Source organism: Diceros bicornis, chromosome 9 (genome assembly GCF_020826845.1).
Source record: "Diceros bicornis minor isolate mBicDic1 chromosome 9, mDicBic1.mat.cur, whole genome shotgun sequence".
NCBI classification, from domain to species: Eukaryota; Metazoa; Chordata; class Mammalia; order Perissodactyla; family Rhinocerotidae; genus Diceros; species Diceros bicornis.
Window position 1 is genome coordinate 7,851,042 of NC_080748.1, and position 144,179 is coordinate 7,995,220.

Consider the following 144,179-nt stretch of genomic DNA (forward strand, 5'->3'; position numbering starts at 1 on the left):
CTCTGACTCTGTGTGACAATCTCAATTTAGTTTTTCTGAAAGCTATGATTAGCAAATTTCAGGAATTTTTTTCTTTGCCAGATTTCCAGATTCACACACTTTTATTATCGCTCAGAAGAGATTTATTTAAAATTGCAAATTAGTTTCCTTAACAGTACAGATCTTATCCTAACGTGAAAATGACCTTGGAGCAAGGCCTCACTGAAGATCGGCCCATCCGTTGTCTTCCGCACAGTGAGATGCCTGAGCTGAGAGGGAAGGGCTTCTCCTTACACACAAGTGAACAGCTCTGCTCAGTACAACTTCTCTGCCTAGATGGAGCTTCACATGGGGCACACCTCAGTCTGAAATAGGAAGCCCTCAAGCTGCCAAGAACCAGTTTTGCATTCTCTCCATAGTCTGGGACAATCTTAGAAAATGAAGTATTTTACTGAAAGTTGGGACTATGATTATTTCTTTTTACCTAAAAAATTCAATGGTGACAAGATGACCGTGGTGTGTGAGCTGCATCATACAGTAATAAGTGGTATGTTTCACCCCCTCAACTCACAACTCTTCGTTGACTCTCTATTTGGTTCTCGGCTCTAAGCTACACTTGAGGACGACAAGGATGAGTAAGTACAACACGGTTCCTGCCTTCAAAGAGCTCAGGGCCTAATGTGCAAAGTGGAAACAGAAACCAATCTATAAGACTGTGTTAGATGCTGTGATAGAGACAGTAAGTGCTGTGATGGGGTATTCAGGAGGGAGAGAAAGAGGCCCCAAACCCCAGTGAGGTTAAGGAAAGCTTCCTAAAAGAGCAACCTTTTTCAGTTGTTAAGCATCCTTCCTTTTCTATTTCTCTCTATATGTACCCAAATCTTCATATGGAGAGTTTTTAATGTGTTTATACCATACAGATTGTTACGTAACTTGCTTTAAAAAAAAAACAAAACTTGAGGCAGCCCTGATGGCTTAGCAGTTAAAGTTCAGCATGCTCCGCTTCGGCAGCCCGAGTTCAGTTCCCAGGCATGGAACCACACCACTCATCTGTCAGTCGCCATGCTGTGGTGGTGACTCACACAGAAGAACCAGAAGAACTTACAACTATACACAACTATGTACTGGGGCTTTGAGTGCAAAAAAGGAGGAAGATTGGCAACAGATGTTAGCTTAGGGTGACTCCTCCCCTGCAAAAAAAAAAAAAAAAAAACTCAAAAAATATCATAGACATCCTAGACTTCCTTCCATACATATCTACTTCACTTTTTCAAATAGCTAGAAAGTATGTATTTCCCTCATTTATTTAACTGTTGCTCCGTTTTTGGACAATTGGGTTGTTTCTAATTTTTACTAATTACTACTATAATCTGGATGACAACTTTTCCCTCATTTTGGTCCCATGGGAGGTGTCTGTCTGTTCTCTGGGGGTGGGGGGTGGATCAGGAGATCATCCTTACAGCTGCTGGAGTTGGCGTCCTCTGCTGGCTGGCACTGCTCTCCACGGGTGGTCCACAGCAGGAAGGCTGGTGCTTCTCAGAAAACCGTGGAGGAGAGGCCACACTCTTCCCAAAAAACGATATAATCTCACTATCTTTTTCAGATCAAATACACATTGCCCTCCAAAGGCCCTGTAAATAACACTTCACTTGAAAGACTAAGTGTCTAAGTATCCTGAAGTGTTTCAGATTGGGGGGAGGAAGATGAGGGAGGCGGTGGTCAAGAATTGCTCATCTGCTCACCTAATCCCCTCTGTTGTTCCACAGAAGATAGGCACCGTGTCTCTGTTTAGTCCTTTGGAGGACATTCCAGGTGGATATTCCCTAAGCCTCCCCTCATCTCCCAATCCTCCTGAGCTCTGACATTAAGTCCTCCCATCCACTGCACCCACCCCTCTCTGGGGAAAGTCAGCCCCACGTGGGCCTCAGCTGAGCTTCGGTGGAGCCTCCCTCTCTGTTATACTCTCATCTCTAGAAAGATAATCTAGCCCTTGTTCCATGGAAGGAGGAGGGACAGAAATGGGCATCTCTTGGTGTCTCTCCACCAGTGAAGCTGAGGCTGATTAATCTCTTAAAGAACCTGAGAAACATAATTTACCACTATCTATATGAGGCATTTATGATCAAGACTATTTCTCCTCTTATCTTACAAAATAATGACCTTGGCTGAACTATGTCAAAGGTGTAGCAACCTCTGTCCTGGCCTGATTTCTATTACCAATGTCTCCACATTAACCGAGAAGGCCTCTGCATGAGCCATCATGGCAAACAGCACCACGGGCAATCATATTTTCTCTGATCTCCAAGTTTCTCCACAGAGACCAGAGGTGAAGCTATCGTTTTACCTGCAACACAAATAATATTGAGATAGACATCCTTGTCAATCCTCCTTGCACACACATAGGGCAAGCACAGCCATATTACCCTGTACAAATTTATAATCCCACCATCAGTGTATGACAAATACTGCTCTCCCCATGCATCACCAGCTCTTTCTATGTGAAGGAGAAATTTTAAGGATGAGACAGAATTAGGCAAGAGGAGAGCAAGGATAGGAGGAGAAGAGGTGATGTTAGATGAAACAGCACTGAGAAGACAGAGGAGAGTAGAAGGACAGCACATATGGAAACTGAATCCATTCATTCATGCACTCATTCACTTATTCATTCAACAAATGTTCTTTAAGTGCCTACCAAACGCCAGCATTGGGTGTTCATTGTGGTGGGCACTACTCTAGGCATTGGTATGCACTGCTAAGCAAAAATAGGGGTTCTGCTGCTGGAAGACAAAGTTCAGAGTTGCAAAGAAATCAAGTCAGAAGCTTAGTGGAGGATAGGTGACATATAGTCTTGTAAGGAAGCTTGGTGTCCATCCTACAGATAAAGGGGAATGACGTTATGCTATGGACTGAATGTTTATGTCCCCCCAAATTCATATGTTGGAACCCTAATCTCTAATGTGATGGTATTTGGAGACGGTCTTTTGGGAGGCAATTAGTTCATGAGAGTAGAGCCCTCATAATGGGATTAGTGCCTTATAAGAAGAGAGAGAAGAAAGCTTGCTTTCTCACTCTCTCTGCCTCTCCTCCCCCAACCCCTCGACCATACGAGGACACAGAGAGAAGGTAGACAGCTAGTGGTAGCCTGATCTCAGACTTCCAGCCTCCTGAACTGTGAGAAATAAATGTGTGTTGCTAAAGCATCCAGCCTATGGTAATTTGTTACAGCAGCCTGAGCTGACTAAGACACGTAATCCAATGGGAGGTTGTAGATGATCCATATTGATGACTGAGGAAAATGGATTCCAGGGGCCAAGACCTAGAGGTGTGGTGAGGGGAAAATGCTCATCTTTTCTCTCTTGGGAAGGTGATGAGCTAGTACACTTCTGAAGCAAAATCCGAGAATTTAGGGGCCAGCCTCCGTGGGGTAGCAGTTAAGTGCTCATGCTCCGCTGCGGGGGCCCAGGCTTTGCCACTTCGGATCCCGGGCACGCACTGACACACCGCTTGTCAGGCCATGCTGTGGCGGCATCCCGTATAAAGTAGAGGAAGATGGACGTGGATGTTAGCCCAGGGCCAGTCTTCCTTAGCAAAAAGAGGAGGATTGGCATGGATGTTAGCTCAAGGCTGATTTTCCTCACCAAAAAAAAAAAAAAAAAAAAAAAATCGCAGAATTTATCTGAATGTGAAAACTTATGCTGCACTGTCACATGTAAAGAAATTATTTAGAACTTAAAAATAGTTATCCTAAAAATATTAACATTATAAGGCATGCAAACACTGGAAACCCTTTAGTACATAAGCTAAGTGCTCTGAAGGTGACTTAATAGCTTGATATTGTTGTTAAAAACGAGGATACCCTAGTTCAGAGAAGTTAGGCGTCTCTAATCATAACACAAAATCCAGAAATCAGAGGGAAAAGAAAATGTCAAATGTTTTCATTGTGCATTGAGACACAATGATAGATACTGGCGGAAGGGGAAGGGGATAGAAAATGAAATTAGAAATGAGGCTAGAAGGGAAAACATGTAAAATAAAATGAAGTAAAATACAACACAATAAAACAAAATAGAATAAAATAAAATAATAAATTAAAAGAATCTGTATGCAGACAATAGTATGCCATGAGCTAAGAATAATCAATTTGATTGATTGGGTTATATGCATATGCAAACACAGACAAGTTTAAAATGCAAATAGCGATTTGTAGACAATACTGGCAACATATATAATAGATAAATTATTATTTATAATATAGAAATCATTGTTTCAAATCAAACAGAACATATTAAATATTAGAAAAAGATCGGAAATCACAATAGTGGAACTACAAACAGATAATAAATACGCAAAAACCTGCCTAACTTCACTTGTAATCTAACAATGAATGCAAATTAAAATGAAATGACATTTTTCGTCTATCTAATTGACAAAAAAAAAAGAATGAAAATACTGATAAAATTCAATGTAAAGCAAAAGTGAAGGCTGGAGAAAACAGTTCATTTTCATATACTGCTGGCAATAATATTAATTGGAACAATATCTTTGAGAGTAATGTGGCATTAATATAAAACTTTAAATGCATATTATTTGACCTAGAAATCTTCTAGTAATCTTTCCTAAAGAAATATTAGCACGTAATGACAAAGATATTAACTATTGGTATCATTTACAATAGCAAAATAATTGGAAACAATCTAACATCTACTAATAATAAGGAATATCACACTAGCATTCTGATATATTTAGTGTACAAAAGCAAGTGGTAAAACAATACAGCAGAGTATAGCATAGCCAGGTTTTTGTTTAATAAAATAAAATGTGTGTGTGTGTTTGTGGGTGGTGTGTGTGCACTGTGTGATGTGTGAGGTTTGGTGGTGGGTGGATGGTGTGTGTGGTGCATGCATGGTGTGTATGGCATATGTGCATGGTGTGGTGTGTGTGTGTGAAGTGTGTGAACAGACACACATTTGGAAGGTCTCCCACACAGGGTTGGCAGAGTTGGCCCTGAAGGAGGAGGAGGAGTGTCCTCTACCCACTGTGGGTCCTTCCTGGCTGGGCTACAAATTAAATTGTCATGAGACCAAATAGCAGGAGAAAATCAAACAAAATTTAATAACTTGTATACATGGGAGAAACCAGGGAAACTGAGTTTCTCAACAAATGGCAGAGGTTTTCACCTTAAATAGATTTAGAGAAAGACAAAGGAGGATGTTGGGGGTGGGAGAGGAGACAGCTATGGGGGATTACCAGAAAGCACAGCAATCAAAGGTATGAAGATTTAAGTCCTCTCCTTCCGTACTGTTAAGAGTTTCGGGAGATGAGGTCAACCCCCCTCTTCCCGGTACAGAGAGGGAGATACCTTTACAAATGGAGATTTCCCTTACAAATGTAAATTATCCACACCCAGAGTTAAATTCATTTAAGCAGTTAGTGGGGGAGGTTAAACGTCCATCAGAGAAAATAATCAAGGTAAAGAGATATATTTTAGGGTGGCCAGTTTTGATCTCCCACAGCCCTATGTCACGGTATTGGGATGGAAATGAGGAAAAAAGGAGCTCATTTTCACTGTACACACTTCAGTGTCCTTCCAGTTCTTATTACGGACTCCTGTACTGATGTTCTGATTTGTGAGTCATATTTCTCTTTTCACGCTAGAGCTTTAGAGAGGAGATGGTGCAATTTCTATTGAAATTCCAACACAAGAGACCTTTTTCTTAGGAACCTCATTTGAGGACAGTGTCTTATTTTGCAATCTCTCCCCCACTGTCAAAGACATTCCAAATAAAGAGAGGGATTGTCAGAGACATTTATTTCATACAGCTTTGCACATAGATACAATTGTGAGGTAAAGCAGCAGCGACGCATTTCCTGTATTAAGTATCACATTGAAGTAGCACTTAAGATATCAAACAGAAGGTTAAATAAATAGGAGAGGAAGAACACCCTTGGCAGAAATCAGCGTGTTAGCTATCATCTCTACTCAGTATTTGCCAGTAGTGAAAAAGGCAGTCACAAGAGAGGCAGCAATGGGAGTGGCTGAGCTACTCTCACATCCTCAAATCAAAAGAATATCTGTCTAGAAGTATGTCCCAGGAACTGTTGACAGAGGTGACCTCTCAGAGCAGGACAAGGCTTTTGCTTCTTGCTTTAATTATTTAAATCTGTGTAATTTTTTAAAAAGAAGAATAAATTAGAATTATGGATCTTTTTTTTTTACTTTGTTTTTCTGTAATTATCCAATTTTCTATAATAAATATATGCTGTTTTCATAATCAGAAAAAAAAAACCTTAGTACTTGAAACTTAGCATTTTAAAAAGCAGGACTCATAAGCCTCCGGGGGGATTACTGTGGTTTAGGTTAATTTACAGAGGCTATTAATACTTAAATTGGCCAGGCTCCGTACTTGTGAAAACTAAAACAACATTTTAGAAAGATATTTAATTAGAAAACAATAGTGAAATAGTGTGAACTTCTAAAAGAACACAGCTTTAGAGCCATACATTCCTGAGGTTGATTTTTTTCTCCTGGCCTGTGAACTGGGGAAGTTGATGTGAATCTATTAAAGTACCAGGTTAAAGGGAAGTAGTTAACCAGGAACTATTGTTAATGTCTCTGCAGAATGCACATGAAAACTGAGAGTTCCACTGTGTTGCCAACCTCTCTGAGACCCCAATGAGCTCTCAGATCATCAAGGCATTCAAGGGAGGGCTGGACACTTTCCTGCCTCTGATTTTAGAGCCTCTCCTGCGAGCGTCCCATGTGCACTCTGCCCCGGGGTCCTTCACTTCTGATCACTCTCCTGACGTTTTCCCAGTCGGACTTCCTCCATCTTTTACTGACTGAAGTCTTTGGGAGTCACCCATGTCGTGTGCAGCCCTTTAAGATCACACCCTTAGTCTTAACACAAAAACTCCTGTTCCTTCCCAGCACCTCAAGGTTTAGGCCCTTTCTCTAGGAAGCCCACACCATGCCAGGATAGCAGAAGCACAAAATGCTGCCCCCTCGCTGACCCCCACATACACAGACGACCTCTATTGTGTTCCCAGTTATTTCTCCCTGTTTCCATGGAGACTCCTGCTCTCCACCATACCCTTAGCTTGTGCACTTGTGAAGAACCAAACATCCTTCTCTGTTTGGGGTCGTTCTGCCCCTCTGATAGCAGAGGACTCGCTCGCAGTCTAGCTGTACCTGCATATGAAAGTACCTGTTTATGAAAGCTGTATATTGACATTTATACACACAATACATACTTCCTTTCTTATTTTGAAAGAATCTTATTTATAATCTTATACATTCATCTCAAGACTGGTGCATCTTTAACCCTGAATTCTAACATGAACCTGAACAAAGTATCCCCTCTGAAAACTCTTGTGATATACTTTGGACTTTTTGATTGTGTAGAACTGAACTATCCCATTAGCAATTTTTAAAAATCAAAGCTGTCCACTTTCAAGTGCTATAAAACATGTTGCTTGCCAAAATGCAAAATATCTTTTGGCTTCAACACAAGAAATGCTTAGAAAAAGCAGAACACAGCGTGCCTTTCTCTGCAAAAGAGAAACAATTTTTTCTCACTTGTTTATAGTCAGAAATGACGTTTTTTAAAGCAATATTTTAAATAGTTGAGAAATACTTTTAAATAGCATGTGTTCCATACTTTCTGCATGCCAGTACCAGTCTCATTTTGATAAGAACCCTCGGGAATAGGTACTCTTGTTATCCCCACTTGAGAGAGAAAGAGTCTGAAGTTTAAAGTAACTTACTCACGTTCAGGAATTCATGGGGAAGCACTGGAACTCAAGTCTAGGCAGCCTGATGCAGAGGCGACAAAACAGGATAGATAGCCCGGCAACAGATCCGCACAAAGTACTGTCAACTGGCTTTTTTCCACAAAGTTATAAAGGTAATTCAATAGAGAAAAGACAGCCTTTCAATAAATTGTGCTGAAGTAACTGGATGGTCACAGGCAGGAAAATGAACCTCAGTCTATACCTCACGCCTTACACAATCTTCAACTCCAAACAGATCAGAGATTTAAATGTGAAGTGTAGAGGAAAACATAGGAGAAAACCTGTGTGAACTTGGGTTTGTCAAACGGTTTTAAAATAGGACATCAAAAGCAGGATCCATTTTTAAAATCATTGCACTGGACTTTATTAGCATTAGAAATGTTTCCTCTGTGAAAGACACTGATAAGATAATGAAAAGACAAGCCGCAGACCTGGAAGAAAGATTTTCAAATCACATTCTGAAAACTCAACAAGAAGAAAACAAAACACCAGTTCAAAAATAGGCAAAAGATCTGAACAGACCACCAAAAAAAGTATACAAATAGCAAACAAGCATGTGAAAAGATGCTCAACATTATTAATCATTAGGGACTTGCAAATTAAAACCATAATGAGCTACCACTACGCACCTATCAGAATAGCTACAATTTTTTTTTTTTTTTTTTTTTTTTGTGAGGAGGACCAGCCCTGAGCTAACATCCAATGCCAATCCTCCCCTCTTTTGCTCAGGAAGACTGGCCCTGGGCTAACATCCATGCCCATCTTCCTCTACTTTATATGGGACGCCGCCACAGCATGGCTTAACAAGCGGTGCGTCGGTGCGCACCCGGGATCCGAACCGGCGAACCCCGGGCCGCCGCAGCGGAACGTGCGCACTTAACCGCTTGCGCCACCGGGCTGGCCCCTAGCTACAATTTTTAAATGGCAATACCAAGTGCTAGGGATCATGTGGAGCAGCTAGAACTCTCAAACATTGCTGGAACGAATGCAAAATGGTACAGTCACCTTGGAAAACAGTTTGGAAATTTCTTATAAAACTAAACATATCTATCATATGACTCAGAAATCCCACACAGATACCTCTCCAAGAGAAATGAACATTTTTGTTTAAACAAGAGCTCGTACATGTGTATATTTAGCAGCTTTATTCATAGTTGCCAAAATTTGAAACAACCTAGATGGCCTTCAACTCGTGAATGGGTAAACAAACTGTGGTACATTCATTCAATGGAATACTACTCAACAATAAAAAGGAACAATTATGATATACACAACATGGATAAATCTTAAATGCATTTTGCTAAGTGAGACAAACCAGATTCAAAAGATAGCATATTGTATAATTCCATTTATGATACTGTGCAAAGGCAAAAAGACAGATCAGTGGTTTCCACGGGTTGGGGAGTGCAGGGGAGGGGTTAAGTATAAAGGGACAGTCCAACACCATTTTGGGAGCCATAAAACTGTTCTGTATGTGTTAGACACATGACTATGCGTTTGTCAGAACCTGTAGACTGTACACTATAGAGTAAATTTTCTGAATAAATTCTGTAGTTTAGTTGATAGTATTGTACCAAGATTAACATTTAATTTTGATAATTGTTCCATGGTTATGTGAGATGTTCATATATGTAGAAGCTGGGTATAGGATATATGCGAACTCTGTACTACTTTTGCAATTCCTCTGTAAATCCAAAATTATCTCAAAAATTTCAAAGGTAATTTTATAATAAACTGAATACATTGTGCTGAATAACATTTCTCATACAATTAAGTTCTCTTTTATTTTCTAATGGACATATTAGAGGGAAAAACTAATCTGGCATTAGAAATTTTGTTTAAAAAATGTACTACAAACTGTATTTCTAAACGTTCTCTTAACCCTTTCTCACAGTCTGAAAGTGAATGATTCTCCACCTACTCCACCACTTTACTTTGCAATTCAGTTCCATTTAGCAGGATTACTCTGTTACATATTTCTTTTCCAAAATAAATTTTGTCTTTTCCTGATTTTAGTCAGGAATTATAACTATTTTGTGTGTTTTATGACCCCAATTATGTGCTAGACGCTCTTACAATTTCATAAATGGTTGCACCATTAAATATCTTGCCTATAGATCAGTATTTCTTAAAGCAGACTTTTAAAGGCAGGGCTGTCTCTAACATTGTACTTCCCGCTGAAGCCAAAATCTCGCTCTCTCTCTTTTTTTTTTTTTTTTTTTGGTGGTGCTATTCAGAAGATTTTCCTTGGTGTCTCTTTCTGTATTTTTTCACCATTCCATTAACAGTTTTGTTAGTATTGTTAAACTCTACTAGAACCAAGATTAATAATTAGTCTGGTGTATTAATCAGCATAAGTTCTGAACAGGCAGAAAAGGAAATGGAAAACATTTAATTAATTATAAAATATAAGTTTGATGGCTTATCTGAAGGCCAACCTGGGCTCAGAAAAGTATTGGAGGACAGTGTGGCAGATAAGAATGATTTTGGAATCTCTTAAAGTTGGAGAACAAAAGGAATCAGGGCTGCAGCTGGATGGTTTGAGGCAACTTCATTGTGAATAAAGCACACTTTTGATCCCTGATTGTGGATGTGTATGTATGTATCCGCTGAATTAATTTGCTGTTTTATCAGAATCAGAACCACAGCGTTGCAGATAGTTTTACCAGACTCACTATTGATGGGTCACTACTTTGGAGCCTCTTGAATTTGACAGATTATTTAGATCACTAGCTGCTCTATTGTCTTGTAATTATGAAAGAATATTTCTCATTTCCAGTTTTACATGAGGGACATTTAAGAATTGAAGCTAACAGTGCTACAGCACCCAATGTAAAATAAATATAAGGCTTTAAAAGTTAACTACTAGGGGCCGGCCCGGTGGCGCAAGCAGTTAAGTGCGCGCGCTCCGCTGCGGCGGCCCGGGGTTCGCTGGTTCGGATCCCGGGCGCGCACCGAAGTACTGCTTGGTAAGCCATGCTGTGGCGGCGTCCCATATAAAGTGGAGGAAGATAGGCACCGATGTTAGCCCAGGGCCGTCTTCCTCAGCAAAAAAAAAAAGAGGAGGATTGGCGGATGTTAGCTCAGGGCTGATCTCCTCACAAAAAAAAAAAAAAAAAAAAAAGTTAACTACTAGTATCAGTAAAAATTAACTTTATTGCTCTGAGAATAGAGAACACACAATCTTTAAGTTAGACCCATATATGGTTAAGGTCACAAAGAAAATCACAGTAAATTTTAAAAAATTGAAATAATGTAATTCACAGTATCTGATCATACATTTTTAATACAAAGAGAATCAAAATGAGTATTAATTACTTGGAAATGATAAAATTCTTTTTTAAACCATACATGGTTCAAAGAAAAAATCAAAACCAAATTATTGAATATTTAGATAATGGTGATTATTAAAACACTATAGACTTAAAGGACTTCTGGTTTTACCTCCTACATGTAAAGAGCTTGAAGTTACCACTCCCATTCTGACAACAAGAAAAAAAAACCGAAAAAGCTGAAAATCAATGACTTTTCAAGATTCATCAGAGAAGTAAGGTCACGGGGCAAACTGCCACCCCAAATCTGGAGAGAGAGGCAAATATAGAGAATCAAAACAGATCTGCTGACTTGAAGCAGAAGCCACAGGAGCCAGTAATGGGCAGGAACACTCAAATGATAATTTTGATTAATTCCTGGAAGCTGAGTGTAGACTCGTGTGAAACTCCTGGGGGCTCAGTCTTAGGGAACCAGCACACTGTCTTAGAGTTTACCCCCAAGAACTCTACCAGGTTCTCACAGTGATGATCAGAGAAAAGCCCCTTGTGCTTTAAGCAGAGGGAAGGGAAAAGTAACAATTTTTAAACACGGTCAGAATGTCCTCCACAGCAAAAGCCTGCCTGCCAGGCAAACTACTTCACCAGAGACTTCTCTGACCTGCGAGAAGAGCAACAAGTCTGCTCCAGCCCCTCTAGCATTCCCGTCTCGCATAAAAGGATTCTTTGATGTTCACAACCCAAGGACTCAATTCCACTAAAAAACTGAGATTTAATCATAAGATCATAGAAAGCTTTCCCTGCCAAAACCTTACCACTACATCCAAAGGGCTTCAGTAAAATAACACTAGATTACGTAGAGAGAACTACAAGACACAGAGTCTATTTAAGAAGAAGTCCTTAGGGAAACTCCAAGACAAGAGGGGAGAAAAACAAAACAAGGACATTAGAGAAAACTGAAACCTCAGACCTACAGCTACAGCAAACACTAAACACAGCCTAGATCCTAGCCAGTTAACATAACACTAACCTAATGTCGCATAAGAGATTAACCTCACACTAAAAATCTAATTACTTCATACATCATGTCCTGCTTTCGACAAAAAATTACAAGGCATACTAAAAGGCCTGACAAACACAGTCAGAAGAGACACAACAAGCATCAGAACCAGACTCAGCTATGATGCAGATTTTAGAATCATCACATAGGAAATTTAAAATCACTATGATTCATATATTAAGAGCTCTGACAGAAAAAGTAGACAACAAGCAAAAACAGACGGGTAATGTAAGCAGAGAGATGCAAACTCCAAGAAAGAATCAACAAGAAATGCTAGAAATCAAAAACACTGTAAAAAAGATGAAGAATGCCTTTGATGGGCTCATCAATAGACTGGACACAGTGAAGGAAAGAATCAGTGAACTTGGAGAAATATCAATAGAAACTTCCCAAATTAAAATTCAAAGAGACAAAAAGGATGAAAAAATAGGGGCCGGCCCGGTGGCGCAAGCAGTTAAGTGCGCGCGCTCCGCTGCGGCGGCCCGGGGTTCGCTGGTTCGGATCCCGGGCGCGCACCGACGCACCGCTTGGTAAGCCATGCTGTGGCGGCGTCCCATGTGAAGTGGAGGAGGATGGGCACGGATGTTGGCCCGGGGCCGTCTTCCTCAGCAAAAAAAAAAAAAAGGGGAGGATTGGCGGATGTTAGCTCAGGGCTGATCTCCTCACAAAAAAAAAAAAAAAAAGGATGAAAAAATATCTGTGGGACAATTACAAAAAGTCATGTACAAGTAATGGAAATACCAGTAGGAGAAGAAAGGCAGAAAGGAGCAGAAATGTCAGAGAACAACCAGGATAAACACCAAAAAATCTACATCTGGACATATCATATTTAAACTGCAGAAAACCAAAGACAGAGAAAATCTTGAAAGAAGTTTGAAGAAAAAAAAGAGAAACACTACCTATTGAGAAACAAGGATAAAAATTACATCAGACTTCTCAGAAGACACCATGGTAAAATTAAAGTGGGAAAGTAAATAAAGCCAATAAATAACAGTAGGAGGGAGCTGTCACAGAAGCTGGAACCAGGAAAATTGTGTAACCTGAGGGCTAAGGAAGGAGAGACTTCTACGAGGTAAAGGATGGCCAATCTGAAGAGTTCTAAACAGGGATAAAATATAATCAATTTTGCTTTTAGAAACTGAACTATATGGAAGAAAAGCTTGAGGTAGAAAAGTCAGCTGGAAGCTATCATAATACTCTAAGAGAAAGGGAAATGACCTCAACCAAGCAATAGAAGTGGAGATGTGAAGATTAAAAAAAGAGACTTTTAAGGAGTCACTTGGGCAAGAACTGATGGAGGCTGGATATGAAGAGTGGAGAAGGCAAGGGTCAAGGCTGATTTTGAGGTTTCTATCTTGATGAATAGTGGTGCTGTTAACTGAGAGGAGGAATGGCAGAGAAGCTGGTTTGAAATTTGGGGGAAGGTAATGAGTTTTGTTTGACACTCAGGTGGAGATGTCCTGAATGATTCTAGAACTCAGAAGGGAGATTTGAGCTGGAGTTATAACTGAGAGTGGGAAGAACACAGGTTATAGGTTAAACCATGAGAGAGACTGAGATTGCCTTAGGAAGAGCACATGAGTATGTGAGAAAAGTGTCTAGGACAGAAAACTGACAGTTGTGTGACAAAAGTGAAGCCAATAGGTAGTCCTAAATAAAAATTTTACTAAATACCTTCATAGAAGGTAACCAGCAAAGTTACAGTGAAGCAGTAAGTTCAGATTAAGCATTTGGCTTAGGATGTGTGAAATTTATTAATAATATATAAAGTGAGGTGGGAGGAGAAGAAAGAACGTGGACTTAAGAGTGTTCCAGAGTTGGATTCAAATCCTGGTCCTCCAGTTACATGTTGTGGGACTTTGCACAGAGTAGGTGCTTAGTAATGCTAACTCTTCCCATCTCTCACTCTCTCATCCTTCTCTTGCTGTCTTCCCTCTCTCCCTTCCTTCCCTATTGTGAGTTTGATTATTTGCACTGAACTTTCCTTTGGCTTTATAAAATACCCAATTGAAATATAAGGATTTGTTTATTCTGTTGATAAAGAATGATATATCAGAGGTTGTAAACATAATTTAATATAACCGTCTTGATATCCAGGTAAGCAGTACTCATTTGAGAACATGAGTTGAATAGTTTCTGTTCCTAACATGGGTCACCTACACACAAGGGAATAACTCGAAAGGCAGGGTGGGGTGTGTGTGTGTGTGTGTGTGTGTGTATGGAGAGGGGGGAAGAGAGAGAGAAGAAAAAAGAAATCATGAAAGCAAAAAGACAGTAGAGTAAAATATTTAAAGTGTTGAAATAAAAGAAATCCATTACCCTAGAATTCTGTATCTGGCAAAAATTATGCTTCAAAAGTAAAGAAATGAAGACTTTCTCAGACAAAAACTGAAAGAATTTGTTGCCAGTAGAGCTACCTTGCAAGAAATATTCAAAGAAGTTCTTCAGAGAAAAGGAAAATGATATAGATCAAAACCTTAGATCTACACAAAGGAAAAGTGAGTCAATGAAGGTAAAATAAAATTTTTAATTTTTCTTATTCTTAATTGATCTAATAGGTAACTATTAGCTCAAGTAATAATAGCAGCAGTGTGTTGGGTGATTATAGCATATGGATAAGTGAGATAAATAACAGCAGTGTTACAAGAGGCAGGAGAGAGGAATTGGGAATGTTCAGTTGTAAGATACCTGTACTACTGTACTATCCCTGAAGCAGTGTAGTGTTGTACTATAACTATGAAAGGGGATTTAGATTAGTTTTTAGTGGTTGACTTAGAGTTTGCAGTATACGTATATAACTAATCAACAGATTGGGAAGGAAGAAATTAAATTTTCTTTGTTCACAGATGACATGATTGTCTACATAGAAAATCCCAAAGAATTGACCAAAAAACTCCTGGAATTAATAACTGATAACAGCAAAGTTGCAGAATATAAGGTTAATATACAAAAGTCAGTAGCTTTCCTATATACGAGCATTGAACAATTGAATTTCAAATTATAAACACAATATAATTTTTATTAATACCCCCCAAAAAACCCTAAAATACTTAGTTATAAATATTTAAACAAATATACAAGATATATACGAGGAAAACTACCAAACTGATGAAAAAAATCAAAAAAGATCTAAATAAATGGAGAGATATTCCATGTCCTTGGATAGAAGACTCACTATTGCTAAGATGTCAGTTTTTCCCAATGTGATCTATAGGGTCAATGCAATCTCAATCAAAATTCCCGCAAGTTATTTGTCGGCAAACTGATTCTAAAGTTTATATGGAGAGGCAAAAGACTCAGAACAGCCAACACAATACTGAAGAACAACCAGAAAGTCAAGAGGACTGATAATCTGACTTCAAGATTTACTATAAAGCTACAGTAATCAGACAATGTGATATTAGTAAAAGACTAGAAAAATAGATCAATGGAACAGACTAAAGAGCCCAGAAATAGACCCACACAAATATAGTTAACTGATCTTTGATAAAGGAACAAAGACAATTCAATGGATAAAGGATAGTCTTTTCAACAAATGGTGCTGGGACAACTGGACATCCACATGCAAAAATAAATAAATAAGTCCAGACACAGAACTTACACCTTTCACAAAAATTCACTCAAAATAGATCATAGAGCTAAATATAAAACACAAAACTACAAAACTCCAGAAGACAACATAGGAGAGAACCTAGCTGACCTTGGGTTTGGCAATGAGTTTTATAATTTTATTTATTTATTTATTTTCCCCCCAAAGCCCCACTAGATAGTTGTATGTCATAGCTGCACGTTCTTCTAGTTGCTGTATGTGGGACGCAGCCTCAGCATGGCTAGAGAAGCAGCCCGTCGATGCACACCCAGGATCCGAACCTGGGCCGCCAGCATCGGAGCGCAAGCACCTAACCGCTAGGCTACAGGGCCGGCCCTGGCAAGGAGTTTTAGATACAACACCAAAACTACAATCCATGAAAGAAAAAATTGATGTTGGACTTTATTAAAATTAAAAACTTCTGCTCTGCAAAGACACTGTTAAGAGAATGAAAAGATAAGCCACAAAATGGGAGAAAGTATTTGCGAAACAGATAACTGATATAGGACTTGTATCCAAAAGATACAAAGAACTCTTAAAACTCAATAAGGAAACATACTACTCAATTAAAAATGTGCAAAAGATCTGAACAGGTGCCTCACCGGAGAAGACATACAGATGACAAATAAGCATATGAAAAGATGTTCAACATCATATGTCATTAGGGAATTGCAAATTACAATAAGATACAACTACACATCTATTAGAATGGCTAAAATCCAAAAAAACTGACAATACCAAATGCTGACAAAGATGTGGAGCAATAGGAACTCTCACTCATTGCTAGTGGGAATGCAAAATAATACAGTCACTTTGGAAGGCAGTTTGGCAATTTCTTAAAAAGCTAACCATAGTCTTACTACACAATCTAGCCATCATGCTCCTAGGTATCTGTTTATTCAATTGAATTTAAAACTTATGTTCACACAAAAATCTGCACAAGGATGTTTATAGCAGCTTTATTCATAATTGCCAAAACTTGGAAGACACCAAAGTGTCCTTCTATAGGTAAATAGAAGACAAACTATAGTACATCCAAACAATGGAATACTATTCAGTGCTAAAAAGAAGTGAGCTATCAAGCCATGAAAAGACATAGGGGAAACTTAAATGCATATTACTAAGTGAAAGAAGGAAATCTGAAGACTACATACTGTATGATTCCCAGTATATGACATGCTGAAAAAGGCAAAACTATGGAGACAGCAAAAGGATTACAAGTATTACAAATATACTACACCAATGCAAGATGCTAGTAATAGGGGAAACAGTGTACAGGGCACAGGGGGTATACAGGAAATCTCTGTACTAACTACTCAATTTTTCTGTCAATCTAAAACTGTTCTAAAAATGAAGTCTATATGTATAAAAAAATTAAGCACTAGCATCAGCAAAATGCAAATTAAAACCATCACGACATACCACTAGATTTCATTTGAATGGCCAAAGTTATAAAGACTGACAATACCAAGTGCTGTCAGGATATAGAACAAATGGAAATCTCATACATTGCTGACAGGAACATAAAATGGTACAACCACTTTGGAAAACAATTTGGCAGTTTCTTATAAACTTCTGTACATCGTATAACCCAGAAATTCTACTTCTAGCTATTTACCTAAGAGAAATGAAAATATATACCCAACTCAAACACTTATACACAAGTGTTCACAGAAGCTTTATTTATAATAGCCAAAAAGTGTGCTTTAATCTCTCTCTTTAATTACTTTCATTAATACTCTGCTTCACTCAACAGTACCCCTGAACTGCTGCTTCAGGAGAAGGAAGGAATGTTCTGTCCACAGTGAGGAAGCAGTCCTGCCAGAGCAGGGGGTGTCCGCAGGAGCTGAGAGGGATTTTAGAAGGTAGATTGAGGGTATACTGTTGAGGAGAATGTAAGCCTTCTGATGGAGAGGGGCTCTGTAGTAGTTTGCTAGGGCTGCCATAACAAAGTACTACAGACTGGATGGTTGAAACAACAGAAATTGACTGTTTCACGGTTCTGGAGGCTGGAAGTCTGAAATCAGCGAGTTGGCAGGGTTGGTCCCTTCTGAGGGCTGTGAGGGGAGGATCTGTTCCGGGCCTCTCTCCTTGGTTTGTAGATGGCTGTCTTCTCACTGTGTCTCTTCACAACCTCTGTATGTTTCTGTGTCCAAATTTTCCCTTTTTATAAGGATACCAGTCATATTGGATTAGGGCCCACCCTAATGATTTCATTTTAATTTGATTACCTCAGCAAAGACCTATCTCCAAATAAAGTCACATTCTGAGGTACTGGGGGTCAGGACTTCAACATATGAGTTTTGGGGGATAAAATTCAACCCATAACAGGCTTGAAGCATTTTCTTTTTATGGTCATGTAAAGGGTGGTCCCAGATATTGTAAAAGTGATCCCAGGACTCTGGTGAACTTGAGGACATGTGGGTTAGAGGACTTGGGGACTTGAGGACATCTTGGCTTCAGATTAACCAGACCTCAGAGCTGTGTGAGAGCCTGCCTTGCCCCTTTGGAATATTGAACCCAACTCAAATTTGAGTTTGATCTCTCAAATAAATATTGATGTTTCACTAGTGCTGTTTAAGTCTCAGAGAAAGGAAAGGGAACTTAGGTTTTCTGATGAGGGTTTATTCTGCTTGAGGCTCTTTTTTTTCCAATTTTTTTTATTGCAGTAAAATACACACAACATAAAATTAACATCTTAACCATTTTTAACTGTACAGTTTAGTGGTGTTAAGCACATTCATATTGTTGCACAGCCATCACTACCATCCATCTCCAGATCTCTTTTCATCTTGCAAGACTGAAAACATGTACCCGTTAAACAATGACTCCTCGTGGCTCCCTCTCCCAAGCCCCTGGCGATCACCATTTTACTTTCTTTCTTTTTTTCATCTGCCCTTTTCCCCCACCAACCTCAGTAACCACCATTCTACTCCGTTACTATGAATTCAGTGTGTTTTGTTTTTGTTTTTTTTAGATTCCACATATAGGTGAGATCATGCAATATCTATCTTTCTGTGTCTGGCTCATTTTGCTTAGCATTACGTCCTCTAGGTTCATGCATGTTGTCACAAATGTCAGAATTTCTTTTTTTTAAAGGCTGAATAATATTCCATTGGATATATATATACATATATCCAATGGAATATATACATATATACCATATTTTCTTTATCCATTTATCTGTCAATGGACATTTAGGTTGTTTCCATATCTTGGCTATTGTGAATAACGCTGCAGTGAACACGGGAGTGCCCGTATCTCTTCAAGATAGTGAGTTCATTTCCTTTGGAGAAATACCCAAGAGTGGGATTACTTGATGCTCTCTATGTAAGTTGGTTGTCTGAACAACACTAACAATGTAAATGTTGTCCCTTCTTACAGTTTAGGAAGATGAAGCTCAGCGAGATTAAGCAGCTTGCCCAGACTGTGCAACCTGTTACTATGTTTCAGATAATGTGACAGAGATTGGAACCCAGGCCTCTCTGACTCCAGTGTCCATGCTCCTTCCAAAACATTGAACTACTTCACACACAAACAAAAGTGTGTAAATGAGACAAATTCTAAAATTATTCCTCCCAATTTATGTGTATAAAGCTGTGTTTATCTGATATAATCCAGGATGTATATTCTGAACAGCCAGTTTAGTAAAGATGGCATTAGAAAAGAGTTCTAGGTAACTCCAAGAACTTTGAAACTCAATGGAAAAAAAATAATGTGTATTACCTGAACCTATATCTCACAGTTGTAGGCACTTATGTGATTTACCTGTCAAGAGAAAGAAACAAAGGAAACATATTTCACGTGCTGGAAAAAAAAACAGCACTCAGGGGCTACTGGGGCGTACACGAGACACCCTCTCCTCAAGAACCTCAGGACCCCCCTCACTCTTTGATATGAACAATGGAAGTTTCCTCAGTCTTCAGTGCAATGAAATGCAGCATGGAGCTCCCTACTATGGATCAGATTGCTGTGCCAGCCTCTTTACCCAGCCAGGTGGCTGAAATGCAACTTGGTGGAGAGAGCGAAATAAGCCATTTATGCCGTGACATGGCACTAGGAATCATGGATAGAACACTGTAACTTGGTGTTATTAAAAGAGATAATTATGTAGACTGTAGTGACATATTTCTTATCAACATAGCGTCAGATTTAATTTCACTAATCTAAGCTTCTTGGAGGGGAAAGAGAACAGCTTTGCAGTAGCTCCCCTTCATGGTGCTGTTCAGAAATAACAATGGTCCAGGCCCCATCTCCACGATGAAGGGAGCTCCGTGGACAGGAGCACAGCACTAAAGAGCCCGGGGTCAAGAGGTCATTCCTCATTCGAGGGGCCTTTAGCCTCCCTCTGCTCCTGGCGACAGATGGGGCCCTAGCCTCAGTCCCCTTTCATCTCACATGTTGGGGTTCTTGGCCACAAGAGGACCAATTGAAAATAATTTTCAGTGACTTGGTGAATAAACTCTTTCACTGAAGATGATTTTGCATTGCTAGACGTATTTTGAACTGCAAATCTTCCTTGATGAGATTTGCGTAAATTAAGGATCATTTGACAGATTTTCATTTGCGTCCCTGCTTTCAAAGGCCTCCTATACGCTTCCAGTGGAATGACAGAATCCTGATTCAGTCCATCACTTATTTCTATTGTTGTTGAACTCTATAAAGACATTAGGATTTACTTGCTTATCCAAAGAACCTTGCAGAACATCTAGTTGTTATGATTTAATATGTCAGTGTATCAGGAAACTTTATTCCTGAGTGCACTTTGATGGAACGTGGATTTCATGTTGACTGTAGGGTTGTACTACCTCTGAGAAGATATGGGCACATGCCCACTCGGAAATAGTTTGTCCTTTTAAATATTTTCTTTGTATTCAAAGGAGCCCAGGAAAGGTTACGTGAAGTCCAAGCATCACGGGAGTTTTCCTGGTCTACTTTCGAGGAGTCACGGAGAATCCCACTCGCACTTTAGATGCCATCTGAGCTCTGCACATCTTTGAGAAATGATGCATGAGGTAGAAAAATTATTTTTAAAATGTTTAAAAATAAACATGACTATTCAAATGTTTAACTGTTCAAACCAAATATTTTGCTATTCAAATTTATTCAAGAATCATGGAAGTCTGGAAATATATCATAAATTACATTTTCAAATATCACATCAGGAAAAATTAGACGAAACCAATTAGGGAGGGAAGTTACACAAAGAAAGATTAAATTCTACTGTCTTCTAAGATTTGCAAAAATATTTTTAACTGACCTTCTAAAATTTAGCAAGTTTCCATTATAAAATAGAAAATTTTCCTTCATTCCACAAAACAATGGTCTGGGATTCAGAAATGAACTGTATCCTGGCTTGTAATGAAGATGAAATTGCTCATTATCTGCTATTTTAATAAATACTAAAAATAAAATAACCTTATTTTATTGAATCTGCCATTATCAAGGAAAAATAGTAAGAAAATTCTAAATAATGTGCAGTAGATTTAATTTTAAACTATGGAGAATTAGAGTTATGGGGTGATTTTTAGTGAGTAAGAGCCCAAATTCTGGCTTTGGAGGAACAGCCCTGCAGGCAAGGTGCACAGCCCCGGGGGGGGGGGGGGGGGGGGGGGTATGCACAGGGCCAGGGCTTTCCTCTGCATCATTCTGTTCTTTTGTGAATTTTGAAATGCTCAACAGGCGTTAATGAATTATTCTTACCTAAGAACTACACATTGTTTTAAAATCTAATTTTCAGAATACCAAACGAAGACCAAGACTAAAGATTAAGTCTCTGCCCAAGGGCTTAAGCGAGAGGTGGCAGATCAGTCACTGATTAAGTGATTAAAACCACTGTTTAATTGGCAGTCAAATTCTAATAATTTAAGTGTCAAGGAAAAGGCACTTTACTTAAAATCCTTACAGACATGTCACATCTAAAACAAAACCAAATTTTTAAATGTTATCCTCTCCATCTGGCTGGGTTTCTGGGTGTTTTTGAAATGGTCTTATACTGATATTTAACTATTCTGAATATTTGACACCCAGGCTTTGTAAAAAATTGTGATTTTTATCAAAGAAGAGGCAATTAAGCGCTGTCATCTGGACTCCCGGATGGATCAGCGGCCTTATCACACAAGAATCATCCCGCGGCAACTGCCGGCCTTTCCAGCCGGGAAACAGATAACAGAAACCGTCCTGCGTGAGGCACAACAGTTTAACGTGATTAGAAATCAGGCCAACTCGGGCTTCTCTTGAGCTGTACTCCCCCACAGGCTGAATTATAGCTTTCCTACCAGTCCCACGGCGCTGAATGATGTCATGGGATCTGCAGTTCAGCGAGATGAAAGGGATAACGCAGAACCCGCTGGCACTAGGCAAGGCTTCCAACACACAATCCACAACACAGCTTGAGAACCGACAAAGCTACGGATCCAGCCACTCAGCCCAAGCTTGGGAGAACCACCGGTATTGCCTCGTTGCAAAAAAAAAAAAAAAAGAGGAGGAAAACAGCGTGATCGTGTTAAACAAAAGAATTTGTGGACGAGAAGGCGGGAGGGTGACTACCTGCTGAAAGGGAACTTTCTTGATATCCGTGCATCTATATAAACTTAGCCCTGCCTTTGATGTTTGCAACTGATCACCGATCAGATTACCGCATTTCGTCTCCCTGCTCGTCTGTCTTTGATCTGCATGGTTAATTTTATTTTCTTGGATTTGAAGTTTCGCCTGGGCTTGTGCTGACATACATTTTTGGGAAGGTAGAAGCATTTGGCATAGAACTGCTGCCAAGGAGAAACTAAGTTGCCGAAAGGGTGAGTACTGGAAAGAGCTCAGCACGTTGCAGGTACAGCATTTTGTGTTTTGTTGTAGCCTTCACTTCACTTTTCCTGTATGTTCTAAGAAAAAGATGGTTTTAATCAATTAAAAACAAGCATTTCTATACTTGAATACTACATTATGCTACATGTATGTATCAGAGTAAATATGATACTCGATGCCATTTTAGTAGTTTGTACAAAAGAGTTTGCAATGTCATGCAAATTTTACTTGGAAATGTGTTGTTCAAACAGGACAAAACAGAAGAGCACTAACTTTAGCATACACCCGGTGCTTCAGAGCCTGGGATCCTGTAAGCTATGATTGCTCTAAGTGTTTGCAGGTTACTTTATTTAGTAAACAGGTGGTGGCACTTTATGCCAATGCTTTCCTTGTTTTCTTATATAAAAGAGTACAGTGCATCTCTGGCAATATTGTTTCTTTAGTTTATTTATTCTCTCACCTCCAAGATGTAAACCTATCAAATACATTTCCTTAGGCAGTTTGTATCCTCAAGAGGATTCACTGAAAAGGCATTCGAGTATGATTAAAGACTTTTATGTGTAAAACTGAAGAATTTTAAAACAGTGAGGGTAAAGTTGCACTAAGTTTGGTTAAAAATCCTCTAGCGATTTTCTGTAACCTTTGGAAATAGCACGAGCCTTCTTTACAGCAACATTCACAAGGTTAATATTCCTAAATTAACATTTACTTTAAATTTATAGTGACAGCTGTCGTAAATTAAAATCTGCCAACTGTTTATGAAAACTATCTGAGTGATCAACAGCTATTATGTTACATAAAGTTTTTAGTCACATTTTCACTTCAGTTTTTGCTCAACATGGCAAAACCAAATTACACTGCTGTGCTGAATTTGAAAGTTAACTGTTGTTAATTCCATGATCACACACACACGCACACACACACGCACACACACAGTAAAATCCTGATGCAAGAACTTAATACAGTGAAAAGAGCTCCATGTTCACGTTAGTTCATTTTAATGTTTTAGTCCTAAGTTTATTTGGGTAAAATATTTAACTATCATCACAATAGTCTATTTTATGCTAGATGAACCACCAAGAAACTCTAAGTGATAAGACCAGTTATCCTCCAGTCTGAAATTCTGATGAAACAGGAAAAGTCTAATGAGTCTCATTTCATATGTAATTAATTTTTCAGAGCCAATTAATTAAATTACTTTCACAACTTTCCTCCTGGTATTAGAAAAAGGGTAATTAGCATAAAATAGCTTAATTTTAAAACTTTGATAGCTGTTAAGTGGAGATTATTGAAAACCATACTAGATATTTTTTAAATGGGTCAGTAAGAATTTAATCTAAAAGACTTAACTGTTCTTTTTAGTCATGCCAAGAGAGGCATTTAAATTTTTGTTCTACTGACAATGTAAAAAAGCATGTTTACAATATTGCAGAGAATCAGTTTAGGTTGATTTTTTTCATTCATTTGTTTAAAAAGTCCTCTTTAAATCATAAAAGCAGTATTAATGTTCACATTCAGATAAAGAAAATTAAGCTTTTAAAGTAATGACTGGAGAAGATGCCTCAAGAAATAGTGTGCTTAGAAACTCGATCACTTAGTTTAGATTTGGGAGTTTAAAAATTTTTAAATGACTGTTTATTCTGCTACTAGGTTCATTTCATCAAATACAGACTCTTCTCAGCACAAAACAAAAGGGAGAATTAGCAATTATCTGATTAATTTAGGCTTTGTAGAAAACTAGCTTGGGCAAGTCAAGTCCTTGAAAATCCACTTCAGTGTCTGAATTAATTCACTTAATTATTTCCTTCTTGTGTCTTCGTTGAAAAATGAAACAGATTGTATTTAATTTTAAAAGAAAGATGGCTATTGCTGAGTGTACAGGTACAATCTCAAAGAGCATTTCTGAATTAATTGCCACACGATGATCTTGATTGTGATGTGAGTCGATGTACTCCATAATGCTCCTACTGAACGAAACTCGAGTACGTTTTTCAAAGCGCTTTCCTGTCTATTGCTTCAATGGCCGCTTTGTTCCTGCAAAAAGTCCAAGTCTTCAAAGGCTTTTATTTCTAGTCCGGGTTCTGTCACTGATTAGCTATGTGACCTTAAGAGAGTCACTGCACTCCTCAGTTTTCTCATGCGTGAATGAGGGAGGGATCAGATCATCTTTGAGAAATAAGCAGGGTGGAATTTTTATAGCCATTTTACAGATGTGGAAACTGAGACTAGAGAAAAGTAACTTGATTCTTTTAACTAAGGTCACATGGCTAGTTTTCCAAGTCCTGGTCTAGTGTTCTTTCTGGGTCACCGTGCATAGTCTGTTTTCCAACAACTGTTGAAACAAGTGCACTGGGTGGCTGATCAGAGAACAGTGTTAGTTTGAAAGATAAAGATAGCCACTTCCTATGGCAGTACATTTTTTTCTTTCCATGACAGATATGTCAGTCAACTGGATTAGTCTGGTTATTTCCCAACTATTCCTTTGCTTCTGTATTTCTAAGCAGTCTAAACACATTACTGCTCACAGAATTTACCCTAACATTTAAAATAACTTTCACAAAAAATTTAATATATCACTGCAATGTAGAATTATATATATTTGTGTGTGTGTGTGTGTGTGTATATATATATGTTTGTCATTATATAAGCACATCTTTGTGTGTTTCCAAGGAATTGACTTTTTTTAGAAGATATTAATGATGTCCATGAAAAGTTTAATAGTTAAAGGTTATTATTCCTCAAAGGAGATTATCAGTGGGATTTTGTGAGATTTCAGTTTGCAAGTTCAATATGGGTTTGTACATGATTTGTGTTCCATACTACATTTGATTATTTTAAGAATCCTTGGACATGTTTTCATTACTCTGGGGTTTTTTTCTTGGAAAAAATAATATATTTCTTTTGAATAAATTTAATTTATTTATTGACTGTAAATTGTTCACATATACACTGCTCTCAAGGCCAAATAGCTGTCCCTTGTATTTTATCAACCTCATAAAGGTTTCATATAAAACTTTACAGATTATTACTTAGTAACATTTACTAATATTTATTAATTCACTAATTATTAATTAATTCACTAATATTTATTGAGTACTTGTGTGCCAGGCACTCTAACAATATTTATTTAAACACTATCTCATTTAAATTTACAACATTTAAGTTTGTCATGCCCATTATACAGATGAGGACTGTGAGTCTCAGGGGGTTAAATAACATGTGTAAGATCACAGAGTAATTAAGCGGCAGCACTAGAGTCTATCTGATTTCAAATCTTGGGTTCTTTTGTTCTAGGGCTAGGAGTTAATTCTATTATAAGAATTATATAGAGCTGAACTTGACTGTTAGCCAAAATTTTGGCTAAAATTGACTCTTTTTTTTTTCTTTCTTTCTTTCATTGATATATTTTGTGAGAGCTATTAGAAATTTTTGATGGAGTTTTCCATCAGTTGGCCTAGAATCTTCAGTGAAAAAGGACCTTAAGACATAATCCATTCTTCCTCTGCTTCAAGACTAGACTGAACTCAAGCATCCACCATTGCTTTGGTCAGGCTCCCAGTCCAAGGCACCCTGGAAAAGTTAATAATTTGGTGCCCCTCTAAAAAGTGACTCTTCAAAATTTTGTCAGCCCAGTTTAGAGGAACAGGCTATGAAAAGGAGGACAGAGGAGGCTCCCTGGTGGCTGTGCTGAATTTCTCCTCTACTGTCACAGCCGTTCAGCTTTGGCTCCAAAGTTGTCCCTCAAATCCACCCACTTGCTGAAATCACCCCTCAGAAGTTACCAAGTCTCACGTCCTTAGGGTGAGAGGTAGTTTAACACTATCCATTGTGACTTAAATTTGCTCTTTGGTAAAAAGGGAGAGGGAGAGGGTGGTGTGGTGGGGGTTTCGAGCGACTTGATCTAAGCATTCCTTCCAACATAAGCCACACTGTCACTGAGAGGAGTTCTGGTAAGTATAGCGTTCTCCATCCTGCTAAATGTCTCCGATACTTTGGCAGCCCTATAGCCTAGCATCATGGGCCCCGTGAGCCGGATGCAGAGGAGTCCACCATATTCATCAGAAAGAGAGGAGGAGAGTCAATGGCCTGTTTCTTCTCCCATTAAACTCATGAAAAGTCTGCCCAACAGGGATGTCATAAACTCGCAAAGATCAGTGCAAGCACTACAACTTGTAACAACTGTGCTCTGTAAATGTCATGAGTCTGGCGTTATACGAACCAAATAAATAACCTCCTTGGCCTTTTCATGTGTATGGTTTATGCACTACTGGTATGGCAAAGATTATTAGGATTCAAGGAGCCTGGATTTTGATTCCAGCTTTACCATTAACTTGGTGTGTGCCCTTGAGCAAGTCACTCATGTCTGGCCCTAACCCCACACTGATAGTATATAATTGGCAGCAATGGGTGTTGGGAATTACTTAAATACCTGGGTCTTCGTTATTTTTTCCCTTATTTTCTTAACTATATTTGGCAAACTTTATTAATTTTTGAGATTCTCACTCCCATTTATTAATTCATTCGACAAATTTTTAATGAGTACCTACTATGTGCCAGGCCCCGTGAACTAACAGACAAAATTCAGTATTCTCGTGTAGCTTGCATTCTACTTAATTTTCCCAAGGAAAAGTGATTTACACCAGAAATTACTAGAAAGTCAAGCAATTTTCCATTAACTTTTCTTCCAGTGAGCTAGCTTATCGCTGAAACTATTTTTAAAAGAAGTTTGTTACTTCATTAGTTCAACTTTTTTGGGAAAATGTTCTAAACAAATACACTTTGTATCCGCTTAGATATTGTGAAACTAGCTTCAGGAAACTGACCCTTGACATAATCCTAAAAACAACACATCTACCAAGATCCTCATAATAATTTGGCTTTTCCAATAAAAATTTCAACCCATTAATGATATTCAGTGTTTTCAAGGGAGAAAAATGCTTGTAGCCCTAATTCTAACCACCAATTTCCTTCTGAATGAACTTAGGAATCATATAATTACTTTTGTAATACTACTGGTGCTCAATTGTGGATCTGGGTTCTCATTCAGATACTGTCTCCAGACCATATAAACACTCAAAGTGAGGGGAAGTGGGGAGTATTTATTGAACTTAACTGGCCTCTTCTTTAGAGTAAGATGCAAGAAATAGCTAGGGTGCAGAGGTTCAGTGCTCTTTGTCCCCACTGTCACATGTCATTTCAATGATCATGTATTTACTGATGCTAGGCATTGTATGCCCTACAGAAGATAAACTGCTCCTAATCACAGCTGCCATTTTGTGAGCAGTTGCCATGTGCCAGGCCGTGCGCTAAGTGCCTTCAATACCTTATCTTATTTAACAACCGCCAATAAAACAACGCATTTTACAGGTGAAGAAACAGAAATTTAGGGAGGTTAAATAACTTTTCCAAGGGCATGCAACTAGTGAATGGCAATTGGCATCCAAGACCAGATCCTCTGATGCCAAAGCCCGTGCATGTTAACAATAGGGTCTCTCACCAGGGTGAGCTAACAGGCTGACTGGGAAGATCAACCAAATACACATGAAATGATACGAGAACTAATGAACTAATGATGTGTTACTGACTCTAAGTACAAAAGGAGGCCAGAGGAAAAAAGAGCATTTGGCTGAAGTTAAAGAGGGAGTTCCTGAGCTGGCAGATGAAATTCCACTTGGAAGACATTTACTGAACATTTGTGTGAATGTTGGATACTATCAGAGATACAAGTTCCAACAACATATGCCCTTTCTATGAAAGCAGTTGAACTCTTTGAGGAAGAAAGCTGAGTCACAGGTACTTATGACAGGGAGAATGTGGCAAGTGCTGTCACTGTAGTAAGAAGGCCACAAACTTCAGAGAGACTCATGAGAGTAGTGGCTTTTGAGTTGGTCGTGAAATAGGAGTAAAGTAAGTAAGTAAGGAGTCAGAGAGGTAAGGGAAATAGGTGAGTACAGAGAGGAAGCTTAGGGCAAAGGGAAGGGCAAGTTCAGGGCACATTTGAGGCAAGGCATGCAGACCAGTTTGGCCAGAATATAAAGTGTGCGGTCTAGAGAGAGATAAGGCTGAAAATGTGGGTGGAGCCCAACATGGAAGTCTCTGAATGCTAATCCAAGGAGTATAGAAGCCATTCTTTACAATGAGGAACCTCTTGTAAATATTTTAATTGGATGGCGACAGTGATGAAAGGCAGGAGGGAGCAGGACCGGCTGGACAGAGCAGCAGGGAGGGAGGTTTGAGGCGTGGTAAAGATTCAGGGGAAAGGTGGGGAGGGCCTGTAGTGCGGTAGAGGTGGCGGAAAGAAGAGGTAGAAAGGGTGAATGCGTGAGCACTTACAAAGGAAGAAGCAATAATTCAGCTTAACAGAGATGTTCTGAGCATCCTACGTGTTAGGCTCTGGGATATTAAGAAATTAAGATGTGCCCTCAGGAGACTAAAGTCTAGTTGGGGAAAGGAACCTAGACAAACAGATAACTTCAAGATAATCATGAGCACGTTAGTGAAGTTCATGGAGTCTGTAATAGTCCTAGGCAACAGCTGACAGGCTAGGGGAATGTACACTTGCCTCGAGGTTCAAATAAGATAGTGTCTATCATTTGTAAATCATTTACAAATAAGTCATTACGGTGATTTATATTTTGGCCCTGTTAGATTTAAAGTAGACGACCTTGAGGTGTGACACTTGGGAATGATAATATTTTAATGTATTTTTCATAATTACCTAGTACAGCACTATGGTGTTCTCAGTGTGGAATCACAAGATGTGATTATCAGTAATTAACGATAACAACTTATTCATTCATTCAACAAATATTCATTGAGGGGCTACTTTGGGCCTTGGAGTATAGAAAAGAAACAGGATTTGGTTCCATCCAAAGAGTTGGTTCTGGGAAAACAGAACCAACACATGAGAAACGGTGGCTGCCTCTGTGTACCAGTCATGCACGGTATCCTGCGTGTGAAGGAACTTGCCCATTTAGTCACTCACTGGACAAATGAAACAATAATTGCTGACATTTCTATAGCATTCTACTGCTGAAAAAACTTTTTTTTTTTTTTAACGTACATGATTCTTTTACTTCTTCCAACAAATCTGCAAAATGGGCACTATTAGCTCCACTTCATAAATGCACAAACTAAAGGTTGGAAGTTTCAACACTTTACCCAAAGTACAAGTGACGACGCGGAGCCCAGGCTCTGTCCTCTCCGCACATCGCCAGCGACGTCCAGTTTGTGGAGTGACCCTGGGAGTTGGACTGGGCTGGTTCTAGCGTGGAGGAGGTGGGCACAGGCGTTAACTACGAAACACCCCTGACCTCCAGAGGTTTCTGCCCAGTGAGCGAGCCTTGGGTGAATATCTGCTGGGAAAATGCATCCATGAATGAATGAGGCGGCTAGGTCACCAGAGCTAGGTCATCGTGATCTTGATTCACCGGAGCAAATGTGTCACCTCGTTTTCCGGAGGCCTTTCCTCATATGCAGAAGCGGCGTCTAGGTAGAATATGACCCGGCAAAGGGAAAGGCGCGAAGGTCCCGGGAAAATACGTCCAGGGTAGGAACGCAGGCTCCGTCCCTTCTGCGAAGGCAGTTCCCTCACACGAGCTCTCGGCGGTCCTGGCGTCCTCCCTCCCCCGCCGCCCCAGGTCTGCCGCGGGGATGCTGTCACAGCTCCAGCAGCCGCGGGGGCCGGGCCAGCAGCGCCTCCCACGGTGGCTGGGAGAGCCGGGCGAGCGGAGCCGAGGCTGCGGGGGGGCGCCGCCGAGAGCCCAGGGGCGGGGGGCGGGCGGGGCTCCGGCGGTGGGCGGGCCCGGGCGGCGGCGGCCGTTGCCGGGCTACCGGAGAGCGCGGAGCCGGCGGCGCGGGGAAGCGCGCGGCTTGTGCGCCGGGGGGGGGGACCCGGACCTGCCCCGCGCCCGGTACCGCGCGCCCGGCCCGTCTCCGCGCGCCGCTGTGCCTCCGACTCCGGCCCGGAGCTGCAGGGCAGGCCGGGGGGCGCGGCCTGCGGAGCCTCTCAGCTGACAGGGCAGGTGGGTGCCCGCTCCACCCGGGGCACTGCGGCGCCGCGCGCGGTCCCTCGCCCCCGGTGATCCCCGCGGGATGCAAGCGCAGAGAGGAGGCGGCTGCATATCGGAGGGAGGGGGCGCCTGCAAGGGCTGCTCGCGTGCAGAGGAGGGGGGCGGGCGGACTGAGTCGTGCGAGGCGAGCCCAGGGAAGGGGTGACAGCCAGGGCGGCCGGGGAGGAGGCATCGGAGATGCTGGAGTTGTGGCTGCAGCAGCTGCAGGGACGAGAGGGTGTGAACGCCTCCCAGTCTCCGCTGACGATGGGAACGGCGGGACTTTGTCTTTCTGTCCAGGGATCTGGTAAATAGAGAATCTGCTTGTAAGGCAGACGTATGTAAGTATATACATAAATCTGCGTGGGGCTTGACGCCGGCCTTAAACGATTGTGCTCCCTTTCCTGCCTGGGGCACGTCCAACCCGCGCCGCGCGGGGAAACGCAGCCCCTGAGGGGCTCGCGCCCGGGGCGCGCTTCTCAGGAGGCAGCTGTGTGCAGGCCGGGGCTACCCATTTGTAGCTGAGCGGGTGAGAAGAGGACATTTACAAGATTTATAAGTAGTCCGTAAACATATTCAATCTGTGGAAAAAGCAAGTTTCGCAAATGTCAGCAGTATTTATTAGTACAGTGATGGGCGAAGCGTGTAATAGGTTAGAAAGGTCAGCTCACAGCCCCTGACAAGGTTCTGATGCCATTTCAGGGAATAGAAGTTTAGCTAATGTACTTTTGAAGATGAAGTTTGGAAAGACCAAATTCAGTGATCTGTTTTGGTGGTAACGAACTATGCATCAAGCCTACCTTTACCATTGTAAGAAATCCGTGTCATTTTTTTTTTCATTTTAATAAAAAGATTCAATTTGCAAACAAACAAAACCATAAGCATTGTGCTGGATATTTCTTCAGTTGAAACAATTTAACTCAAAATATTTATAAAGTCTAGTTTATACTCCAATGACAATTTTCCTTTACTAGAAGATGATTTCTTTATATAAACAGGAAACAGTTGTTAAACCTGACTTATGCAAACAGAATTTATTTTAATGTTATTTCATGATCAGACACATATGCAAAAGAGAGGATAATATTGCATTAGTTCAGGATTTACTCAGTAGGTTTTCTGTTGTACAGTTTCACCTTAAGGCATTTTTGCCAATGCTGCTTTCATGTAGTTTAAAAAGGTATTTTATTTCAAGCTCTGATTATTATCAAATTTAAAGATATAACTAGAGGGCGTGGGAATTGAGTGCTTCTGTGGAAGACAGTTTTTGACGTTATTATTCACAGAGATGTGGGTATTTAAAAAGAATATTTCTTTGCAGAATATTTATCAAGTTGTTCTGAAAATAATACAAAACATAGAAATGCAATTTCCTTTTCAGAGTGTTGCCTTTACATCAATACATAGTGCATTATCATGAGCTCTGTAAGTTCTTTACTTTTTAATCTATGAAAACGTCTTATGACATTTATTTTATTACCTAGGCCACATGGCTTTATTGACTTTAGAATTTTTTTTTCCATAGTTTCCATTGCTAACTCTGGGATGTTGTGTTAGTATTTATGGAACATTCATGGACGTTATTTGTTTCTTTGACGGGAGTGTCTTTTGACTCTGAGTCTAGGCTGGATCTTGAATTTGAAGTTAAGGACATATGAAGACTCTTTTTATGCACTTGAAATTGCAGTGTAAAGTGCCTTTTCTATCCAGAAGACTTTAATAAGGAGCATTACTAGTATCTAAGTAGCTATAAGAAGCTTTTAAAAAAACAGAAAATTAATTTTTTTTACTTCAGATGATCATGAGCTTTAATTTATACATACACGCATACACACACACATATATGAATGGAAAATGAATTGAGACGTAATAGTCACATGCTGTCCTTAATATATTAATTTAAGTATAACTATAGTGGTTATAGGTCTAATATATGAATCTAGGGCATGTTGAGGACTTGGGAAACACAAGTGAGGAGTTCTGCTAACACTCATGAGAAGAATTTGATTTTCCTTTTTCACCGATTTAAATCTCTGAACCCAAGCTTGACCCAATCCCCTGTGACCAGTTCCACTATTCAGAAATGAACACAACACAAACTAAAAACTGCAGGCATCTTTGATACGTGAAAGAAACCAAATCCTTTCAAATCTGATGAATCAATATCTAAAGTCAAGTATTTAAAATTCTGGAAAAGGCCAACATGCTCTATCTGTGTTGACTACAGGTTGAATAAGAATACCCACCTTGAATAAATGTACACCCCCAAATAAATAGACAGCTGCTTGTGTGATAAGAGAGCCAAGAACAGTTAAATACATTTGTCTCATGGCAGCTGATTATTAACTGTTCATAGCCTCTTTAAGGTAACCTTCTAGCTGAAGAAAAAGAACAGTAAAGCAGTGTGAACACATTTCTTTTCATGATTTACTGGTTGAGCAGGGAGTTCATTCATCGTATTTTATCTGTCTAAAATGTTTACATTTAAAAGTAAGTTGTTTAAACAGTATTGGGTTATCTTCTAGTCCTCACATCACAGTATATGTACCTTTAAAACTGAAGTTTTAAAACCTGGGTTTTAAAAAGAGAATAACCACCCATCAGCAATTATATAAGACAAAGGAACTTGTATATCTGAAGGTTAAATGTGATTTAGCCCCTCTTACATCGGCTTAGATGGGTCTAATATGAGGAAATTCTAAAAGGATGGAGGCTACTTACATTGGAGAAGAAGACTACAAATGTTACAAAGAGTGGTTTTGGAATCTATCCAGACTTACTTCTACAAAACAAATGTAAACAGCTGTGTTTTAGACATGGTGATACGCTGTTCTCTTAAGATAGACTGTGTGGATCTTTGAGATCCCTTTAGTCCTTGATGTTGCAATTGCTCTTTTTGTGTTTTAGGATAGAGAAACATTTATAAATTGGGGGAAAAGTACCTCGGTTACAATATGCTTATTGATTGAACATTTTGAGAACACTGACAGTGATTTTCCTAAGGCAAAGATGATAGGTCTACAACTCAGAGAAATAAAAAGAATTAGACTCAAAAAACCATATGCTAAGTTAAGTTCTGTTAAAAAAAAAGATTATAGCTTGACAGTGAGTGGCCCCTAATGTTTTTGTACTTTGGGGGAATTGAAGATATTGTATTTGGCAACAGAACATTTTAAAGCTTGTAGAGCTTTTAGTTGAAAATATTTCATGATTTGAAAAAGGGAAATCATTCTCATTTCCCAGCCAACAACAACATGTATGTTTTTATTACAGCATACCTTTGTGAACTTCCTAGGCTACACAAAGGGCTGCCAACTCCACAATGTAGGAAGAATGATTTTCAGAATATAGTGGAATTGAAGGCTATGATACAGAATAGCTAGAGGCTAGGGGTTATTGTCCTGTTTGAAAATAGCAGTACCCTAAATTTCTAATTAATTTTTTATTTTCTTAGCATACGAAATTGGCATTATTTCTAAGCCATATATGATTACGTTCCACCGTTAAAATGTAAAAGGCTGTATGTATAGCGTTGGTGTTACTTCAATGCTGATTTTATAAGTTGAAAGCGTGCCAGTTTACTTTAATGTTGATTTTAAAAAAATATTTCAGCCTCTTGCATATTGGAAAAATGTATGACTTGAATGTAGCTTCATTACATAATGTTAATACAGTTTTACTAGACAAAAACTGTTACCTAATGCATGCACTGCATGTTGGATAATAAATCAAATGGCTTTTTAGGGATGGAAAAGTAAAGAAAATGAAATAATTTATTCTGAAAAAAATTATCCAGATTATTTGAATTATTCTAAGATTCATAGGTTTTGGTCATCTACAAGATCAAAAATAAAGATCATTCTCAGAAAGGTCACTGAATTGTTAAAAAGAAAGATGCAGACAAGATCTTCCTCCTTAGTGATCTCTGTCAGTGTTATAGCGCTATATTCAAGGAATGGGGTCCTGACCTGAACTGTGTTCTAACAGAGTAACTTTTATTTCAATCTTAAGTTATTATTGTACATATTTTTCACATATGTTGTTTTAGCTCTTGCAAAAATCCTGAGTAAAATGTTATCCCTAGTTAATGAATTTCTTCATTCATTCAGTATGTATTGAGCACATGTTTTGGGTGAGTTACAGTTGTAGATCGAAATCATAGTTCTTGTCATTAAGTTCTCAAACGCTAATTGGTGGTAAACTCAAATGGCTTGATTGGTGATAAAATGAAGAATGGTGACAATAAAGGGAGTGGTGGCGACTGGAGCACTAGGAAGTGTATGTTCTTCTATAAGAGACAAGCGATGCTCACCTCTAGCTCATGTTGCCTCGATGTGGGACTCATGGTTGCCAGATTTTCTAATTTTTCAAGAAAATTCTTCGTTTTTAATTTTAAAAACTTATTTTAAAAATTAAGTACTGTGGTGACTGAAGAAAATAATGCTGCAGGCAAGATGCAACACAATGGCTACAAAGAACAGTAACCAGATAATTATGCCATGAGATAGAGGGGAGTCCAGAGTGCTATGGAAGCACGAAGGAGAGGTGCCGTGCTAGACTTAGGGAGACCCCAGAGGAACTTGGACAGATTGGGGCAGGCATGGTAGATGAAGGCATAGTACACAGGAAGGCCCCAAGGCAGAAGAGGGGGTGCAGTTGAGGGAATTGTGAGTTGAAACACCCACTGTGGTTTGGAACCCAGTGTTCTGCCCAGCCAGTAAGAGATGAAGCCTGGGGCTGTACCTCCCCAATGGGGCTCCTATCAACTGCCACCTCATTGCCTGTTGACATCCCAGCGCAGGACTTCATGATTTGGACAAGGAAGTGGAAAGGGTATACATTTCAGCACTGTGGGATTTATCCCCTTTAGAGGCTGGCCGAGAGGACACATCCGTGTTAGTTACCATTCATTCAAATGGGCAGGCTGAGCAGCTCAATTTGATAAGCAGCCGCTTTCTGCGCAGCTAGACAGTGTTTGCCAGCTCTGCGCTTTAGGCTCCTGTCTCTCCTGTTGTGCTTGCCTGGTTCTCCTGACACTCCCCCCTGCTCGATATTGTTGAAGAGCAGATATGAGGCAGAAGTTCCTACTCCTAAAACACAGTAAACCAGGCATTATTAGTCTTCTCCTCATTGCTTAGCTGGGGCCAGTTTCTCTGTGCAGGTTTTGCAAAAATGGATGCTATGTTGTTGGTAGACGTTGTCTAGTCTGGATATTTTGACAAGCTATGAAAACCCTAGTGGACCCATCGTACATAATCTCAATAATTTGTGTATTTTGTGCTTGATAAGTCATCCTCAAGTAAATAGAACAGTGAATATGTAAAAGCATTTTTCTATCTGGGCCAGACTCTGAATGTCCAGAAGTTAAAAACATTTTCAGTAAATACCTTGTTATTGCCTTATTTTTGTTTCAAATAGTATTACTTAAACACTTGTTGTTTCATTAAATTTTCCTCTTTTTTTTTGAATGCCACAGCATTTCATAAAGTATTTCATTTTATTCTGGGAAATTCAAGGTCACGATTATAACGTTCCACCAGCTAAATTGTTTATTTCTGAATACCCCTTGGCCAGGCTGTAATAAAAGACATTTAGGAGATCCCACCCTCCCTGCTGAACGGGGCCCTCCGCATACACCCATGTAGTGTCCTCCCCCAGCCTGGCACTGCCTCCTTCAGGTACCTATACCTGTTTAACCAAAGTTTGTTGAATAAGTGGATAAATCATTAGATGTATCATTTTGTTATATAGTGTTGGTTTTGGTGATGTAGACCTCTCTGCCAAATGGAAGGGCTCTTGGATGCTGCCCTGGGGTAGGATACAGCCCTACGTCACCCTGGCAGAATGGCTGAGACCCGTGTTTTGGAGTCAACAGGCATGAATTTGATTTGGTTTCCACCCTTTCTGGTACATGTTTCCTTTGCCCCTCAGCTTTCTCTCCCATCGTATGGGGATAAATATCTACTTCAGAGTGTGGTAGTAAGGAAAAAAAGTTATACTTCTCATAAAGCCTTAACACAGCGCTTGATGTTATAAATGCTTAGTTCAAACTTTGGGTCGATTCTTAGTCTTTGAATGCTTTCTGCGGGCCTGTGCGTCTAAAGGTCTAAAACATGACCTGCCACTCAATTGTGACCATCTGAATAATGTCTCATGTTTGTCTAACAGGCTGTAGTCTTCAAGGACTGTCACATACATTGGATCATTTGATCCTCGATAATATCGTTAACAGTGACAGCAATCCTTGCTGACACGTACATAGCTCTTATTGTGGGCCAGAAACAGTTTATATCAGTAAACTCTCCTGTGAGTGCTTTACAGTTGTTAAACTCACTTACGCCTCACAGCGATCTCAGCAGGCAGGTACCATCACTATGCCCAATTTAGAGGTGATGAGCCTGAGACTCGGGTTAAGTACCTTGTCCAAGTTCACACAGCTGATAAGTGGTGTTCTCAAGAACAACAGCAACAATAGCAACATCAGCAACCATCCGTCGTCGTCGATGAAGCTTTTCTTCTGTTCCAGGCACTGGCTAGGCACTGTAAGCGCATTATCTCAGTTAATCCTCGCCACAGCCCTGTGAGATAGGTTCTGTTTTTGTCTCTACAGATGTGTGTCTCAAAGTGACGTTGCTAAGAAATGGAGCTGAAAACCCAGGGGTTCTGGCTGCCATTTTCCTCTGACAGTTCTCGATAAAACCTAGGCTTTTTTTTTTACCCATATTGAATTTACATGCAGAAAACTATTCGAACTTGACTTTAGATCATCCCAACTGCTGTCAGGACAATCTACCCAGTCTGAGTTATTTCTCCATCTCTTGGTATAAAAAGCCAAGCTAAAAGAGAAGTCACAGAAAAGAGAAGTGACATATTTTAGTGGCACATTTTGATCTCCAGCTCCCCATGTAAGAAATCTTCTGCAGAGAACTGCTTCCTTTTTTTAAAGTGAATTGGGATTTTTAAAAACACATCACTGTATTATTTAATCCTGTCTTGTCTGATGCACTTAATGCCTTGGAGGTGTACTAAGATAGTTTGTACATATGTATGTCTGAAATAGAGTATGTCTGAAATAGAGTGTTTATTCTATTCACCACAGAAGAATTAAGTCTATGTGCAGCCAAACCTCACTTGTGTTCCACAATATCGTCTTCACTGTTTTCAGCTTCTTCATTCACTTAATTGATTCAGCGGACGTTCACTGAGTGGCTTTATGTGCCAGGCACCATGCTAGCCACAGGAGTGCAAGAGGAGTAAGGTGGGGTCCCATTTTAATGGAGCGTACAGTCTGGTGAGTAAAGATGGCATACAGATAAGCATAACTGCTCTGCAGTATGATAAATACTGCACGTGAATGTAGACAGGGCTTTAGGGCCATAGGGAGCAAGTCTTCACTGTGCTTGGTCGTGGACACCTCTCAGCAGGGTGACAGTTGAGCTGGTTCTTGGAGGGATTCAGTAGGAGAAAGGCTCTCCAGACCAACGTTACAGTCTGTGCAAGAGGGCAAGGTCACGAGTGTTCAGCGGAAACGAGCGTGTCTGAGTGTGGCTGAGCTGGATGGGCAGTGAGGGCAGTGACCGGTGATGAGACAGCAGGCCAGCGGGTGAGACTATAAAGGGCACAGGTGCCAAGCTAAGGAGTTTAGAAAATAATTTGCGGGGACAAACTCATTCAAGCTAGTCAGTTTAACATGTGTGTTGGGGGAATAATACAAGTCAGCAATAGGGTATAGTTCCATTAATGTCTTTCTACTCTATCATCTAAAAAAAAAAATCTCTTTGTGATGCAAAAATTATAGTACTTTAGTTAATTTTCTCCTTTCTGTGGTAGTGTTTATGTGGTTTTTATCTCATCATCTCTTTTAATTTATAAGCTTTTAAAGAAGGACCGTATCACTTAACCTTTTTGCCCCAAGAACGTTATACGTAAATTTTTTTCATTACTGAAATATTTACATTATAAAGAATTTTTAGGAAAAAGGGGAAAAATTTCACCCAGAATGCCACAGTATAAACATAAAGATTGGTAATATTTTGGCATATTTATTTTTGTACATAAAATAGGCGTATCTTACGAAGTCAGCATCATATTGCCATGACTTGGAACTTGGTGTGCATGTCAGTGACTGCCTGTGTACGAAGATGCTGCAGGATTTGTCCGCTTCCACGGGAATTAGTACAGAATCCTAGTAGAGTATTCAGTCCCAACTTGTTGCTCAATTAGTGTGCGCACTGACTGACTTTATCAATGTCTTTTTTCTCATATTTTGTGTAAATGTTTTGGTATTTATATCCTCTTTTCCATATTAGTTTAATTCCACATAGACCTTATGTTTTTTACTTTTAAGAATTAGCACATTTTTAAAAATTTAGGACCATGTTGAGAAAGATAACCTGAAGCATACCTTTCACAGAATGTGATTTTCTCTGCCGACCCCAGTCCTGTGTCTACACAATCAGCAAGCTGCGTGGTTGGGTAATTGCTGGATGATTTTGACATATGCAAGGGGAAAAAAAAGCTATGACCAAGAAGCTGGAAAAGCAGAAGGAGTTGTTTGAATTCATTCAAAATGGGTCCTTCATTCAACAATGTAAAAATGATCTTTCATTGCTCTGAATCTTGGCCCTGCTCAGGCAGCTGAAATGACCATCGGGCTGTACAGCTCCAGCCTGTGTTCAGGCGCACCCTGGTTGGCTGCCTGGCCCACAGTTGAGAGAGCAGCCTGCCAGCTCTACTTCCTTTGCTGTTATTGTTATTGTTTTTCTTGAGCTATTTGGCTCACGGTTCCGGTTCTCTGCTCTGGTTTCTTTCTAAATAGGGAGGTTATCCGCTCTAGGTCTCTGTTAGTTTTGGAAGATTCTACTCTTAAGGGGAAATTGAACCGTTGTTTCTTTGCCTGATAGATGGAGCCACTGGATGAGTCTTCTCTCTTTTTTTTTTTAAATAAATCTCTTCTCTTGACATTGTGTGGATCTGAAAAAAAACAACCAGATTTGTGTCTACATTTTAGATCATTTCTGGTGAAGATCAAGAGGCTTGGATTATCTTTTATTGAAATGTCAGATTAGTGCCTCCAGTTTCATCACTTGTAAATGATTTTTAGATGTTTTTAAATGAATGCTTATTTTTCTGCTAATATAATTGCACTGTGCTGGTTTGGGGAAGAATTCACAAATTGCCAAATGTTAGCTATGTCTGCTTTTTATTGGAGCTGAAGGCCCAAGATCCAGGCATACCATTTTTATTCAACAGAGCAGATGGTTTTGCAGAGTATATGTGACACTGGGGCCAACCCACTTGGGTTTGCATCCAGCTCTGCCTCCTACCAGCAATGTGACCTTGGGCAACTGACTCAGCCTTCTCTGAGCCTCAGTTTTCCCATCTCCAAAATGGAGATAACGATAGTATCTACTTTCTCAAGTAGTTGTGGAGGTTAAATCAGTTAACATGCTGAAAATAGTACCTGGCACCTAGTGCTCAGCACGTGTGCTTGTTTTATCACTATTGTTATCCTCTTGGCACAAACTAAACCCATATAAATGGAAGGTTTGTATAGTCACTGTTCGAATGTAATTCTCTACTGGGTGAAGTAGATTGGACACTATAGACACCTGGGTAGAAAATAAAGGCATGTATAGCCTGGGAATTCAGAGCCAGTAGGAGTTTTGCATGTAGTATGTAAGTAGACAAAGCTTCAATTCTCATAACCTAAATTTTTAAAGAATTACATATTATTTCCCTATTGTATCTTTTTTAAAGGTGATTCCTTTTAAAACAGAATGATATTACCTAGAATATCTAGCAAATGGTAAACAGAGTAAATAGAGAGACCACTAATGTTATTAATGTTAACTGTATCTTCTTATCTTATAGAACTCTGCAACAGTAAATATATTTAATAAGAGCAATGGCTTTAAAAGTGCTACCAGAACAAGAGAAAACATTTTTCACCATTGTAGTTTTACTAGCCTGTTTGGTAAGTCAACTCTTTATTTTCATAAGAATGTGGTGAAAGAATTTATATAAGTAGTGCCAAAACTATTTCCTATGTCTAATCCCATATTTAAAAAATTTTTCAAATTGCATGTTACCATTGTTACATTTAATTAATAAGTCAAAGATTGCTGCTGGGTCTGGACATTTGTAACAATTGTTGAAATTATTTTATTTAAATTTAGATGAAGTCATAAAATGGCAGTGTTCCTTGTAGCCCCATGGCAATGCTACCTTGGGTTTATAGGCATATGTCTCTCACAACAATTCCTAAACCCTAACAAGACCATCGATTCTAATTCGGAGCCCATGACTTACACAGTTTGTGAAGAATTTAGAATCAACTCTTTTTTGTGAGGAAGATTGAGCCTGAGCTAACATCAGTTGCCAGTCCTCATCTTTTTTCCTGAGGAAGAGTGGCCCTGGGCTAACATCCGTGCCCATCTTCCTCTACTTTATGTGGGACACTGCCACAGCACGGCTTGACAAGCGATGCGTCAGTCTGTGCCCAGGATCCAAACCTGCGAGGCCCCCGGGCTGCTGAAGTGGAATGTGCACACTTAACCACTACATCACTGGGCCGGCCCCCTAGAATAGATTTTTGAAAGAACTATTATTATTATTATTTTGTGTGTGTGTGTGTGTGAGGAAGATCAGCCCTGAGCTAACATCCGTGCTAATCCTCCTCTTCTTGCTGAGGAAGACCAGCTCTGAGCTAACATCTATTGCCACTCCTCCTCCTTCCCACCCCCGCCCCCGCCCCCAAAGCCCCAGTAGATAGTTGTATGTCATAGTTGCACATCCCTCTAGTTGCTGTATGTGGGATGTGGCCTCAGCATGGCCGGAGAAACACTGAGGTCGGTGCGCGCCCAGGATCCGAACCCGGGCCGCCAGTAGCGGAGCGCGCGCACTTAACCGCTAAGCCACAGGGACGGCCCCAAGAGCTATTATTTTTATATAGTTATTTATATCCTTCTTGCTTCCAAAAAGCATTCATTACAGACGGGTGGAGAATTTTAATGTTTGAAAGCTTGAGACAAAGGATCTATGAAGGTGTTCAGAAGAATTGAAACTTATTTAATCTGGAGATATAATCATGATTTACAAATATCAAAAGAATTATTTACACTGAAGGCAGTCCATAAAGTCTTTTTGGAAGACAAAGTAAGAGGAAATGGGGTCAAATTGGAATCTGAGATTCAGGTAGATATAAGGAAAACTTCCTTTCTCTCAGTTAAGATTGTTAAACACTGGAATAAATGGTCTAGGAGGGAGGTTGTGGAATTTCTTTCTCAAAGCGATTACAGTCTCTCTGCCGTAGAAGGGAGTCTCCTGCCTCTCTTAAATAAAATCAGGCTCCTCTCAGATTGCTAGTGAAGGGGGGTTAAGAGAGGTGGGAGGAGATTATAAGACCTTTAGCCCCAAATCACGTTCTAATCCTAAATCCTGCCTTGAACTCTCCCTCCTGCCTGCTGTAGAGGTCAAGGCTTTGGTTTTATTTAAGGAGACTGGCAGACATCGTTACAAATACTCCTGCTTAAAGGCGGAGGTAGTTTGTGCTAAATAATTGCTCATTATTATAACCATCAAAAACAATTTTTGTGGGGGGCTGGCCCCGTGGCTTAGCGGTTAAGTGCGTGCACTCTGCTACTGGCGGCCCAGGTTTGGATCCCGGCGCGCACTGACGCACCGCTTCTCCGGCCATGCTGAGGCGGCGTCCCGCGTACAGCAACTAGAAGGATGTGCAACTACAACATACAACTATCTACTGGGGCTTTGGGGAGAAAAAAGGGAAAAAAAGGAGGAGGATTGGCAATAGATGTTAGCTCAGGGCTGGTCTTCCTCAGCAGAAAAGGAGGAGACTTGGCATGGATGTTAGCTCAGGGCTGATCTTCCTCACAAAAAAAAAAAAAAAACAATTTTTGTGTGCCTTTGTGTGATAGGCATTATACATAGCAACAGTCTCTTTACCCGCAATGCTTCCTCAGGTTTTCGGCTTTCATTAGTCAGGAATGTTGCTGAGGGCACGCCTGCTTACCATAACAGGTGGAACTGAATGTCGTCACCAATCTGAGATTCTATTAATACCAACATTTTTTATGAAATACTATCTGTTAAGAAGCAGATAAACACACTTTTGTAGGATCATAATGTATAAGGTGAAGTTACTGTTTTCAGATAAAATAAGATAAAAAGGCCATTATTTTGGAAAATAATTTACAGCCTCTGTTTTTGCCAAAGTAGATAATCTTTCCATTTAAGTCCTATGCTGTGAACCAAAGTGTATAGTTAGGTCCCATTTAAATGGTCATCAGTAAGAATGTAAGTTCATATTTATGTGGCGCTTTTCCTTTGAAGAGTTCAGAGAATATGACCGCTATTGTCATCTTCATTATCATCAAGAATTTTATTGATCTCATGATGTTCAGATAATATTTTTTGAAAGACGAACTCTAAGTAAATGCACTTCAACTGAAAAAGATCGAAACTTCTACATCAAAACTGTGTGGCAGATATGTCTAAAGGATAATAGCAAAGTTCTTGTAGCTATCCTAATTGATTCCATTTATTTATTTATCTAATTCATTACCCTGAAGTATGTTTATATTTCTTGAAGATCAAAAAACATTGTTTTAAATCCAGAATTTTGTAGGTTGCAAAAGGGTCTTGCATGACTGTTCTTTTACACGTCCTCTGCTAGAACAGAGAGCAGCTCTAAGTCATGTCTTAACTTTGGATACTCAGAAGAGTACCAGAGGAAGATGGTGATTAATCCCAAGAAAAAGGGAGACCTCATTCAGGGGCCACAGAAAAGAATCAGGCTTATTGATCTGTTTGTTCCACTGACTTATTCAGAAAGCGTTTTTTCTTCCTAAAGTGAAAATTCAGTTGGGCTCACTGTGAATTAATGTTTACATTCAGTGATTGTGTGAATAATACTGATGATATTGTTCCTTTCTTGCAAAAAATTTAATTAACTTACTTTACAATAATGTTTTGTGAAACATTTTTTTCAGGCATGTGAAGTGATTTGTGAAACAGGAGACTGTAGACAACAGGAATTCAGGGATCGGTCTGGAAATTGCATGCTCTGCAGGCAGTGTGGGCCAGGCATGGAGTTGTCTAAGGTAGATATTGCATGCATGGTAAAGTTGTTGGTCTGTGTTTTTAAAATGCCTTCTTTTTTAGCTAAGTTCTCTTAGATAATTACTAGTGAAGATATGGACACCATGACAGAATTCTTGGTTCATTATGTCACGTTAGCCAAATATTACACAATTCCCTTTGCAATACTTTTTTTTTTTCTTCTTTTTTTTTGGTGAGGAAGATCAGCCCTGAGCTAACATCTGATGCCAATCCTCCTCTTTTTGCCGAGGAAGATTGGCCCTGGGCCAACATCCGTGCCCCATCTTCCTCTACTTTTTTTTTTTTTTTTTCATATGGGACGCCGCCACAGCATGGCTTGACAAGCGGTGCATCTGTGTGCACCTGGGATCCGAACCTGCAAACCCAGGGCCGCTGAAGTGGAGTGCGCGCACTTAACCAGTGCACCTCCAGGCCGGCCCCCCCTTTTCAATACTTTTGATTCATGTATCTTACTGAGATAAAAGCATAGATTCTAATAACCAGAATTCAATAGATGTCACTGTTTTATATAATTTAGTGTTTATCATATTTCACTGAAGGAATATAACTTTTAAGGTTTATTTGCATTAATTAAAAGAATCAATATTCTACTAAGGATTTAAAAACAAAGCATTGATAACAGAAAATGGTAATACTACCGTTTACTGGGCCTTCTTTTTCTTAAAATGAATGTGACCATTGTCAGGAAGTAGAGCCCAGCGATGTCTTCAGTAACCATCCTCCAAGGAAGCAGTTCTTTTCCAAACCAGGGTTTTGAACATTCCTTTGACAATGCAATTATTATTAATCTCCCCATGTTGAGTGTATGTTACTCTCAGAAGCATTTGAAGTATATTCATTTTAACCAGTATTTGTTGAGAAGCAGTGTGTTCTAGGGCCCATTTCAGAGTCTTGGATGTTCTTGAGGCCTTTCTTTCTTGTGAGCGTGTTCAGAGCTATACATCCATTTGCTTTATTTTCTGACCTTTTGAAGATGTTACTAGATGGGGAGAATTGATGTATCCTTTTGTTCTAAATAAAGCATCAAAGTCTTCCTGTTAGAAAAGGAACAAAAGATTTTTCTTTTTATTTAAAGTGACTTTTAAAAGAGAAGTCCTTTTTCCCTACAGACTGCCATTATTTAAAGTTGAGTCTTGTCATTCATAGGTTTTGATCAGTGATCTGCAAACAGCAGGAAACAAAGAATTATGCATTCCAGGAGTAATTCCTGGAGGATGGCCTCTCTCTGCTTGTTGTGTTAAATAAGTAGTGGCTTTCAGGATCTTGGTTGACTGTAGCATCTCAGCTGATATTTTTCAGTCCCTGTCGATTGTAAAGTAATGTGCATTTTCAGACATAAGTTCTCCTATGTTAGGTGTAAAAAGATCCTTTATAGCTGCTCTGCATACCTCGGATCAGTGAACAAAGCAGTTAAAAATGCAATAGTGCCCAAGAGGAAAATAGATGATGATGTTTCTACCCCTCAAAGAAGAAGAAAAGTCCTTCTTTTCCCAAATCTCTATGGAAATCTGAATGAAACTTCACAGAATCTAAGGGATGAGTAAATTATTTCTGAGAAATGGCTCCCAAATTTTCATCCTTTGACTCTAGGAAATGTAACCTCAAAATATTTTCTGGAGAATCAGACAAGAAGATGAAAGTCCTGTCTGCTCTAATATTTTTTTATGTAAAAAATCTTCTGAGATTATCTCTAATAACAATTTCTGTATTTCATAACTTCCCATGGATATCCAGAAGAGATATTTTTTCTCTTAGGTAGCAGTTTTCCCCAAATATTGAAACAACCGTCCAACCCTGTTACATTGAAAGCAATCAAAGGGAAACAATCTGAATAATTCTGCCTTTGTATACTTATTTTATTTATTAATCTTTCCATTTCAATATTTACTATCATTTTCTTCATTAAAAAAAAAGGCCAGGACAAATCAAGTGAGAAAGAATAAAAGTAAAGGTAATGATGTCACTGAAAAGTTAGATGCATAAGACCCACTGAGATGCACGGATGTTACGAGTGCATACCGTGTTCCTGGGTGACCTGAGGTGTCCACCTGGAGGACAGACGGTCAGCTCCTTCAGCTTTCATCCTTAGTGCCTGAACAGAGTGCCTGGCTCCTGACAGACACATAGTATATCTTTGCTGAAGGAGTAAACAAATCAGTCAACCTCAGATAGTTTTTGGAAAAAAAAGTGACCCTTAAATCTAGTAATGAATTTGTGTGTGTGTATTATAAATAATATTTTTCCTAACTCTTTTATCTTGGTTTTAGCTCATAGTAAATAAAATTAGCAACTGAGCCTTGCTCATGCTCTAAGATGCAAAACAGAAGAGAGGCAGAGGTGGAAATCCAAGCCACAATGAGATGTCACCTTACAGCTGTTAGAATGGCCATCGTCAAAAGGGTGGAAAATAACAAGTGTTGGCGAGGATGTGGAGAAAAGGGAACCCTTGTGCACTTTGGTGGGAATGTAAATTGGTACAGCCACTATGGAAAACAGTATGGAGGTTCCTCAAAAAATTTAAAATAGAACTACCATATGATCCAGCTATTCCACTGCTGGCTATTTAGTGAAAGAAAATGAAAACACTAACTGGAAAAGATATCTGCACCCCATTGTTCACTGCAGCATTATTTACAATAGCCAAGATATGGAAACAGCCTAAGTGTTCATCGATGGATGAATGGATCAAAGAAATGTGGTGTGTGTGTGTGTGTGTGTGTGTGTGTGTGTGTATAGTGGAATATTATTCAGCAATAAAAAGAATGAAATCTTGCCATTTGCGACAACATGGATGGACCTTGAGGGCATTAGGCTAGGTGAAATAGTCAGAGAAAGACAAATGCAGTAAGATCTCACGTACATGTGGAATCTAAAATAAACAAAAAAACCAAGCTCATAGATGCAGAGAACAGATTGGTGGTTGCCAGAGTTTGGGGGCGGGGTGCAAAATGGCTTACGGGGGTTAAAAAGTACAAACTTCCAGCTATAAAATGAATAAGTCGTGAAATGAATGTACAGCATGGTGACTATAGTTAATAATACCATATTGTGTGTTTGAAAGCTGCTAAAGAAGTAAATCTTAAAATTTCATCACAAGGAAAAAAAAATTGTAACTATGTGTGGTGATGGATGTGAACTAGACTTATTGTGGTGATCGTTTTGCAATATATAAGTATGTCCAGTCATTCTGTTGTAAATCTGAAAGTAATATGTGATATATAAATTATATTTAAATTTAACAAAAAGAGAGAGGCAAAGGATTCAAACATACCAATGGAAATATAAATATTATTTTTATTTCCCAGTTAGCTAATCAAGGCAAAGAGCTTGAGGATTTTGTAAGCAATTACTTTGGGGCTAGAGATTCCTCTACTGTCCGGTCATGAATTTGCAGTTTGTGTTTCCAGGCTGCCTTTGTTAAGTGTGTAGCGATAGCATACCGTTCCGAGGAAGGGAAAGTAAGTTCTGAGTGTGTTAAAATCAGATAAATCTCTGAACAAGGGTGTTCAGCGGGTTGATTATGGCAGGCTTTACAAATCCAGGGGAAACTTATTCTTTTGACTAAGACTAAGCTTTTTTTAAAATTTTCAGACAACTCCATTTATAAATAATCTAGTTGCTTTTTACTTGAAATACTAAATATGTAGTCAGAGGGGGTACCTGTTAATTTGTAATGAAACGAATCAGTCTGAGAGCACTCACCTTTTTAACTGGGGCTGACTGTTTTCGTTACCTGTGCTGTTTGAAATTTTGAAAGCATAATAAATAGTAAATTTTGTGTGTGTGTGAGAGGAAGATCAGCCCTGAGCTAACATCCATGCCCATCCTCCTCTTTTTTTGCTGAGGAAGGTTGGCCCTGGGCTAGCATCCATGCCCGTCTTCCTCCACTTTATACGGGACGCCGCCACAGCATGGCCTGACAAGCGGTGCGTCAGTGCGCGCCTGGGATACCTGTGAACCCCGGGCCACTGAAGCGGAGCGTGCACACTTAACTGCTTGTGCCACCAAAAGTAAATATTTTAAGGTTAGTTATCAACAAGTAGAACGCTGGATCAAATTATTGATATCCACAACTAAAGTTTTCTTTTAAAACTTTTTAAAAAAGTGTATTTTCACCAGACGTAAAAGCTTTCAAATGACCTTTATTCTAACATTATTATCTTACTTGTCTTACTGTACTAAACGTAGCTGAAAACCTCTGTCCATTTTCTCATATCGTGTCCCTCTATCTAAAATAACAAACGCTGGGTCATGAGAGTCTTTGAATTACATGTGCCTGCGTCTTAAAACTGAAGCTTGGAAATACTTCGGGTAAGCAGAGACGGTTAAAATTTCCATCTGTGGTTTTATTACTCCTAATTATTATTTTGGGGGGAAGACATTCAGTTCTATTTTTTCTCAAGGTGTGTGTGCTTGCTTTCCCATTGTTAGGGCTGTACCATATAAAACATGTAGTTGGGGCTGGTGGGAGCTGCTGGAACAGCCTCCCTGGAGGTGGTGTGCCCTTTGGCAGACCTGTGGTATGTGGTCAGTGGTTCCCCCAACCTCTTTTCATTTTCTTTCAATTATTAGATTGTAAGAAGTCCGCACAGATGCTCCAAGTTCAGTAATAGCATTGTTGCTTATTTAAATTGATACCCCTTCATTCTTTTGCCACTTTTTAAATGATTACTTATTTTAACCTTTCACTCTGCATACTTTGGGTTATATTTGTCTAAAGGATGTCCCGTAACATAACAAATATGTATTAGCTCTCAAATATGTCTTTAATTATTATTCTGTAATACATATCATGCAACCAAAATAGCTAAACAAATTAGCTGATGTTTATTATAGTGAGCCAGGTTCCATGTGATCCTTATATATTAAATAATGGAATCCTTACAACTTGTGTCTTAAATAGGGAGTAAAACTACCTTGTTTCATAGATGGGAAGACTGAGGGACAGGTTAATTGATCTGTCCAGTGTCACCCTGAGTAAGTGGCTGCCAGTGAGTGCTGGGGGAAGGTGGTGGAGCCACTTGGGGGTCATGATCTGTTTCTCATTGTGAGAATGCTCTGGTGCAGCACTGTCCAGTAGGACTTGCTGTGATGGTGGAAATGGTCCGTATCTGTGCCATCCAGTATGGGAACTACTAGCCTCTGTAGTTATCAAGCACTTGAAATGTGGCTAGTGTCACCAAGGAATTGGATTTTTAATTTTATTTCATTTTAATTAATTAAATTTCACCATATGAGGTGATGGCTATTGTATTGGACAGTGCAGCTCTAGAATGATGAACTTTCCTCCAGAAATTCTGGCTTAGGACCAGCTTCTGAAAGAAGAGGTGTCCAAATCGTGTGGATCTAATGCCTGTGTAGGGCAGAGCTGCCTCCCGGCCAGCCTTCTCCCTCTCCCTTCTCTGAGCCGCCCTCCGCCTGGCCGCTGGCTTCCACACAGCCACCTGTTTCTGTTCCTCCACGGCCCTGTTTGGCCTTGCCAAGTGGAGCCATCGTTGTGTCACCCTCTGTGTCGCCTCTCGTGCCATCCTGAGCAGTCTCATCTCATCAGCTCTTCACGTTTCCAGTTCCCTCCCTGAAAGCCCCAAACATCATCTCCTCTCATTTAGGTTCTTTTCAGTAATTCAGCTTAATTAGTAGTTTTCCTCCATCTTCAGCAAAATGTATGACAGGTCACTGAGCCATTTGGAATCTGTTTTGAGAATTTTATCCTATTGAGCCCTATTTACTCTCTCTCTGCCACTGCAGGGTTTAGCTTTTTGCAAGTTTATGAGAAAGATAATTGATATTGTCTTTTTCCTATTTCTGAGGCAAAAATACAAACTATTGTTTACATTACTCCACGAGTAGTACATACTGCGCATTTTGAGCCATGCATGTGTGTAGCAGTGTTACAGGGCCATCCTTTCGGCTCATGGAAACAAACAGCGTTGCAATATGTGGGAGAAGATGATTGTTGTTTTCCTAAAGTGACCGCATTAGACTTTTAATTCTTACTGTCTAGAATTTGCCCAGCCACGGTCCTCCTCCTCACCGAGTTTTAATGCCAATAATGTGCTTTTAACATAATCGCCTCCCAGCAGTAAATCAGGAAACTAGTTTTTGCATGAACCACTTGAAACAGACTTCAAGTCTCTGGCACAGTTTTCAAAGTAAGCTTTTCTAACCAATTATTGGGATGACTTTAGTTAATGTGAAAAAATTAATTCTTGTAAACAACAGCATACTTCCCTCCACATGGGTGCATGTCGGCTTTATATTTTTAAAGACATCTACTTTTTTTAAAACTGTTTTCATTCCCTATGGAGAAAGTCAAATAAGAAAAAATTAATGTAATTTGCAAGCATAAAGAGATTCATTTCTGCCATTTAATTACAGTTGCTCACTTTATTTATGTTTAATTATACCTAATCAAGCCCAGTGGTGTTTAGCAGATATTAATAAGCTCTAACTTGTAATTTTTCTTTAAAAAACTCAACTACAGATTTTCACAAACTGAAAGTTGGGGGGGTGGGGCATATGTCTTTGGTGATGTTTTATTAAAGGAAAGTAAAAAGCTGATTTCTAAACACCAGCCACATAAATCTAATTTGTCATTTCCATTTGTGTGCCCTAGATTTTCTCCGCAAATAACTTCTTCTCTGTCCAAATTTGAACTTTTAAAGTTCAAAGAACCAAAGTTAATAACTTATTGGCTGTACAAATAAATAGTGCTTTAGACCTGAGGCTCATGAATTTGTTTCCTGGACAGTTGATGGTCTGTGAGGATCTCCCCTGGGGTCTGGAGCCTGGACGGTTGATGGTCTGTGAGGATCTCCCCTGGGGTCTGGAGCCTGGACGGTTGATGGTCTGTGAGGATCTCCCCTGGGGTCTGGAGCCTGGACGGTTGATGGTCTGTGAGGATCTCCCCTGGGGTCTGGAGCCTGGACGGTTGATGGTCTGTGAGGATCTCCCCTGGGGTCTGGAGCCTGGACGGTTGATGGTCTGTGAGGATCTGCCCTGTGGTCTGGGGAGCTGCTCCTCCAACACGCAGGTGGCACCCGCCTGTGTTTTTAGGTGCTGGATTTGCAGAGGGAGAAAAGAGAGAAGGGGATTTGAGGACTGTTTACTTTGAGTCATTTTGCTACTGGAAAGCCACCAAATGTGGCTTAAAAATATTGGGCCCAGTGACAGAGCCACTGCTGTGCCAGCTTGGATGGAAGCAGCCCAGCTGGATCCAGCCCTCTCCTGCCTTGGAACCAAGAGAAGGAAGCCTGCTCACACCTCCATCCCCACCCCACCCCACCCCCCAGCCTCGTCCCCCCACCCCCCAGCCCACCTCCACCAGCCAGGAGAGTTATTTGCCCTCACCAAGTGGGAGGCTGCTGTGGCCTTGACAGGCTTTTGCTCCCTGGAAGAAAATAGTCACAGTAGTAATAATAATAATAAACTTTAGGAAATACTGCCTTAAACAATATTTGTTCATCTATTTGTTTACTCAGCAAGCATTTATTTTTTACTCACTGGCCTGTTAGGTACTGTTAAAAAAAAAAATTCAATGACACCTGTTAAAGATGGCAAGGCAGGCTTTATTCAGAACCTTTGTGGCAGGTATAGGGACCACTGCAATGGGATTTTACAGTGGGGGAGAGAGATTGGGCTCGACTCTGAATGCAACCTGGGGCAGGTGAGAATTTATAGCCAGGGAGCAGGGCCAGGGTCAGTGGATGGAAAATTACTAAGAGGGAAAGGTCAAGGGTGAGGGTATTCTGGCTAGACTGACCCAGAAGGACTCTTTTCTGAAGATAGGCCTGACGATCTGACATCACTGGGAGATGGTGTAGGATGAAGAACCCAGGCGGATGTTGAGGGTGGGGGTTCTGGTTAAACTGATTTGGCAGAGTTCTTACTAAAACTGGATTTTACAAGGATGTGCACAGATGGACCTAGTAGAAGGTTCAGGAGCCTGGCAGAGTTTGGTCAAGCAAAGAATCAGTCGCAGGCACTGTGCTAGGCTGCAGGGAAGAGTGGTGGAAGAAGATGGCAGATGCCAAGGATTGTTCACTTCTTGTGTGATTTCTGCAATGCTTTTAAAAAAATGCATTTTTTTAATCCAGGTATATATTCTCCCACCCCAAAGTTTATTAATAAAAAGATCTTATGAGAGATTCAGGGAAGTCCTAGGTATTTCCTTCAAGCTTTTAAGGTACCAGGTCATAATTTCAAAAATAAAGACTATAGGATTATTTCAAATCCTAAATGCATTTCTACCATTGATATTAATGGCAGACCATGCTCCATAAAAATAAAACATATATCTAATTCTGAAGCCCAGGCCAATGACTGACTGACCCTTCCCACCCTTCTTTCCCCTCCCACTTAGCCTCCCTCACCACACACACACACACACACACACACACACACACACAGTCCTTCCAATGAAGTGATGAGAGGCAGAACTTTAGTGCAACCTGGAAAGTGACATAGAAAACTGGAGCAGGACAGAGTAAAGCAATAATAACAGATTTGATTCAGGAACTATTGCAATAGGGGCAAAGAGACCTCAGTATAGAACTGGGCTCAATTCCAAATACAACATGGGCAAGTGGGATTTATAGCCAGAGAGCAGGGTAGGGGTCAGTGGATGGAAAATTACTAGGAGCAAATATCGGGGCAAAATGAACTCTGGCAAAGCCGACGGACAGGATTCTTGCTGAAGGCAGGCCGTGGGGGTCAGATACCTCCGGGGGCGCGGTGGAGGATGAGGAGATTTGATTAGACATCGAAGGTAAGCCGATACTGAGGGCGAGCGATTCTGGCTACACCGACCTGACAGGGTTCTTGGACAGACGGGCTCTTGAGGACAAGGCCCAAGGACGGGGCCTGATGGAAAAAGTGGCTCAGAGGAGCCTGTAGAGTCTGGTCAAGGAGAGAGTCTGTCAGAAGGCTACCCCTGACCAGTCAGCATGGCTCGCTCGCTCTCTCCTCTCAGTGCTCCGTGGTCTGTCTCACCAGAACCCATGCATACAATTGCTTCTATTCCCAAGTGTAGCATACTAACCTGCCGCAGAGAATGATATACCTAGGGAAGTTCTACCCAAAAGTAATGGGAGAAAACACCAAACGGTTTGATACCATTTTCGGTAGCTGCGCCGTCGGCCACGTGGTCGGTGCCGCTGCGGGTCACCAGACGCGCACGGTCGCCGGCTCCGGCCCGGCGCTGGGGCCCGAGGGCGAGGAGGCAGAGCTCTGGAGCGAGGCAGCCTGCGTCCGCGCAGCGCGGCCCCTCTCCACGTGCTGCTGTGGACCCGCGGGGAGAGGTGTCGAGTAGGGACGACGGAAAAGCTAGCTGCAGAACAGTGTGTTAAACACACACACACGCGGAGGATATTTCTGGCAGGTTACCCCAAAACCTGGTAGTGAAGTTCGCCTGTGTGGAGGGAGTAGGAAGTTAGAGACCAGGGATGGGAAGGAAGGTGTACTGTTTAATTTTAAAAAACCTTGTGTGTAGCAGTTGTTTTTCAATATGAAAAATGATAAAAAGAAAAAAGAGAAATGGTCTCTCGCCGGGCGGTGGCACGGGTTTGTGAAGGGCCGCAATGCGACTGTGGGCGGGAGGCTGGGGGCTCGCCCTCAGAGGGGCTGGCGCCTCCTTTTCTCTTGGTGGTTCTTTATTGAACTTCACGGGGAGGATTTCAAGGCATTTTAACCACCTAGTTTTACTGAATGAAATAAAAACATCAAAGTAGACATTTATATTGGGAGTAATTTAATATTTATGTGCTGTTTACTCTGTAGCCTGGATTTCAAATAATTGCAGCATCTCTATGTTGATGGTGCTTTAGAAATATGACAGTTAGCTCTAAAAGTGGTTGTTGCCGTGGACACTATACTGTAATTCCTTGGAAATAGCTTCTCTGAATTTCTAGTTAATTCAAGGTTTCTGGTTTATTTAATATGTACAATGATCACTTCATAAATTTCTTAGACTATCATGAAATGCAAGCTATTTTTTTTTAAGTTTAAAAATATAATATTAGGCTGGTTTTCTAATATCTTTTTTAAAATGGCAAATATTTTAGAGAAAATATATTTTAAATGTAATTTTATAATTAATATCATTTTAAATAAAATTCCCCCAAATAACCTCTGTAGAAGTTGCCGGGAGAAGACTGTATGATTCCTAGTACATGCTCCATAAATTTCGGTGTTATTTTGTGATAGTGATGGATACGAATCTTTATCTCAACCTCCACCTAAATCCACCCCGAAGAAAATAACTGTTGCTGCCACCAAAACATATAAACTTTAAGCAGAAATAGTAAGTTGATATCCAGGTAATGAAGGCAAAATATGATGCATTTGGAGCCCATCTTTATTTTCTTTGTATACATGATTTGGTCCGGTGTGGAATGGATCAAAAAAAAATTTTGTGTGTGAAATCCTCATTCTACAAAATATGATGACATGTAAGTGACACAGAATGATACATGGCAAAAACACAGTGGTCGAAAGGGTCGTTCTGTGCAGTATAAACTCTAGAACAGTCAGGAATCAAACAATAAGCACAAAGATCTCCCTGAGGCCAAAGTATATGTTCTTTTTCAAACGGGATGAGGCCGACAAAACATCTATTTATGTTTCACCTTCACTTCTAGTTGGATCATTTATCTAGTTTCCCAGGAGTGGAGAGAGAAGGTGAGTTGTTGGAGACAGTGATGCTCTACAGGAGCAAGGAATGATGGTTGACTGCCTGGCAGGGGCATTAAAACAGCCAAACGGCCTGCGTGGACATGGGCTCCCTTGGTTTTTGTGTTACAGCCCCATGAAGGAGCTGATTCAACCAGGTAAGGTTAAATTATGTTTTATGTACCTGTTTTAAAAGGCAGCTAATTGCAATTCATTTTAGAAAGATTTTTATTCCATAAAAGTATTTAGATGGAAAGTGATATTTCAAGTAGCCTCGAAACAATTGGGACTGAATATCCCCTTATTCGTCAAGGAGGGTTTATTATACTTGAATCAGAAAAGTTGGTTTAGGGCCGGCCCCGTGGCTTGGCGGTTAAGTGCGCGCGCTCCGCTGCTGGCGGCCCAGGTTCGGATCCCGGGCGAGCACCGACGCGCCGCTTCTCCGGCCATGCTGAGGCCACGTCCCACATACAGCAACTAGAATGGATGTGCAACTACGACATACAACTATCTACCGGGGCTTTGGGGGAAAAATAAATAAATAAAATCTTTAAAAAAAAAAAAGTTGGTTTATAAAGAATCCAAAATAATAATAGCCATAGGTGTCGTTTATTTGACAGACGCCTCCTCTGCTTGATTTTTAGTTTAGAGGCTTTATGTGTTTTCCTGTTTCTTCTTCAAAACAGCCGTGTAGGGCAGTTGTTATTATCCCCATCTCACAGATGAAGAGACTGAGGATCAGAGAGTTCCCAAAATAATTTAGCTGACAAGTGGCAGAGTTGGCGTTCAAACTCACGTGTCTTTGGATCCAATGTAGGAAAATACACACTTTTGCCCTTCTATCAACCTGGCTTGAAAATCAGCAAAATTTCAGATGTTTCCTCCTGGTTAGTGTACCTTTCTCTCTCTCCTTTCTCTTCCCCTTTGTTATCCCTTCTACTCTTTTCCTTTTCCCTTTCCTTCCTTGTTATGTGTTAACTTGTATATGAGAATCTTCCAGTCCAGGCTGCCTGGATCACAGTGTGGTTTTGAAGCATTGCTCTTGCATGAACCTTTGATGTGGAGGTGCTGAGGCAGTGAACAACGAGGTCCCCGCCCCCCGAATGTCAATGCACCACGCTTTGATCCTGGGAGACAGTGGGAGGCTCCCTTCTGTGCTTAAAGAAAGCCTTTGGATGCATGCGGCTGTCTCAGCAACAGAAGGACTCAGCAAAAACACACCTCTGTCCCAGCGCAGAATCACATCACCCATGTACAAAGTAGCAAAAAAAATAGCAGTGACCTCCTCACAAAGACCTAGTACATGTCCCGAGAAATTCTTTTTGAATATCTATCCTTACTGTTTTCCTGATTACCAGAGTAATAGATGCTTTTTGCAAGAAAATCAAATTATTACAGAATTATAAAACTTGAAAACATCTCATAATTCCACTAGTCCTTCCCCAGAAGATAATCCCTGTTAACAATTTTAAAGAAATTCTAATTTGTGAATGAGTTCTTAAAATGTTTTTTTCCCCTTGTCCTATCTGTGCCTTTGGTTTAGAACACTGGCTGGAGCACGCAGGATTAAGAAGGTTGTTGACCTTCCTCCCCTACTCTTTGTTGTGTTTGTTCAAGATATGCCTTTGAAAGACGGGCAGGGTAGCTGGAAAGAGGAAGGAAGCTATTGCTCTTCCAAAATGTGAATGAGTTCATTAGTAAAACTTCTAGATTGACGTGTTATTACTGATACCCTTTTTGAGTACACCCAACACTATCCTTTGTGTCAGTTTTGATTTAATTTTTGGCCAGTAAGTACTGCTTAGTTGACTTTGTATATAAATATGGATGAAGAAGTTAAAATATATAAATTTTATAGAAAAATGGAAATTTTGAACCCACTGGGATTTGCCTTCTGGCCACTGTGGTTTACAGATGAGGAAACTGGGGCTCTAAGAGGTTCCCAGAGCCCTTCCTCCCTCTGCCACCTCTCGCCGCGTCTGTGGGCTGCTCTCTCCCCGCATAGATGCTCTGCTTGCAGCTCTTAAGCTGCTGGCTGCTTTTTTTTTCTGTCTTCATGACCAGTGGTCTACAGAAGCCATCATGAAGTACAGATAACCAGTGTTAACATTTGATGTGTCATCTTTCAGGCATCTCCCTCTGTATATGTCAGATAGACTACCTGAAAGTCCCTATAGTGTGGTGGTCTGAAGTCTGACTCTGAAATTAAACTGTGGAGGTTCAAATCCTGGTTCTAACATCAGCTGTGTCACTTTGGTTAGGGTACATACCTTCTGGGAAGCTCTGTATTCCCATCCATGAAATGGGAATGATGATAGTGCTTCCCTCACTGGGAAGGAGTATGAATTAATGAGATAATGTGTTTAAAGTTCCTGCGTAACTTTAAACACCCAATAAATGTTAGTACTTATTATTTTTTTATAATTATTATTATTATTTATTTTATTATTTTTTATTATTATTTATTTTATTATTATTATTATTTTTGTAAGAAATGGGATCATACTTCCAATTCTGTATTGTGAAATTTTTAAACTATCATGAACACATAGCTACATCGTTCTTCTTATGGTTGCATTATGATTACATTTTTGGGTATGCTGTGATTTACTTAGTGCTTGAACTTGTGGAAATGATCATCTGTGGGTCAAAGAGCCATCTGTTTCTCCCATCCTTGAAAAACAGTACTGTGTTCTGCTGTCCAAATCTAGAGAAGCTTGAAACCTGTGGTACTACACAGTTTTATCCAAACAAGAATTTAGTGTTCTTTTAAGAACTATGTAAGAATCTTCCTACTATCAGACAATAATAAACAGCTAAACATTTCAAGGTGCTCTCTACTGGGTGGATTTCTAGGCTTGGAAGCTTATGAAATTTCTTATGTAGTTATCCTCATTTTCTAAAATCTCACCATTGATATCAAAGTACTTATTTTCTGCCTTGATAAGTGAGTAAGTGTCTGACTGTTTTCCTGATGTTCATTTCTGAGCATTCACATGACTGGCTTTATTAGAAAAGAAGACAGTGCCATAATTCCGCCATAAGCTGGCAGTAATGCAGCCGTGGGGGTCCTGGAGAACCTTTATTATTCAAATGATGGTGGCTTCTTGAATAAAGTGGATGACTAAGTATACTTACCGTGGTAAGAGAGATTATTAGCAGTGGGAGACACGTTTGACCTTGCTGAAAGAGCTGCCTTGGTTTCTAGGAAGGCCAGCACCGGGTCACTATGAAACCAGCTCTTCGCTTTGTTCTAGCCGCCTTCCCTTTTTCACGCTCGCAATGTCTGAATGGCTTTCTATTGCCTGTTAATCCCCGCAGGAATGTGGCTTTGGCTACGGGGAGGATGCCCAGTGTGTGACGTGCAGGCCGCACAGGTTCAAGGAGGACTGGGGCTTTCAGAAATGCAAGCCGTGCCTGGACTGCGCGGTGGTGAACCGCTTCCAGAAGGCAAACTGTTCTGTCACCAGCGATGCCGTCTGTGGGGACTGCTTGCCAGGGTATGTTGGACGATCTCTTTCCCTCGTAATTATTTAATTATTTTTAAACAGGCGTTTCTCTTGTTCCTTTCCAAACACGAACGCACACTGATATTAACCTGAACACGTTTGTCGACTCTTCATGACTTTTGTCTCAATGTTCACTACTAGATTCTCTGTGCCAACTATGTGCCATGCCCTGTGACAGGTGCTGATTATAAATGAAATGAAGAAGCATACTAACAAAGGATTAGTGTCGCAAAAATCTAAAGAGTTCCTTCACATCAGTAAAAAAGAAAACATGGACAAATGGACAAAAGAATAAACAGGCAGTTCACAAAAGAGAGCACAGAAAGGGCCTGTGATCATATGAAGCTGTTCATCCTCATTAGCGATCAGAGAAATACAAATCACAACCGTTCAGTCATTTCAGCAGATATTTGTTGAGCAACTATAAGGCATCTCTTAGGGGAAAAGGCAAAGATCCTACCCATGTGGCGCCTATATCCAAATAAGATTTTTAGAAACATCTACACAGTAAATAATAAAGAAGTAAATTATGCAGAGAAGTAGAAGGTGATGATTGCTATGGAAAGAAGACCATCTAGCAGCTAAGGGGGATTGGGCGTGCCCCCAGGATCAGTAGGTGAGTTGCAATGTTAAAGTGGGTAATCACGGTCGGCATTCTTAGACAGAGGAGATCTGAGCGAAGCCTTGAAGGATCTGAGACAGTCAGCCAAGTAAGTATGTGGGAAAAGAGCACTGTAGACACAAGGAACCGCTGGAAACAGGCCCTAAGGTGGGCATGCACCTGGTATTTTTAAGAAACTGCAGCGAGGCTAGAGTAGCTGCAGGAGAAGGGGAGACTAGAGAGAGAGAGAGGTGGTGAGAGGGGTGGAAACAGGGCAGGTGTGAGTGGTGAAAACCTGAAATGTGCACGCTGAAAATGAACCCCGGCCATGGAAAGAAAGGGGAGCACACCTGGGCCAGGCAGAGAGACCAAGCCCAGGAGGAGGAATTTTAAAGTTTTAAGTGCTTCTAGGTAACCGTTGGACAGATTCGCCAGATGAAGCAGGCAGTTAGGGGGCTGTATGAAGAGTGGACTCAGGGAGGCTGGTGTGGTGATCTGTTTGGGAGTGCAGAGGCATTATGACAGGAGGTAAGAGGAAGAGACAGAGCAGATGTCAGGACAATTTAATGAGTACAGAGTGGAGACGGTGTTACCAACCAGAGTCAGAAGACAGAACCTGGGATTCCTAGAGCTAGGAAACCAGGCTTTATTGCAGAAGTACAACAACCAGAAACAACAGCATTACAGGAGCAGCCAACATTTGTTATTTATAATGTGCCAGGCACTTGGCTGAGCACTTTCCATGAATTATTTTCTGCAATGTGCACAGTGCTTTAAAAATGAAGAAAGTGAACCTTATTAAGGCTTAAAGTTCTTCAGGCAAGATCACTTAGCTAGTCTGAGATGAAGCTTGGAGCCACGTCTAGGAGTCTAACGCCAGAATCCATGCTCTAAGACACTGCAAGAAGGACTCTAACTGGACACGCCAGAACATGCCCACAAGATCAGGGTGGTTTTGACCAAATGGCACAGTGCTAGTTCTGGGGCTTTTATTGAGGCCAGAGGGGGAGATAAAGCTCTGGGCCTGGAGGGCAGAAACAGGGTAGGAAATAGCCTTATGGATCAAGTATGTCCTTATGCAACAACTCAGCACCTAAAGAGGTATAAAAAGTAGTGGTCTAACACCACAAGCAACCAAAGAAAAAATAGTTATATTGGACTTCATCAAAATTAAAATCTTCTGTGCTTCAAAGGATGCCATCAAGAAAATGAAATGACAACTCACAGAATTAGAGAAACTATTTGTAAATCATATATGTGATAAGGGGCTATCTTATCTAGAGTATATAAAGAACTCTTACAACTCAGCAATAAAAAGACAACCCAATTAAAATGTGGGCAAAGGATTTGAGTAGACGTTTCTCCAAAGAAGATATACAAACGGCCAAGATGCGCATGAAAAGGTGGTCATCATTAGCCACCAAGGAAGTGAAAATTAGAACCGCATACTTCACACCTACTAGGATGGCTATAACCAAAAAGACAGACAATAACAAGTGTTGGTGAGGATGTAGAGAAATTGGAACCCTTGTGCACTGTTGGTGGGAATGTAAAACGATGTAGCCACTTTGGAAAACGGTTACTCAAAAAGTTAAACATAGAGTTACCATGCGACCCAGCAATTCTGCTCTTAGGTATATAACCAAGGGAATTGAAAACATGTTCACACAAAAACTTGTACATAAATGTTCGTAGCAGCATTATTCATAATAGTCAAAAAGCAGAAACAACCCAAATGTCCATCAACTGGTGAATGGGTAAACAAAATGAATTATATGCAAACAATGGAATATTATTTAGCAATAAAAAAGAATGAATTACTAAGACATGCTACAAAATGGATGAACCTAGAAAACATGCTAAGTGAAAAAAGCCAATCATAAAAGACCACATATTGTATGATTCCATTTGTATGAAATGTCCAAAATAGGCAAATCTATACAGAAAGTAAATTAGTGGCTGTCTAGGGCTGGTGGTTGGGGAGGGTTGGGAAGAAAGGGGGTGACTGCCGAAGGGTACGGTGTTTCTTTTTTGCTGTGATGAAAATGTTCCAAAATTGATTGTGCTGATGGTTATACAACTCTGTGAATATACTAAAGATCATTTAATTGTATACTTTAAATGGGTAGATCGTATGGTATGTTAATTATATCTCAATAAATCTGTTATTTAAAAAAAAAAAATGGACTATAATCTCAGACCAATGCTGGTACCTGTGAATATCATTACTCAGAGTTTTGACCTTGTGCAAATCTGTTCGAGGAACTGAACTGAATGTCTGACACATCTCTATTATTGTTCCTGTTCTGCAATTCTGATAAAAGTATGTCTGCTCTCTTCATCTGGGGGGCAGGGAGAAGACGAGGTTCACAGGAGATGCAGGTGATGAGATGCTGTCCAGAGAGAGTGGGGAAAAGTGCAGGACCCAGGAACTTGGTTTTTATACAGAGGGAACCTGGGGGCTGTGCTACTGGAGTGTGAAAGAGGGTACGGTCGTAAGCTCCACCAAACGTGCTTCCTCATGCTTACCCCTCATTTGTTGTCATCTGAGCCCACTGATTTAGTTTCTACCATGTTTGCTCCTTCTTTAAATAAATGCCTAGATGCAGGAAGGTTAGAAATGAATAGATGTTTGAATGATGTTTCATAGTTTATTTATATGATTAGTTTAAAATTACATCCTTTCTAAAACAGCATGCACATAAGAGGCAGGCAGTAATTGTATAGTGACTTTTACCCAGGTCTTCCAGAATGTTTTAAAGGTGCTCCTCCAGCTTGACCATATTTGTGTGAAGAAGGCAAATAGTTGAAACTCATTTTACAGACAGGAAAATTGAGGCAGAAAGAAAATAGGCAAATTGTGTATTGCTTCCAGAAAAATGATGCCAAAATCAGACATAAGATGGGCGTTTTTATTTGGTGCCACTCCTGCCTTCTATAGCCTCAACGTCACTTGAGTAAGGATCTTCTGCTGCCCGTGTACTCAGCCCCGCAGAACACCAGCTGCCTTTTTTTCCCAATGGCGGGTACAGTGTGGAGATAGTCTGTCCTCTGCGCCCACAATTTGAGTGATTAGAGGGAGCCACTCACTGCCCTTGTTCCCAATATGTTCAGTGACCTTAGTCCAATAACTTAATTTCTGTGACACCCATTCTTCTCACCTATAAAAATATCATCTAATAATAATACCAACCTGCAGAACTGCTGGAAGGATTAAGAATATAATGCATGTAGAGTGTCTAGCAGAGTGCCCAGTCCACAGTAAGCACTAAATAAATATGTGCCACTGTTGCCAATTCATGTTACTGGGGGCCAGTGAAAGCTTTGCTTTTCAGAGTGTGGCCAAGGGGCCTCCAGCCTCCTCTTCCGGCTCCCATGACCGTGTCCTGTCTGCTCAGGGGCCCTGGGCCCAGCCCTGAAAGAACAGTCTGGCCCCTGCCGGGTCTTTGCTGCTTCGAGTCCCTGTGAGAGCTGACAGTTACTGAGCACTGGCCGTCTGCTGAGCTCTCTGTGCAGACTAGTTGATTTGATCATCAGAACCACTCTATAAAGTTGGGATTAATGTCATCCCCTCTTTATAAGGAGGAAATTGATCCTTGGAGTGGATAAATGACTTGCCCAAGGTCACCCAGCTGGTAGGTCTGCTGCTGAGCCCCCATACTTAACTACACAGCTAATTTCACAGGGAGGCCTCACCGGGAGCTTCGTGATTGATTATAAGAACCGCCTCTGCCCATTCTTTGCCCCACTCCACCCTCCCACCGTGTCAGCCCCCTTGCATATGAAAGGTGCTTGAATTGCCTTGGTCTCTTTTCTCGTCTTTGAGCTCAGTTCCCCTTGCCTAGTCCAAGAGTGCACTCTCGTAACCACCACAACGTTTATGAGATCTGGACTCATACTCTAAGGATTCATCTTCTCATTAGCATTTGTTCAGTTTCAGTAAGGGGCTGTTGCTGTGGACTGATAAGAAACGTGAACGGTGGGCTGACCGAGCAACATGAATCAGGGTGCGAACAAGAGTAGAGGAGAGAACGGAGTTGTCGATGGTCTCCAGAATATGCACTGCAGAAAATTTGACCACAACTTGATTGCCATACACAAGACATAGTAACTGCACTCAAACCTGTATTAAGTGAGATCATTATAAAACCAGAGCTGGACTATAGTATGTCATCTCCTCGCGGAAATGGGTTCATTGATTGAAGAGTCAATGGTCTACAACCACATTTTCTTAAAATAGCAGTTTTCAAACACGGTGTTCATTAGGCTAACTAGTGTTATTTGGATTCAGTTCAATTAAAAATTCCTCTTCAAATTTAGTGTTGGGAAAAATTGGGGGTCTATAAGATGTGTTTATATGCTGCTTCTCATCAAACAGTGATTAAGTAAAATTCAGGGCATTTTCCTTTTGTCTTCTTGACAAAAGCCCGGAGTAAAATTTAAAGTTCACCTATGGAAACCAGTTTAACCAGATACCTTTTATATGTCTCTTTTATTTAATTTTTAAAATTTGTGTCCTGTCTCACTTGGTCAGGAAGCACAGTTGCAAATGTTCCTGTGTCCCCAAAACCATGGCAATCTCAACAAAACGAAGAGAAAGAATAATTTTTAAAGAGTTATAGATTTCTTTATCCACTTAAAGTTACATCATAAAACTCTAATTTCTGCGTCTTCATTTTCACATTGGATGATAATTTTGAGGGTACTTTTCTAAAAATTAAAAATAAAAAAATAATGTCTTTGATCATTGGTACATAATGGGTAATTTAGTAATTATTCTGTGCTTTAGGATTCTGACCTTAAATCTCGCTTGGTACTAAGTGCAAAAAGTGAGAGTCAGTTGATGGTTTTGAAAGTTTTGTAGCAGTTAAAAAAATCTCAGATTCTGCCATCAAACCTTTGCAATAAGGCAGCTAGCAGACCAGGTTCCGAATGCTTTTGTGTCATCTGTGCGGTGGCTAATGGCTGCTCTCAGAGTCAGACCCCGCGTCCCCTCCTCTCCTTGTGAGCAGTGGTTCATGGAGCCCCCTGACCTGAGGCCCCCACCCAGCCTCCTTTCTAGTTACTATTTCCAGTTATTTCTGGTTGGATTTAATGGTCGTTCAGAACAGATGTGATTGGCTCACCTTCTAGCTTCATTTGTGTGATGGCCCTGAGACTCGTATTTTAATAAATATATTTTTAACAAACGTATTTTGCTCAGTTGTCAGGGAAAGCTCAGACCTCAATACTATTTTGTCACAAGTAGAATTCCATATTTTAAAAATGTTAAATAATTCCTGCTTTGATTCCCAACAACTTACATTTCCTTAATTCTTTACAAGTTTTAAGGTGTGCATTTCTATATCAATATTTGCTGTTGACAATGTTAGATATTACATTTTTTGTTTCACTTTTTGTTTTGCCTATTTACATAGAATAAATTTTTATGTATAAAAACTACTTTAGACTGTATCAATATTTAATTTAATCAACTTATAATTTGGCAAGTTTACTAGCTGAGAGGATGGAGTATTAGTCTGCATATATTACAATGTTTAGCAAGAAGTACATCTTAAATAAGAAAGCTCCCTTATAGTGTCCTATGATTTTTACCTTATTTTTAAAATTTTTTGTGCATCTTTAAATTGTGGTAAAAAGTATATAACAAAATTTACCATCTTAACCATTTTTAAGTGTACAGTTCAGTAATGTTAAGTATATTCACGTTGTTGTGAATAGATCTCCAGAACTTTTCCATCTTCCCAAACTGAAACTCTGTATCCATGAAACAATAACTCCCCTTTTCCCCCTCCCCTCAGCCCCTAATAACCACCATTCTACTTGCTGTCTCTATGAATTTGACTACTCTAGGTACCTCATATGAGTGGAATCACACAGTATTTGTCCTTTTGTGACTGGCTTGTTTCACTTAATGTCCTCAAGATTTATCCATGTTGTAGCATGTGACAGGAGTTCCTTACTTTTTAAGGCTTAATAATATTCCATTGTATGGATATATCACATTTTGTTTATCCTTTCTTTCCTCAATGGACATTTGGGTTGCTTCCAACTCTGGGCTATTGTGAATAGGGCTGCTGTGAACATGGGTGTACAGATATCTCTGAGATACTGCTTTCAATTCTTTTGACTACAACCCAGAAGTGGAATTTCAGGATCATATGGATGTTCTACTTTTAATTTTTTGAGGAACCTCTATACTGTTTTCCATAGCAATTGCACCATTTTACATTCCCAGCGAGAGTGCACAGCAATTCCAGTTTCTCCACATCCTCACCAACACTTGTTATTTTCTGGTTTTGTTTCTTTGTTCCGTTTTTTGTAGTAGCCATCCTAGTGGATGTGAGGTGGTACTTGGTTGTGGTTTTGATCTTCATTTCCCTGATGATTAGTGACGCTGACTACCTTTTTCTGTGCTCGTTGACCATCTGTATATCATCTTCGGAAAAATTTCTATTCAAGTCCTTTCCATTTTTTAATCAGGTTTTTTGATTTTTGTTGTTGTTCAGTTGTAAGAGTTCTTTATATATTCTGGATATTAACCCCTTATCAGATATATGATTTGCAGATATTTTCTCCCATACTGTAGGTTGCCTTTTCATTCTGTTGATTGTATCCTTTTCTTTCGTCTCAGAAGGAACTATTATTATAATAGTTTAAAACTTTTTTTTTGGCGTGACTTACTTTTTTTTTAAATTAATTCTGTATTTTTATTGTTATATTTGACAAGTTACTGGAGACAGATAACTATGCAATAGTCTACAGAGATTTTAATGGCTTCAGGTCATTAATATACTATCCATTCTTTGCTTCCTAAATGTATGTAAGGAAAAAGAGTTGCCTATATATAAACCTAGTTAGGGTGATTAAATCTGAGAAAAAAGTTAATCTGTTTTTTTTAATTGTCAAGTAAAAATTTTGACCTCTTGTTTGTTTGTTTCACTAGCAGACTGGGTGAAAGATTATACAGGAACTAATTTATTTTGCTTCATTGCTTTTGTCATTCCCTACTGTTATGTGGATTTAACAGCAAGAGTCTCTGACTCTAGGTATATCTCAGTTTACATAAGATTTTTTATGTAAAATTTGTATGCAAGTCAGAATATTAGAAATGAAATCATTTAAAATGTATTAAATTTGCTTGTTAATGATAGAAATGCTATAGTGAATCCTTTTGTTGAGCAAAGCACCTGAAATTAATATTACAGATAATTTTCGCTTAAAAAAATTTTTTTTTTCAATTTTTTTGTGACTTACCTTTTTTAAACCACTTTATTGAAATATGATTGACAAAGCTGTACATATTTAATATATACAACTTGGTGAGTTTGGGATAAGTATACATTGATTATAACCTTTCATGCACAAAAGTTTTAAGTTTAATATAGTCCACCTTGTCTATTTTTGCTTTTTTTTGCCTGTTTCATATATGCCTTTCGGTTACCTTTCGGTGTCATATCTAAGAAATCATTGCCAGATTCAATGTCATGAAGCTTTTCTCTTGTGTTTTCTTCTAGGAGTTTTATAGTTTGAGGTCTTATGTTTAGGTCTTACTTTATAAATTCCAAAATAAATATTTTTTATTAAAATCAGGTGGGAAGTCACCATATTAATATCATTTAGACAGATTTTCCCAGTCAAAAATAGAAGGTGGAGCAAATAATGTATCTGGGCATTTGATATAACTTATTTGATTTCAAATGCAAATTTTGCTTCAGGGATAAATCATACAGATTTGCTACCACTTTATCCACAAAATAATTGCATCTACCTGTCCTCTAAGACTTGATCTGTAATTAATTCTCCATATCACTATTTTTGTCATAGAAAAGTTGGAAGTTTTATATATATATGTATGTGTGTATATATATGCATGTAAAGAAAATCACTTAAATTCCCACCATCCAGAAATAATCACCATTAAAATTTGGTATATAATATCCTTCCAAACTCTTTTCAATGTAAATATATACATATAAATGTTTTTAGCTGCATTGGTAAATAATCTGAAAGAATATATACCGAAGTGTGTGTTTGTACAAAATGGAATTATATTATTCACACTTCTTTTTTTTTTTCATCTAATGGTATTTCATGAATTAAAAAAAATATGGGTGGTAGATCTGCATCGTCATTTCTAAAGGCCACCTTGTGTTTCATCGCCTTGGGTCTACCGGGGTTGGTCATATCTGCTGTTGGGTAGTGGGATTATGCCTGATCGGCGTTTTTTCTTTTATAAACAGTGCTATGATTGCATTCTTTACATACAGCTTCACCCACTTGATTATTTCTTTAGGATAAATTTCAAAAAATGAAATTACTGGGTAAAGGATGTAGACTACTTTATTGAGTTCTGATGGCGTATTTAAATTGCCCTCCTACAAGTGGCAGTTTATATCCCCACTGGCAATATATACATGTGCTCATTTGCCTGCTCACACACCAACACTGTCCCAATTTTCTAAGTAAAAATGGTATATTTTTATTGCAACTTGCATTTCCTTGATTAACTTGAGGTTAAACATTTTAATATTAAATCTTTTAAAAAACTTTAATTGCAGTATGCTTTTTAGTTTTAATTACAGGCATACCTCAGAGATATTGAAGGTTCAGTTCCAGACCACTGAGATAAAGTGAATATCGCAATTAAGCAAGTCCCACGAATTTTTTGGTTTCCCAGTGCATATAAAAGTTGTGTTTACACTATACTGTAGTCTATTAAGTGTACAATAGCATTATGTCAAAAAAATAATTTACATAACTTAATTAAAAAATACTTTATTGCTAAAAAATGCTAACCATCATCTGAGCCTTCAGCAAGTCATAATCTTATTGCTAGTGGAGGGTCTTGCCTCAATGTTGATGGCTGCTGATCGATCAGGATGGTGGTTGCTGAAGGTTGGGGTGGCCGTGGCAATTTTAAAAAATAAGACAGCAATGAAGTTTGCCACACCAATTGACTCTTCCTTTCACGAATGATTTCTCTGTAGCATGCGATGCTGTTTGATAGCACTTTACCCACAGAACTTCTTTCAAAATTGGATTCAGTCCTCTCAAACTCTGCCACTGCTTTGTCAACTGAGTTTGTGTAATATTCTAAATCTTTTATTGTCATTTCAACAATCTTCACAGCATCTTCACTAGGAGTAGATTCCATCTCAAGAAACCACTTTGCTCATCCATAGGAAGCAATTCCTCATCCGTTAAAGTTTTATCATGAGATTGCAGCAATTCAGTCTCATCTTCAGGCTCCACTTCTAATTCTAGTTCTCGTACTGTTTCCACCACATCTGCAGTTACTTCCTCCACTGAAGCCTTGAAACCCTCAAAGTCATCCATGAGAGTTGGAATCAACTTCTTCCAGACTCCTGTTAATGTTGATATTTTGACCTTTTCCCATGAATCACGAATGTTCTTAATGGCATCTAGAATGGTGAATCCTTTCCAGAAGGTTTCCAGTTTACTTTGCCGAGATCCCTCAGAGGAATCACAATCTATGGCAGCTATAGCCTTATGAAACATATTAAATAATAAGACTTGAAAGTTGAAATTACTCCTTAATCTATGAGCTACAGAATGGATGTTGTGTTAGCAGGCATGAGAACGACGTTAATCTCGTACATCTCCATCAGAGCTCTTGGGTGACCAGGTGCATTGTCAACAGTCAGTAATATTTTGAAAGGAATCTTTTTTTCTGAACGGTAAGTCTCAACAGTAGCCTTAAAATATTCAGTAAACCATGTTGGAAACAGATGTGTTGTCATCCAGGCTTTGTTGTTCCATCTATAGAGCACAGGCAGAGTAGATTTAGCATAATTCTTAAGGGCTCCAGGATTTTAGGAATGGTAAACGAGCATTGGCTTCATCTTCAAGTCACCAGCTGCATTAGCCCCTAAGAGGAGACTCAGCCTGTCCTTTGAAGCCAGACAGTGACTTCTGCTCTCCAGCTATAAAAGTCCTAGATGGCATCTTCTTCCAATAGAAGGCTGTTTCATATACATTGAAAAGCTGTTGTTTAGTGTAGCCTCCTTCATTAATTATCTTACCTAGATCTTCTGGATAACTTGCTGCAGCTTCTACATCAGCACTTGTTGCTTCACCTCACACTTTTATGTTATGGAGATGCTTCTTTCCTTAAACCTCACAAACCAAGCTCTGCTGGCTTCAAACTTTTCTTCTGCAGCTTCCTCACCCCTCTCAGCTTTCATAGAATTGAAAAGAGTTAGGGCCTTGCTCTGGATTAGGCTTTGTCTTAAGGGAATGTCGTGACTGGTTTGATCTATCCAGACCACTGAAACTTTCTCCACATCAGCAATAAGGCTCTTTTGCTTTCTTATCATTCGTGTGTTCACTGGATAGCACTTTTAATTTCCTTCAAGCACTTTCCCTTTGCATTCGCAACCTGGCTAACTGGCACAAAAGGCTTATCTCATCTTTCAACATGCGTTCGTCACTAAGCTTAATCATTTCTAGCTTTTGGTTTAAAGTGAAAGACATGTGACTCTTCCTTTCACTTGAACACTTAGAGACCATTGCAGGGTTATTAATTGGCCTAATTTCAATATTGTTATGTCTCGGGGAATAGGGAGGCCTGAGAAGAGAGAGAGAGATGGGAATGGCCAGTGGGTGGAAGAGTCAGAACACACACAACATTTATTGATTGAGTTCAGCATCTTATATGGACGTGGTTCGTGGTGCCCCAAAACAATTACAATAGTAATATGAAAGTACACTGATCACAGATCATCGTAACCAATATAACAATAATGAAAAAGTTTGAGTATTGCGAGATTTACCAAAATGTCACACAGAGACACAAAGTGAGCAAATGCTGTTGGAAAAACGGCACCGATAGACTTGCTCGATGCAGGGTTGCCACAAACCTTCAAATTTGTGAAAACACAGTATCTGTGAAGTACAATAAAGTGAAGTGCAATAAAACGAGGTACACCTGTATGAAATTTTAAAATTATGAAATGTCCTTTTGGGAATTAATGTTCTTTGTCTGTTTTTCAATTGCAATGTTCACTTAAACCATAATGATTTTCTGATTTTATGTTATAGTCTTAAGTTATAGACAATACTATGACTAGAACCATTTTTCAGTTTTCTTTTGCCCATTAACTATGTTGATGATGCTTTATTTAGTTTTACTTCTCAGATGTCTTTAATATTTGTGTCTGTGTGTGTGTTCAAAGCTGTTAATCTCTTCTATTCTGGCTCCTGGGTTTCTTGTCATGCCTAGAAAGATGTCCCCAAATCAAGATTGTATAAGTATCTCCCCACATTTTTCCATTGCTCTGTGGTTTGCTTGGCTTTTTTTTTTTTTTTTTTTTGATCTCTGAATTTCAAATGTTAAAAACTAGCACTTTATTTATAAGGTGTTTTGTAGTTTAAATTACAATAGAAATGCCAAAGACCACTGATACTCCCTCACCAACGCTCCCACCTTAATTAGAAAAAGTGGGGCTGAATAGAAGCTACAAAGTTATGTTTAGTGGAATTGATACTTCTTAAGTGTTCACTGAATGCTCAGAGGGCTTTCTAAAAATGTGTCTAAGATACTGTTATATTTAAGGCTTTAAGATTTTTTTTTTAACAATAGAACTGGCAATGGAGACTGCCAGAAATTTACGACATAAATCTGTTTGCTGCAATTCTGAGCTTAGATGAAAGAGCTAACAAGGATTATTTTCCTTTCTCTTCTAGATTTTATAGGAAGACAAAACTTGTTGGTTTTCAAGACATGGAGTGTGTGCCTTGTGGAGACCCCCCTCCTCCTTACGAACCGCACTGTGAGTGAACTCCGCACAGCCTCGGCAGAAGGGCTCTTGGTCTTTTCTTAAACCTTTCTTCAGTTGGCAAATGGAGCAAAGTCTCTCTCTGCTCTGGGGCTTATAGTGTACACTCTTTTATCAAGCTTCCAGCAGGACATAAAACCCTTTTGTTGTGTGCCTCAGTCAGCAAACTGTGTCCATTGATTTGAATCTCAAAGTGAAATACAGACATTTTGCTGCTTCTATGCTCCATTCAAACTCTTATCTTTCTTTCTTGATATATAACTCAGGCAGCTCCAATTAACTAGGTGGTTTGAATCCTCATGCATAATGTTTTTGTGCCATGGCCCCATGAATTACTGTGTTTTCCCTTCTTAGTCACCAGACCCTGTCATGCAGTGGCTTCTCTGCCTTTCCAGAGATGTTGCTCTCCACTAATCACCTGCCCTAATTAATGTATCATTAGATGGAATCTTAGTTCATTTCATTCACTCCTTCATTTTTCTCATTTAATAAATAAGAGAAAACCCATTGAGTGCTGGAAATACAACTGTAAATGAGAAAATTGTGCCTTTTCTTCTTTGTATTAATATTAGTTAATCTTTTTGACCGTATTTTTCCTTAGCTATAAAAGGTATTTGTTACAAGTTATCAACCTGCATTGATTTTAAGTAGGAAGAAGAGTGCTCCTCACTCTTCTTAATCCTAAATGTAGATCTGGCCAATGAAAACCCACAGGTAATGGCCAGGAAAGGGATCAGCAGGTGCCTCCCACCCCCTGCCCCGTGTGCTCAGGGCATGCTGGTCTCTGCTGACTAGGCCTTCAGTGAGCTCTGCTTCTCCGTACACAAGACACAGCGGAGTTGGGGAGGGAGGATGCAGGGGGGCGCTCTGTCCGTGCCTTTCTGGGGAGCATTGGTAATATAAATGTTTATCTTTATGTTTTGATATAATTTTCAATGCATGGGATCTGTCTTCTTCCTTCTTTCTGTGGCAAAGGCCCCTCTGAAATAATTGAAAGTTATTGCAGTATCTGATAAGGTTACGTAGTACTTCCATTTCCAAGAATCTCATGGAATTCTGTAGTCCATTTTATTATGTCCTTTACCAAAATGCGTCACTTTCTATTCTTTATTTGAAGTGATAGAAAGGCAAAAAAAATTGAAGACTCTTTCTAACTTTTATAAAAATGTATTTCTTTTTTTTTTCTAATTGTATTTATTTATTTTTTTACTCCCAAAGCCCCAGTAGATAGTTGTATGTCATAGCTACACATCCTTCTAGTTGCTGTATGTGGGACGCGGCCTCAGCATGGCTGGAGAAGCGGTGCGTCGGTGCGCGCCTGGGATCCGAACCCAGGCCGCCTGTAGCGGAGCGCACGCACTTAACCGCTAAGCCACGGGGCTGGCCCTAAAAATGTATTTCGACCCTCTTCTTTATAATATGCAAACATTCACCAAATAAATCATTGCAGTTAACAAATACAATATTGAATGCCTGTTATGTGTTAGTCACAATATGGAAATTATTTGTTTTACTTAATTTTTTCAGTCTTCCATCATCAGCCTGCGTTTGTCAGTGAGGACAGCAGGTCCAGAGAGGTGAATAACTTTCCATTGTTGGCTGCTAGTTGGCAGAGACAGTAATCAATCTCCAGTCTGTCTAATTCCGAATATCGTCCTCTTTCCACCACACTCTACTGTCTTATAAGAAAAACCAAACTATCTGATCCGCCCTCTCTTGGCTGATACAATTTACTATATGTTGACCTTTTCTTGTATTGTTTGCTTTAATGTTCGTCATTTAATGAAAACTCTAAAAAATCTAATGTAGAGGAGACACTGAAAGAGCCTCTTTATGCTACACGGCCCATAAAAGGACACGTCCTCTTGCCAGTTGAAACAGAGCGGCAGCCTCGTCCTGCCCGTAGGCCAGCTCAGCCATCATATTGTCCAGAAGGCAAAGACTATGCACTTCATGCCAAACTACCGTAAAAAGATTTAGTAAAGAAATTGGTATTGCCCAGTTTAGAGTCATAAGTCTGAGGCACTGGAATTTTTTGCCTTTAGGGACCTGACTAAGCTTGGACATCATAAATTAGCCTTTAAACATAGATTTCACATTTAAATTTTAATGTCTTGTAAAGCTCTAAGTAAGTAATAATTTGAAAAGAAAATTAACTAGTTTAATTTATATGTATAGATATATTTCTACCTATGTGAAACTTCTTAGAAAGCAAAAAAAAATGTTATTTTTCAAAGTCAGAAGTGCAGTGTGCACAGCTAATAGCCTTTCGAATCATGAAACAACAGTCTGGGGGTCTTTAGTGAGCCTTACTCTTTATCTCTGTAAAGGAAAGTTTGCTGCCTTTGGCACAGTTCTTGGGAATAATTCCAGAACACAACTAATCTCCTCAAAAGAGATCTTGAAGTCTTGGGGGGAAATTATGTAAGGCGCCTCATGTTTTCATTTCTTCTATTTTGGGCTTTTCACCTCATCCACAAAGAACTGCTTCTTCAGGGATTTCTCCCCCTCAGGAGTTCCTGTATTATTTAGACTCTTAGTGGTAAGAAAGCAAGAGCACTCAAGCTACCTTAAGTAATGGGGTTTGTTTCGAGGATACACATGGTAGTGAGAGTCTAAACTTCCCAGGAGGAGCCTTTTCTGGGGACCCCCGGCAGCCCTGGAGTCCGGGCCCTGTCGCCCACCTGCAGCAGGAGGCTCTGAGCCCTCCCTGGGACTCCGTGTCAGCCCCACACAGCCTCCAGCCTGCGTGACTCGGTTTACATCTCCTGGTTTTCGCTCATGCTTTCAATGGCTGCTTTGGTCTGTATTTCCCTGTGCAGGCTCCTGAGGGAGAGAATCTGATTGGTCTAGTTAAATACCATGGTCCTGTGAGGCAGAGCCTTTTTTGTTTACCTGTTGAACAAATATTTGAGTGCCTACTGGGTACCAGACACACAATGGAGAACAGATAGACCCCAGCCCTCTTCTTCATGGAGTTTATGGTATAGTGGGGGCATTGTCAAATAACTACTCCGAATTAAAGAGTATTCAAATTCTACACACATGGATGCAACATTATGACTGATCAGCCCCGTGCCTGCAAGGATCCATGGAGCTCTAAGAATGTATAATGGGTAATGACGTAGGAGCTTTAGAGAAGGCTTTCCCAAGCTTGACCTTTGAGCTGTGATCTAAAGGATCAGCTGGAGGAGGACGAGCCTGACAAGGAGACTAACAGAGGAGCCTGGGAAGTGGGAGGAAGCCAGGAGAGTGGAGCGTCCCGCAGCGTTGGATGCTGTGTGCAAGTCGAGTCACTTGACACTGAAATGACCTTTGGACTCAGCACCCTGGAGGTCTTTGAGGATATTGACAAGAACCATTTTAGTGAGTAATGGAAATGGAAGCCAGGTTATAATGAAACGAGAAGTTCATGTAAGGGGAGGAGTGCAGAGGATTGTAGACAGCTCTGTCCAGAGGTTTGCCTGTGAAGGACTAATAGGGTGACACATGGAGTGTGCAAGCAAGGGAGGCGTTTGTTTTATTTCGTTTTTAGGTGCGAGAGAGTCTGCTTATTCGAAGGTTGCAGGGAAGGATCCACCTGAGAGAGGTTGACTGTTTTGTGTGAGAGAATGATCAGTCAGGTAAGCTTTGCTGGGGAAGGATCCCAAAGCACAGGTGTGGGGCTTACCGTCTCTGGCAGGAGGGAGAGCTCCCTGCTGTAACCAGGGAAGGAGGGAGCGGGGCAGATGAAGGTGGGCTTGTGCATGCAGTGGCAGTGGGCGAGAGGTTCCTCTACATGGCTTCAGTGTGTGTCAAGTAGGAGACACCGTGTTCTGCCAAGAGAGTCAGGAGCCAAAGAACTCAGAGGCTGAAAGAGCACAGGTGTCTGACGTTCTCGTTATAGAGAGGACAGCTGATTAGAGAAAATAGTGGGTTTCCCAGTAGCACCAGGGTCCTGCTGGAGTTTGTAGTCATGGCGAGGCATTGCCTACTTCTCATGTGATGTCTCTAGGGGTTTCTGCTGCGAGGATGACTCAGGCCACCTCTGAAGCTGCCCCAAGACGTATGTAAGTTGTACCCTAAATGTGCGGCTTATAGCAGGCTATGCAGACAAGTCTTTAAAAAGGATGACTAAGTGTTAATAACACAAGAATAATTTTAAATGGATGTAAATACATTTTCTTATATTTATATAATACGTGAAGCAAACCAAAGTAACAAGAAAACACAAGATTGAAAACTTCCCGTATTTCTGTCAACTCTCCTAGAGGCCACCCCACATCCATACTTGTCTATAGCTGGTATAACTTTGGCAAGTGACTTAAATCCCCTATTTCTCGGTTTGGTCCCTGTAAAATGGGGTGACACCTCCCTGCTAAGGTTGTTGTAAGTACTAAATAGTCACCAAGTCGCCTAGCACACACAGTGTCTGGTAGGCAGGGTCTCCAATCCACTGGCTCCCTTCCTTGCTCCTTCTACCACACAGTGCTTCTTGGATGCTTAGATGGTATCTCCTAGCATCTAGGGGGAGTTGCTGTCTTGAGAAAGGGCCAAGTGACTGCCCAGGGGTGCGGTATTTAGCAGGGGCAGTGGTTCAGAGAACAGCAGGGAGCTAGCACTCAACAGGAAATGGCATAATGGGAGACTGAGGAAACTTTGGCCATCAGATAACAAATAGGTTCTCTGCAGCTCAAATCTGTAATAAAGAATGTCTAAATAGAAGTTTCTGTCTCTGTAAGGCATACCTGTATTCTTTGTACAGTGATCTTAAAAATGAGAAAGAAGCTTCTATCCCTCATGACTCTTTACTCCCTGTTGGCCGAGTCTTCAGAAGTCCTTAAAAATGGGCCATCTGTCAGAGGCTGTGGAGCAGAGTAGAACACAGAGTGGGACCTGCTGCCGGCAGTTTTGGGTTCATATCTAGGCTGTGGCTTTGTGATGGTACTGATGTAGTGGATTTTTGTGAGCTTGGGCAAATGTGTCACCACTTCGAACCTCCATTTACTCTTTGGAAAATGGGGATAATCATGCCCATGTTGGCAGATTCTGGATAGAAGTAAATGAAATAGTATCCAGAAACATGCCTGTCACAGAGTGAGCTCAGTAACGACTGTCTCCCTGCTGGCCTGCCTTCTTCCGAATGATGGCTGCACCTGCCGCATATCCCCTGGGCCCGCCCCACCCAGGTGTGCTCTTTGGAGGATGCGGAGGTTGGGAATTGTCCCATAGGGGGAGGATCTCATGATGTGGCTGGCTTTGAGGTTTGTCCTGCTGGCCCTTCACCCCCACTGGTGAGTGAGCAGTGAGGGAGACACAGAAAGGTGCTGCAGTGGATTTTTGTGTTTGGTTACTGAATGGCTAGAACACCAGGCTGAAGAGACCCTACTCAGGCTGATCTCTTTCCTCTCTATCCCATTGCCCAATGCCTCACACCCTGTGCCCAACCAGCATGAGCTTTAAGCTTCCCTTCCCTCAAAATAATGATGAATGTGTGAATATAACCAACTAGTCCACCCATATCCTTCGTCAGGTCACCAATAGCATTAATTTGTGAGAATGACTGGTTGGGCATGGAGCATGGGGTTGGTTAGTGACATCACTGTAAATGGCAGGTAAATAAAAGGCACCCTTTACCTAGAAATCCCTGCTTCAGGCTTTGCTCATCATTGTCTCTTCACTTCCTAATAATGTGCACCCATTTAGAACATTAAGGAGAAAGAGAACACACAAGAAATTTTAGAACCATATCCTGCCCAGAGTCTGATAAGAAATGCAGATTTTGTATGATTTCTTTTAGCAATGTTTACTTAATTTGGAACAAATACTGTGGTTGGAACAAATGGTTTTGAAAAAAGTCAAAGCGGTTTTCGCCCAGTACGGCTTTAAGTGTGTTTAACCTAGCTGTTTGCTTTGTTCTTGGGGGCTTTGTAAAACAAGCCACGTGATTCTAAAGAGATAAGCGATCAGATAAGTGCCTGTGTGGGGGAGAAAGAAAAGCAGGAGCTATGTTGACCTGCAGCTATTTAGGAATTTTACGTGGTTTAATACACTAGGAAAATAGCAGGTCTCTGTACCAATAAGTAATGAATCACATTATTGAAAAATGATTATTCTCCAAAGGAAACTTAAAATATCCTCTAGATAATGAATAAAAGTAATTTCAAAATAAACTTTTAAAAGAAATATTTGCTCATTAAAGATAATTTTTAAAGTTGAGTAGCACAAAGGAAGGGAGAACACTGTAAACGAAACATTTCCACATTTGAGCATCCAAAACAAAATACAGCATTTTGATGGTTTTCTTTCATTTTTTTTCTATCTATACCTCTGATTTTTAAAAAGTAGATGTAATTATGCTGAACATACTATTTTTTATCCTTTTTCCACTTGAATTTTCCGCTTTAAATTTTTTCATGTACTATATTCTAAGCATTACTTTAATGATATTATTGAGTAAAAAGTACCATTAGGTATTTGGGTTTTGGGCTGCTGCTGTTCACATCTCCGTGCAGCACCTTTCCATATTTACGCACTAATGGATGATGCCCACAGGGTATTTATGTGTCCAAAGGTACTAATATTTTTGTCTCTTGACAGGCAGTGCTAAATTATGTTAAAGTAAGGGTGCTGGGTAAACACCTCTTTTAAAGAAAACAAAAACAAATTTCAAAGGAAATAAATTGGAAGTGTTTGAAATCAATACCAATGTGGGTTTTCAGGTTTTCTTCAAAGGAAGAGGGAGAGGAGGAGGAGGGGTGTGGAAGGAGGAGGAGCTGTCACTCATGGCAAATAACAGTTTTACCTGAATGTTTTAGCCCCTAGACTCCTGAGGTTGGGAACCCAGTTCCTGATCCTCTCCCAGCACCCTGTGCTCTGCGTCCTGGGTAAAACATTTACTGTGTCTGATCAGAATAAATGACTATATAATGGGTCGCGGAAGAGATGCAGATAATCCAAAAAGTATTTTACGTTTCCTTTAGAAACATCATGTGATTTTTATTGTTTCTGTGTGTGTTTTTTGTTTCTGCAGCAGTGTTTTTCTGAAGAGTTTGCTGATAGTTAGTGGCCTGACTTTCGAAAGTACTTATTGGATCCTCTGTAGGATGTGTCCACAAAGCCACTGTGTCCTAATTAAGGGTTTACTCGGGGTTTCAAGTAGTCTGTGGTCCTCAGGCCAAGACTGTTAAGTGCTGGCCAGGGGGTTGCTGCCATGGGTTGTGTTGACGGACCCTAGCTTTCGGGACTGTTTCAGGAATAGATGAGTGCCGTTGTGCCTCCTCAACAGATCCATAATGCAGTAGAGAGGGGAGCTTCTTAAAGAGGAGTCTTAAAAATTTAGCTCTTTCCTGTTAAACAGAATTTAGGGAATAGGAGGGCAATGAGATCAAAGAGAACTCAGCACAGACAAAACAGCCTCTGGCTTGTGGCAGACAGATTGCAAAGCCAGCCCTCCCCTCTGACATTTGAAGCAGAGATTTCCTCTGCTCTTCACTGATTTATTTGTTGGTTTAAGAGCCATTGCTCTTCTCTTCCTTCCACTCTCCACAGTTCCCTGCTTCCCTTTAGTATCTCCCTTTCTTTTTGTCAGTGTTACATGATTTCATTATTTTATTGAGAAATAATTGAAAATGGTAGTAGTCAAGGTTGCTTATGTGGAAACCAAAGAAACAGAAACCAGCCAGGTCTCCCTGCAGAACCCAGCACTAGAGCTCTCTACGGAGAGCAACGCCTTTTAAGCCCTCCCATGAAATCCATTTATTTTTTGTTGTAAGCATTGGCATTTGGAGGGGAGAAGAGAGGGAAGAAGCTAACAGGCAGAGACGGATGCTGCAGGAAGTGAAAGGGCAGCCTGCGGTCCAGCGGGGAGGAGTCAGAAACACCGCAAAAAACAGCCCCAAGAACTCCAAACACTGTCATTTTGTGCCATTTAGCATAGAGCAAACGGCCTGTCCATCCTGGTGACTGACCTCTGAGGTCTTCTCCCTAATACCGCTCAGTACCGTAATTATAGTTCTCATTATTATTCTGGACCCAAAAATGGGGTGGGAGGGACGATCAAGTTACATTTGTTGAAGTCTTTTTAAGAAAGCAGAAAACTGTTGTAGTTTAGTTTAGAATGATTTCCATTGAAAATAATCCTTTGTTAAGCTTATTTGGTTATCAAGGTAAACAACTGTTATCTGAAAATAGGTTGAAAATTTGTTCTAGCAAATTTCTCATTTTCTGAGGATGGCAGTTTAAATGTCTTGGCCTCTTTTTAGAGAAAAAGTGCACTATAAATGCAACTGCTCTGTATGATTATTTAGCTGTTTCAAATATTTATCTTCACTTAGCCCTAGTTTCATTCAAGTTCTACAATCAAAAATCCTTAAAAGAAAACAGTATCTTAAACTCATGTGCTCTACATTCATTCTTTTCTCCCAATGTAAAATTGATAAATATTTGTAAGCCATTAACTTTGTTCCAAGTAAAAAAAACGAAAAGTTTAAACGCCTTGACTGAGTCAGCTGACAGTGTCCCCTGAATCTGGGATGCTGTGGACTGTTCTTGGGACTGTCTGAGCAGCCGGAGCATCCTGAGCTAAAGGCACAGAGGGAGCCCAGAGGCTTTGATCAGCCCTGCGAGCCTGGTGGCAGTTGATGATTACCTAGTCAGCTATAAATGTACTTCTCTGCCTTTATCTTCAGTCTCTTTTAGACATTTAAAGTCAATGAGCTGGTTTAAATATTTACTCATGAAGAAACAGGTTGTGGTTTGTTAAAGGCCATCACTAAATTAAATGAATGTTAGATTAACTACAGTTTATTTAAAAAATATATAATCCAGCAGGCCCGTTTCTTTAAGTTGTGGACTTTTACAAATGGCACAGTGATTTGTGTGTGTACCCATTAAATGCTTAAAATAAATAAATGTGGAGAAAAGCAATCTAACAGTTTGTGCCAAACCTGTAGTGGAAATACTGAAAGTGTGAGCGCAGAGATCACTCCCCTTCTCACAGCAGGGCAGCCGTTCTCGTGAGCTCACACTGCGCCCGGGGACCAGCTCCTGGTCTCTTCTCAAGGGGACTGGACTCTGTAGCTTTCACCGATGGATTGGGGGTCCTCTTGTCTTTAAACATGGGTGAGTGCCTGGCCGCTTCCAACATCAACTACTGAAGCAAGGGGATTTAATTTGAGGAACGTCGTTTTGAGGAGGGAAAAGGAAAGCACCAGAAGAGTTAAGATAGCAAACATTTCTTACATTCTTAAAGGCACAGACACTTCAGCTGCATTTCTCAGCCGCCCTGGCAGTAATTCTCTGCAGTGTGCATGTCTGATGCCCTCACTCTAGGCCAGGAAGCAGTCATAGGGATGGGGAGACGGGGTTCACACCCAAGTGGGCCTGACAGCACGGACGTGCCGCGCTCAAGACTGCCTCTCCATGTGAACTCAGAAGGACCGGGAAAGAGAGTTTAAAAATAATTCTGAAATTAAGGAAAAAAATTGAAACTTTAAATAAAATGTAATTGAGTCATCCTACTTGAAAAAATAGTGTAAAATAACATAAAGGTTGGCAAAGGTAGTAGAAAGTAAAAATAGGAAGCTTGAAGTCACATATCAAACAGAACTTAATTTTTTAAAGATAATGTCCCACTTCAGGTGTTTAAAACAGTATTTTAATTATTTCATTTATTATTTTGACCATCTCGGAGAAATTAAGTATTCATGAGAGTTTTGTCTGCATTATGAATCATGTAGCCATTTTTTTAATTAAATGTTGAAGAAACATCTTTTCTTGATACTTACACAATTTTAATTAAAGGAGAATAGTGCTTTTTTTTAACTGTTGCAAAATAAATTTTTAAATTTTATTGAAATGTAATTGATATACAAGAAGATGCACCCATTTTAGGTATACAATTCAGTGGGTTTTGACAGATGTGTACACCTGTTTTCATCTCCCCAGTGAAGATGTAAGTCATTTCTGTCATCTCCCCCAAAAGGGAGATCATTTTAAGCAGTGACTTTGGAGTGGCCTCAGAAGGGTTCTCTATCTTATTTACCAACAGTCTTGAAGATACGGTTTGGACATTTTTTTGTTCTCTTTGCATTTTAGTAATGTATACATTAGTGTTTTCTGTCTCTGTTTCATTTTCTATCAAGAAACCAAAGGGGGGGGGCGGCCCAGTGGTGCACTGGTTAAGTGCGCGCTCTCCGTTTCGGTGGCCCGGGGTTCGCAGGTTTGGATCCTGGGTGTGCACCGGTGCACCGCTTGTCAAGCCATGCTGTGGCGGTGTCCCGTATAAAGTAGAGGAAGATGGGCACGGATGTTAGCCCAGGGCCACTCTTCCTCAGCAAAAAGAGGAGGATTGGCAACAGATGTTAGCTCAGGGCTGATCTTCCTCACACACAAAAAAATAAATAAAAATAAATAAAATAAAATAAAATAAATAGAAATGCCCTTTAAAAAAAAAAAAAAAAAAAAAAAAAAAAAAGGGGGCCGGCCCGGTGGCGCAAGCGGTTAAGTGCGCGCGCTCCGTTGCGGCGGCCCGGGGTTCGCTGGTTCGGGTCCCGGGCGCGCACCGACGCACTGCTTGGTAAGCCATGCTGTGGCGGTGTCCCATATAAAGTGGAGGAAGATAGGCACCGATGTTAGCCCAGGGCCGTCTTCCTCAGCAAAGAAAGAGGAGGATTGGCGGATGTTAGCTCAGGGCCGATCTCCTCACAAAAAAAAAAAAAAAGAAACCAAAGGGTTATGGTATGCAATGTTGATTTTTGTCTTTAGATGATTTTCTGCAAAATCTTTAGTATCAAACTTAAAAAATGTCATTGAAAGATCAATCATTCCTGGAAAGCTTTCCAGTGGGCATGGGAGGCATGCTTTCCTTTAGAATGAGAAGCATGACATTTTAAAGTTCTTGGTATTCGGCTGTTTAACTCAGGACCCCTGTCAGCGGTGGGGTTGGGTTAAATACTTTTGAGAGCCTAATGGTGGCCTAGATGTCGGCAAGGAGCATCGTGAAGACGTCTCTCCAGTCGTGAATCCCCTGCAGACCAGTTTGTCCTTGTTCACTGACGAGTATGGTGAATGCCTGCTCTGAGCACTGATGGGGACGCTGGGGCCCCTGCAGTGAAAAGCAGACTAAATCCCCAGTCCTCGAGGACTTGACATTCTAACGCTCCAGAGCAGGGGTATTCTTTAAAATAAGGTGGTCAGGACCCTAAGGCAGGGCCCTCAAGGAGGGAAGGAGGGAGCAAGCCATGGGCAGAGTGTTGGGCAGAGTGAGCAACACACTTAGCAGAGGCTGGAGCCCGGTGAGTGGCGTGGATGGACTCGGGATGTAGACCAACTAGGGCTAGTAGGCAGTTGTGAAGATGCAGGTCTTTACTCTGAGGGAGGTGGGAAATGTGATCTGACTTCAGTTTTAAAAAGATCCTTCTGGCTACTGCTGAGAACAGACTTCAGGGGAGCAAAGGAAGAAGCAGCAAGACTAGTGAAACACAACGTTTTTATCTGATACAATAAATGTATGCAGTTTGAAGAACTGACTTTCCACCCTTTTCTCAAGAGATAATTATTAGTTTAGTTTATTTAATTTAAATACATTTAATTTATTTAATTATTAGTTATATTAATAGTATAATAATTGTTTTGTTTTGTTTTGTTTTACTTGGAGGTGTCACTGTCTCCATTTTTTTTTTTTTTTTGTGAGGAAGATCAGCCCTGAGCTAACATCCATGCTAATCCTCCTCTTTTTGCTGAGGAAGACCGGCTCTGAGCTAACATCTATTGCCAATCCTCCTCCTTTTTTATTTTTTCCCCAAAGCCCCAGTAGATAGTTATATGTCATAGTTGCACATCCTTCTAGTTGCTGTGTGTGGGACGTGGCCTCAGCATGGCCGGAGAAGCGGTGCGTCGGTGCGCGCCTGGGATCCGAACCCGGGCCACGAATAGCGGAGCGCGCGCACTTAACTGCTAAGCCACGGGGCCGGCCCAGTAGTATAATAGTTGTTGTATTTTGCTTGCTCTGTGTGATGTGAAAGACAATTATAGAACATGGTTGATTTTTTCCTAAACTTGGGCAAAACACCCATTTGAAAGAGGTTAACTTAGGATTTTACATCATACTGTAAGATTTTACTTCATCATAGATGTCTTCTATTATTTTAGACCCTGAGGACACAGATAAAGATCTGAAAAATAAAATCAGGGAGTTTCTAACTTCTAATACTAATTAGCACCAAAAGGCACGTTCGCATAACTACCTCATTTGATCATCCCAAGACTAATGCAAACCAATATTTCCTTGATGTTTTCTGTGGATTAGCTCATTTAATCTTGACTCTGAAGAGGGCTTGATTTTGAGTCTGGTCCTAACACCTAACTTTCAGACAACTTTTCTGTCCCAGTTTTTTCATGTACCAAATGAAGATTCTAATAATTTTAAAAGAGGAAATAAAGCCTGGGTGAAATTCCTGAATCTGCTTCGTTTTCCAAGCTTCAAGAAAATTGTGCTCTTTCTGACTCAACCCAGGGTTTTGTTCTTTACCATAAGTTCTGTCATTTGTAAAATTATAAATAAATTAATAACTAACAATTCTCTTGGAACAGAAGATAGCAAGAAACACAGTCCAAATCTAGATTTGGAAACTGTGCATAGACATACACACATTTCTTTCTTAGTTGGAAGTTAATGGGCGGAAATAATTTGAGTTTCATCATCTTAGAATAATTTCACAGAAGATTACTTCTTTAAATACTGCAGTGAGGTAAATAAGAATTATCCGCTTTACTAATAACAGGGAACCTGGGAATTACAGGATGCAGAGTCCTTAGATGAAAGCGTGTGTATCTCGACATTGCCTTCTTCAAAGATGAGGGGAAATGAACAAGGTCGTGCTTTCACAGGGACGTGGGGTCTGGGCCGTACAGGGCGCCAACACTCAAAGGGTTAAGCAGAGTCCGCTCTGGAACAGGGAGGGCAGTGGCCCAAGTTTCATGTCTTTGTTCCAATTCCCAGATGGCAACCCTGTCTGTCAATCCCAATTGAAGCAAAACTATTTTTGAGCTTGCGTATCCTTCAGCACAGATGTTCAAGGCCATAATAATGTGTTCCTTTTATGTTGTCTTTTCTGTTACTTGATGTAGAAGTTTAAAAGCTTCGTTGTTTCATCAGTTAAATAAACACAGCAAGACCTCATAGGACTGGGGGGGTAATAAAAAGAAAAATATCCTTGAAAGCAGAAAAAAAATTCTTTTACATTATCGTGTTTGCAGAAAAATACTATAGACAATCTGCTACCATTTTGTGGCTTATCATTTTTTCAGTGTTAATTATGGTATTTATCATAATTAAAGTACCAAACAGTTATAATCCACCAAGTGCCAAAGAGAATCTAAAGTAGTGAGCTCGCTCTTGGCATAACAGACTTTCTCTGAACGGTGCATGGTGGTAAAAGGCAACCCCAGAGTCCAAATTGTGGGCAGTGATGGCCTGTTGTTCACCTCCCTGCCTCGCTAGCCACTCTCCTGTGGTAATTGCTTTCTCTGTCTTTCCTTCTGTCTGTCTTTTTCTCTTAGAGACGTGCATGATAATATTCGGCCTACATGATTGTGGTGGGAAGCAGATCTCTAGGCCAAGTGACCCTTAAGCAAGAGTAAGGGCAGCAGAAACTAAGTTTAGTTAAGCGATTTACCAAGTCTCAGCTGCTATGACCTTCAGCCTCCCAGTATCAGGGTCCCTACCCAGGATTTTCTCCCTTCTGGGGGTGCTTCTACATGTCAAGGTTAAACTTCGGGATCCCCTCTGACCTCCCACCCTTCAGATCACTCTCTCACCACCTCCCATGCCTTCATGGATGCCTTTCTATCTGTTGCCAGCCTGAATCCCTTCTCCATCACCCCAGCACCTCTCAACAATACTGCTGACCCCTCATCCTCCCATCGTGCTTGCTCCAGTCCTATGGCTGGGCCGCTGAGTGCCCTTGCATCCTGTTTCCCTTCAGTTTTATTATCGCATTGCTGATAGCACATTCAATGACATACACATCTTAAAGAGTAGGAAACTCTTTATCTTGTCCATCTATAATTTTCTTTTGTCCTGTTGAGAAGAAATACAGCTGTTCAGTTCAATGCATTATAAGTACAGTTAATTTTCTTTTTCCAGATAGAAACATTCACGCTTTATACTAATAAATAAAATCCGAAGCCCAATTTAAAGAAATTCGTAAAAAAGCTTTACCACTCACTGTTGGTAACAGTCAGCAGTGACTGAGTACATACACGGTTATTGGTGCTCTTGGGGGATGACAGGCCTAGCCAGGACCCCGGCTCACTCCACAGCTCCTTCTCTTCCCCTCATGCCAGGAGCCGCACCCTGCTCAGCCTAGCCACACCTGGGGTAGATTCATCTCCCCTTACCCCTGGTGTCTCCCTGCCAGTGTTCAGGAGCAAACCGTGAAAGATTATGGCTCTCAGAGTCCACAGTTGGTCTTTATTTCATAGGCAGCTCCCCAGCCAATACTTTGTGGTCCAAACAAAACAGGCTCCTGTGGCCGATTTGGGCAGCAGGGCAGTGGTCTGCATGCTCTGGCCTGGCAGGATGATGGCTAATTAGGAGGCCATGTAGTTGAGGAGGAGATGATAAACGAGAACTAAGGTAGTGACTATAGGGAAGGAGAAGAGGACAGAGATCCAAGTATTTGGAAAGAGGATTTTCAAAGCAGTATACACTACTGGATGTGAAAGGATATGCTGAAATCATTCTTTATTTTTCTGGCAATTGAAATACAAAGTACTTACCATTGCAGTCAGAATAAATGATGATACTGTGGTTTTTCAGCTTAGGAACAAAACAAAACTATATTGGCACAATAGCAATGCTTTGTACTTAAGTTATTAAGTACCGTCAACTTGCTTTATAGCTTAGATGGCGTTTACACTAGTCTAATACAGTGGGGTGGTGACGAATGGGGCAATGGAGAGAGTTCTGGGTGGTGCTGTATCAAAGGACAAAGGAGCTTGGCTGCCCAAAAGACTCTGTTAAAACATGCTGTGTGAAGCCATTTATTTAGTTGGAGAAGGTTTGCAATGGAAAATAATGGTCTCAGTTGGACAGGGAACCAAGCCCGTGTCTACACACACCAATTAGAGACTTGGTGACTTCTGCCTTATTTTTTAAAATCAGTTTTTATAACCACACAGGTTAGTAATCCAAGTCAGAAAATGTAGCTAGCTGTGTTGATGAGCATTGGAAACTGCCGAATTTCTACTCCACTTCATATTGTCAGCTTATTGCCAAATAAACGCTATCACAGACTTCCTGGGCTACCAGGATGTACCCAGCTTTGAGTGAGAGTTTGATTCTCTCCAGGTAAAAATAAAAAGATAAAGTCAAGGAGAGAGAAGAGACACAGGAGAAAATATAACCAACACTGGATGTAATTTTCCATTGGTCAGTATATCTTTTCAGTTATAAATGCTGTGCTGGGCCTGATGGCCTTCCAGTCTCCTTTCTCCTCACTGTCTCTCCTCTTTACTTCTCTTCCTTGCAAATAGGAGTATGTCTCTTCCCATGTTGGAAATCCAGAATGTCGAAGATGTTCATATGAGTGGCACCAATCCACCCTCATGAATGAATTAAGTCAAATTAACTTGCCCATGAAGACAGTTATCATATGTCCATGTAACTGGTCTTTTTTTCTGCCATAATTTTGCAGTAAGGGAAGACAATTAAATACTGGCAGTAAAACCAGACAAATACATAAATGAGAAAATATAGATTTCTTTTCTGTGTCTTCCTTTCGGAGTGTCATTTCTATTAATTCCTTTTCCTTCAATACCCCATTTTTGCATATAATTTAAATATGTAATATTTTTGCTTAATGCTTGTTTATGTTTCTGTTTATTTGTGACTATGTAGTTAGTTAATAAGTCCAAATCATGGTTTTAGTGTTCAAGGAGCTAGGGAAGAAAGAATCATATTGTTTTAGTTCATTTTCTCCAAAATACCTATACCAACCACACTTAGTGAAAGCCTTTGAAAAAGATGTGGAAATCTTGTACAAAAATCATGGTCAGTTGTGGAACTGTCAGCTTGCATCTCGCCCATGCAGAATTCCCTGTAAATGGATTTAAGGAAGGTAAGTGCAGGTCTGGAGCCTGTCTTCCCTATCCCTTGAGTGGGAACATGAACCACAGCGTTTTCTTTCAAGTCTCCCCTGGCATGCCTCAGCTCTGTATTCTCAGGGCTGTCTCTGTAATGGACAAATAATTAAAATTGTTCTTATTTTCCTATCAAAGTTTTTTTTCCTAAAGGATTTTCTTAGTAATGATTTTAACGTTTCATTCATGAGAATCTTTGAGGTATAGTTATTTGGCTAATTGTTGCTTATTGTTACATAACATTGCTTAATGTTACCAGTTAGAAGATCATAGGAGACCCTCTGAGATACTTTGATAAAAGAGTAGTAGCTATGTCTTTTATAAGAAATGAGTCTAAACTTCTGGAGAGAACTAGTTTGGTTTGTTTTCTTTGTTAATTTTCCTTCTGAACTTTCCAGTGCTGTGGGGATGTGTTAGGAGGACACGTGTGTGAACAGTCAGTTACAAGCAGCTCATTCCATCAAATTACTCAACGGCCTCTCTACTGTGTAGGTGCTTTCAACTCAGAAGACAATCCAGATTCCGACATAATAATTATAATATAGTGTCTAATTCCGAATCATCTTGGGAGGAAGTGTGGCTCACACTTAGAGAAGATTTACTGTGTGAGGGGTACATGCTAACCCTTTATGTGCATTACTTCATTCAGTTCCCACAAAAATCCTCTGAGGTAGCTATTGTTATATCCTGATTTTACCAATAAGGAAATTGACTCCAGAAATAGTCATTTCCCGGTGGTAACGCAGTTAGTAAATGGCAAAGGCGGGATTCGAACCCGGACTGGTGACTCCCAAGCTCTTAACCATTAGAATGTGCAGCATTTTACCATAAGTTTTAAAGCCGGGAAAAGAGGGAAGGAGAAAAGAATGAAGGCCTGCTGATGTACATGTATCACACATGGACCAGTGGAGGGAGGCTTCTCTCTTATCCGTTTTTAAGATTTAATCTATGATCCTTCGGAATCAAAGTGCTTAAATTGATCAACAAGCAATGCCTCCAGTACCAGCAGTATCTGCCTGCAGCAGAGCCCCAGCAAAAAGAGCAGGTCAGGAGGCTTTTGGAGCGTGTGTGTTTTGCTGTTTTAATTCTCATTTAGTGAAATCAGGTCATGTAAACATAACTTGAATATGCTCCACATATGCGAGCTGTTTACCACTAGAATCTGCTTAATTCAGTTTGTTACTATCTATATTAATTTATCTGGACAGTCATTGATACTATTTTCTGCTTCATCAGTGGGTCTACTTAAAAGCAACTATTATATATAATTAAAATATTGATATTGCATTCGTATCTTTAACCCTTTGATTTGTATTAGTGTTTTGTCAGTACCAAACTATTAACAATTGATTACCTTAGTTCTCTCTCTGAGAGATGATTTAAACCACTCACTTTAGTTAAGATTTTCTAAGAGCAGAGATAAAGTTGCAGATAAGAACTGATAAGACTAAAGAACTGATAGACCTGTTATTTAAAGAAGTTTCCACTTTTCTAATTACAAATCTCTTCTGTTATAAGAAATTTAGCAGAATGTTTTGATGAAAGCTTTCCAGAATGCAATAAAGAGCTTTGATTCATGTAATTAGTGTTTTAATTGCAAGATTTGGACCTTTCTTTCTATAACTCAAAAGGTAATGAAATAATTGGAGCCATTTTAAAATATTGGCTATAATCATGTCTTTTTAAATGTGTTGTAATAGAAGGTAATGTTTATTAATAATTTAAAGGACATTATTATTTAAATGACTCTTCATATAAGAATGTGAGAATAGACATAAGTGTGAAGGACACTGTTAAGTGCTTTAAATTTAAGACTGAACATAACTATATTCCCCTCCCTACCCCCCAGTTTCAAGAAGGGCATTTCACCTTTTCCTCATGGTTTCCTCCCAACAAACATGATAACAGGCTGACAATGGCAATAAAACAGTGATGGGCAGGCAGCTCAGAGGAAAACAGAAATTGATCAAGTCAGAATTGTTGGATGGAGAGAGGGCTCAAAGACCCTCCACAGGGGGAACTCAGGGTCTCCTGTACTGCTCTAAATAACCCGAATAACCTCCATCCCGTAATGCCGCAGTCAGAGAGCCTGTCAGTGATGTGGCAGTGTACTGTGGATTCCTTTGGTTCCAGGGATATCTTTTCAGCTTTCACATTTCACTTTATTTACACTCCGGGGCCTTGGATACAACCTGACCAAGTGGGAAATAAAGATATAAAAGTTTATTTCTTAGGGGTGGGTTGTGTTTATAATAAAACTATACTTGTGAATCATCTGTATTAGTATTAAAAGAGAGCAAGCTTGGGGCCGCCTGGGGCCTCTGCCTTGATTCCCTTGCGTGTAAATCATGAAAGGATTGGTAATTAGAGCAGTGCCCAGAAGGGAACTTAAAAGAGGGAAACAAGCTCAGAAGTTCTGTATTTATAAACAAATGTTACAGTGTTGCTCAACAGAGAAGAACACTTGCATAGCTGTACTGTTTTTGATGTGCTCTCAGTTCAAAAAAGAAAATCAATAAAACAGTTTAGGGCACTAACTTGGAAACTCAGCCCTCAGAGCTTGTTTGAAAACTGGTCTGGCGTGATGAACTTTTGGTTCTAGATGTGCACAGCTGGCTGTCCTAGATACAGATGTTAGAGGATAGTCTGGCAATGGTTACTAGTCTCAGATGCTGTTACTGAACCAAGTGGGCTCGCCTCCTGATGAGTTAAATAAGACTACACCAGTGGAAGTTGTCTCACAAAGTCAAGTGTATTTGCAGCAAATAGGAGGCCATGAGGAATCATTTCCAAAGTCATGGCGCCCCCAAACAGAGGGAAGCAGGAACTTTTATTTGGTCAGGGAATGAATATTCAAAAGGGAGAGACAGGTATTCGCTTGCACAGGCTCAGTTGGAGAACAGGCTTCCACGTAATGAGGCCTAAGCTCCTTCTGGAGAGATCTCTGTACTAAAAACAAGGCAAAGGTCATGGGCATAGCTCTTGTGGTGAGGCTTGGTCAGTTTCAGGATGGCTGGTCCGTTACATGTCCTTATCACACAAAAGGAAAAGAAACAACTTGGAAAAACAGTTAATTGCATCCAAACCCACCCTTGGGTTTCTCGAGGCACCTGGTCAGTGACAATGCTGGTAAACTGAGAGGTCAAGCCAAAAATATATGTATTTAAATGGGTAGGCTTCAAAAGTAAGATCAGAATGATTCCTTAGGAAAAAGATGCAAAGCCTAGTCTAATCTTTCTGTCAATCATTGTAAAATGGTGCTTTCTTAGTTTACATGATCTCCTGTACATGGTGGACTCTTGCTTAATCGTGTTTCTTGTGAACTTCCGCTGAGCTTTACCCTCTGACTTTACTTTGTGCCGTCACCTTTCGGAGTCACATTTTGGTTTCATTTTAATTCCAAGATTCATTCAACAGTAAATTTGTAGGCAGCTACAGTGAGCAAGGCCACTAATTTTTTTAAAAATCACAAATCTAGGGGGCTGGCCTGGGGGCACAAGCAGTTAAGTGCGTGCACTCCGCTGCAACGGCCCGGGGTTCGCCAGTTCGGATCCCGGGCACGCACCGTCACACTGCTTGGCAAGCCATGCTGTGGCGGTGTCGCATATAAAGTGGAGGAAGATGGGCATGGATGTTAGCCCAGGGCCAGTCTTCCTCAGCAAAAAGAGGAGGATTGGCAGATGTTAGCTCAGGGCCGATCTTCCTCACACACAAAAAAAAATTAGTAAATGGCACCATAATTTGCCCAGTGGTTTACCCCAAAACCTAGGCATCATTGTTGATTAACTCACAGTCAGTCTATCCAGTTGCTCTTACAACACATATTTATCAGTATAACCAGCTGACATCTCCATGGCCGTAATCTCGAGCCCTCATTGTTGTCATCTGGACCACTGCAGCACCCTCCCAACTGGTGTCATCTCTTTCCCTCTGCACCCAGCGGCTGGTCATCTTTCTAAAGTACAAGTCAGAGCATGTCACCCTCCACACTTGAAACCCTCCAATTAGTTCCTGTTATTCTTTTTTTTTTATTGTGATAAAATACATTTAACATAAAATTTGCCATTTTTAAATGTATGATTCAGTGACATTAATTACATTCACAGTGTTGTGCAACCATCACCACTATCTACTTCCATAACCCTTTCATCACTCTAAACAGAAACTCTGTGACAATTAAGCAATAACATCCTATGCTCCTCTCATCCCCACTCCTAGTAACTTCTAACCTACTTTCTGTCTCTATGAACTTGCATGTTCTAGATATTTCATACAAGTGGAATTATATCAATATTTGTCCTTTTGTCTGGCTTATTTCACTTAGCATAATGTTTTCAAAATTCATCCACGTTGTAGCATGTGTCAAATATTCATTCCTTTTTAAGGCTAAGGTTCCATTCTATGTATATACCACATTTTTGCTATCCAATCATATGTTGATGGATAATTGGGTTGTTTCAACCTTTTGGCTGTTGTGCATGATGGTGCTATTAACATTGGTGTACAAGTGTCTGTTCTTTTGGGTGTGTACCTAGGAGTGAAATTTCTGGATCATAAGGTAATTCTGTGTAACTGTTGGAGGAACGGCCGCACTGTATCTTGTAGCAGCTGCCCCACTCTGTGTTCCCACCAGCATGTAGGACGGCTCCAGTTTCTTCACATCTTCACCAACATTTATTTTCTGTTTTTTTAATTATTATTATTATAGTCATCCTAGTAGATGTGACGGTGGTATCTCATTGTGGTTTTTATTTGCATTTCCCTAATGACTGATGATGCTGAGTATGTTTTCCTGTGCTTCCTGGCCATGTGTATATCTTCTTTGGAGAAATGTCTATTTGAGTGCTTTGCCCATTTTATAATTAGAGTGTTTGCCTTTTTGTTGTTGGATTGTAGGAGTTCTTTATATATTCTGGATATTAAACCCTTACCAGATATCTGATTTGCAAATATTTTCTCCCATTCTGTGGGTTGTCATTTCACGTCCTTGATGGTCCTTTGAAGCACAAAAGTTTTTAATTTTGATAAAGCCCAATTTATCTATTTTTTCTTTTATTGCCTGTGTTTTTGGTATATATTTAAGGAACTATTGCAAAGTCCAATAAAGATTTTCCTGTATGTTTTTATTCTAAGAATTTTATAGCTTTCACTCTTAAATTTAGGGCTTTGATCAATTTTTTAGTTAATTTTTTAAATATGGTATGTGATAGTATCCAACTTCATTCTTTTGCATGTGGATATCCAGTTTTCTCAACACTATTTGTTGGAGTGACTGTTCTTTCCCCATTGAATGGTCTTGGCACCCTTGTCAAAAATCAGTTGACCACAGATGTGTGAGCTTATTTCTGGATTCTCAGTGCTATTCCATTGGTCTATATGTCTATCCTTATTCTAGTACCATACTTTTCTGATTATTGTAGCATGTATAGTTTTAAAATTGGGAAGTGTGAGTCCTCTAACTTTGTTTTTTTTCGAGACTGTTTTGGATTTTCAGGGTTACTTGAAATTCCATATTAATTTTAGGACATATTTTTTTGTTTCTAAAAAAAAAGACAGTGATATTTTGATAGAGATTGCATCAAACTGTGCATATCACTTTAGGTAGTATTGTCATCTTAACAATATTAAATCTTCCAATCTATGAACACGGGATGTCTTTCCATTTATTTATTTATTTTTTTTATTTATTTATTTTTTTCCCCAAAGCCCCAGTAGATAGTTGTATGTCACAGTTGCACATCCTTCTAGTTGCTGTATGTGGCACACGGCCTCAGCATGGCCAGAGAAGCGGTGCCTCGGTGCGAGCCCAGGATCCGAACCCGGGCCGCCAGCAGCGGAGCGCGCGCACTGAACCACTAAGCCACGGGGCCGGCCCGTCCATTTCTTTTGATCTTTAATTTCTTTCAACAGTGTTTTGCAGTTTTCAGTGTACAAGTTTTGCACCTCCTTAGTTAAATTTATTCATTAAGTATTTTAGTCTTTTTGATGATATTGTAAATTGAATTCTTTTCTTAATTACCTTTTTGGATTGTTCATTGCTAGTGTATAGAAATACAACTGATTTTTGCATGCTGATTTTGTATTCTAAAACTTTACTGAATTTGTTTTTTTTTGTGGAATCTTTAGGAGTTTCTACATATAAGATCAAGTCATCTTGAACAGAGATGATTTTGCTTCTTCCTTTCCAATTTGGGTGCCTTTTATTTCTTTTTCCTGCCTACCTGCTCTGATGATGACTTCTAGTGCTGTGTTGAATAGAAGTGGTAAAAGCGGACGTGCTTGTCTTCTTCCTGATGTTAGGGGAAAAGTGTTCAGTCTTTTACCATTGAATATGATAGTAGCTGTAGGTTTTTCATATATGACCTTTATCGTGTTGAGGAAGTTCCCTTTTCTTCCTAATTTATTGAGTGTTTTTATTATGAAAGGGTGTTGGATTTTGTCAAGCGCTTTTTCAGCGTAATTGAAATAATCATGTGGTTTTCCCTTTCATTTTACTGTGTATTATGTTGATTGATTTTTGTATGATTAATCATCATTGCCTTCCTGGAATAAATCCCTTGGTCATGGTGTATAATCCTTTAATATGCTGCAGAATTTGATTTCCTACTATTTTGCTGAAGATTTTTACATCTATATTTGTAAGGGATCTTGATCTGTAGTTTTCTTTCCTTGTAGTGTCTTTATCTGGCTTTGGTATCAGGTAATGCTGGCCTCGTAGAATGAATTAGTGTTTTCTCCTCTTCATTTTTTGGAAGAGTTTGAGAAGGACTGGTGTGAATTCTTTAAATATGTGGTAGAGTTCACCAGTGAAGCTGTCTGGTCTTGGGCTTTTCTTTGTCAGGAGGGTTTTGATCACTGATTCCATCCCCCTACTATAATGGGTCTATTTTGATTTTCTATTTCTCTTTGTGTCAGTTTTGTTGGTTTGTGTATTTCTAAGAATTTGTACGTTTCATCTAGTTTATCCAATTTGTTGGTGTACAGTTGTTCCTAGTATTCTCTTATAATCCTTTTGATTTCTGTGAAGTCAGTAGCAATATCCTTTCATTTCTGATTTTAATAATTTGAATCATCCCTTTTTTTTAGTCAATCTGAAGTTTTTTTGTCAGTTTTGTTGATCTTTTCAAAGAACCAACTTTTGGTTTTATTGATTCTCTCTATTGTTTTTCTGTTCTCTATTTCATTTATCTCTGCCCTAACCCTTGTTATTTCCTTCCATCTGCTAGCTTTTGGTTTAGTTTGCTCTTCTTTTTCTGATGTCTTCAAGTTGAAGGTTAGGTTATTGACATTAAATCTTCTTTTTCAATGAGACATTTACTGCTATAAAATTTCCTCTAAGCACTGTTTTTGCTGTATCCCGTAAGTTTTGATATGTTGTGTTTTTATTTTCATTCATCTCGAAGGATTTTCTAACTTCTTTTGAGATTTATTCTTTGACACATTGGTTACTTAAGAGTATATTGTTTAATTTCTGCGTATTTGTGAATTTTCCAGTTTTCCTTCCATTATTGATTTCTAGTTTCAGTCCGTTGTGATTGCAAAAGATACTTTGTTTGATTTCAGTCTTTTTAAATTTATTGAAACTTTTTTTGACCTAACATGTGGTCTATCCTGGAGAATATTCCGTGTGCGCTTGAGAAGAACGTGTGTTCCGCTGTTGGTGAGTACATCCTGTGATGATCAGAATACGATCCAGACTCCTGGGGACAGTTTATGGATCCCCACGTGAGCTGACCTTGCCCAGCTTCTCTGGCATCCTCTCCCTCCACTCTTTCCTTAGTTCTTGCCATTTCCTGACTTACTAACTTAATGCTTTACTGTAATAACAATAATGTATCTTTTGATAGCATGTGTAACAATTGCTGTGTATCTTTGTGAACAGTTTAAAAATATATGGAAAAAGCTTGTATGTGAATGTTTGTAGCAGCGTCCTTCACAATAGCCAAAAGGTGAAGACAACCCAGGTGTTCATCATCTGATGAATGGATAAACAAAATTTAATATATCCACAGGATGGAATGTTATTCAGCCGTAAAAAGAATGAAGTTCTGATACATGCTATAGCATGATTGAACCATGAAAATATTATGCTAAGTGATAGAAGCCAGACACTAAAGGCTACGTAATATTATATGATTCCATTTATATGAAATATCCAGAATAGGCAAATCTATAGAGACAGAAAGCAGATTAGTGCTTGCCAGGAAGTGAGGGGAAGGGGGAATGGGGAGTGACTGCTTAATGGGTATGGAGTTTCCTTTTGGGGTGATGAAAATGTACTGGAATTAGTAATGATGGTTGTACAACATTGTAAATACACTCAATGTCATCAGTGGTAAATTTTATGTATATTTTACCACAATAAAAAAAATTAGTCCAGGGGCCGGCCCAGTGGCGTAGTGGTTAAGTTCGTGCGCTCTGCTTCAGCAGCCCAGGGTTCGCAGGTTCGGATCCCAGGCGTGGACCTACGCACTGCTTATCAAGCCGTGCTGCAGCGGTGTCCCATATAAAGCAGAGGAAGATGGGCACAGATGTTAGCCCAGGGCCAATCTTCCTCAGCAAAAAGAGGAGGATTGGCAACAGATGTTAGCTCAGGGCTAATCTTCCCCACACACACACAAGAAATCAGTCCAGTTTAAAATACGCACACACACACACACACACACACACATATATGTAAGTACAAACAGAAAGTTCTCATTTTGGATTTCTATATATTTCTATATCTCTCTCAATATTTCTATCAGTTGTTGAAAAACAAACCACACAATTCTAAGACCAAAGTCTAAAGTGAAAAACAAGTAAATGTTGAAGGCTCACTCTAACGTTTATCCAGTGTCAGAGTGCTTGGTATAAAGTGGATAAAAAAATCCAACTGTTTTGTTTATTGGCAGACACTTTTGTGGTACGTCTGGAATTCATATGTTGAGTATTACCATAGATATTTTTGATTACCCAGTTTAGATTAACAAGATAAAGCTTATACTCCAGAAATATATTTTTACCGCATTTAAGGTTGCAAAGAGCTCCTTGTTTTTTTGTTTGTTTGTTTGTTTGTTTTTTGTGAGGAAGATCAGCCCTGCGCTAACATCCATGCCAATCCTCCTCTTTTTGCTGAGGAAGACCGGCTCTGAGCTAACATCTATTACCAATCCTCCTCCTTTTTTTTCCCCCCAAAGCCCCAGTAGATAGCTGTATGTCATAGTTGCACATCCTTCTAGTTGCTGTATGTGGGACACGGCCTCAGCATGGCTGGAGAAGCAGTGCGTCGGTGTGCACCCGGGATCCGAACTCTGCCAGTAGCAGAGCGCGCGCACTTAACCGCTAAGCCACAGGGCCAGCCCCAACAAAGAGCTCTTTGTTAATATTTTCTTCTTTCTAGGAATATGGCTAGAAATAGATTCATCAGGTTTTAATTTTGCTGAACCTTTATTTGACGTGGGTCTTTGGCTTTTGGTGGTGGTGGAGGAAGAGCACAGAAAGCAATGGAGTGAATTATAGTTTACTTGAAACAAGTGTGAAAGTCAAAGATAAAATATTTTGGTGAAAATTATTAGAAAGTGTCTAAACTTTATGCTAATATTCCAGAAGTAATTGTTAATTGAATTTCATGTACCAAAACATGGTCATCAACAAGTAACAATGCTTGCATTTCCAATTATGTTAGAGTTTCCATAGTGACATGTCATACAGCAGGAAACCTGATATTTTATTTTCATGTGCTAAACTCTCTGATGAAAACACAAGCCTTTGGTGACATCTCGAAAACGGAAGCCCAGACAGAAAGCATAGTTCGTTTACAACTTGTTCTCCCCGACTACGTTTATTTGATGCTCATATAATTATACTGTATAGACCTTAATAATAACATTTAAAAGATAAATTTAAAAAGTCATGTTATTTTTCACTGCAATAAAATACAATAGCCTCTTTAATCTTGGGGGTAAGACAGGTTGAATTTGTGAAGCTACATTTGTGTATTATATTAGGTCAAGTTGTATTGTATATGTTAGTTGATTAACTAGAATTTACTGGTCTGTACAAAATTTGAATCAATAATCCTTCACACTATAGTATATTTTTTGCTCTAAATGGTTGGAAAGAGCATAGCATAATTTACAGGAAAAAAAAAGCACAAGTTTTAGAGTCAGACAAACCAGGCTTAAATCTAGTTCCAACCACCTGATGGTTGTTTGAAATGAAAAAAATATTTACAGATACGTATAGACTTCTTCATCTATAAAACCCTTACTGTAAAGGATTATTATAAATATCTGAAGTGAGTAAGTAAGGAGCTGGCTCACTGTAGGTGTTTGGTATATGGTGGCTATGATGACGTTAATTTTGATAAGTTTCTACAAAAAATAATTATGGGCTCCCGTTGTTAACGATTCTCTAGAATTTCATGTCATTTTCTCCCTACTTCTGAATAGTTTTAGGGGGAGAAGGTAAGTAAAAATATAATTTAATAAAATCATAGGAATGCTTAATTGTTCCCATTATCCAATTAGCCTTATAATTAGTTTCTGAAATTGACACCAAAGCAGCTTTTGTTGGAAGATGTGATTGACCTCCCAAAGGTCCTCTCCTTTTCAGGCTTCTTTGGTAATTCATTATAAATCGGTCCTCAATGCATATGTATTGTTAACTAAGATTATATTTGGCATGTAATAACTAAAATGAGATCTCTTTGTGATGAGTCCATGGAGTGCTAATTAAAATTGACTAGAGAAGGCTAAATTTTTGTTTCATATTCATTTTGAGGTTATATTCAGTAATCTTCAAGGTTTGTGTATTGAGAAATCTGAGCAACTGTTGCTCTTTGACCCATAGTCAAATCACATTGCGTAAAGTAAGTGCCACCTGCTTCCATCTGCACTGTCACCAGCTACACAGCCAGAGATGGAAGGGTATGAGACAAACATATTGTTGGCATAATCTCATCTCTTTGACTGGACAATTCCCCGTTAAATAAACTTTTTGGAATACTTGATGTTTTCCAGTTTCTTTCACAAACATTCATTCATACCATCACTTATTAAATATTTATCAAGCATCAACTGTGTGCCAGGACTCTTGTAGGTATTATAAATACAGTAGTGAACAAAACTGACAAAAATCCCTGCCCTTATGGACTCTATGTTTTAGTGAGGGATGTAATTGGTTAGGGTAAAGGCTAAATTGCTGCAACAAGGAGACCCCAAAATATTGTAGCCTAAGTAAGATAGAAGTTTCTCTCTCCATTCTGTAAGTCCAGCCAGTTCAGCCTGCGGGAGGATGTCCAGCCTGCACGATGTCATTCAGAGGCCCGGCTTCTTGCCCCTGTTGCCTTGCCAGCCTTTAGATATCTTCCTCATCTGTAGGATCGAGGCTCAGCTGCTGCTACATCCAGCTTCCAGCCCCCAGTGGAGGGGAAATCTAGGACAAGCAATTTGTCCCTGAATTGGAGATGACCCAGATGCTACACACATCACTTCTGCTCATCCCCCCATTCCCCACTGACTCTAATGTGGTCATGTTATCACACCTCGCTGCAAAGGAGGCTGGAAAATGTGGCCTCTTACTGGACCCAGTTTAAACATAAGCCAGATGGGTGTGTTTGGGAAAGCAGGATGGGTTCTATTACTCTCACCATAAGGGAGAATGACAGTGAGGCAAAGAAGTTAAATATATAAAATGTCAGATGGCAGTAAGTGCTAGGGAGGAGAAGAAAGACGGGGGAAAGATTGCATTTTTAAAGAGTTTGGTGGGGAAGCCTCACTGAGTAGGTGACATCTGAGGAAGGACCGACAAGAGCGATCTGTGCAGCGGCCCAGGGAAGAGCCTTGTAGACAAAGGCAATGACAGGTAGGAAAGATTTCTGGGAGGAGCTGGGGGGCTTTGTAGGGGGGAAGAGAGTGGGTCATGGTTGTAATGGAAAGCTCATTTTTTGGACACGTTGAGTTTAAGATACATACATCTTCATCCAAGTGGAGATGTTCAGGAGGCTGTTGGCTATGTGAACCTAGAGTTCAGGAAAGCAGCTCAGACTGGAAGTATCAATTTCAGAGGAGTGAAATACAGCATCCTACTTGATCTTATTCTTTAATGTAAAGGCCACACTGATTTCTGTAGAGAGAAACCAGCCAGGCCACAGAGAGATCATGAGACTTCTTAACAGCAGACCTGTCCAAGTGTGCATGGAAGCTAGTTCCACGTGAGCTCATCTGCCCTGAGAGAAATTTTCCATGGCCCCTCATGGTGGATCTTGGTGCCTGCATAAGGAGCTACTGTTTAATCTTCCTTGTGAGGAAACTGAGATTCAGAGAGGTGAAAAGTCTTGTTCATGGCCAGGGTGGAAGGTGGTGAGAGCCATATTTGGGAGACCAGTTCCCTTCCTGCCAAGCCCACCCTCCCTGAACAGGGCCCTTTGTTAGGAGTTGACTCTGGGAAGAAGGATCTTTTGTTTAGCAGGTTTTTAAACATAGCCTGCTGGGAAGTTGGAGTGGTTAAACAAGTAGGGAGATCAATGGAAAGCAGAGCTCTGTTACACAGAGGAGGTGGCCTGGAAACCAGGCAGTGCTCCGCTTGAGCCTGACACTGCCAGCAGCCGTCTCTGCACCCCGCGCCATCTCTCTCTAATCCGGCCCTCTCCAGGTTCAGTCACCTCCATCAAGTCTTCTCCCCTCCCCGCCTCAGGGACCCTCGGTCGTTGCTGCTGGCATGCCTGCTCATCGAGGCTCATGTGACACCAAGGTGCACACTGACGGGCCAGTGACGTTTCCTCTCGGGGCAGATGCTCCCGTGTGGAGCTAGCTTCCATGCACACTTGGACAGATCTGCTGTTGAGAAAGTCCCGTGACCTCTCTGTGGACTGGCTGGTTTCTCCCTACAGAAATGAGTGCGGCCTTCACGTCAACAGACAGGAGCTGCGTTTTGCTCATCGTTATCTGGCGGAATCTTTTCCTCTCTCAGAAGCTACTTGCATCGGTGGAACACTATGGTCCACTGGAGAGGGTCAGAAGGCCTGACTCCAGGTCTCAGGCTGTCGCCACTTCACTGTGTAACCTTGAGCAAGTTGCTTCAAGTCTTGGTTTTCTCATCTATAAAGTGACGGTCGTCAGTGAACTTGTGCCACCTTGCGTCATCGTGAGAAAGGTGAGACACTGAAGGAGGTTAGCAATGTCCACGTGTGTGACAGCACACGGAAGTCCACAGAAGCAAGTGCTCACATCCCAGTCAGCTCTGTAGCCTGCAGATGAGTTCCTTCTAAGACTTTTTCATGACTGCTCAAAGAGTCCAGTAACACAAGTCTCCCCAGCAGAGGCATCTCTCTAGCTACATTGCAAAGCTCCTTAGACAGGTGACATGTGAGGAGGGTGTCTCTGCAGTTGGGACTTGTGCGCCTTGGTCACGCTCCATGGAGGGTGAGCGCACACTTTGTAAAACACTTGCCAGACTTTGCTGGTGACCTCTGTTTTCATCTATTCAGATTCTCATTCAGCTTATTTAATGCCTTGTAGGATGTCTTATTCATAATAGATACTCAGTACATAATTGTCCAGTTGAGCTGAATGTCTAAGGAAATGTGTAATATAAATTGAACCTATGTAATGTAATGTAAACTTCAAGCTAAGAAAACAGTTCTCACTCTGAAGTAATTGCCAAAGAGGAGTGCTAAGATTACAGTGGAATTTAATAACTTAACTGATTAAGGTAAGAGATGCCTTTGTTTTCCAGAAAAATTACAACTTTCCAAAGAATGTGGATAGTCTTGTTCCCAATTCTTCAGAAGTACTGTCAGAATCCTGATAAGGTATAGGTAAAATTCCCTGCAGGCACTCAATATGCTTGGTGAACTATGGACAGGGAGTTTAGTCAAGGCATGTGAGTGGAAAGAATCTTTAATCTCAATATCATTGCTGCAGCCACAGGTCAGCAAAACAATACTTGTTAGTCTGTAGTAGATAAATCCTTTTCTGAGGAATTCTCAGCAACATCTCAATTAACTAGAACGTAATAGGGTAGAAGCAACTTTCTATGGCTAGTACCCCTCACCCCTTTTTTTTTGCTGCTCAAATCAAAGGAATTATAAGAAAATAGGCTTTTCTCAGGAACTTATGTGAATGAGTTTCTGAGGTTGTTCTAAAATCCAATAATAGTCAGCCCAGTCCCCCATAGCTTTTATATTTATATCTAGATCCCTGTTTATGACAATTAAACCTAAGAATGATGATCCCATTTGTTATAAAAGATGATGTTTGCTGTTAGTATTGTCATTAACATGTACATATAAGCAAGAATCAAGAATGTGGTTTCCAGAGCCCTACTTCCCATGGGGACTCTCTGAGGGGGTGTTTGAGTTAACAAGATGCCTTTTCTTATATAGGTTTCAAAAATTGAGAGGTAGCGGCCAGCCCAGTGCCATAATGGTTAAGTTTGCCTGCTCTGCTTCAGCAGCCCAGGGTTAGCAGGTTCGAAACCTGGGCATGGACCTACACACCACTCATTAAGCCATGCTGTGGTGGAGTCCTACATACAAAATAGAGGAAGATGGGCACAGATGTTAGCTCAGGGGCAGTCTTCCTCAAGCAAAAAGAGGAAGATCAGCAACAGATGTTAGCTCAAGGCCAATCTTCCTCACCAAAAAAAAACAAAAAATTGAGATGTAAAACTTTTGTATTTTTCTTGTTCATCTTAAGATGCTACTGCCTGGAAAATGTTTAGAGAATGGGCTTTTTGGCTGTACTTTCCTTTAAAATTGACGTTATTATGGCAACTCAATATCATTGAAATCACAGTATTGGTACCCTACCTTGGAAAGACACGTATTAACAAGACTTTCGTGATTGGCTTAGGGAAAATAAATCCTGAGTCACAAACCACCAAATTAGAAATATAATCCCTGTTTGGGGGCATTCTGGCTCATTTATAAGTTAGAAACAGTTTCTTTTATATGAAGGCAAGTAAGTTGACTAATACATTTTACAAAGATTTTAAACAATGAGAACTTAAATGACTGAAATCATGATCCTGCTTTAACGTGAAATCCCTGTTCTTAGTAGGCTTTTTCTGAATACCCAATACTATGTTAATTGATGAGTTTAACTTAATAGTTACAGCATAGTTAGGAGCTTTGAGATCTTCAACTCAAATCTTGTGTTATGTCTCATTTTGATGACAATTTTGCTAAAGCCCTATATTGAACAGAGTTGGGTTATTTGATGGAAAGTTGAAGCTAAGGGACCCGATCTCACTCTGAAGTAAACCACCTTTCTCACAAACGTACATAAAATGGTGGTTTTCCACAACTTCACCGTTTGGTCCAAATAGATAATGCTTACATTTCCCAGGTCATCAATGTAGCCTACTGTTTTACTTGCATGGGATATAAATTCCTCCTCAGTTATTTATTTGTGAGTGTTTGTACAGCTGTGCCTATGTTCATACCTCCTGTGAATTTGTCCACTGATACAGGTCAGGGATGTAGTTTGTTTAATTGCTGTATGATGGACATTTAATATGTGCTATTTGATGATTACAGTATATCTGTATAGCTATAAGTGATAACATACTTTTTATGAATATTAAACATGTTTAAAAACAAATATCCTTTCAAATGTATGAGTGAATTATGATCCCTGTTCATCCAAGCCCCAGGCATATGGCTTGTGTGCCTCTCCAGGTGGCAATATGAAACCTTTAGCAGTGTAGCCCAGAATCACTGGGCCTAAAAATACCAAGACTCAGTGTTCCCAAATGATCGTTCCTGGTATCCTAGTTTTATGATTCAATAATATTAACCCAAAGATTTCTCTCTGGTTCTAGCCTCAAGTGTCATAGAGTGGAAACCAATCTTATGGGGGCGGAGTTGGGGGGCGGGATATGCAGCCAGGGATGAGGAGAAAGGTCCCAGATGAGGTACTTGCATTTAGGCGCCATGCTGCACAAATATCGATACAAACATTTCATCTCTAGAGTCTCAGTGTCCGTTACAATAGCCATCAGCCACATGTGGCTAATGGGCACTTGAAATGTGGTTAGTCCAAATTGAGATGTGCTGTCAATGTGAAATCACACCAGACTTTGAAATTTTTATACGAAATAAAGAATGCAGAATAAGTCAATAATTTTTATATTGAATACATGTTGAAACAATAATATTTTAAGATATATTGGGTTAAGAAAAGTAGATTAATTTTACCTGTTTCTTTTTCCTTTTTTAATGTGGCTTTTACACACTTAAAACTACATGAGAGGCACACCCTCTGCGTCTATCAGGCAGCAGTGGTCCGGAGGAACCCTCAGCGGAGGGGGTGCTCCCACCAACCAGTGGCGCGGAGGAGCAGAGAGCAACTGAAGGGAGCAGAATGAGGGCCCCCGCAGCTCACGAGGAGTTACTCAGGAAAAGAAGGCATACCTGCCCTCTATTTAGGTTTCAATCTCCCTCAAACTCTTTTGAGGTTAAATAGGGTGTGATGTGACTCCACTGAAGACAGATTTCTGATCTAAATTAGTTTGTTCATCCCAGTACCCTAAAGATAATTAAAGTGCTAATTATGATCATCATCATTACAATAGCTAACGATTTAGTAGCAGTGGGTGCAGGGCCTGTATGATAACTCATTTCATCCTCTCAAGGGCGGGGGGAGACAGGTACTGTTTTTATCTCCATTGGAGCAGATGTGGGCGTGAGACTCAGAGAGACGAAGTCATTGGCTCAAGGTCACACCTCTAGAGGTTGACCCTGGCAGTGGGATTCCAGAATCTCTGCTCTTTACCATGACGCAATACCACCCTCTAAAATGGGATCTTTTTCTTGACACTTTCTTAACACATTACTATGCCTGCCTCTCCATAGTATAACAACAGAATTAGTTTTTTCTCCAAAACTTAGATGTTCTTCAGCAATTTAACAGCTAAGGCATTAAAAAATGTTTACCGTATCGGAAATTGGGGGCCTACTGTAAGGTTGTGAATGATCCAACTCCTTGTTTTTCCCTAAAGTTGCCCAAAAAAGCATACCGTAGTTCAGTCTGCTTAAAAATGTAGATAGTCTTGTTACCACACCAGGTCCGTTTTTGCCTGCCGCCCGGAAAGCCAAACACTGAGACGACAAGATCACAGAGAGAGAAAGGGTTTATTAATCACAAGGCAGCCAAGTGTGGAAACGGAAGAATGAATCTCAAATCCACTCCCCTGAAAATAGAGACTCAGGGATATTTATGGGGTAGGGAGCAAAGTGGTCTGAAATGATTGGGGGTGAGGAGAGATGAGGTGATTGATGATCTGCACAAGCGTAGTCAGGCTTCATGCCTCTTCATAAGGACTCATGTTCACAGAATGGCGGCGTCAGCATGCCTTGAGGGTGGAGTTCCAATCTCTTGCCATCAAAAGGTTGCTTATCGGACACATGTCTGCATGGGCCCAGTTGATGGGTTGGTGGTCTCAACCGGCCTGAAGTGGGCAAGGGGTTTCCAATTCCTGAAAAAAATAGCTCAAACACCCATTACCATGGTGACCCAGGTTCCAGGGGGATGTTACCTATAGGAACCTAGTGGCAGTCAGATAGCATATTGCCTAAACAGCACAGTTAACAATGGGTAAATTTATCATGCAGATTTAAGCCCTCGCCTTCAGTTTTGATAAGTTTCTAGGTAAGGCCATCCCTCTCTTCTTCCTGGTACAGGGAAGAAGATAACTTTACAAATGGAGATTTCCTTTACAAATGTAAATGTCTCTTACAAAGGGTAACCAGAACTAAGAATGGGCTTAGCAAGGACCCTCCCAGATACCCAGAGCTGTCTATGGTGATGGCTTGGTCTGGGGGCAGGCCTCCCATCCCAAACCTTTTTGGTCAGTTAGTGGGGGTGGGGGTCAAAGTGTCTTTCAGGCAGAGACATATTTTGAGGTGGCCAATTCCGATCCCCCATTGTTACTAGCTGCTTAATCATCAATGGCTAACTGTTTGCGGGTTTAAGTCTAATTCCAATTAATTGACAAATATCAAGTACCTACTATGTGGCAAACACTGTGCTGAGTACTGGGGGATAGAGATAAAGATGACAAATTCCAGCTCACAAACAGTTCTGGTTGAGTGGACCTAAAAGCACATTCCTACAACACAGTATATTGAGGGTTGTGTGTCCATGGTGTTGTGGGAACGGAGGAGGGGCCCAGCCACACATTTTGGGGTGCAGGGTGGAGGTGTAGTATTCAAGAAATCTAAGAGGAGGAAGTCGTGAGCCATCTTAAAGTGCCTCCCACTGGTTTTCTCGGGGTTTATTTATATTGCACGCAGGCCATTGCTAAAGGCAGCTTCTGTGTGAGCACTTCTGTGTGCTGGGTTGCTGGGAGCATGCTGATTCCATCCATGTGGTTTTCAGGTACCAGCAAGGTCAACCTCGTGAAGATTCCGTCCACAGCCTCCAGCCCAAGGGACACAGCCCTGGCTGCCGTCATCTGCAGCGCCTTGGCCACCGTCCTGCTGGCCCTGCTCATTCTCTGCGTCATCTATTGTAAGAGGCAGTTTATGGAGAAAAAGCCGAGCTGTAAGTTTTGAGCTCTTTCTGTGTCTTAGCATTTTGGTGAAGTGCATTGTTCATCATTGTCATTCGAGTGTTCGACAAGAGACTTGACTAAGAAGAAAATCAAGGAGCTGTTGAAGGGACAAAGAGCACATGAAAGCAGACCTCACAGTCGGCTAGTCTCAGAGAGGCACTGAGGGAGCCGACTGAGGGGTCGCACCGCTTTATAGGGACATTGAAAAGGCAGGGATGTCCCCTGGCTACTAGGCAAAAATAAAAATTGTTCTACGTTCTGGCAACATAAGTACTCTACTTTTTGACATATTATTGACATATTACTTCATATTTGTGCCTCTGTGTAAGAAGAAGTGTTTTAAAATTGAATGATAGCCTTCTTTTTCTTTAAAAATACAAAAGCTCCAGCAATGCTGGTCCGCCTTGTGATGTTAATGAACTCCTTTATAGAGGAAATTGTCTTCGCTGACAGAATTCTTGCCCCCTCCTTTAGGGTCTCTGAGAGCACAGGACATTCAGTACAACGGTTCTGAACTGTCGTGTTTTGACAGACCTCAGCTCAACGACTCTGCTCCCAGAGCCTGTTGTCAGTGCCGCCGGGACCCGGCCCAGCGCTGCGGTAAGTCCCGCCGCTGCGAGTCCGTGAGGGAACAGGAATACAGCCTCTGAAGCTGCGAAGAATTGTTCCTATTTGTCCCGCAGCTAGTGTGCTCTGCTTGGTTTTCTAGTTCAAGCTCATCTTGTTAAATTTTTCTCTGCTGTCCCCTAATGGGTTGGGCGTTTTAAGTCTCTTAAATATTCAAAAGAAAATAAGCATCTCATAAAAATCCTAGAATTTTTTGGCAACTTTTTAAGCGTATTCGCCTTGATTGCTTTGGGTCAATGGATTTAAAATAATATCAACCTTTTGTAGAGTAGGAGTTGGTATCCTTTCTCGTCTGGTAGATTCAAACTGAGCGTTAACGTGTCTGTCTTTATGTCTTTTTGGATTTCTTAAAGAAGAGGGAGGAGGGAACTCTGTAACAGGGTTTTCCACAAACCGTAATTGCCTCTGGGATTATTGACAGAAAGGAAAGTTTAGGGAAGTCGTTCAAATGGGCGTTGGTCTCTAGCTTGGGCAAAAACGGGCAAAAGGTATACCAGCTTTCTTTGCCCCTTGTGTATATTCATCAACACAAGTTTCTAGACTTAATGTTCCCACTCCTGTCCCCACTGTAGTGACCTCACCTCCTCTGCAAAGTCAAATCCCACATGGCCGGGTGCCCTTCCTAGAAGTCTGCCCTCGCTGCCTCCCCCTTCTCTCTCTACAGATCTCTTAGCACCTTTGAAGCAATACTCGTAGCACTGTTTTGTATCTTATAACCATTCTTTGTTTTAAGTTAAATGTTTCCCAGTTAGCTTGACTTATCCTCTTGGAACCATCCAGCCTTTCTTTTCAAGAAATTTCAGGATTCACTTTTTAAATCTATTATTTCATATGTGGAATAAGAAGTTTTCAACATAATTATTTTTCTATTGATCATTACTACCTTCTATTTTAGTAATGGGGGAACAATAAAATATTGGACTTGGGGTGGTATGTGTGGATCTATTTTTTTGCCTTTGCCTACGTAGATCATAGATTCTTAGAGAGCTGCCTACAGTGACTTCGTGATCCTCAGAACATCCCCAACACGTTGTTTCCCAGATCCTATAAAGTGACGCTGCACTAGAATCAATTAGCAGGAGTAATTTCTTGAAAGATGAACTCAAATTTTAAATGTAATAAAATACAGCTTTGTGCAAACTCTGCCTCATCTTAACTTCCATCCAAAAAGAAAGATTAAATATATAGATGGCCTTGTTGCACACCCTTTTAACAGAACTGGAGAGAATCCCCCCATGCTGATGCCCGGGGTTCAATACAGCTTTTGGTTTAAATCACTTCCTCCTTAATGGCAGCACCTTTTTTTTTCAACTTTTTATTATAACATAATTTCAGACTTACAAAAATGTTTAAAAAATAGGACAAAGAATTTCTACATACCCTTTAATCAGATTCTCCAAATATTAACATTTTATCTCCTTTCCATGTTTGCTTTATCATTTCTCTCTCCAAGTACGGTGGAGAGATGTATATGTATATATATTTTTTTTTCACTTGCCATTTAAAAGTCAGTTGCAGATATGATGTCCCTTTACCCTTAGTACTTCAGTGTTTGTTTCCTAAGTATAAGAACATTCTCTTACATAACAGCATAATTATTAAGATCAGGAAATTAACGTTAAGTCAATGCTATTACCTAATCTACAGAGCATATTCAGATTTTCTTAATCGTCCCGATAATGTCCTTTATAGCGAAAGAAAATCCCAGATAACATTGTTGCATTTAGTTGTCAAATCTCTTTACTCTTTTAATCTGGAATAGTTCCTCTATCTTTCTTTGTTTCATGACATTAATATTTTTTACAAGCACAGGCCAGTAATTTTGTAGAATGACCCTCAGTTTGGGTTTGTCTGATGTTTCGTTATGATTAGATTCAGAAATACGCAGAGATGATGTTGTGTGCTCCTGATATGGGGCACAGCCTGCCCATCTGTCCCATTCCTGGTCAGGTTAACTGGGTCACTTTGTTAAGGTGGTGTCTACCAGGTTTCTCTGCTGTAAAATTATTGTTGTTCTCTTTGTAATTAATAAATAGCTTGTGAGAGATTCTTTGAGACTATGTAAATATCCTGTTACTCTCCAAACTTTCACCCAGTAGTTTAGCATCCTCTGATGATTCTTACCTGAATCAGTCATTATGATGATGGCTAACAATTTCTGGTTTTCTGATTCCATCATTCTCTCTACATTTGTTAGTTGGCTTCTTGTGATAAGAAAGAACTTCCCCTTCTTTCCCATTGATTTATTTACTTTAATTAGTGTGGAGTTACGGACCCCATCAGTGGGTTACGATCCTTTGCTATCATTATTTATTTTGATGCTCCAGTTTTCCTAGTTTTGGCCAGTGGAAGTCCCTTCAGGCTGACTCATGTGTCATTTTGACATGTCTCCATTATTCTTTTAGCACTTTCTTACTTTCTGCTGCAAAAAGAAGTTCCAGGCTCATCTTGTACGTTCCCTCCTTGAGCCCTAGAACCAGCCATTTCTACAAGGAGTGGCAGTGCCTTTTGCTTTTAAATAATTTTGAAAAATTCTGCAGTGAGCATGACACATGTTTGTTGAGTTAATTGGCAGTGGATCCAGGTGAGTCCCCATGTTCATAGTAATAGATACTCAGGACAAGATGGGGGCCTGCTTTGAGAAAGATTTGGATAAAGGTGTGCTGGGTGTCCATCCTACTTAACCCTGGTTTGCAATTGCATCTCAATATTTAACATTCATTTTTAAAAAGGGAAATATTAGTTTCATAATATTTTTTCTTGCGTATAAAAGTAAAGGGATAATCCTCATGAAAGTCTGGATACACGCAAACATATATATATGTATATGTAAATATATAATTTCTTCAAGTCTTTTTCTCCCTCTTTATATGTGGGTCTTTGTATTTGTCTGCTTTAGTATGTTTATGGTTTTCATAAAATCAGAGCTATATGTGTATGTATATATATATATAAAGAGAGAGAAGTCTGGAAGGCTGTTCACCAAATGTTGACAATGTTTCTTTCCAGTTTATAGGATTGGGGAAGATTTATTTTTAAATTTCTTATCTAATCTCTCTTTATTTTTAAAGTTTTTCTTCAATAAACTTGTATTATCTTTGTAGTCAAAAATATATACTGCTTCAGTGAACAGAATGGTTTGTAAAGCTGTGTGCACATATCTAGTTATTCCTTAAGTTACATTCCTAGCAGTAAAAAAAAAAAAAAAAAAAGTGCGTGTGTATTGAATTAAAGGGTTTGAACATTTTTATGTTCTTGTTCTATATTGCTGGACCACTCAGCAGAATGTTGTACTCTTTCTACTGTCATTATCAGTACATGAGTCTCATTTCACATGTCCTTTCACAGATCGTATTATTACCTTCAACATTATTTTTTTTGTGGTAAAATATACATAACATGAAATTTACCATTTTACCCTTTTTTTTTTTTTTTTTTTGGTGAGGAAGATTGACCTGAGCTAACATCTGTTGCCAATCCTCCTCTTTTTACTGACGAAGATTGGCCCTGGGCTAACATCTGTTACCAATCTTCCTCTTTTTGCTTGAGTAAGATTCGCCCTGAGCTAACATCGGTGCCAGTCTTCCTCCACTTTGTATAAGGGATGCCGTCACAGCGTGACTTGATGAGCGGTGTGAGGGTCTGCACCTGAGATGCAAACCCACAAACCCCGGGCCGCCAAAGCAGAGCATGCGAACTAAACCACTATACCACTGGGCCAGCCCTTTAACCATTTTTAAGTGTGCAGTTCAGTGGTATTAAGTACCTTCAAATTGTTGTGCAACCATCGCCACTATCCATCTCCAGAACCTTTTCATCATCCCAATCTGAAACTCTGTATTCATGCTCTCCTTCCCCCAGCCCCTGGCAACAACCATCCAACTTTCTGTCTCTATGAATTTAACTCCACTAGGTACTTCATATAAGTGGTTCATCATTTTTTTAAGATAACAAAAAAGAGAAAAAATTAAACTTCATACTGCTTTTCCTAAAAAGTCCCCAAAGGGGAATAGCTAAATCTTCAAGAGCAATGTTGAACTGGTATTAAAGAGAAAATTCCCAGGAAAAAGCATTGTGCTTCACATCTCTGCTGGCTTTCCTAGGGCCTGTCCACTTGATTCCATCCTTGTGCTGTGATGAGGCCTGCAGCATCAACCGGGCGACTCTTGGTTGTAGAGTGCATTCCAAGGCTACTCTTCAGGAGAGGTAACGGGGTATTTTTAATCAATATAATTTCATATTCCCTTGTGCAAATATGCATTCTACTAATTTACCAATTTTCACGTGAAACTATGGGAACATAACTTTTTAATATTATTAATGACATTCTGGACATTGGAGGAGAACAAATCTTTGGCAAGAATTAGGTAAGTCTCTCAGGGTTACTGACATCCAATGCAACATTTTTTATACTTTTCGCTTTATTAGTTTTATTTTTGTCTTATTCATGATTTATGACACTTCTGTCATCTGTAAGTACTTTTTAACATGTCGTATATTCACAGAATTTTAGAACATCAGTCAAAGGAACTCAGTTAAGACCCAGGAAACTGCATGTTTTAGACTGGATTAAGTATAACTATATTGATTAGAAGTAGGTGTAAAAATTCAGTTTCAAAGTAAATGGAATAATTTAACTTATAGTTTTGAAGTTTATAACAAAGGAAGCACTAGAATTCTGATTTAATAAACTGCTATTTCATCTAGAAAACTTAAAAGTATAGCTGGGATGTTGCTTTGTAGTCTTGTTTTTCCTCCCCATGGAATACGTGAAGATCTTTTGAACATGTGTTCAGAAATGCAGGTCCTGTGGGAGAGACAATGCCGACTTTCTTCGGATCTATTTGTGGCGAGTTTTCAGATGCCTGGCCTCTGATGCAAAATCCCATTTGTGGTGACAACATCTCTTTTTGTGACTCTTACCCTGAACTCACTGGAGAAGATATTCATTCTCTCACTCCAGAAAATGAAAGCTCGTCATCCTTGGATTCAAACAGTAGTCAGAATTTGGCTGGTGGAGCTGTTCCAGTTCAAGCTCATTATGAAAACTTTGCAGCAACTACTGATTTATCTAGACATAACAACTCACTGACAGAGCCAGTGCTAACCCAGGATACACTAACTTCTAGAAGCCAGCTAGATCAAGAGAGTGGCGACATCATTAACCTAACCACTCAGACGTCCCTCCAGGTAAGGCAAAGACTGGTTTCAGAATGGACATAGCATGGACCTATGGAAGACCAGAGGGAATCGAACTCAGTCCCACCAAGAATATGGGTGAAGCTGGGGTTGGCCCCGTGGTGTAGTGGTTAAGTTCAGCATGCTCCGCTTTGGCGGCCTGGGTTCACGGGTTCGGATCCCGGGTGCAGACCTACACCACTCATCAGCCACGCTGTGGCAGTGACCAACATATAAAGTAGAGGAAGACTGGCACAGATGTTAGCTCAGGGCTAATCTTCCTCAGCAAAAAAAAAAAAAAAAATGTGGGGAAGCTGATGAGAAGGTTTTTCCATCTTTCATAACATCTTGTATGTTATAGGAGAATGTATTTTAAATTAAATTTCAGGAGTATTTTTTTTAGCTAACAGCTAATCTGTCAGGCCGTAAAGGGCAGCTGCATTCTTTTGTTCTTCTTAGTAATCCAGCTATGGATTTAGCACACCCCTGGCTCTGTTCCTGACTGAGAGAGATGGGTCATCATGGGAGCCTGTTGTAAACAGTTCCTCACTGTCATTTTCCCGTGATAGTCTTATGCCCAATACTTAAACACGCTTAATTCCCTCTCAAGTTAACGAGAAGTTTGGGGTCCTGAAGCCACTCCTCTCCCTCCTCGCTCCTTCACTATTGTTTTCTAGATCGCTCGGCTTGGACTTGTTGATCATTTTGGTTGGATATTGATTGTCAGTTGTGATCTGGGACCAAATGCAGCATAAGAACCTTCTAGATAGAAGGGTTTAAAACCAGGTTTGGAGGAGGTGGTGATGCCGGGGGAGGGGGCTTTCTGGCATGCTGCCAGGCGGGAGGCAGAGACACACCAGGGATACCTGGGTGCTGGCCCTGCACTCTCCTCCAGGCAAGGATGTGGTCTTTGCTGAATTTGACTTAATATTTATACCTGTTTTCTTAATGTAGGCACATATATTGTTGGTATACATTCTTCTGGAAGAATGATGCCAGCCTTGAGTATAAAAGGGCAGAGTCACAGCAACAGCGAGGTTCCCAGCCCCACAGGCGCCTGCCCTGCGCAGACAGCGTTTTGCTCTCACAGCTTGTCCCTCCCTGCCCCAAATCAGGGACCTGGGTCCTAGGGAAGCACTCCGAGACATGCTGCATGTGCTCCTGAGTGGACCTGCATTTCCATGAGTGTTGTATCCTTGTCTAATTATATCAGAAATAGTCTGAAGTCAAAGTTTGGATGGAGCTGTGTTCTTTTTAAGAACAGTGCATAAGTTATATATTGATCTATATTGGCAGTGCTTTTTTTTTCTTTTTTTTCTTTTTTTTTTTTGTGAGGAAGATCAGCCCTAAGCTAACATCCATGCCAATCCTCCTCTTTTTGCTGAGGAAGATTGTCCCTGGGCTAACATCTGTGCCCATCTTCCTCTGCTTTATATGGGACGCCCCCACAGCATGGCCTGACAAGCAGTAAGTTGGTGTGTGCCCGGGATCCAAACCCGGGCCACCAGCAGCGGAGCGCATGCACTTAACCGCTACGCCACAGGGCCGGCCCCGGCGGTGCATTTTTTTTAACTGCAAGAAAATTCTATAGAGAATTTACGGGGAATTCTATACAGAAAACATTTCTTGGCTTTGGAGGAAAAAAAAATGTCGGTTTCCTCAAAATAAAGGAAATGAAGAAGAGATAAGTGAAGGGAGGAAAAACAAAGAAATTAGACATAGGATCCATCCCTCGGAAGCTGGGAAAGACTGCTCCCTGACCTTGTTCTTTTGAGTCATCCCATAATTGTTATAACTTTCATGATAATTATAAGACTTAAGAGTTAGCCTAGTTGAGTGTAGGTCTTAGGATTGGACCGTGTGGTCCACAGAGCTTCGGGCCTGAGAACGAAGTGGGTAACAGGCCCTGAGGACAGGTGAGAGGACGGGGGGACCCCAGCCCCTTCAGCAACTAATCCCATCGTCCCCATTGGGTCCTTGCCAGGCACTCTAAGATCAAAGTCGTAGGACTCTGAAAATTAGATCCGAATCACATTTTCATTCCAAGATGCTGAAGTCAATGGTTTTGATGATAAACTTGCTTGTGTTGCCTTCATAAATGCCTACTATATCTTTCTGTACATCTGCTGTTAGGGGAAAGTCGAGTAACTAGAATGATTGTGCTACCACTGACTGACTATGGTTTTTCAGAGTGTTGTCAGAAGATAGAGTTACCACTCATTTTAATTTTGTAGCTTGTCCCCATTTTTGTGATGTAAATTCTGAGACTGGGGAATGAAACATCTTGATACCAAATCATATCAGAACGAACTCATTCTCTACCTTTTGCTGCTTATGTTGTTGGTGAGGTGGAGGTGGGGTTACAGCTATATGAATGTGAAATTTTAGAATGTAAAATAGTTTAGTATATAAGATTGGTGTATAATGACATTAATTCCTTTTCAAAGACAGTTGTCAAGGTAATTATGAGCTAATAAATATACTTCCAACTGAAATTATTATGGAAAGTTATAATTACATATAAAATGAATGAGAAAATGTTATATTCAAGTTGCACAATGTAATTTATTAATGAAAGGTTTTTGTTAGCTTTCCAAGATGTTATCTCATAATTATTAGATAATTTTGGTAAATCTAAATAAAACATTCTGAATTCAGGAAAGGAATTGTTAAAATGTAAATCATTTCGATCTTCTCCCTATAATTAAAAGCAGCAAATAATATTTTGAGCCCATTTTAAGAGATAATCTTTTCCAGATTCTGAAAAGCACTTTCTCTTCAGTTGCATTCACTAAATGTGTGAAATTGAGTGAATGCACTTTAATCTTCAAAAGAACATAGGAGGTGGCCACAGCTGCACATCCTTGGGAGATGACCCTCTTCTTGATTTCAAGGGTCGGCCATGTATCTAACTGGAATGGTGGTGTTTTTTCAGTCCACTAGATTCCAAAAAGTATTTCAGACTTCTCCCTAACAGGCAAATGCTCCAAGGTAGAGAACATACTGACTTCTCATAAAGAATTTGATTTCAGCAACTTACTATTCTGAACCAAAGTCAAGGACTTCTCTTCCTCAAGTTCGAATGTAGTTAGCTTGGCTCCCTGGCCTGGGCTCATTCAGACCTCTGGAAAGCATTGTATTTCAGTTTGGGAGATGTATAAGGGCAGCAATAGCCGTAATAGCCCTCCTTTGTTTTAAGTGATTTATATCTATTTTATTTTCAGTGAAGCTTTAATTTCCTACCCAGGCATTCACTTGTATTTTCAGTTTTTTAACCTCTATTCCCTTTTTTTTCCAGTTTTATTGAGATATAATTGACGTATAACGTTGTATAAGTTAAAGGTGTACAATGTGATGATTTGACACACGTATACATTGTGAAATGCTTAGTGCTATTTTTGTCTTACTTGGTGTGAGGCTCAGATTTCTAATGCATAATGCATTTGTTTCCAAAAACTGTATTTTTACGCACTAGTTTTCTTGTGGCTGATTTAAGACCACCTAGGATCTGATAATGATAGTTATGGTTCAGGATAAAGCAAATAGGTGTGAGAACCTTCTTTAGTCTGTATGGCTCAATTTTAATCAAATTTTCCCTATACACACCTCCCCGGAAGGGAACAGAACTAAGATGTTTGGGGCATCATTTGTTAAGATATTTGGAAGAATGAAGCCAGCCTGTTTACTTACAGGAAAAGCTTTTTTTGGTGGTGTTTTTTAACCAACGTTTTAAATGTTAACATGAAATAATGGAAGAGATGGTAAAAAAGATATGAGATGACCTGCATTCTAGTTTCTCAGTGTATTAAAAATCTCTATTTTTTCCTTATCGGCAAAATGAGTATAATTTGCCTCCCCCAGTAGGGTTGATGTGGTTATTATTATATCAGTTGATCAACATATTTGATAAAACTCTCTCATTGAGAGTGCTTCAGAAGCTTCTATTTCCAGATAATCTCCTTAGACCTAGGGAAAAATTTTTTTCCCATAAACTTATCTGATATGTCACCAATGCCAAATTAGCAGTAAATAAGTTATTGGAAGTTCCTGCGTGAGTGAGGGTTTTGCTCACTTACAATTGGTCAATGCCCTGTCCCCTCCTGAAGGAGGCTGCTGCCCGTCTGTGTAAAGGACACATCTACCGGCTGCACTTTGCTGAGGACATTGTCCTGTGAAGAGTAGGAGTATTCTGGGAGATCATTATAAGAGAAATCTCATTCCCAAACTATTTCTAAACTTTCTCCAGTAGTTTATCATAAGATTTAAATTCGAAGATTAAGAATGGCAGGTGCTAGGGGCCAGCCCAGTGGCATAGTGGTTAAGTTCATGCACTCCGCTTCAGTGGCCCGGGGTTCGCAGGTTCAAATCCCAGGCATGGACCAATGCACCGCTCATCAAGCCATGCTGTGGCAGCGTCCCACATACAAAAATGGAGGAAGATGGGCACAGATGTTAGCTCAGGGCCAATCTTCCTCAGCAAAAAGAGGAGGATTGGCAAGAGATGTTAGCTCAGGGCCAGATTTCCTCATCAAAAAAAAAAGAATGGCAGGGGCTAGGAGCCGGCCTGGTGGCATAGCAGTTAAGTGCGCATGCTCCATTTTGGTGGCCCGGGGTTCGCAGGTTTGGATCCTGGGCACGCACCAACGCACAGCTTGTCAAGCCATGCTGTGGCGGCGTCCCATATAAAGTAGAGGAAGATGGGCACAGATGTTAGCTCAGGGCGAGTCTTCCTCAGCAAAAAGAGGAGGATTGGCAACAGATGTTAGCTCAGGGCTAATCTTCCTCACACACGCACACAAAAAAAGGAACGGTGGGTGCTATTCATTCGTTATCTCTGTTCTTTTAAAGAAGAGACTAAAAGATGCTAAGATCTTCACCTACAAATGTTTTCAAGGAGTGCAGCACAGAAACAAGCTTCAAATGTTTGGAGGAGGTTGAAAATCAGCAGAAGAAGCGTTTTGTAGTACCTTTTGTTTGCTGTGGGTTACATTATCATCTTTTAAGTTCTATTTGCAAATATTGAGTGTCTAGGAGTTGTTATGAAACCTTTATTCTCAGAATGCATGGGTACCTGGATATGCGCACACCATTAACGAGCTTCTTGTCCATATGCTGTTAAATTCATGTGTACTAGTAGAAGTCAGGGGCCGTAATTTCTTACAGTGACAGTTTAGCAGCTTTCATTTATAAGATACTGTGTTTGAAGCTTTCCTTTTGTTGCTGTTTTAGGAAGCTTAAAGGACTTGCTTCTTTCTGCAATAGAAGTGCGCATATGGAAACCAAAGGGCACCCACTCCTCTGCTTAGGCTTATGGACTGAGCACAGTCTGGACCTTGCATGGCTTCTGGGAGAAAAAAATAAATCTGAACCGAACTGATGGCATTTTAAGCCTTTCAACCAGTTGCTTCTGAGCCAGACCAGCTGTAAGCTGAAACCTCAAGAAATAACAAGACTCCAGGCACTCATGATACTTTGCATCTTTCCTAAACAAGAAGCTTCTATGCTACAAGCGTGACTTCAAAGAGTGATGGGTCAAGTTTGCAGCCTACGAGATTATGGGTATATAACGAGAAACAGAAATGCATTCTTTCTTCTTTTTATGGTGAATGTGGTTTTGCAAGACTGAAGACCCAAAGTATAAATTTTCATTTGCATTTTATTTCCAGAAATAATTTCATATAGCCAATTATCCTACTGAAAGTCAATGTCAGATTACTTACCTTAGTTTTTATGTAAAATGGTTTCAAAAATGAATGTTTCTATTTGGTGGTCACTTTTTCATCATCTTAACTAATTAGTTTAGGAGGTTAGAATTGACTTCACACTGCCTGCCTAAATCTTGGGTTTATTCGATGAAGTTACCTGACCTAACTAGGAATCAGAGGAGACAAGTTTTTTTCAGAACCGACACTTCTGACCTCAGCCCCTGTCTCATGGACACCTGTGGGAGCTGGTGCTGAGAGGCCTGGGTTGGGGAGTGTGGCTGGGAAAGGGCCGGCCATCACCCTGTGTTGAGAACCACTTAATGCACGTATCCTAGATTAGCATGTGAAAATCTGTTGATATGGAAGCATTTGTCACTTCTGTCCCTGTGACTGAGCTTAGAACATCCAGAATTTCTCTATTATAGAAAAGTGGTATTTATAATAATGATCTTTTATTTGCATCGTATCTTATATTAAAGGCTTTAGAAATTACAACGTATGAGGTTCCCTTACTACTGAAAAATAACACCAGGTAAGTAGTCTTATGAGACGACACTGCATACTAGAACCAGAAGGAAAAGCACGATTTGCAGGCGGCATTCAGGTGAATAGTCTGTAATTGCTGTAGTGCAGTTTGACCAGGATATTATAGTGTTCCCTCCCATCTCGTAAGCTTGGTTAGCATCATAATCTCCTATCTTAGCCGCATGATGCGGGGATTTAAGAGTGTGGTGCTTCTATGAAGATGCTCCATCCCTTTCCATCCTGGTGTTTACGCACCCGAGTTCTCGCTAGAGCTGACAGAAATGACCCCAGTTCAGTCACGAACCAGGTATTGGATAGCCCAGGTATTGGATAGCTCATTTGCTCTTAATCTTTATGTCCTGGAGAGGAATTGATTTTTTTCCTATTTGAACCTACATGATCAGATCTGGCCTTTGTCCTTTAACTGATTACCATTAGCTCTGTCACATTTGCACTTAAAAAAGAAACAGACCTCGGAACATCGTTGTGTTAGAGTACACTAAGGTGTTTTGTTTTGGAATTGCCCTGCCCAAATCAGTGTTTTTTACGTAACACTTGACATAACTGCAATAGGAAATTAAAGTGTCTCATAGTAACCTACAGTCGTTTGTGTCTACCTAGTGCCCAGTCATAACTGATTGACTTTTTCTTTTCCTTTTTTTAGCATAAACCGTTGATTCTTAAACTTGGGTACTCACCAACTCTTATGAGACTTGCCTTTAGGAAACTCATGTAAAATATTTAGGATATGACCACAAGATGTCTATGAAAATGCACATTTCCTTGAGTGGCTTCACTGTGCTTCACATGTGTGTGCCATTGTTTGCATCCTGATCATTTTTGTTATGACAGAAGATGATCAAAGTAGGCCAGTGGTGTGCTCCTCTTTGTAACCTGGATACATTTTCCATATGTAGAGCCCTCATTCACTTCAAAGACAAATACTTGCTGGAGAAAAGTAGATCAATGGGAATGAGACTTTGGCCAAAAATCCTGAATGATCACTTTTGATCAGTAGAGAAATACTTAGTGTTGAAAGTCAATCTCATTTGATACTGCATTTGAAAAATCCTGGGTTATATTTATCAAGATGAAGACGTTTTACCACCACCTACTATAGAAACATACAGGGATGTTTTTTGTAAAGTTTTTACACTTTTTGTAAACACTTAAGAAAAAAATCCAATTTGCATTTCACATTGTTGGAATGTCCGACAGCACGCAAATAAACTCAGCTGCTAGAGTGCCGATGCCAGGAAATCACCACCAGGTAATAACAGGCTGGTGACCGCTGCAGAAGCTCGTCGACAAGCACGAGACAAGGATTGGGAGAGCAACCACGTAAAGCCAAGGGTTTTCTAGTTTTCTGTATATGGAATATATTTTTCAAATATAGGTCTTTCTACTTTAGATGAAGTGTTAATGTTGCTATTACCTAGGTTAAGCACTATTGTCTGTGCTAGTAAAAAAAAAAAACAAATGAAAAGGAAAAAAATCCATCATTGCTTTAAGGTAGTCAGCTTGAATCAGTTTAGAATTCAACATTACTATTTTGCATACTGGAATTTATAAATTTGTAAATTTTCGTTTTCTTATACAAATAGTTTTATAATACCTTTTTTTATTTAATAGTGAATAAAATTGTTACCTGGTATTCTTATTTACATGTCTAGTGAGAAAATGATTGCTGGTGTGAGTGTGGATACATTTTCCCCTCCTGCTCTCCCTGTGCGGGTCTCACTAAGTTCTGATCCTTCTGGGAGAACCCTCTCTGGCCCCTCAGCTTTATGAGGGAGACTTGAAATCCTTGCTAGTGACCTGGTTCTATCTCTCAGGCATATCAAGCTATTGAAAAATGCTCTGAGATATTTGAGAAGCCTTGGTATCAAGATTTTATTATGATCTCTTTTTTTTTTTTTTGGCTTCATTTTATGGCACAAAGAGGGAAAGAACTGAAGAAGTTTTATATTCATTCTTTTCGGAGGTCAGTAAGGTGTTCTCCTGCAGAGGAGTGGACTAAAGAAAGGAAGAAACTTCCACACAGCAGCACCAGTCACTGCAAGAGTTTCTTTTTCCTTCCCAGCTTCTTCCCTTCTTTGTTTCTCAATCCCTTGCTTCCTTCCCTTCTCTCCCCTCAGTAAAGCTCTTAAAGCTATTATTCAATTTTAAGAGAGGACTTGAAAATTCCTGGAAAAAAAAAAATGGGGTTAAAAGTGACACCGTATTCTCGCACTGGCTAGTCTGTGGTGTTAAATGACACTGGATTCCATGAGGGAAGGACATTCACTAGTCTCTTGCCCCCTCCCAACCCCCGTCTACACGCCAGCCCCTTGGCTCATTAGACTTTTCTGGTGTCCGTGCAGACTGACTGAGCTTATGAGTACCAACAACTCTCTGAGAAAAGTAACTCGAAGCTTATGAGGTTCTAACAGGAGGTCTGAAGTATTCTGTAGTCACATAGAACAGGGGACAGTCAGTCCCCTGTTTGAAAATACTGACATAGTTTCATTATTACCACTATTATTAAGGTCTCTTTGCAGTTGGCTACTGTCATTCCGAATTTATGTATTTGTCCCATTTTAACTTGAAAAAAATATTCTCTGATTTTTTAAAAATGTATTTGGCACCCAATAAAGTATGTAAATACAGCTTAAATTTATGGTTCAGTCATCTTGAAACTAAACAGCAGTCTGAGAATTTCCATCTTCCATAATATCTAAGAAATTTCAGTAAGACCTGGTATGTGGTTCTAGAGATGTAATTATACTGAATCAAGTCACCAGGTCACAGTAATGTTGGTTATGTCACATTTCAGCCAGAGGGAGGTCACGAGGTTTCTACTATAGAGATTAAGCAGGCCAGGGTCAGGTCCTTTCATAAACCACAAGTGGCATTTGAGGTAGTGTGATTTATGGCTGCGTTCAAATTAGCCTCTCCAAAAGACTCAAATTTTAAAAACTTAACCAGCAAAACCACTTTCTCTGAAACCATGGGTGGTCTTCTGAAGCAGGTTTCAATTATTAGTCTATAAAGACAGAGGATTCTTTCTTTTTATCTTAATTTCTAATGGCATTAACTATTCCTGCTTAAGACAGAAATAGTTGTGGGGTTGAATGTAGCCAGCAGAACTCTGCAGAGGGACTTTCCCCTCCTGGGTTGACTATTCACAGTCAATAGAAGATCTTCAGAACAGTCCGCTGGCAATCCTGTAATAGCAGGTTAGAGAGGCAGGCTGCCCCACTCGGGGCACACATCACCACCTCAATGTGTCAGGTACCGACTGTTTCCCTTGAAGTTCTAAACACCAACCTAATTCCTCTCAGAAGACTCACTCTAAGAAGAGGCGGTTAGCTATGTCAGTGCTTCGCCATCGTTCACCTACATTTGTATAGTTGTACAGAGCATGTACTTGGTTGCAAATGCAATGCAAGGTTGAAGCAGACACTAGAAAACAGGAGGGAGACAAACCATTTAAATATTATAAAATAAGTCTTTATTGTAAAGACGGAAGTACACATTCTCCTGGGCCATGGGGAGCACTGAAGTTCTGGGGAAAGTCCGGAAGAGCACAGAGCTGGGTGATGCTCAAGGTAGGCCATGAAGATTGTGTAGAGTTCACCTTGTGGCGAGCGTGGAAGGAGCCAGCACAGCACGTGGAAAGGCCCAGCTTGTTCTGGGAGTAGTGAGAAGTGCAGTGTGGTGGGAGCTCGAGCAGCAGGGGTGAAGTTGCTGAGGCCTTAGGTCCTGCTTGACAAGTGAGTAGTGTGCTCTGCCCCAGGCTTTAAGCTTGACCATGTAGGAATTTATTTGCCTTTAAACAAATGGGTGACATGACATAAAAACTCTAAAATCTCTAGTCTTTCAGAACCATAGAAGTTACAAAACTAGGTAAGTTGGACTTCTCCAGAGGCAGAATAACCCCAGTAGTTGAGAGGACATGGCCACCTCTACGGGGGAGAGGGAGACAGTCAGTCGCTGGTTTGGAAATAGTCTGAGATTGTTCTCCTATCATCGAGGTCACCTTGGTCCTGTTCTGATTTCCAGGGGCCAGTGCTGAACATGAGATATATGTTTAGGACTTGGCTGAACCACCTGCCAACATCAAATCACATTCCTCTCGAGTCCCTGAGAAGACTGAAGTCAGGGGTGACAGTCCTGCTCGACCCTGAGCTCCAAGCACCTCTCACCACATGTGAGTTAGCCGTTAGGGTGACACGTTTGTCCACTCATTTCTAGGTCTTAGCCAGTCACCCTCACCTGAGAGCTAAAATCTTGCCTGATCATTTTTTCTCAGCCCCTTGCCCTTGTCTTAGAAAGGCACTGCTTTTGCTGCTTGTTCCTCGCATGGCAAGCAGCCTTTCCACAGGGCATCTGGGGCAGGGAGGCCCGCCTCCGGCGTGGGGCGGCCACAGCGCTGGTGCAGCCCATCCCCTTGCCTTTTCTGCTTCCTTGCCCTCTGTCACCTCTGCTCACAAGCAGTCACCATCTCTGTGGCCGCAGCCCTACTGCCCGTCTGCTCCCGGCACTCCACACTCCTGCAGTGACAGAAAGCTGCTGGCCATCCTCGACATCTTTCTGGATATTTTAACCACAAATAAGCACACTGAGAGGTAAATAAACAGGCTAGCTAGAGCTGGAGCCCAAGCATGAAGCTGAGGGAGAATTCACCAGAGAACCCCAGAATCCTCCCTGGAATCCTGTTTGCACACTTGAAGGAGTCGCCCCATGTGCCCTCTAGGGGGCCTAGAGCTGATAAGCAGCAGCTGCTGCAATCATGGGACTAGAGGATTGCGTCTCTCTGTGGAATGAACGTGCTAACGCTAATGTCGCTAACGCCTAGCACTGGATCTTGAGAGAGAGTCAAATTTATGGGGGTTTTTCAAATGCAAGATTTAGCAAGTACAGGGTCAATGTGGGGAGGAAAGATTAGAATTAGTACTTGTAGAAAGGAAGTTTTTCCTCCCTCGATTATTGCTTTCTCCTTCCCTTCATGTCCCTCACCACATAACCTAAAATCTTGGTCTCCAGCTTTCCAGCAACATAGGTTCCAGCAAATGTGGAGGCTGCCTCCTCAGTTGTCTGACAGCCTCTGGTTAGATTCACACACAGTACATGAAATGAAACAGGAGAGGTCGTCTAGGGTTGCATCCAAGCCATGTCTGACTGTAGACCTAGCATTTCCTGGACGAATCTCACATTTAACAAATCTGCTCGGGAATACCTGAGCTTGGCTGTCGAACCTGATGACAAAGGCACATCTGTAGATGTCCTTTCCTGAAAGGTGAGTTTGATGAGGAGGTCATATGGAAGGCCAGATCCCAACTGAGGCCTCTTCGGAGAATGTCTTCTCTCAGTTTATAAACCAATCAACCACCCATAACTCTGTGGATTCTAGGTTACTCTCTGAGTGGATCCAGTTAGATATCATGTAGGGGAGCGTGGTTGTTAATTTTATGTGTCAACTTGGCTGGACCATGGTACCCAGATATTTGGTCAAACATCATCTAGATGTTGCTGTGAAGGCATTTGTTAGGTGAGATTAACATTTAAATCAGGAAACTTTGAGTAACACAGATTACCCTCCATAATGTGGTGGGCCTCATCCAATCAGTTAAAGGACTTAAGAGAAAAGACTGAGGCTCCCAAAGAAAAGGGAATTCTGCCTCCAGTCTGCCTTCAGACTCAAGCTGCAAGCCAGCTCTTCCCTGGGTCTCCAGCCTGCTGGCCTGCCCTTCAGACTTGTCGGTCCCTAAAATCTCTTGAGCTAATTCCTTAAAATCTCTCTCTCTCTCTCTCCCCACCCCTGCCCCCTCACACACACACAAACACACATACACACCCTATTGATTCTGTTTCTCTGGAAAACCCTGATTAATACAAGGACTAGTAAATTAATCAATCCCTCAAGCCAAATAGACGCCAGTGACCAAAACTTGTGGGGTGGCAACATGAGTGAAATATTCTGTGTCGAGCAGATCAGTAGCATCTCAAGGGGCTCAAGGGTTTCTCAAAACCTCAAGTCACATAACCCAGAAGTCATTGGTCTGTCAGTCTGAAATTGTTGGAACTTCTCATCTTTTCTTCAGGCCCAGCTCCCTTTGTGCTCCTTCCCCTTTCCCTTTCCTCCCTTCTAATAATTCAGATTGCGTCTCAACTCTCTGCTCTTCTTCACCATATAGACTTTGCCTCTCACCAAAGATGAAATTCTCCATTAAGAGCAAGGCCTGGCTCTGGTTGGATTTGATATGATGACGAGATATTGGTTCAGGGAAAATAAGAGAAAAAAAGCTATGGTTCTCTTCTGGAAGAATGGCCCAAATGATTCTTTTTGAGGTGAGCCCTTCCATTAACACACACCATTGTCATTTGTTATTAGACCCAAAACCCAGCCTGCCAGCATGATTCCAGTCAGCTGAAAGCCACACAGTCCTTTTCATTAGTCTCTCTCTGGCCCTCCAGAAAGTGGGGCTGACTTGACTGTGAAGAGAATGATGCACAGGAACAGCCTGAGGTCTTCCCATGACTCAGAGACAGGATCGGAGGAAGAGCCTCTGTCCTCTGCAGTTCCCAAGCATCATTTTCATGAATCCAGTAGAAACTGGTTCCCCAAGACCCAAAGGATAGTCCCTGCCAGCACGACTTCTCCCTTCCGGAAAAGCCAACCCCACCTACATAATCTTATAAATCACTTCAGGGGGAACACTCTGTTTTCATTCTAAACACAAGTTCTGTATTGCTCTCTAACTTTGGGATTTGAGGTCCTAGGATGGCATCTCCAGGACGTCTCTCTCATTGGCCTATAGGCCCAGCATGCCATTTCATAAGCAAACCAACTCATGTGTTGATTTCCACGCTACTTTGAACAAATGATAGAATTTGTTAGTGTAGACCAGAAGCCTGAATTTTAGAAAAATCATACGTTAAAAAGTACAGTAGAATCTGCCACACAAGAAAACAAGCTCATGACATAGAAGGTATTCCTCATTTTTAAACACATTTGAGTAATCTAGCTTGATCTGCCCCTATGTTCAAAATCTACAGCTCTATGGGTATCATTGTTGGTTTTTCACCAAAATTCAATCCAATGAATAAAGACTTACCACCACCAAGGATATACCAGCTTTGGAGACAGCTCCAAAAGATGCATTTCAAAGCAGCCTTAAGTAACAGCAATGTTATCAGAATAACGAATTGCCCAACCAAGGGACATCTTTGAAGTTAATGATATTTATCTGGATAGTCAAGGCTTGTTTGTTCAAGAAAAATCTCAATACTTAACAGTTAGACCTTGTACCCTGGACATTTCTGTCAGAAGTGATAAATATACTCAAAATCAGATTTTTCTGGGGGATCTGCTGATAATTATATGTAACATTTGAAAACAACTCATCCCCTATTGAGCACTTACATCCATCATTTCATTTGATCTTCACATCTGTCCTATGAGTGGTATTACCAGCTTCATCTTACAAATGAGGAAATGAAGATTCAAAGACTTTAAATGATCAGACCTAAAGTGGGTAAATGGTAGAAAGTGATAGAAAACGTGGTAAAAAAAAAAAAAAGTTTTCAGCCAGTAAGTGGTAAAGCTGGGATTTGAACCCTGGATTTCTGACTCCCTAACCCATGATCGTTCTGCCATGCAATGCAGTTAAGAAGGGACTCTGCATACTGAAGTGAAATGAGAGGAGATGCCGGGTTTCATGACATATTGTGCAGAATGAAGGCGTAGGATTGTTCCAACAGAGCAAAGGACTCCTTGCTTCACCTTACAACCTAGTATAGCGCTAGAAGGAAACTTAGCCATCGTCTGGTCTAGCAGTTTTAGCATGGTGATCAATGGAGCCCCAGAGTTCCGAGGAGGCTGCCCCAGGGAGTGAGAGAGAGGCCTTGGGTGGGGGAACGTGGCGCGTCTTGGCCCTACTCTAAACACAGGGCCATTAACTTCTTCACTTCGTAAATGGAGATACATGGACCTAGAGAATGCCAACATCATCTTTGGTCTCCTGGTTCCAAATCTACTGACCTTCCTCCCACTCAAGGCTGAATTTCATCCTAAATTCCTATCTTTTCAGTTAGTAGAGGAATTTCAATTCCACACTACCACTGCCCATGGTCTTTCTGAAATGATTATGATATGATTATGTACCTCCTTCTCCAACCCTTTGGTGCCTCTCCAATCTCACAGTGATAAGTCCTGACTCCTTAGCAGAATAATCAAGACTCTTTGTGATCTGGCCCCAGTTCACTAACCCAGCTTCATCTCCCTCAGTCTCCTGCTCCATCTCAGTCTCTCAGCCGCCCCCACCCCACGTCTACACTCCAGGCTGTTGAAATGGCTGACCTTCCCAACACACTCTTTGCTCTCAAGTCCTCGCACTCAGTGGTTGCCCAGCTCACAGCACCCTCATCAAGCTCTTGCCTCCTGGTCTCCTTGGGGAGTTCAAACTTCAAGTCTCAGATCATTAACTATTTTCTATGTAAAGTTTTCCCTAAACTCTTTGCACAGTTTAACACATTCTTTCCCCTAAGGTTTCCACTGTTATACCCTTATTTTAGCAATTGGTATATTACTTCATGATTATTTGTGTGTGTGTCTTTCTTCTCACTAGGCTGCAAGCAGGGATTTTGTCTCTCTGTTTGTATATTTCTAGCCTAGAATAGTGCTTGGCACATAATGGGTATTTATTTATCCATCATTTATTACTGTATATAAATATTTATTTGTCTAATTATTAATTATAAATACTAATAAATTATTTTATATAAATATACATTTATTGTATATAAATGTATTTATTTACATCTACTGAATGAACAAATGACTCTCAGATCCCTCAAAGCCCCACGGTTCTTAGAGTAAATTACAAATGCTTTATCTTGGCCTTTGAGGTCCCTCCTGATTCAGTCCCTGCCCATCTGACAATCATCTCATGCTGCTCCCGCACTGGTTCCCCTCTTCTCCACCCCTGGGCATTTGCACTTGCTTTTCCCTCCACCTACGATGGCTGATTCAGTCTCATCTAGGGACTTCAGGTCAGGTGAACCCTCCAAGAGCCTTTCCCTGTCTACCCTTTAAAATGTACATGCCTCTGTTACAGCCCCATCACCTAATTTACTTCCCACTCAATGCTCAGCATTTATTAATGTATAATGTTTACTTATTTATCTGTTCATCATCTGCCTCTTGATACAATGATTAAGTCCAAAATAGGGAAGAACTTTGTCTTAGTCATCATTAAATTCCAAGACCAGAATGTTACACGGCACATGGAGATGCCTAACAAGCGTTTGTTGGCATGTATTAAATGAGCTGGGGCAGTGGGCAGTTTATTGAGTTGTTGGCTCACTGTGGCACCCCCAACCCCGGCTCCTGACATGTTCATTTCTGACCTTCATTCACATTTTCTGAAATCAGTTCGGCATCAGACTAGACAATGTGTGTCTTTTTGTTTGAGGTTGACAGAATGACCTCTCAGACTCATGGGGATTTTTCCCCGAAGAGGGGGTGGATTTATCCAGAGGTAATGCAATGTGGTGTTAAAAGCTTGGGCTCTGAAGTCAGATAGACTGAAATGAATGCTGCCCCACGCTTACAGCTGTGCCACCTTGTCAGTGTTACTTAGTCTCTCTGAGCACCAGGTCCCTCCACTAACAAATAGAGACAATAACTGTCCCTACCTCCCAGTAGAGCTGTGAGAATTAAATAAGAACTGAATGCACAAAAGCCCATACGCCCATATGGAAATGTTCAACAATTTCCCATGATTATTGTACATATTTTTCCAGAACCCCAACGACTATAGCCCAAACGTCCAAGAAGGGAGGCAATGGCTGGATGAAAATGGACATGAAGACAGAAGCAAAGAGAGCAGATCCTAGCCTGAGTTCTGCCACCAGCCAGCCCAGTGAGCTTGGGCACATCATGTCTGTGGATCTCTTTTTTCTTATTCTACAAAGTAAAGAAATCAGATTCCATAACCCCTTTTAGGCTCTTGGTTCTGCAATCTGAAATCTTGGGCTGTGGAGCTCTGACATGCCACACACACGGGTGAAGCCGTAGTATTACCTGAGCCGCCCCTGCCCTCGCCCACAGGGCTCACTCTCCACACCTGTCACCACCCATTGGCAGCAAATTTTCAGTTTAAGCCCCAGGATCGCATCCTCCTTTTATTGCTATTCCAGGAAACACAACAGGAACTGGCTGTGATCTGCGCCCCCCCAGCCCCCACTATTTCCAGATGCTATTGGAGCAGAAACTCTCCAGGCTCCTATAAAATGTTCGCAGACTACAAAATGCTGGAGCTGCCAGGGGGTCCTAGGAGGTCATCTAATCCATTTTTTCTCTCTCAAAAGTGTCTATCCGTCAACAGATGAGTGGATAAACTAAATGTGGTACATACATTCGATGGAATATTATTCAGCCTTGAAAAGAAAGTCCTTTTTTTGTAATTAATTAATTAATTAATTTTTTGTGTGAGGAGGATCAGCCCTGAGCTAAAATCCATGCTAATCCTCCTCTTTTTGCTGAGGAAGACCGGCTCTGCGCTAACATCTATTGCCAAACCTCCTCCTTTTTTTCTTCCCCAAAGCCCCAGTACATAGTTGTATATCATAGTTGCACATCCTTCTAGTTGCTGTATGTGGGACGTGGCCTCAGCACGGCCAGAGAAGCGGTGTGTCGGTGCGCGCCCCAGATCGAACCGGGCTGCCAGCAGCCGAGCGCGCGCACTTAACCGCTAAGCCACAGGGTCGGCCCCAGGAAGGAAATTCTGATGCATGCTACAACATGGATGAATCTTGAAGACATTATGCTAAGTGAAATAAACAAGTCACAAAAGGACAAATATTGTGTGATTCCACGTATACAAAGTGCACCTAGAATAGGCAAATTCACAGACACAGAGAGTAGAATAGAAGTTTCCAGGGGCTGGAGGGAGGGGAATGGGAAGTTAGTGTTTAATAGGTGCAGAGTTTCTGTTGGGGAAGATGAAAAAGCCGTGGGTATAGTCAGTGGTGATGGTTACACAACATTGCAAATATATTTAATGCCACTTAACAGTAAACTTACATATAATTAAAATGGTAAATTTTATTTTACGTATATTTTACCACAACAATTTTTTTAATGTAGTCTATTATCTAAGTCAGGACTCCCTGGGGCCCAGCCAAAACCATCTGAGACTCTCCGGGTGGGCCCTGGAAGCTGCACGGAAACAAGCCGCCCACGTGATTCTAATAAAACTGAAGTTTGGGACTGCTCATCCAATCCTCTCGTTTCACAGATGGGAAGACTGAAGCCAAAGGCCTGCCCAGTTCTCCTAAAGCCATGCAGCTGGTAGGGAGGGACGGGTACCAGATTCCGAGCGCGTGGTCTCTGAAGGACACTTTTTGAAACACTTTCTCAAGATGTATGGATTTGGGGACACGGCTCCACCAAGGAGCAGATGAACAGTGGGAAAGGCCTGCACGACAGGAGGTGGTGGGAGCCCCGCTCCGTGTGGCCGGTTAGCAGCAGGGCTGTGCAGGAGCTCCGTCGCCCTTGGTCAGCGGGCGCCACCATGCAGGTCGAGGACAGGTGAAGGACAGTCTCTTCCACCTTCACATGCTGCGTCTCCACCCAGGGAGGCGGCAGGACTTTGGCAGGTGAGCGCGGGGCGGGAGGGCTGCCGTGGAGTCCGACGTCTCCGGCAGGGGCTGCCCTGGCCAGCAGGGGGCGAGAAAGAGCAGAGGGGCCGCCTGGCTCTCAGCAGCTCCGAGCGCATCCATCCCGGCAAGTCCTCTTGGTCCCGGGGTCAGTTTACTGAGCGCTGTGGGGACCGGATTCAGGCTGCCCTGGATCCGACATGCATTTGGCCTCCGGAATTTCTTCAGGAATTTGTCCCATTGCAGGCCAACTTTGGAAGGGGGCAGGGTCACGAAGGGCTCCGAAGAGGTCAGGTTCCTGGGAAGACAGAGCTCAGCGGTGGAGGACAAGCATGTGCTCTAACGCTCAGGGCACGTCCTTTAGCTTAGCAGGGACTCCGTGAGATCCTGTGTCCCGCCCTCAGGCAGGGTTCACCCTAGCGCAACCCTAACGATAAAAAAAGAGCTTTTCCATCCTGTTCATAAGTCAACTCGTGTGTAGTCACTGCTTCGTTGGTCTGACTAGCGTGCCGGGTCTGTGCTGTGCTCTGAGACACAGAAGTGGGGGAAAGGCAGAGGGCAAGGGACAGGCATTAGGCAGAGCAGACAGGTGGTGGCCTATGAAATGGGTGTGGCTTGGAATCAGGCAGAGCAGAGTCAAGGGCAGGCTCTGCCCCTCTCCTGATCCAGGCACCTGAGCAAGTCATTTCACTTCTCTGAGCTTTTTAAAATTGTGGCAAAATATACATAACATACAATTTGTCATTTTAACCATTTTAAGTGTACAATTCTGTGGTATTAAGTACATTCACACTGTTGTACAACCATCACCAGCATCCATTCTCCTTCCTAACTGAAACTCTGAATCTACTAAACAATAATTCCCCATCCCCCCTCCCTCCAGCCCCTGGCAACCACCATTCTTTCTGTCTCTATGAATTTCACTACTCTAGGTACCGCATATAAATGGAATCATGCGGTATTGGTCTTCTTTTGTCTGGTTTATTTCACTGAGCGTAATGTCCTCAAGGTTCATCCATGTTGTAGCATGTATCAGAATTTCATCTTGAGTCTTTTTTTTTGGGAGGAAGATCAGCCCTGAGCTAACATCTGCCAATCCTCCTCTTTTTTGCTGAGGAAGACTGGCCCTGGGCTAACATCCATGCCCATCCTCCTCCATTTTATATGGGATGCCGCCACAGCATGGCCTGACAAGCGGTGCATTGGTGCACGCCCGGGATCCGGGCCGGCGAACCCCGGGCCGCCGCAGCGGAGTGTGCACGCTTAACCGCTTGCACCACCAGGCCAGCCTCTCACCTTGAGTCTTTTTAACCACTTCTGTGCAAAATGGTGACGATTTGTAACTCTCCAGAAAGAATATAATAAGAATCAGAGATAAAACATGTAAAGCTCTGTCACATAGGAAATAGGGTGTTGCCATGATCCCCATGTTCTGTGGGGAGCTGGGATTCTACCAGTCGCTGTTGGACAGCTCTCTGTGCTCCCTCAGGGCATGAAGATTGGCTCAGGAAAACTAGGTCTGGGGAAATGCCCAGAGAGCCAGGAAGGCAGCTGCACCTGCCTCCCCCAAGCTGAGAATGTGCCCAGGCTAATATCTGTGGAGGTCTGCTTGCAGGGACAAAGGAGCCTCTGATAAGAGAACTGTGGGAGATCAAAATTGACCACCCTGAAATATATCTCTTTACTTTGATTATTTTCTCTGGCAGACATTTGACCTCCCCCACTAACTGCCTAAAGGAATTTAACTCTGGGTATAGACAGACTGGCAGGGTCCTCGATAAGCCCATTCTTAACAAAGTTCTATTTACCAAATATTTACATTTGTAAAAGTATCTCCTTCTGTGTAGTGGGAAGAGGGGGGGATGACCTTATCTGTGAAAACTCTTATCAGGACGGAAGAAGAAGACTTAAATCTACATACTCCTGATTACTATAATTCCTGTCTCTCCAGCCACATTCTCTATAGGTGGCCCTGCAAAGCATTGTCAGACAAAAATTTACATTTCCCTCTCCATGTAAATTGTCTTCTTCCCCTCTGAAATCCCAAAACACCACCCACCCCCAACATCCTCCTTTGTCTTTAGCTGAAGATAGTATTTAAGATGAGAATCTCTGCTATTGTGTTGAGAAACTCAGTTTCCCTGGTTTCTCCCATGTACACGTGCTATTAAACTTGGTATTATTTTCTCCTGCTAACCTGTCTTTTTAATTATTTGGCCAGCCATAAGAACCTTGAGGGAAAGGGCAGAGGGGGATTCTCCCTCTTCCCTGACAGAACCAAGGGGAGAAGGGACTAGACCAGACAAGCTCAGAAAGACAAACACAAAGCCCTCCTGCCCTGTCTGCCACCAGAGTGTCTCACAAGGGACAGGTAGCCACCACAAGCAAGAAGCGGCAGACACAACAGAGGGCGAGATCGCATCTCACAGAGCTCACCATCATACAGCAGCAGACCAGAAGAGAATATGGAATCAATCTTGTTATAGGATTAAAGATATAAAGGAAGAAGTTTAAAAATTATGGGAAAGAAAAACAAGCAGACTTGGAAAATAAATAGAACTTCTAAAAATGTAAAATATAATAATTGAAATTTAAAACTCAATAGATAGCTAAAAAGCAGAAGAGATAAAATTGAAAAGAAAATTAGTGGACTGGAAACTAAATCTGAGAACATGGAAGGGATATAGGATGGAATCGTGAAAGATAAAATGAAAAAGTCTAATATATATCTAGTAGGAGTTCCAGAAAGAAACAATATAGAAGATGAGGGAAAGAAACTATTCAGAGACCATTTTCCAGGACCAAGTGTGTATATCTGCAGTGACGCCCGTAGACTCAGGCGAGCAGGCGCCCCACTCTCAGGGAGCCCTGGTGCTTTGGGGTACCTTCCCTGAAGTTTCTACATCCCCCTCCAAAAGGCGAGGACCGAGCAGGACTGGCAGTGCTTAGGCAGGGGGCCCAGAGTCTGGAACAAGGCTTGTGTGGACCACCGACCCATTTCTCCCCTTCCAGGCACTCTCTGACTCTCTAACTAGCTAATGGAGACAGATGCTCCAAAGGTCTTCAAGCCTTGTCCCTCTGGGCTGGCCTGGAGCCCTGTGGCTGGGTCCGGGCCCCCAGGGGTGGCCTGGAGAGTGGATCACTCCCGCTGGCCAAAGCAGAACTTCTTTCTTGGGATCGCATGTGATTGAGCTGCCAAAACGATGCTGACACTGATTTTGTTGACTCAAATGACTTACACAGACAAGGACCCCACAAAAAGCGTTTGCTGAGAACCACACACATCCCATCATTTATCAATGATAACAAATATCCATGAGTAAAACCATTAGCATAAGCCTGCAGACCGTAAATGACAGAAAACATCTTTAAAGCAATTACAGGTGAAAAACAGCTGCCCAGGCAGGGAAGACAGCACCCTGGCCTGGAGCCCCCTGCACGATGGAGGGCTTTGGAACAGTGTTTTCAAAATGCGGAAGGAAACCGTCAGCCCAGAAATCTGTATGCAGATAAAGTCTCATTTAAATGCAAAGGTCAAATAAAGACACCTTAAGACAAAAACAGAATTTACCACTCCTGGAGGCTCACTGAGGCACCAAAGATTTTTTTCAAGAAGAAAGAAATTAACCTGGATGGAAAGACTTAAGGTGAAAGAAGCAATGGGGAGGAAATAAATAATGAAAATAAATATCTGGGCAAATCAATAGGAATTTGCTGTATAGAATAACAATGATAATTGTGGCCCAAAGGGGTTTGAAAACAAAGTGGATGTTTATTCTCCTGATTTTAGGGAGGTATGTACACATGTTAAAATGTGTCAAATTTTATAATTTAAATATGTCAATATTATTCTTCTCAGTTATACCTCAATAGAGCTGTTTAAAAAAACAAGGAAAAATAGAACTAAAATTATCAGCAGTAATAACAAGAAAGATGGGAGAAGGAGATCAGATTGAAAGTTTCTAAGGTCTTTATGTTATTCGGAGGGAGGTTAAAGATGTTAACGCGAGACTTTGTTAAGACAAGTATGTATTTTAAAAATTTGTGTAAACCATTAAAGAAAAGAAATAGATTACATAAGTCCAAAGGGAAAAATTTGTGATAAAGGTGACTGAAAAATTTTTTTCTTTCAGAAAACCTGAAAGAAGGCAGGAAGGAGAGAAAAAGAAGAAAAAGGGTGGTGAATAGGAAGGGCAAAATAACATTATTAATATCAATAACCACATTAGTGTAAATTGTCTAAATTCAACATTAAAATGCAAAGACTAACAGATTTAATAAAAAACAAAACCAGCTATGGATTTTGTATTTTACAAGAGACATACCTAAAACAAAAGAGTGGAAGAATGATTAAGGTAACAGATAGGAAAAAATATCCAGGCAAATACTGATCTAATGAAAGCTGGGATAGCTATATTAATATGAGACCAAATGAACTTTAAGGCAAAATATCTTTATTAGGTTGTTAAAGAGGATCATTGTATAATCATAAAAAAACAACAGAAATATATAGCAATGTATGAACCTAATGGCAGAGGCTCAGATATGTAAGTGGACAAATAAAATATGGACAAAATATAGGCAGAATTACACAGTGAAGTTGATTAATTTACCTTCACAGTGGGAGATTTTAACACATTTCTCACAATAAAGGCAATGAAGCTCCAATCAAAACCCTGATGGTTTTTTAATGGAACTTGATTGTGCTGATTCTAAACTTTTTCTGGAAGAGCAAAGGGTCAAGCATAGCCAAGACTTTTCTGAAGATGAATAATGTAGAGCCCTTACCAGATGTCAAGATGCTATAAAGAGAAAATATCTATGACCGTCCAGTATGCGCACAAGAGAGGCCGGTCACTGGTGCACGACAGTGTGCTGCGTGACAGGTGTCCCTGCAGGCCAAGGGCGCTGGACAGTTGGCATCTGTACGGAAAGTTCCAGTAAAGCTGGAAATCTCATTCATGCCAGGCACAAAAATAAATGCCATGGGAATTAAAGACCTAAATATTCAAAGCAAAACTTGAAACTTTTAGGATAAAATCTATTTTGGCTTTGGGTGGGGAAAGGTTTCTTTAACGACACACAAAAAAACACAAACTGTGAAGGAGAAGATTGACAAATTTGACTATATTTGAGTTTAAAACTTCTCTCTCACAAATGTCACCATGTACAAACTGATAAGCCAAACCACAGACAGGGAGGAGATATTTGCAAAGCATATCGCCAATAAAGAGTTGGAATCCTGACTGATGAGAAAAAGAAAAATAAGCTCTCCAGATGGTCAATAAACTTACCTCTCAAGAAAAAGGGAGGATAGAGGGTTGGGTGTTGAGGTGGGGCCTGGCTAAAACTAATCTGAAGCAACTATAAAAAAATGTTAATATCTATTTAATCTCAGGTGTGATTGTACAGGTAGGTGTCTATTATACTACTGCTTTCTATATGTTTACTATACATTAAGAGAGGATATAGGAAGTGCTTAGGGAAATGAGTAAGCAATGGGCAACTTTAGGGAACAAAGACAGAAATTAGTGTTTGGGCATCTTTCCCATGAAGCTGACCGTCTTTGCAGCTGACTGTTTCCCCACCTTTTCAACCATCATTTAACGCTCACGGTGAATACCCAGGCCCAGAGGTACTCTGTGAGTGCAAGAAAACGAGTGTATGTCGTGTGTGGTTTGAACAACAAAACCAGTCAAACCAAGAGCAGTGTAAGGAGATCAATGGGTGAAATAATTAGTCATCATGTGGTATCGCAAGCCTAGGCCCCGGGTCATGAACGATGCCCGCTGCTCCTAGAGTAACCAGTAGCCCAGACTCGAGGAGGATGTGCTCAGAGTTGTCCTGAGTAGAATCAGTCACCTCCCTGAGCTGGAGGGCTGGCTGCGGCGTGTCAGAGAAGCTGCCTCTTCCTAGAGAAGGTTTGGAGGAGCAGCTGCAGGCACACCTGGGGGGGCTCGATTCGCCACCCTCATTCTGTTCCATCAGTGACAGCCTGTGGGAAAGTCGCTGAGCAGAGACCAGAAGGCATTCGCCCTGAGAAGAAGGCCAGTGCTCACAGCCTGGGAGGGGCCGCACGTCCACACAAAGGCCCCCCCACACTGGCTCTGAACTCAGCACTGCGGATACACGCACGTGGGAGTAGCCGGCCAAGCCTTCTTGGGAAGACATTCTAAGGCTTGTAGGGAAGAAAGTTGTTCGTTTCGTTGGTTTGTTCTGGTCTTCATTCGATTCTTATTGTGGCAGGAGAACCCGAGGAGCATCCAGAGACAGCCAGCCCACGGCACTTGTAGGCTTGCTTCCTGACATGGCTTTAGCAGGGCCTGGGCAAGAAGTCCCCGGCCCCGTCACTCGCAGTGTCCCCAGCCTGCGGGCACCCAGCCCCCGCTCCCGTGGGAGGGCGTGGGGCTGTGGAGCACCTACTCAGACATAGTGACCAAGCCAGTTGTATCTTGGAAGTCGCTGAATTGCCAAGGGACGCCTTTCCCCGGTGACTTGTCACTGCAGACAGCAGGTGTCCCGGGGCTGCCTGGGCTCGGGAAAGCCAGGGAGCCCTCTGGCCCTGTGGAGCTGTTAAACTCAGCACTGTGCAGCTGCTTTTCAGCAGGTAAGCTGGGTGATTAATCTGATACCACTCCTCTTGGTGTGAGGCGGGGAGAGGAAGAACTTCTTCTTTGTTGCGGCTTCTTTGAGGGCCTTCGGTTCACATTCCTATGAAGTCCCTCCAAGCAACAGCCACGTGTGCTCCCCTCCGCCTCCCTTTCCCGGCTCTGCTGGCTGATGTCTAGGTTCCTACCTGCAGTGCATTCCCTCTCAGATACAGCTGCGTTTTCTCATCCACACCCGGGGATCTTCCAGGCGGGCCAGTGTGCGCCGGGGCCTCCAGAGGGGAGGGGAGGGGAGGGGAGGGCAGGGAGCAGGCCTCTGTCCCCGTCACCAGCCTCACAATGGCACTCTGTGTGGGCCAGGGACAATGTCTTCCAGACTGAGTCTATGCCTGAGTGTTACCCTGCCTGGCCTTTCCCGGGCCGCACAGCTATTCTGATGAAGTCCTGGGATCAGGGGCAGCTCCAAGGTTGTGCAGCCTGTGAGTCACACACGGCCCTGTGGTCATGGGGGACGGGAGGGGGGCGGGCTTGGTTTCATGCTCGGCTTGCTGTCACCCTCTTGAAACTCTCAGTAATATCAACAAGAGACCCTACACTTTCATTTTGAATTGGGCCCCCCAGGGGGGTAGAAGCATTGGGCCTGGACTGCAACATTTTCATTTGAATGGCGAGATGGTGGGGATGACCAGACGAGGGGACACGGAAGGGAAGAGTATGAAGGAGGTGGAATGAAGGGAGTGCTCTGCTGAGACAAGCTGAAACATCGCTTCCCCTCCTCACCTCTCCTCACGCCTGTGTCAGTCAGCTCTGCCTGTGTCTCCCATTTCAAAATGCCCATCAGGCCTACTAGGACCCAGTGTCTAGAAGGGTATTGGACAGCCCTGTCCCCGTGAGCTGAGTACCCCCCTGCCCAGGGGACAAGGAAGGGACACCACTGCCTCTGGTTTCACTGTGTTTGAAGCATCTCCAATCGCTGTAACCTGAAAATGAAGATGAAACCTCTTTCAGAATTCCTGGTACAACCTAATCAGAAACAACCAAATGCCTTCCTAAGAATAGAAAAGCATCTGGTAACGGCTTCAAAAAGGCTGGAGCGATCCTCCGGAGATTAAGATCCGGGTGGCATGTATAATGCTCTCAGCTCTGAGGTTCAGGTTATCTTGAGAAAGCTTAATTGGTGCCCCCACTTTCTCTGATCGTGGATTTGTGATAACCGCAGTGTTGGGAGAAGATTCGGCTCAGTCTTCACTTCCTGTGCTGTACAAACAAAGGGCCCTGACGGCCAGTGTGGGGAGCAGTGGTGGTAGGAGGAAGGTGTGGAAACTGGGGCAACCTCCAAAGACTGGTCTAGAGGACACCAGAACCCTGGCCCTTTCTCAGACCCTCCACTGCCTCAGCTCATTCTTTCTCCAAAACGAAGAGGCTGGAAAAGCAGCACTTGCAGGAAAGTTTAGGATTTTGAAAAACCCACCCCCTTCTGTGAAAATGCACCCCATTCCATGAGCCACAGTCCAGGTGGGGTGGGGTGAGGCGCTCTGCCTTGCCAACTTAGACCTATAGGGTAAACCTAAGAGCTGGAAAGGGCCTTATATACAATGAAGTCTCGAATATAAATATGTCAATATGGGAAAAGTGAGACCCAGAGAGGGAAAAGAGCTGACTGAGGGCCAGTTCTGTCATCACGTTAGTGTCACCGTAACCCACCAGCATATCCGTCAACCACTTAACCCCTGCCGAGCCTGCGTTTGCCCCTTCTCCTGCAGAGCCAGTGCAGGCGGCGGGCAGCGGGGTGTGCAGGTAAGAAGTGTCAGTGGTGGAGGGGTTCAGTTCAGACTGCCCACAGCTGAGACCCCTCCCTGGAGTTACTGGCTGCCAAGACGGGGGATTCTGAAGCTGTCAGTTTAAGGTGGGATATGAGACCCAGTCGGGCGGCACGTGTAAACCATTTACATGTAAACCATTTTCAAAGTCTGAGATGAGATGCGTGGAGAGCAAATAAGTTTCCAAGATCAGGAATGCCTGTTGTAACCCTGCTCATTTGCAATTTAGAGCATGCTTCTAAACCCAAGTAACTCTCCAGATACTGAGATAAACAGTTAACATGGATCAGAAAGAAAGAATATTATTGAGAACAATGTCCAAAGGGCTGGAATCAAAACCAGAAGATGTTGACAAAGTGGAAATGTATTAAGGATCCTATTTTACAAGACTTGGACCTGAGCCCTTCTGGACAGAACAATCCCCATTTTATTTTTAAAGATCATGAAGGAAGAGAATTCCCCCAGGCCTCAGGAAATACTTCTTTGTCCCCCATTCTATGCCTGGGGATTAACCATTAAGAAGCTTTATCTCAAATCTAATGCAATCCCTTATTCTGGTACTAACCCGTTTACATCATGTAAAAAGATGGAAGATAGAGCTCATCTCTGCCCTTAACATAACAATGCCTCCCCCACAAGAAGAGCACAAGTAGGTCAGTGTGACTGCTTCCCCGTTAAGCAGTCCCAGTCACTTTACGTTTTCATCGTAGATCTTATCTCTGAGTCTTTCCATCAACTGCCATGATGGGCCCTGGTTGGCAGGACCTGGAGTAACGGAATAAACTGCACTCTATGAGGCGGGAGGAGAAGGCGGAGTGCTGAATTCGCTTTGACATTGCGCCCTGTCGAGAAGACTGGGGTAGGCAGCTGTGCATTAACTGAAACTAAATAAGCCTCCCACTCAAGGATGAGAATAGGATACAAACAGCAAGAGGCGATAATTAAGGGCAGTATATACAACGAGGTCAAAGGAGGTCCAATGTGGAAACAATGCAAGCTATTACACTAAGGAGGACAAGAATCCCAAACATGGTTATTAATGGCAAGGAGATAAAGTATTTGGAAAATACAAACACTGACAGAGACCTCAGGGGAATGAAAAAAGGCCAACAAATTATATGTGGGCTTGTAATGTGATACAGCCGAAACAACCACACGGCACACAAGTCATTCTGAATTGCATAGTTGAGGTATCGAGTCATGGACCAAGGAAGAGAGAGCTCTCTCCAGAGCCCAGAGACCACATCCAGGGCCCTTGGACAGCAGAGAGACTTAGAGAGATGGAGGGACTTGGAAAGAATGCAACCACAAAGGGCAAGGAGTGGGAGGGATGGGTTTGGAGGAGAAGACCCAGCAGAGCTTGTGCAAAGGGTGACTAAGAGCAGCTAGGGCCATGCACCAGGGACCCTGGAGGGGCCTGCTGAGGGAGCCGGGAGGCAGCCACCTGGGAGCTGCCAGGAGGCCACGGGACCATTGGCCCGAGGGGCTCTTCTAAGCATGTCGGAGGCCAGGTAGCCTCACGACCCATGACAGGGTCTGCACAGCAGCCGTGGCCGTGGACCCCCTAAGGGCCTTGGGTGTGCTCAGTGGGGAAGGGACTGGGGATTTTCCACCAGCCTTTCCAGACTGCCGCTGCCCTGACACCGTGGAAGGCTGACATTCTCAAGGACTCACTGCTCGTTCCCACTTTCACTCCCTGAGACCCTGACTTTCGTGAGAGCCGAGTGACAGATCATCTCTCACTGGTTGCCCTCCCACCATGCCTGGCCTTTCTATAATTTCTTGTGATCGGTTTTCTGCCCATGTTTTCACAAAAAGCCAAGAGAAAAGCCAAAAGCAGTGGAAGACGAGGAGACAACAAAAAGAAGTGCAGAGAGGGTGGGGAGCCTGGCAGGCAGGGGGCTGGGGCCCTGGGGCAGCGTGGGCCAGCATAGCACAGGACGCAGAGGTGGAGAGCCACAGGGGCAGGAGGGCAGCCCTACCGGCCAGGCCTTGAAGGCTCAGGCAGGAGAGCCCGCTGCCTGCAGCAGCCTCCCAGGGCATCAGATAGCAGGCTACTGGCAGGTAACCATGCCGCGGGGCCTGTGCCCGATTTCACTGACAAGCGGCTGCAGCCTCCTCAGCTGTACGTACACAGCAGTCTTTCACGCGCTCAGCAAATGTTACTGAACCCCATAGGCCCAGCACTGCACTTGACTCAACGGAGAAATGAAGAGCAGTAACCTCAGCAGGGCCATGGAAAAGGGGAAGATGGAGGGAGAAGCAGACGATCCCCACGAAGGGTTAAGAGCAAGAACTGAGCTGTGAAATGAGACCCCTGAGCAGGGGCGGAAGTGGCCACTCAAGCCAAAGGGAAGACGTTAGAGAGGGAGTGACTTGTGGGCCCTTGTAGAGGGACCAGGGTCTGGCCAGAGAGGGGAAGGGGTGAGGGCAGCTGAGGCGGAGGGGAGCTCTGCAAAGGCATAAAGTATAATGTGGTGATGAAGGGCATGGACACTGGATTTGCTCTGTCTGGATTTGAAGCTGTGTGACCTTCGGCAAGCTACTTAACTTCTCTGTGCCTCAGTTTCCTCATCTGTAAAATAAGGATGAAAAACGGTACCTACCTCCCAGTGTTGTTCTGAAGATTCTACGTGTTAATGTGTGTGAAGCCCTTAGAACTCTGTCTGGAGCAGAGAAAGTACACCTTTAACGTGAGCAGGTGTCTTTTTGTCATGTGTTTGGAGAATGTGGAGAAATTCAGGATGACTGGGCGGGACACGGAGACAGCGAGCTCAGGCAGCGCAGCTGGAAGGGGACCGGCAGGAAGGGCCAGGGAAGGGCACTGCGGGCAGGCACAGGAGAGTGAGAAGAGAAACAGCTCTCTACTTCTTATTTTACAGATTTAAAAATATACTACTTCTTTTCGTTATATTTGAAATCATTTTCCAATGACATGACCTACAAAACTAAAATTAAAACACTGGTATTTTTATATTGCATAATTCAAGAGCTGTAGGAAGCTGTTGCTTAAACACATATTTACTTGTGGCCAAAAGAACAAACAAAAAACAAACATCAGAGTTTAATTATTTGGCTCAAAAAATACATAATGGTAGGGCAACTTAAGGAGAACAAATGAGTTATACAAAACTAGGTTCCCCCAAATGGTCAAACAAGTAATCAAAGCAGAAATGTTGCCATCTGAGAGCGCATGATGTCTTTCATCTGAGAGAAACGCTCCTGTGACGGTGTCCTTCCCGGCTCCTGCCCGGAGGTCACGAGGGGCGCACGCAGGCCGGCAAGGTCACAGAGGCATGCACACACGCCCAGGAGAGGGTTCTCAGGCCAGAAGGACCCCGATCCCCACACTTAGGCAACATCTCAGTAAATCTCTTAGATAATGAAGAGGACGCTGATTTTTAGATTAATTTATAATACATTCACCCGTGATTCTTAAAAATATATGCATCCTTCCCAAAAAGCTCCACTTCTGCCAGTGCGGGATTGAAGTGTGAGCTGCTGTGTGTTCTGGGCCTCTGTGGAGGAGACACAACCCTCCCTCTTCCTGGCTCTTGTTGAAGCAGCAGGAGAGCAGGTGGGATCAGGTCTCAGTGGGTCCACGCCCCCAGAGAGCAGGCACTGTCTGTTCAAAGTCCTTCACCTTCCTCTGATGCCCTGCCCCGGGTGGTGACCCCTGGTGGGCCTGGCTGGCTCTCTGTTCTCTGCTCTCCAACATGCGTGGACCCTTATCTTTTCCATTCATTCAGTGAGCTAAGATTTGGGGTGAGGCTGAGAAAGAGGAGTCCCCATCAGGCCTCAAGCCTTAGTCAGATGCTTCAGCCTGGTTTCCCAAGTGCGTCGAAGCCCAGCAAGCAATTACGTGCCACTTTGGTTTACTTGGACATCATATTTTGGGCGAAGACCTCCTTCCTGTAGTTCCTGCTCAGAGATGGCGGGGTCAAAGCCGGACTCAGTATTCCTGTGGCCATGGCCGTAAGAACCTCTTAATAGCATCAGAAACAGCAAAGCCGAAGGCCACCCATCGGTGATAGGTCTCCGATCACAGCTGGCCCTTGCAGTGCCGGATAGTCCCTCCTCTATCACCTAAGTGCTAATGATGGGGACGTGAGAAAGACACAGCGAACGTCCAGAGAACCGGACTCGACCACCACCAGGCACCCTTGCTCCCCCAGCCCCATTCCCATCCTCATGTGACTCTGTCTCAGCAAACCAAATGCTTCCTTCACCAACCCAGAAAACTTGGTCCTGCTCTCTGACGATGCCATCCACTAGGCCTTCTATGACTTGGGAGCCAAACCGCTAGACTCTATATTGGGCAGTGACTGTGATTAAGATGAATGAAGTGTTTTGAACACGAGAAGAGTCATACAACAGACGTTGTCAAGGCCTGGGGAAGGAGAGCTCTCACCACAGGCCCAGGAGGGCTTTTGCCCAAATCTTGCTAAGTCTCCAGATGGTTAATAAATAAGACATGTGACCAGTCCCATGAATGCCTACATGGCTTCTTGCAAGATTAATGTGACCTCCTTTGGGCCTTTCCTGTGCCACTTTCCAGACAGGCTTCATAAAAATTATAAGCTACTTTATCAGGCGATGCTTGGAAATTCTTGAGGCCTCTTAAAAGGCTGGAGTTTGGAGAAGTGACTCCAGAGAGGCAGGAGGTCTCTGAATGACCAATTATCAAGTTGGCAATTGCCAGGCAAAATGCTGGCTGTACTCACACCTTGAGGTAGGATGGCAGCTGAGAAGGATCCCTCCTTCGACTGCAGCTGCCGAAACATTAAGAGTTAAAAAAAATGCTCAAAGTTCAGGAACTTCTACACTCCATTTCAACAGCAGCATTCCCTCTGCCCACACATTCCCACTAACCATCCAGTGACAGGCTGAAGGGCTGCCAGATGCCACTTGAAAGAGAGTGGTTTGCTCTGTGCTTGCTAGAACTGCAAGTCTGCAAATCGAAAGCCTTTGATAAATATTTGACGAGGCAACTCCTGCTTCCCTCTCGCTCACTCTCAGTCTGGAGGAAGTGCAGGGGGCCTGGGTCTCCTAGGGTGGAAGGGGCAGCTCATTTCCACAGTGGTCTCGACACAGGCCAGCGGTACCCACGGCCAGGGCCCCCAGTGATCTCTGCTCCATGAGATTCCAGAGGCTGAAGATACTTCCCAACACTCATATACGGCCAGCGCTTGTGGAGCAGTTACCATGTGCCTGGCTCTGGGCTGGGAACTGAATGTGAACTGGTCAACCACCAGCAGCTTTTTGCTGAAGGCCTGTTATGCCTGGTGCTGTTCTAAGTGCTGGGGATATAGTGATGAATACAATAGTGCTTTGTCATCAAGGGCTTACATTGTAAGTGAGGGAGATGTTATCGAGTCGTAAAGTGAACAGTTGGGTAGTATTTGGTACCTGACTGCTGTGAAGGAAACAATGTAGGGACGTAGGGGAGAGAGCAGCCATGTGTGTACAGTAATGGCAGGGCTGGGCGAGCAGTGGGTGCTGAGCTTGGAGCTGGCCCCCAGTGGGAGGAAGCAGTCACTTGGAGATGTGTGGGAAGTGTCTCTTAAGCAGAAGGGGAAGCAAGTAAAGGTTCTAAGACAGCATGTGATTGGAGGTGAAGGGGAGGAAGACTATCCTCTCCCCACTCTGGGTCCTTTCTGGCTGGGCTACAAATTAAATTGACATGAGACCGAATAGCAGGAGAAAATCAAACAAAGCTTTATAACATGTATATGTGGGAGAAACCAGGGAAATCGAGTGTCTCCACAAATGGCGGAGGTTTTCAGCTTAAATAGTATATTCAGGTAGACAAAGGCGGATGTTGGGGGTGGGGGGGAGTCAGCTATGAGAGATTACCAGAAAGTACAATAATCAAGAGTATGCAGATTTAAGTCCTCGCCTTCTGCACTGATAAGAGTTTCTAGAGATAAGGTCATCCCTTCTTCTTCCTGGTACAGAGAGGGAGATACCTTTACAAATGGAGATTTCCCTTATAAATGTAAATGTCTTTTACAAAGGATAACTTCAGTTTTTACTTGGAATGGGCTCAGCAAGGACCCTCTCAGTCTATCCATGCCCAGAATTAAATTCCTTTGTGCAGTTAGTGGGGGGTGGGGGTGGAGAGGTCAAAGTTTCTTTCAGAGTAAATAATAAAGATAAAGAGACATATTTTGAGGTGGCCAATTCTGATTTCCCACAATGTGGTCGGAGCCATAGGAAGCAAGGCTGAGATGGTGAGAGACGGTGTTGGAAGGAAGGTGCTCTCGTGGGGCTGCGGAGGCAGGCTCACGAGTTTGGATCTGATTTTCCCTCACTTTGGGTCCCCACACCAGGCTTCGTGGTACATGTGAGTTATTACATCCCACTTTATGGATGAAGGAGACTGGTGGACAGAGACAGGAAGTGAATCACTAAAGGCTGCCTAGCTCACTGAGCTGAGCCAAAATTCAAACCCAGGTCTACTTGTCACCAAAATCCATGTTCTTGCCACTGTGCTGCTCTCAAAAGACCTAAGACAACGCTGACTCTGGTCAAACACACCCAGCAGATGTTAGCCTGGTTATGATGTAACAAAGGCAGGTGCCTGGGTGAACCTGGAGTAACTGGAGTCTGGTGGGAGCAAGTCAGGGGAAGCGTCAAGGATGGAAACCCACCATGGAGTGCAAAAGATGGGAGGGATGAGTCGTGTGCTGGCAGGTGGTTGACAAGCGATTCCTCAGGATGAAACCCTGATTTGAAGCGTTTGCTGATTTCTGAGGTGAAACACTCCCTTGTGGCCAATCTCAAGTTGCCAAGGTGATGCCACTGAAGATGGAGTTGGGAATATTTGCACACAATTGGCTCTTTGGAGCTGATCCAAGCTGGCTTCAGCTCACCACTGGGAGGGAGATGCCCCTATCAGAGGCTGCATAGTGCAGAGGTTAAGAGCATGGACTCTACAGCTAGGTGGACAGGGTTCAAATCACAGCTCTGGTGTTTATTAGCCATGTGATCTCAGATAAGTAACCTAACCTCTCTGTGCCTCAGTTTATCCCCCTGTAAGATGGGCACAACAATAATACCTACCTCAGGATTGTTACGAGGATTGAGTTTATATTCTTTAAATGTTTAGACAACACCCAGCCTGGAGTAAGTGATATTTAA

The 144,179-nt window shown here is 41.3% G+C and overlaps 1 protein-coding gene across 6 annotated transcripts; it reads left to right on the plus strand.

The window, feature by feature from the left end:
- Nucleotides 1-21,874: 21,874 nt before the first annotated feature.
- Nucleotides 21,875-116,026, plus strand: TNFRSF19 (TNF receptor superfamily member 19). Of its 6 annotated transcripts, none has more exons than XM_058547850.1 (11): nt 21,875-22,485; nt 37,709-37,834; nt 40,417-40,519; nt 43,554-43,664; nt 57,673-57,851; nt 70,171-70,256; nt 104,753-104,917; nt 105,402-105,527; nt 109,658-109,760; nt 110,351-110,744; nt 115,962-116,026. In XM_058547850.1, the coding sequence occupies exons 3-11, from the start codon at nt 40,451-40,453 to the stop codon at nt 115,968-115,970; spliced, it is 1,242 nt and encodes a 413-aa protein (XP_058403833.1). In that variant the 5' UTR covers nt 21,875-22,485; nt 37,709-37,834; nt 40,417-40,450; the 3' UTR covers nt 115,971-116,026. The 6 variants fall into 6 exon arrangements, with proteins under 6 accessions (XP_058403833.1, XP_058403838.1, XP_058403834.1 ...); XM_058547852.1 differs by lacking the exon at nt 21,875-22,485 and adding an exon at nt 30,440-30,516; XM_058547853.1 differs by lacking the exon at nt 21,875-22,485 and adding an exon at nt 30,826-30,884.
- The last annotated feature ends 28,153 nt before the right edge of the window (nt 116,027-144,179 follow it).

What these genes read in the sequence shown, in the direction of transcription:
- TNFRSF19 (XM_058547850.1), top strand. Translation starts at nt 40,451, where the DNA reads ATGGCTTTAAAAGTGCTACCAGAACAAGAGAAAACATTTTTCACCATT. An exon ending in TGTGGGGACTGCTTGCCAGG is followed by an intron (nt 57,852 to 70,170) that starts GTATGTTGGACG and finishes TTTCTCTTCTAG; the next exon opens with ATTTTATAGGAAGACAAAAC. An exon ending in TCCTCCTTACGAACCGCACT is followed by an intron (nt 70,257 to 104,752) that starts GTGAGTGAACTC and finishes TGTGGTTTTCAG; the next exon opens with GTACCAGCAAGGTCAACCTC.